The sequence below is a fragment of the Ornithorhynchus anatinus genome, chromosome 9 (assembly GCF_004115215.2).
Source record: "Ornithorhynchus anatinus isolate Pmale09 chromosome 9, mOrnAna1.pri.v4, whole genome shotgun sequence".
Lineage (NCBI taxonomy): Eukaryota > Metazoa > Chordata > Mammalia > Monotremata > Ornithorhynchidae > Ornithorhynchus > Ornithorhynchus anatinus.
This window is the reverse complement of record NC_041736.1, coordinates 35,876,205-36,014,042: the sequence shown is the minus strand read 5'-3', so window position 1 is coordinate 36,014,042 and position 137,838 is coordinate 35,876,205. Positions and strand designations below refer to the sequence as shown.

The 137,838-nt window shown below is 43.5% G+C and overlaps 2 protein-coding genes and 1 non-coding gene across 6 annotated transcripts; 2 read left to right on the top strand and 1 right to left on the bottom strand.

The window, feature by feature from the left end:
- The first annotated feature begins 6,324 nt into the window (after window positions 1-6,324).
- On the top strand, window positions 6,325-26,029 carry MEP1A (meprin A subunit alpha). Its single transcript, XM_029072254.2, has 14 exons — window positions 6,325-6,415; window positions 6,616-6,640; window positions 6,719-6,772; window positions 8,668-8,708; window positions 8,826-8,904; window positions 11,267-11,384; window positions 12,025-12,200; window positions 15,018-15,239; window positions 16,287-16,436; window positions 19,720-19,935; window positions 20,435-20,899; window positions 22,309-22,482; window positions 23,444-23,735; window positions 25,581-26,029. Exons 1-14 carry the CDS (start codon window positions 6,347-6,349, stop codon window positions 25,726-25,728), a joined length of 2,229 nt encoding a protein of 742 aa, XP_028928087.1. The 5' UTR covers window positions 6,325-6,346; the 3' UTR covers window positions 25,729-26,029.
- A 10,104-nt stretch (window positions 26,030-36,133) lies between these two features.
- On the bottom strand, window positions 36,134-125,067 carry ADGRF5 (adhesion G protein-coupled receptor F5). Of its 4 annotated transcripts, XM_029071939.2 has the most exons (22): window positions 104,493-104,986; window positions 90,616-90,744; window positions 83,537-83,603; window positions 74,166-74,336; window positions 72,720-72,902; window positions 67,753-67,859; window positions 67,147-67,205; window positions 66,661-66,803; window positions 64,508-64,729; window positions 62,982-63,185; window positions 61,858-62,022; window positions 60,919-61,128; window positions 59,048-59,260; window positions 57,742-57,897; window positions 56,832-57,034; window positions 52,786-52,965; window positions 49,690-51,084; window positions 45,487-45,528; window positions 45,333-45,392; window positions 43,668-43,752; window positions 40,596-40,647; window positions 36,134-39,888 (listed from the first exon to the last, which is right to left on the bottom strand). In XM_029071939.2, exons 1-21 carry the CDS (start codon window positions 104,517-104,519, stop codon window positions 40,604-40,606), a joined length of 4,065 nt encoding a protein of 1,354 aa, XP_028927772.1. In that variant the 5' UTR covers window positions 104,520-104,986; the 3' UTR covers window positions 36,134-39,888; window positions 40,596-40,603. The 4 variants fall into 4 exon arrangements, with proteins under 4 accessions (XP_028927772.1, XP_028927773.1, XP_007665175.2 ...); XM_029071940.2 differs by lacking the exons at window positions 40,596-40,647; window positions 104,493-104,986 and adding an exon at window positions 124,792-125,067; XM_007666985.4 differs by lacking the exon at window positions 40,596-40,647 and having other exon boundaries at window positions 104,493-104,985.
- Window positions 43,067-43,204, top strand: LOC114814373. Its single transcript, XR_003762171.1, has one exon. It is a non-coding gene; the product is annotated as a small nucleolar RNA SNORA7 (small nucleolar RNA).
- Window positions 125,068-137,838: the final 12,771 nt, after the last annotated feature.

Genomic DNA, 137,838 nt, shown 5'->3' with positions numbered 1-137,838 from the left:
ACCCACCTTTATTATTATTTACTATCTTTATCATTCTTCTTATTATTGTAGTATTTAATAAGCACTTATAATGTGCCCAGCACTGTGCTAGATTCCATTCAGGCCTCACATCTAAGGGGGAGGGAGAACAAGTATTTAATACCCATTTTACAGGTGAGGAAACAAGCACAGAGACTTCCCAAGGTCACACAGCAGAGATACTTCATTACAGTAATTTTAATCAAAATGTTCTCTTGTGCATTCATCTCATTTTTAATAGTTGCCTAACAGCCAGATGCTCTTGAAAGAAAATGGAATTGCTGCCTGAGACCAATATGATGATAAGTGATTCTGGCCCACGCCTTTTTCCTCTCCTAAATAATAAACACAACCAGGAGAGCAATAGTGCCTGGATGATCTCTCTCTCTCTCTTTCTCTCTCTCTCTCTATATATATATATATCTCAATCAAACTTTTTCATGATGATGCAACACGAAGTGAAATAAATGAACTAAGATACTGCATTTTTCATAACCTCCTGGACTTCGTCTTCATTGAAATTCCAAGAAAACTATATTTCATAGGTGCCAGCACATTAAGAAAAAAACCGTGCACTGCTAATTCAGCAAGGTGAGCCTGGAGCACAGAAAACTTAACAGAAGAAATGAAGTATGCTTTAGATTGTAAATGAAGAGGAAAGTGATAGTAGCTTTTGTTCTGACCACACTAGTTGGCTTCAGAATGTGGCAAAAAAAATATCTGGGTGCAAAATAAAGACAGGATTCTCACTTTTCTTAATGGAGCTTGTAATACCTAGAATTTATTTTAATGTCTGTTTCTCCCTGTAAACAATAAACTCCTTGTGGGCGGTATCACACCTATTGTACTGTACTTTCCAAAGTGCACACAGTAAGCACTCAGTAAACACCACTATAGATTGCCTGATAGAGATGTCAATGTGGACAGCTTTTTTTCTGAAGTCTAATGAACTGAATTTATGTATTTGGGTGCTCTTCGTGTTTGGATCTGTGGCCCAGGGCTGCTTCTTTTATTGCTATTTGAGAAGGATTTGCAATCTTTAGATACCCACAAGTTCCAGGATAAGTTAATAGAGGAAACAGAAGGGACTTCAGAGAGAGGAAGTTGGCTTATTAAACCAAAATTCTACCTATGATCCTGCTAACCACTAGAGATAACATGGCAGAAGCAAGAGCAGTCATTTCAGCTGCTGGTATAGATCTAGAAAACTGCTTTGATTTCCTGTCCGTCCTGTTCTCTTCCAATATGGAAGTGCAGGATCCAGGATCTTCACCATCCCTACTCCATTGACAAATTACTAGATTCTGGAGCCTGTCCTGAGACTATCTAGATGGGCAGTGGGGTAAGGGGAAAGGGCTAGGAGAAGGGTGGAAAACAGAAAATGTAGTCTGTCAAGTAGGAAAAGCTCTAGGGTCATTTATTTAGGTGGGATTTGGGGTTTCGTGAAAACTTTGTCATTCAGTGCTATTGTTAGGTGGGATTTGCCCTGGACAGATTTGTTTGTTCGTTCATTCATTTGATCATTCATGCATTCATTCATTAGGATTTATTGAATGCCAAAAATGTGCAGGGCATTGACTTGGTGTATGGGCGAATGCTTCAAAAATGAAAGACATGGTTATTGTCTTTAAAAAGCTTACAGTCTAAGGACACTAGAGATCTCTGGAACTGAATAATTATTTTCTGGTAGAAAATTATTTTAAAAAGATATCCCAGTCCTGTACTGACTTAGTCAGGGAGGAGAAATGTGTTTCTCAAACAAACTGTTACTGTGACTTCACCTAGCTCCTTCATTCTATCTTAACAGATAATCGAGAAATCATTCCTTAGACTCATCTGAAATCTTTCCTGATTATACTGAAACCTGTTTCTTCTTGTTCAATCCTCAGTGGCCAACTCCTAGAAAGTTTCCTTCCCATATGAACTCTTCAGATGTTTGGAGACAATATTGGCCTTGGTCTTCTCTTCTGGAGATTAAAGAATTCCATTTCCTTTATTTTACTCTTTACTATTTTTCACCCCTCTATCATTTTTGTCAATCGTTCCTGAAACTGGTTAGGGTTTGGAAGATACGGATACAATCTCTATCCCACATGGGGCTCACTAAGTTGGAAGGAAAATAGGAATTTAACTCCAATTTTACAGCTGATGAAGCTGAGGCACAGAGAAATAGTGTGGCTTAGCGGAAAGAGCGCGGGCCTGGGAGACTGAAGACTTGACTTCTAATCCTGGCTTTGCCACAATAGCTGCTGTGTGACTTTGGGAAAGTCAGTTCACTTCTCTGTGCCTTAGTTCCTGCATCTGCAAAATGGGGATTCAATGTCTGTACTCCCTCCTACTTAGATTAATGAGCCCCATATGGGACCTGAATATTTTGTGTCTACCCTAGTGCTTAGTATAGTGCTTGGCATTCAATAATAATAATAATAATAATCATGGTACTTGTTAAGCACTTAGTATATGCCAAACATTGTTCTAAGTACTGAGGTAGATACCATTTAATCAGGTTGGACAGACACTCTTAATCCTCATTTTATAAATGAAATAAGAGGCCCATAGAAGTTAAGTGACTTGCCCAGGGTCACACGGCAAACGTGGTGGAGCCGGGATTAGAATCTAGGTCCTTCTGACTCCCAGGCTGGTGCTCTATCAACTAAGTCACAAAGTGCTTAACAGATACCACAATTATTATTATTAATTAGCAACTTGACCTAAGGACACACATCAGGCAAAGTGGTGGAGTTGGCTCTGACTCTCAGGCCTGAGCTCTTTTCACTAGGGTCACATTTTTTCTATCGGCAGAAAGCCACTGGAACTCAACTCACATGCAACACGATTCTCTGCTTCTCCTTAGCAGCTAAACCCGAATTTGGATTCCCAGAAAAGTACTTAGTGTTCCTGAATGCTTCTCCAGTTGAGAAATCAAGAGAAGAATGTTGAGAAATAGTGCCCATGTGTGCAAGTAAGATGTGTGTTGTCATGTGTTTTAGTGAAGATTAAAACTGAGAAATCTTGTCGTCTCTCTTGTATATAGATGAGTGAATACTTCATTGTAATGCTTACTACTCTGCTTTGCCCATAGTTTTTATTTACTTGTTTGTGTCATATTTCATAAGCACTTACGATGTGCCAGGCATTGTATTAAGCACCAGGGTAGATACAAGCTAATCTGGTTGGACAGAGTCCATGTCCCAAATGGGCTCACAGTCTTAATCCCCTCTTTACAGATATGGTAACTGAGGCACAGAACAGTGAAGTGATTTGCCTAAGGCCACACAAAAGACAAGAGGCAGATATAGGATTAGAACCCAGGCCCATCCTCTTTCCACTACACCACCTTTAAGAAGCTGACAATCTAGCAAGAGCTCAGAGATCTATGAAAAAGCTCAAAGTAGGTTTATAAAAAGAATACTTTCCTATTGTCTGCAGTACATTTACCTGATCAAAATGGCACTGCTGACACACTACGTGTAAGTGTCACAAATTCTTACTCTCGTCATTATACACAAAATATTCATTACCCCCCAGTGGTTCTGAAGAAATTCTTTTCTAAAGTGAAAATGAATCATATTTTCAATATATATTTCTTTTTTCAAAAGGAAAAATAGGCTGCGAAGTATATCTGAGCTTTGTTTATGCTGCATTGACTTCTTAACGTGAACGTGAGAACGTTTTCACTTTTTTTTAGATTTCGCCTCATTTATCTTATTCTTTAAAATGAGATACATGGGCTCCCTCTCCTGGATAGAATTCTTTACTAAAAGGTGATTGAGTACAAGTACTCTCTGAGCTCAGATCCTATTTAAAAAAAAGTTCTGCAATTCAAATCAAACTAACTTCCCTATCTGCATCATATAATGAAAAGAAGCTGATGTCTACACCCTCTGCACCCATTTGAATGGAAACTTGACTTCTCTGATTTCTGTGTTCCCAGGAAACCCACACCCCTTCAGCCTGACCCACTGAAAGAATGAGAAGGGGGATATGGAATTATCTATTTAAACCTGCTGTGTCGCAGAGCAGGGTAAATGACAAGGGGGGTTAGCTATGAGCTGTTCCCTCCCTGAGATTTTGAGCCCTGTTTACTTCCCCCTAATCCCTTGGGTTCAGGTTGTTGGAGGGTGGATTGGGGCTCCCATATAAGATTTACTCATTTTTTACTGGTATTTGGGAATAATTTACTTTGTGTCAAGCACTGTACAAAGACAACCAGCTAATCAGGTTGGACTCAGTCTGTGACCCACATGGGGTTCACAGTCTTCATTCCTATTTTACAGATGAGAAAAATGAGGTACAGAGAAGTTGAGTGACTTGCCCAAAGTCACAAAGCAGACAAGTGGCAGAGCAGGAATTACAACCCGTATCCTTCTGACTCCGAGGCCCATGCTGGATCTACTAGGTCAAGATTCTTCTCCTGAATGAAAACTCATTGTGGATAGGGAACTTGTCTACCAAATCTGTTGTTTTGAACTCTCCCAAGTGCTTAATACAATGGTATTTGTTAAATGCTTACTGTGTGCTAGGCACTGTACTAAACACCGGGGCAGATACAGGCAAATCAGGTTGGACACAGTCCCTGTCCCTCATGGGGCTCACAGTTTTAATCCCCATTTTACAAATGAGGGAACTGAGGCCCAGAGAAGTGAAATGACGTGCTCAAGGTCACAGAGCAGACAAGTGGTAGAGCTAGGATTAGAATCCAGGTCCTCTGACTCCCAGGCTTGTGCCCTTTCCACTAGACCACACTTCTTTTCTAGATGAGTGGCTATAAGGCATAATTATTGAAGTCTCACCATTTCAGTCATTTAAAACCTATTCACACAAGAGCCCCATGTGCAAAAGGGACAGTACCTGATCTAATTGAATTGTACCTACCCCAAAGCTTAGCACAGAGTAAACACTTAAGAAATGCCACAGTTCCAATGATCATAAACACTTGGGTCCAGATAGGAGCTTCTGCAAACACTTAGTATCTACTTAAAACCTGACATCCAGAAATAAGGGAGTTTAAGTTTGCAAGCTCTGTATTCCCCTGCACACCTACAAGCACTTTCCCCATCCTCTTCCTGACTTTCCTGGACACCTTAATAGTGAGTTTCTACAAAGAACTAGCTGTACATGGAACAAATAACTTTTTACAAGTCACCGGCACAGCCTCTAAAGATCATGCTATGACCTTCAGGGCGGGGTGGTTAAAGGATTAAATTAAATGACTTGCCTGTCACAGTAGGCAAGTGACAGAGTCAGGATTAGAACTCAGGTCCTTTCCATTAGGCCTCGCTGTTTCTTGTGGCCTGACCCGGCATGGAGTATAGCCTGGAGGTCAGGTCAAGGGGAGAGGCTCCAGAGAGTATTGTAATCATGAGAGCTGGAAAAATGGAACCAGATGGTAGTCTTTCCGGTAGAGAGGTAGAAGAGGATCTGAGAAATGTTGTGGATGAAGAAATGTGAGTCCCACCCAAAACCCTTTCCCACCCCCAATCCGAGCACACTCAAAATTAAAGCAAGCTCCCAGGTACGGGTGATGTGCTGTATCGACCATGCATGGAAGGGGAAAACCAGAATAAGACCAAGAGGAGGTAAAGGAAGTGGAAAATTAGGAAGGTGGAAAAAGAGAAGAGAAATGGGGGGAGAATCAGGGCTGGCTTTAGAAATTTCCCTGGCCCATTCTGTATAACACCACCACATTACACTGTGTGTACACAAGTCATCCCATATTGCACATGTGGTGTATTGCAACGATACCCTATGGAATTCCACTACAAACACTGAATCTAGACCATTTCTTGGGGTGTTGGAAGACCACTGGCCTCCCCTCACTTTTCCAGAAAGTGTCATATTCCCCACCCAGGTGTCTGAAAATACAGATACTGCTTCTGAACTAAAGTGGACGTTTTCAAAGTCATCCCTCATGTCCCTTCCTCACATACCTTCTGAAGCCAGCTCTGCAAAGAATTTGGGTGGGAATGATCATTTTAGAAAGAGGGAGGCAGGTGCTAACTTCAAAGCCAATTCGAAATTCCAGCCCCATTTAGTTAATGATGAATAAGGAGAAAAGGTTTCAGGAAAGCAGGAGGCAGCAAGGTCAGTATATTTTTTTAAAAAAAAATCTTGATAAGGAGATAGTTATGTACCAGACTTTTCTAAGTGGTCACATATACTGATAAGGGAACTGCTGATTGCAATTTCAGGTGGCCATTTTCCTAGCCCTCTGGTAGATATAGAGAGTTCAAAGTTTCCAATTTAATAGCCAGTGCAAAGTACAAAAGATGTGTATTGGTTTGTGTTTCCACAAAAACTAACATTCTTTCCTTGAACACTCGGGACAATGGCTTCGAGAAGCTCCATTCTCTTCCTTCTTCTCTCCTTTCTGTTTGTTTCCACTGCAACATTATCGGTAAGTAGTATTCCACTACTTCCATTCACGGCTCACTGTGGGCAGGGATTGTTTCCGTTTCTTTCTTATATTGTACTCTCCCAAGTGCCTAGCACAGTGCTCTGCACTCGTAAGCGCTCTATAAATACAACTGAATTAGCAGATACTGAGGAATATTTGTTTTTGTGCTTATCATCCAATGTCTGGATCTTCTTTTTCAGATTAGACAACATCTAAAGGAAAATGGTAGGAATGAAATTGGAATGGGCCTTAGGGTGGGGATGATGCCTGTTTTTCAGGGATAATAACATGTGTTTTCCTCAGGGCATGATGCAGAAGCTGGCCAACTGAGGAAGGATATTCCAGAAATCAATTTAGGTAGGTCTGCTCATGTGGGGTTAATGCTTTGCATAAAGGTTGAATGAAATTCTTCTGCTGACAGAAATCTAGAAGCAGCATAGCCTAGTGGAAAGAGCACGGATCTGGGAGCTGCAGGACTTAGGTTCTAATTCTGGCTCCTACACTTATCTGCTATATGACCTTGGGCAAAATGCTTAACTTCTCTGGGCCTCAGTTACCTCATTCCTAAAGTCGGGATTAAGACTGTGAGCTCCATGTGGGACATGGACGGTGTCCAACCTGATGTCTTGTACCTATCCCAGGGCTTAGTTCAGTGACTTACACATAGTCAGCACTTAACAAATATCCTAAAAATTATCAGGCTGTGGCTGTGCCTAGTAATAATAATAATAAGGGTACATGTATACTATGTGCTTTTTTATAGGCGAGGCAGTTTAGAGTTTTTAGGATTCTGGTAAAGAAACAGTGGACTAGAGCCTACCAGCTTCATTTTACCTGTGAACCCTTTTTTCCTTGAGACTCTCCAAGGGGAGGCTGTGAATCACAGGCAAGCACAGGTTCAGAATGCTCAGAAGTTCTCTTTCCGAGCTTGTTATGGGCAGAAAATATGGATCTACCAATTCTGTTGTATTGTAATTTCCCAAGCACCTACTGTTTGGCCTTGGGCAAGTCATTAACTTCTCTATGCCTCAGTTACCTCATCTGTAAAATGGGGATTAAGACTAGGAGCCCCATGTGGGTCAGGTCCAGCCAGATTTCCTTGTCTCTACCCCAGTGCTTAGTACAGTGCCTGAGACATACTAGGCACATAACCGATACCGTGACGATGAGGATTATCAGTGCTGTACAGACAATACGCCGGCAATATATAGAATTGATTTGTGTGACACAACCAGAGGGAGGTTTTTCTGTCCTTAAATAAGGAGGCATTGGAAGCCAGGGAGAAGGTTCATTTGGGCCTATATCTTTATCTATGTTATGTGTTGCCATTCAGACAGGATGCATTCACCAGTTCTGAAAGCCTCTGGTGATTGCTGAAGACACTTGGTTCTGGGACCTCGGTTCCCCAGCTGGAAAAGCCCTTTAGTGTGGGAGAGCAGCCCTGAAGATCCCTCTTGCCGCCTGGCCTCAGTTTCCCCTCAGGCAGTGATAGCAGTAGCAAGAGCACCCATCCTCCATTATGCCGAGCAGCCTGGCTCCATGTTCTCCCAGGGGCTGCAGTCACACTGCTCCTCTTTCCTACACCAAAGTCTGGGAAGTCGGCGGCAGGAGAGGCATTAGCAGCCTCTTCGGTCACAGTAGGCGCCTCAGCTGTCAAAAACAGGAGTTGGGCCCTCCAGTTGGCTACATTCACTGTTCTCTGCTTTTTGGCTGCACCCAGCTGGCCTGCAGGGTTCAGAGAGCTCCATAAGAGCCCAGCTGTGAGCACCAGGATGTGGATTGGCCACTGAGTTAGAGAGAATCCAGATTTCTTTATTTCCAGGGTAATTCCCGCTCACCAAACCTACAGGAAATGAGTCAACCAACTCTATTGCACTGAACTCTTCCCAGCTCTTAGTTCAGAGGTCTGTACACAATAAGCACTCAAAAATGCCACTGATTGATTGATTAACCCAAATGGGTGACCCAGATCGTGAATTTTGATTTCAATCCTGGCTCCGCCATTTGTATGCTGTGTGACCTTGGGTCAGTCACTTAACTTCTCTGTGCCTGAGTGACCTCATCCGGAAAATGGGGATTAAGACTCTGAGTCCCTTGTGGGACATGGACTCTGACCCACCCAATTAGCGTGTACATTCCCAGCATTCAGTACAGTGCCTGGCACATAGTAAGTGCTTAACAAATACCATAAAAAGAGCTGGATTTTTTAAGAATATGAATCACCATGGGTTTTTTTTCTAATCCACTTCTAGATGCAGGCTTAGACCTCTTCCAAGGTGACATCCTCCTTCCAGTAAGTATTTTGCATCTGTAACAGAAACATCTCTACTGCTCATAGTAATGAAGTTTTGAGTCTGCCCTCCCAGCCGGAGGAACATAAAATACGTGTCTACGTCTCCTTTGTCTCCAGCAGGAAGTTCGGAATGGGCTGAGAGATCCAACTACCCGGTGGAAGTTCCCCATTCCTTACATTTTGGCTGACAACCTGGGTAAACCTGATTTTTTTCCTTCCTTGGGATTGTTTTGTATTCTGCCTTCTCTCCCCTGCAGAAATGGCAGCTACTCAAATCTCTAAGATGGCCTACAGATCCGATCTAGGGTAAAAATGAGAAGCAGTGAGGTCTAGTGGAAAGCATGAGCCTGAGAGTCAGAGGACCTGGGTTCTAATTCTGACTCTTCCAATTGCTTATTTGTGTGACCTTGGGCAAGTTACTTATTTTCTCTGTGCTTTAACCTCCTCAGCTATAAAATGGGAATTCAATACGTAAGACTATGAGAACGGTTCAGGACAGGGACTGTGCTGACCTAATTAACTTGTACCTACCCCAGCGCTTAGGATAGTGTTTAACACATAATAAACGCTAACAAGTACCATAAAACAAACAATGATCGAGATGGCACCATATGGCAATTTACCTCTTTTAGCACTTGGGAGGAGCTTAATCAATAGTATTTACTATTATTATTATTATTATTATGATAAAGCTCAATTTGGGTCCAAAATCCTCTCTTTTCCAGGTCTTTCCTCCTCCTCATCAAGATGGTGTTTGTTTACAACTTAGGGTGAATCCACTTCTCTACCCAGAGGTTCGATTAGATTTTAGATTGTGACCCCTCCAGGGCCAGGGACTGATTCTAATTTCCACCGGTTTATTCTTTCCCAGTGTCTTATACAATGCTCTGCATCTAAGTGCTTAATAAATACTGTTATAATTGTGGTATTTGTTAAGCACTTATTATGGGTCGAGCACGTTATGAGGAAGCTGAGGGCCAGAGAAGTTAAGTGATTTGCCCAAGGCCACACAACCGTAAGTGGCGGAGCATGGTTAGAACCCAGGCCCTCTAACTCCCAGGCCGTGCTGCTTCTCACTGCTTCCTTTTACTGTTACTATTCATTCATTCAATCGTAGTTAATGAGTGCTTACTATGTGCAGAGCACTGTACTAAGCACTTGGAAAGTACAATACAGCAATAGAGAGAGACAATCCCCGCCCTGAAGACAGCATGGTGTAGTGGATAGAGCATGGGCCTGGGAATCAGAAGTTCATGAGTTCCAATCCTAGCTCCTCCACTTGGCTGTGTGACCTTGGGCAGGTCACTTCACTTCTCCGGGCCTCAGTTTCCTCATCTGTAAAACGGGGATTGAGTCTGTGAGCCCTACATGGGATAGGGACTGTGTCCAACCCAATTTGCTTGTATCCACCCCAGTGCTTAATACAGTGCCTGATACATAGTAAGTGCTTAACAAATACCACAAAAATAATACTAATTATTATTATTAGGACATAGAAAGTGTTTAGTGTTGCTCTGAGAACATTCCCACTTCTATGTTCGGGGAAAGAGCAGCGAAGGAGCATTTCTTCTTAGAGAAGTAAGGTCTGGTCTTTTCTTCGATAGTCTAGCTTGGCCTCAGGATGGACCGACTAGCCAGGGGCTAAGGTACTGTTTTAGCCACAGTTGGGGATTGGGGGCCGCAGCGTGTCTTACCTTTCTGTGGCCTGGAGCCTAAAGGGGAAGAATTGAGCCAATGATGCCTTGCTTTTCTGTAAGCTAAACTAAAGCTTGTTTTGGTCAGCGAATGTGTCTATCAGTTCTTTTATATTGCACTCTTCCAAGTGTGTAGTACGGGGCTCTGCACACAGTAAGCACTCAATAAATATGATTGCACATGATGATAAATATGCTTGACTCCACTGTACTCAGGATGAAGAGTATAGTTTTATGTTGGGTTTCAGTCTCCTTTTCTGTAGAGGGTGGTAGCCAAGGGTCTTTGTGAGAGCAAAATGAAGAATGCAAACCCATTTCCTGGTGATGTCCCCTGGAGAGGAAACTTGCCTGGGACAGGATTATTCCCACTGCACTAAATGCAGAGATTCAGGTCCTTTAAGGTTGGAGGTAACCAAAACTTTTGGGTGGGAAATGTGCTTACCAACTCTGTTGTATTGTTCTCTCCCAAGCACTTAGTTCGGTGCTGTACACACAGTAAGCTCTCAGTAAATACCATTATTGGCTGCTTTTGAATGGAACTTGAACAAACTCTTTGCGGATAGGGATTGTGTCTATTTATTGCATTGTTCTTTCCCAAGTTTACTGAACACAGTAAACATTCAGTAAATACCACTGATTGATTGACTGAGCAACTATTAAAAGTCCAATCGGAATTGCCAGGATGGTTAACCCAAACTGTTTTCTGCTCAGAAATCATTTCTCTTTGAACTGCGAAAGCTATTCCTAGCGCACAGGGTTATAGATGTATTTAAATACCTTTTTAGATGCGATGTCAATTGTATGCACTCAGGAAGATGATTAATTGCATATTTAAATTAGGCATTTCTGCTATGTGTTTTCCAGACCTGAATGCCAAAGGAGTCATTCTTCATGCTTTTGAAATGTTCCGTCTTAAATCTTGTGTGGATTTCAAGCCTTATGAAGGAGAAAGCACTTATATCATATTTCAACAATTTAATGGGTTAGTATGAAAAATTCACAAATCAGTATTTTATGTAACCAAAAAAAATCTGTCTTAATGCCAAAAGGGAAGAAGGAAATTTCTGGGGGAAACAAAGAGAAAATAAAATCTCCCAGCTTGGCATTTTAAAACAGGTGGGGTGGAGCAGGGGAAAGGGGTCTTACTTGCAAAGTTTCTGTCTTTTTTTTCTTTTTTAATACAGTGTCTTCTTTGCTTGGCACCAACTGAACTTTAGTCCATGCTGAAGGAGGGTTTTCTTGGCAGAGAAGTGTAAAACACCATGGGTGGACAGGGAACATGTTTACTGACTCTTTATATTATACTCTCCCAAATGCTTAGTGCAGTGTTCGGCCCTCATAGCAAGCACTCAATAAACACTAGTGATTGACTGATGGGGGATAGGCTTAGAGAAAAGGAGAAGATCTAGATGACTAGGGAACATGTCTACTAACTCTGTTGTATTGTACTCTTCCAAGTGCTCTGCACACAGTAAGTGCTCAATAAATATCACTGATTGATTGAGGACCCTGATTCTAGGATCTTGCTGCATGAGCTTTGATAATTTTAACCACATACATTGATAATTAGAGTTTGTAGAGCCACTTGACAAGGGCCATATCTCATTTCTCTCTATATCAAGGTGTTGGTCTATGGTTGGAGATGAACAAACAGGGCAGAATCTCTCCATAGGCTTGGGATGTGACCATAAAGCCATCGTAGAACATGAACTTTTACACGCTTTGGGATTTTACCACGAACAGTCAAGAACAGACCGGGATGACTATGTGAACATCTGGTGGGATGAAATTCTTCCAGGTGGGTGTTCGACTACATGATGGAGCTAGACAGGTAAAATGTACACAGTTTTGTTCTTCTCTTACTGCATGAAATCACCATATTTTGACCTCTGCTGGAGTTGTCCCAGTGGAACAAAAAAGAGAAACAGAGATTAGGAATGGTGAAGTCATCTGAGTCTCCTGGAATCTTGAGCTTCCTCAATCTCATTTCAGTGCATTTGAGGAAAGATTCCTAAGGTACTCAATGAAATAATAAAATGTACTGAGTAATCAATAAAATCAGAATAGGCTAGGTTAGTTTCCCCAACTGCTAATAGAAGTCCCTTTCCTTCCTCGTTGATTGGAATAAGTAACACAGTTTTTGTTTTTTTCTGAATTTCTGTGATCTGTCTGGATTTTTCCAGATTTTCAGTTTGTCTTCTATGCTACACCCTCAGAGTAATTTTGTTACTGGTAGGGCCCATCACGGTATTCTCGACTGACACAGATGTGTGTATGTATTTAGTGTCCCCTAATTTAAAACTAATCGTGGGTCCTTTTTCCAGAGTGAGCAAAATGGCACCCTTATCAATAAAAGATAACATCCTCATAAGGTTGGCAATATTTACGGCCTCCTGATTATCAGACACTCCGGTTACAAAGTTCAATTAACTCAATTCACCTCGAATCCATAAAACATAGCTCAAAGCTTGTCTAGTCTTATGCTGTAGAGTTGTCTCCGACCCATAGCGGCAACATGGACACATCTCTCCCAGAATGCCCTGTCTCCATCTGCAATTGTTCTGGTAGTGTATCCATAGAGTTTTCTTAGTAAAAATACAAAGTGGTTTTCCACTGCCCCTTTCCACTCGGTAAACTTGAATCTCCACCCTTGACCCTCTCCCATGCCGCTGCTGCCCAGCACAGGTGAGTTTTGACTTGCAGCAAATTGCCTTCCACTCGATAGCCACTGGCCAAACTATAATGGAATAGGTATCTCTCTGCTCGAGTGTCCCTCTCGTAGTCGAGACTGTGACCCTGAGAAGGGGACTCAAGACTAGTTGCCAAAATTCAGCAATTTTAGCCCCTCCAGGTGCTGGAGGAAGGATGTGAGAAAGTTAAAAAGGTTCTGGATCCTGCTACTCCTCTGTCAAACCAGATTTTATTTCTCAGTCGGAAGTCTGAGTGATATGACATAAGAACCTAACTAAACTTTTAGTTAGAGGAGCAGATTGAACTGCTGAGCTTAGAAGAATGGCAACTCAGATTCAAGTAGCAGCAAAATTTGTCAAAGGTTGGTAAAATTTTCCTTAAGCCCCATATTGATTTTGCTCTTTTGTAGTAGTGCTTTGTTTTAATTTGCTTTTTCTTCTGGGTCTTTTCTAATTAAATTAGAGGAACATTAGTATTAATTAGTATTAGTTCTGTATTTTAAATTATAGTGGCTAGACCCCAGGCCTGGGAGTCAGAAGGACCTGGGTTCTAATTCTGCCTCTGCCACTTTGCTGTGTGGCTTTGGGCAAGTCACTTCAATTCTCTGTGCCTCATTTACCTCATCTGTAAAATGGGGATTAAGACTGTTAGCCCCTTTTATCGTGATTATGTTGTCTTGTTTTTGTCCGTCTCCCCCGATTAGACTGTAAGCTTATCATTGGGCAGGGATTGTCTCTGTTGTCGAATTGTACATTCCAAGTGCTTAGTACAGTACTCTGCACATAGTAAGTGCTCAATAAATACTAGTGAATGAATGAATGAATGAATGAATGTGACAAAGAGACTGTGTCCAACCTGATCATGTTGTAACTACCCCAGCATTTAGAACAGTGACTTCACATAGTAAGTGCTTAACAAATACTCCAATTATTATTACTGATATTGCAAAGACTAAGTTGTATAAATCCATCAGTTATCACTAGCACTTATGAACTTATTTACATCCAAACTCAGCACTTATAATATTAATAATGATGATGATGATCACATTTGTTAAGCACTTACTTTGTGTCAAGCACTTTCCTAAGCATTGGTATAGATACAGTCTAATCAGGTTGGACATAGTCCCTCTCCCATATTGAGCTCAGAGTCTTAATCCCCATTTTATAGATGAGGTAACTGCGGCACAGAGAAGTGAAGTGACTTGCCGGAGGTCATACAGAGGACAAGTGGCAGAGCGGGATTAAAACCCAGGCCCTTCTGGCTCTAAGGCCCCTGCTCTTTCCACTAGACAATACTGCTTATTCAATTTTACATTCAAATATTTATTTTAGATACTGTATTTGTAAATATTTCTGTGTTTGACACTCCCATTAGACCGCAAGCTCCTACTGGACAGAGAATGTGTCCCTTCTTCATTTTATATTTCCTAAGAACTTTACAAATTGTATAACCAATAAAGGTTAATGAGTATCCAATAAATGTTACTACCAGTCCTACTATGGTTAGCAAAAAATATGCTAGCCAGCTGTGGGAAGTGGCTACAGCAAATCTCTGATGAGCTATGCTGTCTAATCGTAACTGCCAGAGCCTTCCACGTTTGTTTCAGTTTCAAAATGAGATTATGATTCAAAATTCCCTGTAAAAATTCCCGTGAGGAATTAATTGACCATTTTGACCTTATTATACTCTTCTGGAGTCCACAGGATTCAATTTGTTTTACTTTCAACAACCTTTTCTTCTGGCTACTCTAGAAATATATAGTATTTCTTAAGCATTCAGGTGGCACAGTGTGCTGCACTAAGCACTTGGAAAATACAAAACAAAAAGACATATTCCCTGCCTCCAAGGGGCTTACCCTCTAATTCCAATAAACCCAGTAAATGATTTTCAGAATTGCTAATGAACTGATTCTTTTTGACAGATTCAAAACACAACTTTGAGACGTATGACGATGAGTACATCACCGACCTCAACACTCCCTACGATTATGAATCTGTGATGCATTATGCTCCGTTCTCCTTTAACAAGAATGAAAGTGTCCCCACTATCACCACCAAGATCCCCTACTTCAATAACATCATTGGACAGCGCTTAGACTTCAGTGCCATTGACTTGGAGAGACTCAATCGCATGTACAACTGCAGTGGGTATTCGCTAACACAATTTACTGTGCGAGGACTGGGATTGGAAAAATTGCAATTATATCTTACTGCAGAGCAGGGACTTGGATGGCTCAAAATCAGGGATCTTAAACTAGTTGTCTTGTTTCTCTGCCCTCTTTCCCTTGATGTAATAATAATAATAATGGTATTTGTTAAGCACTTACTATATGCCAAGTACTGTTTAAGTGCTGGGCACTGTTTTAAGCGCTCTGTGGATCTCATTCACTTAGAATGGGTTCCCATACGTTGAGGACCAGACAAACGTTAGAGAAGCAGTATGACTTAGTGGACAGAGCAGGGGACTGGGAGTAAGAAGGGCTTGGGGTTCTTATCCCGGCTCTGCCACATGTCTATGTGACCTTGAATAAGTCATTTAACTTCTCTGTACCCCAGTTATCTCATCTGTAAAATGGGGATTAAGAATGTGAGCCCAATGTGGGACAGGGACTGTGTCCAACCTGATTAAATTGTATCTACAGTGCTTAGAAGAGTGCTTGGGACATGGTAATTGCTTAACAAATACCATTATTACTCTTATTACATTGGGAGAATTGATTCAGTTGGTGTCAGGGTGAAGAGAAATTGCCACCTGATCATAAGGATCTTCAAAAGTCATTCCAGGCTCCTTCAGAAATCTTGATTTTAATTCACCAGGAATCAATCAATCCTGGTTTCCTGAACTAACTACTGTCAAGCAAAATTCTCCTGCAAATAAGTAGTCTACATTGAGAGTTCATTAATTTCCAGAAGAAATGAATCCTAGTGCAATTTACCCCAATTTTGGCATTTTACAAAAACAATTCTTTGAGTTATGAAAAATCCTACTTTGTGAGTTCAGTTGTGAGAGGAAATATAATCCCAGATGATTCTAAATTGTATTATACTCTCCCAAACACATAGACAATACTCTGCACACAGTGAGCACTCAATAAATACAACTGATGATGATGAAATGAATCTGATGATACGGTTACTTTCTAGAAATGCAAAGTCTGAAAGTGTGCTTACGTTCTTCATATTCTTTGCAGCAAGTACCCACACCCTTCTGGACCAGTGTGCTTTTGAAAAGTCAAATATATGTGGCATGATCCAAAGCACTAGAGATGATGCTGACTGGTTTCGCGGCAACAGTAATCTTCTCGGCCAAGATGATGATACCCTGACAGGACGTTGCAAAGGTCAGTGGCTTTGAGACTACCAGAAAACTCAGAGGATCTCATATGCGGTTTACTGAATGGTAGAGCACAGCATCAAATCAGAAATGTTGTTGTCCTTTAAACGCACTCTGGTAGTTGAAAAAAGATCAAAAGACACATCTGATGGTTTAATTAACAGCTCAATGGTCATAAACAGGGTCTGCCCTAGGTGTGCAAATCAGTGATATAAATGAGAGATAAGATGATTGGTGAGGAATAACTGTTTCAAGACAAAATATAAATCCTTAAATCCAAGTGCTTTAGGAAGTATAATCCAGTTAGTACCCAGTTCATTAAAGACATTTTTGCTGACTGTTTATTTTTAAATGGTGTTCTTGATCTGAAATATTTCAGACCTTGTAACTAGATCAGAGTAAGGTTGTTAAGTTTAGTTGGAGTAAGTTCTAGTACACCTCCTCTATCAGGGTGTAAGCTCCCTGTAAGCAAGGAATGCATACTTCGTTATCCTGTATCTCACCCCATAGATTGCACCGCATTAAGTGGGCTCTCAGTAAGTGCTGCTGCTATTACTATTGCTACTACTAAACCACCCACCGTCACACCCTGCAACCACCATACACATATCCCGGCCAAACTTACTGAAATCTACCCAGAGCACCCAGAAATGGGTAACGAAAAGACTGTCCAAATGGTCAAAGCAGCCTCCCAGGCAACAGATTTTGGAGTTAGCTACATGGTCATGCAAGAGACAAACAATTCATATCATAAAGAAGGCTAAATCTCCTTCCCAGGACCAGTCTCCTGGGAGAAGGCTAATTACCAGTTTCCTTGGGGAATAAAAGACCCTCAAGACACCCTGCGACCACATCAGCAGAATCAGAAACGATGACGTAGAGTGTGTGTCTGCCACAGTGGCTATCTGGAAACCGTTGACGATGTGGGCCTGGGTGAAGCGACATCATTATGACTGATGTGATGAAAACACTCTGAAGATGATAAATCTATTATAGCAAAGCCAGAGTGCATCAGCAACACCCAGATTATCAAATGGGGATTTATAAAAACCTGTATTAGGGCATGCAGCTCAAGCCAAGAAACCCATATGACCAGAGCGGTCATGTCCAAGGTAAAGCAATCCAGGGATACGTAGAGCACTACTAATTGAGAATTTTAGCCGTCACTAAAGAAAGTCTGTGACTTTATGCAAACTGCAACAGTATCCCTGAAGAGTACAGATGGACTCACTTTCAACATAGACAATAAGGAAAACTTAAACAGGTGACAAGAACAATACTGCAAGGTCTAGTGGGAAAAGTATGGGCCTAAGAGTCAGAAGACCAGGGATTGAATCTCAGCAGTGCTGTTGGTCTACTTGGTGTACTTGATCATTTCACTTAAATTTATGGGCAACATTTTCCTCATACTTAAATTGGGGATAAGGCAGATGATGAGCCCTGTGTGGCAGAGGGATTGTATCCAATTTCATAACCTTGTACCTATCCCAACACTTAGCACATGGTAAGCACTTACTAATCAATCAAACACATTTATTGAACGCATATTGTATGCAGCGTGCAGTATCCAAGTGCTTAGTACCGTGCCTGGCACACAGTAAGCACTTCACAAATACCATTATAATTATTGGAGTACAATATAACAGAGTAGTTAAACATGTTCCCTGCTCATGACAAATTTACTAAATTCCATGATTGTTATTACAATAATCTTCTGGACATGCCTCCCACTACTGAAGATAAGGTGTTTCAAAGCATAGGAAAACCAGCTAAAATGTAAAGGCCTGGCTTCAGCTCTGACTTTTAGGTAGTACTTCCATAGGCAGACATGTGAAGAATGAAAAACGAAGCACATCTGAAGGCCTTCTTATGGAAATCTACAAGAAAGGAGGGGGTTGAATTCTAAATATCTCCACAAACTCTTCTTCAAGACAGGGAACATAAATGAAATGTCACGAGATTGCAAAGGTTCTGGTGCAGTCTGGTTCTGTGTTGCGGTTAGGGTCAAAGTTGAGTTGAAAACTAGGTGGGGTTAGAGTGAGTTTATGATAATGATTAGGATTAGAAATTCACGTTGACAACTGCTTTACTGACCATAAATTGTCAGGGACTGTAGAGCAGATGATTGACTCTATTGTCCTGGAAGGTTGTATATCAATCAGTCAGTGATATTCAAAGATAATTGTGGTATTTGTTAAGCCCTTATGTGTACAGAGCCCTGTACTAAACACCTGGAGAAGTAAAATACAATAAAGTTGGCAGACTCAATCCAGTAGGTATTTTGATACCCTACATCTCACAGCTCTAACATACGTACCCTTACACTCTGTTTATCCTACATGTCATTTATTTTAATGCCTGTCCCCCCAACTAGATTGTAAACTCCTTGAGGGCAGTGATCTTGCCTACCTTAGTACAGCGATTTGTACATAGTAAGTGCTCAACAGTACTCTTCTAAGCACTTACTACCGCTCTCGACACACGGTAAGTGCTCCACAAATACCATCGACTGATTGATCCAAAACCAGATAAGTCCATTTGTATGAGATTCTCTTGACAATTCACTAGTGAAATGTTACTATGACAATAATAATAATTGTGGGATTTGTTAAGGACTGTTTGTGTGCCAAACACTGTATTAAGTGCTGGAGGAAATACAAGATAGTCAGATCGCAGTCTTTAATAAAAATAATAATAATGGTATTTAAGTGCTTACTATGTGCTAAGCACTGTTCTAGGTGCTGGGGGAGATAGAAAGTTATCAGGTTGTTGCAGGTGGGGCTCACAGTCTTAATCCCCATTTTCCAGATGAGGTAATTGAGGCCCAAAGTCACACAGCTGACAAATGGCAGATCCAGGATTAGAACCCATGGCCTCTGACTCCCAAGCCCATGCTCTTTCCACTAAGCCATGCTTCTTCTCACTTGGAGTGCACAGTCTAAGTAGGAGGCAGAACCATTACTGAATCCCCATTTTAAGATGAGGAAATTGGGATCTAGAGAAGTTAAGGGACTTACTCAAAGTCACACAGCAGATAAGTGGTAGAGCTGGGATTAGAACCAAGGTCCTCTGACTCCCAGACCCATGTTCTTTCCACTAGGCCAAGCTGAGGCAAAATGAAGTGAGAAAATTATCAGAGAAAGACAATTAACGTAGCTAATGGAGATAATTTAAGAAAAAAACCACTGTCTCAACAGCAAAGTTTTTTTTGGTGTGTAAATGCTTTGTACTGTTTCCACAATTTCTCCTTTCCTTATGTCAAAAAGTGCTCAGATCTGTTTTCTTGGCAGATGCGGGATATTTCATGTACTTCAACACCAGCTCTGGAAAGGAAACAGAAACAGCTCTTCTAGAGTCTCGGATCCTGTACCCCAAGAGGAGTCTGCAGTGCCTCCAGTTCTTCTACAGGATGACAGGAAGTGTTGAGGACAGCCTCGCCATCTGGGTCAGGAGAGATGACAGCACAGGGAATGTGCGGAAGCTCGTCAAAATGGAATCATTTAAAGGTATTTCGGAGTCTTTCATACCTGGCTTCTGGCATTTCCCACCTTCTCTATGATTTTCCTCCCATTCCTGTTGACCATCAAGGTATGGGAGAAGCATGATTGACTGGCAAGTGGGAATTAGCCTGATAATAATAATAATTTTGGTATTTGTTAAGAGCTTACTGTGTGCCAAGTACTATTCTAAGCACTGGGGTAGATGCAAGTGAATCAGGTTGGAAGCCTGGAAACCTAGGAGACCCAGGGGTTACTCTGCTAGAGGAGAAGCTCCTTGAGAGCAGCGAAAGAGACTCCTATCTCTTCTCTACTCTCCAAAGAGCTTTACCCAGTATTTGGCACCAGATAAACACCCAGTAAACATTGATTGATTGTTTTTTCTTGGAGAGACAACTGGAGAATCAAGTATAGGGAATTTGGAGTTGAACAACTGGATTTAAAATTTTGACCAAGTAAGACGGGTCATGTTCATTTGCTTCTTTACTGACTCTCTTTCTCCCCTCAGGAAATTCTGATCTAACTTGGAGGGTTGGTCATGTGGCCTTAAGAGAGGAGGGGAAATTCCGCTACCTTTTCCAAGGTACCAAAGGGAATCCCCAGAACTCCACCGGAGGGATTTTTATCGATGACATCACGCTGACAGAAACCCCCTGCCCCATGGGGGTGTTGACCATCAGTAACTTCAGCCAAGTCCTTGAGGAGAACAAAGAGCCACAGATCAGAAGCCCCTGCTACTACAGCCCAGAAGGGTATCGCTACGGAGTGTCCGTGTTCCCCCATGGCAGAAGCAACATCAGTTTGGGCTACGTCAGTTTGACCTTTCACCTGTGCAGTGGGGAGAATGATGGCATTCTTGAATGGCCAGCGGAGAATAGGCAGGTCATCATTACCGTGGTCGACCAGGACTCCGATGTCAAGAACAGGATGTCATTAAGCCTGACGTTCACCACCTCCAAGAAACATATTTTAGGTAGGTGACCCTTATATATAAAAGCTCAAGGGCCACCTGGAATAGTGATCAGGCAGGTGTGCTAGTTTTCCTGAAAGACACATTTCCCCCTGGCACTCTGTTGAACATCAAGAGGAGGTTCAGGTTTTTCTGTGAACATCATCCCATTCTCTTGAATCTGTTTATTCTTCTCCACAAGCCTAAGTGAGTTTTAGCAATGCTCCTTCATCCTGGCCTCATCCAGATCACCACTCCCATCTTTGCACCCATGTGGCACCTAGGCATCTGTGTGGCACCTAGCCACCAGTGCATGCAAGGGTGTGTCTGGACTTTCCTTGGGAGGAACAGAGCAGAAATATGGCAGAATGCTCATCATGGACATTAACTGAGGAGTCTGCCCTATTTTGTGGTTTGGGTGATCCATGGAGACCAAGTTACCCCACAGCATGGCATAAATTCACCCTGTCCAGGGTACCCTTACCATAATAATAATTGTGATATTTTTGAGAGCATAGTCTGTGACAAACACTGTACTCAGTGCTGGAGTAGATACAAGCTAATCAGGTGAGACACAGTCCCTTTCCCACAAGGTGCTCAATCTAAGGGGAGGAAAGACAGGTACTTATTTAATCCTCATTTTACAGATGAGGAAACTGAGAGCCAGAGAAGATAAGTAAACCGCCCCAGGTTACATAGCCGGCAGATTCAGGATTAGAACCCAGGTCCTCTGAGTCCCAGGCCCATGCTCTTTCCACTATGTCACATTGCTTCAGCATCAACAATCTATTTTCCCATCCTGGGGGATCATTTGGGCCATTATGTTCATGAAGCAAACCTACTTACCCCAAGAGTGGATTTGTGGCGATTCCTCGTGTCCAAAACTTCAATTAGGGCTGACCTCCAGAGAGATATCCAGAGAGCTCCTTGCTCCTGGAGGAAAATCACGTAGGTGAGTGAAACCTGACCACTTACAACTTCATCCACCTGACTCACCCTGAGAGGAACTTACATCTTCATTCACCTGACTCACCCTGAGAGGAACTTACAGTCTTTATGAACTGTTTTCTACTTCTGGGATATCCAGAGATAACCTAGACTCTCAAGCTGAATTTCTACCTTCCCCCAGGTTTAAGGAGAATGTGCTTATCTCTCAACAAACAGGAGGAGATGATGCAAGAGAGAGTACAGTGGAATAGGAGTCAGGTGCAGGCCCTGATTGGTATTTGGCTGATATCAATATTATTAATCAGTCATCTCAATTTTGCTGCCTCAATTTTCTTACCTGGAAAACAAGTTGCCCTGAAGCAATTGACTTGTCCCTAAATGTTTGGAATGCCTAGGAAGATGTTTTCAGGGAATTTCTGGTAGTACAAATTGAGGAAAATCAGCTGATTGCATAAACCATTTGTAATTTACATTTCATCTTGCAGCCATTAATAACGCCTCCATCTGGGATAGACCTTCTCTTCTGGGGGACTTTGACCCTGACTGCAAATGTTTTCGAAGTATTGATTTTGGCTGGACGAATTTCATTTCCCATCAGCAGCTGCGGCGAAGGAGTTTCCTTAAAAATGATAACCTCATCATTTTCGTAGAGTTTGAAGGTACCATACAATGTTTTGTTTCATGAATTCGAAGCTATTAATCAAGTCTATATTGGGTGAAGAGCACTGTCCTAGGCACTTGGGAGAAGAAAAATTCAAAGTCCTTACACTCAAGGAGCTTACAATCTAATGGGATAAATGGGCAATCATCCAATGAACTGGCTTATTTTCTAAAAAAATAGTGTGCCCCTCCAAGTGCTGGAATCACTTGGGTCTTCTCTTTGATTTCATTGGTCTTTTAGGGGGAAGAACTTTTCCTTTGGAATCAGTCAATCAGTCAATCATATTTGCTGAGTGCTTAGTGCGTGCAGAACACTGTACTAAATGATTGGGACAATACAATATAACAATGTTAACAGACACATTCTCTGCCCACGATGAGCTTACAGTCTAGAATAGACTGAATGAAAGGAAAGGCAGGATGCTGATTAAAAAATGAATGGGGCACTGAAAAAAACTGATCTTTATTCATGGAGAGTACCTGATCATACTGAGGAAAAGCTGTACCTCCTCCAAGAGGCCTTCCCTAAGCTCCCCTTTCCTCTTCTCCCACTCCCTTCTGCTTCATCCTGACTTGCTCTCTGTTCTTCCCCCTACCCAGCCACACTTAGGTACATTTCTGTAATATATTTATATTAATGTCTGTCTTCCCCAAAGCTAGACTGTAAACTCATTGTGGGCAGAGAATGTGTCTGTTTATTGTTCTATTCTACCTTCTCAAGTGCTTAGTACAGTACTTTGCACACAGTAAGGACTCAGTAAATGCATTTGAATGAATGATTAATGGACCCAATTCATTTGGGGTCCTTCCATCATAAACTTAATTATGGCATTTATTAAGCACTAACTATGTATTGAGCCCAATATAGATAAAAGGATAAGAGATTGGATGCAGTCCCTGTCCCACATGGGCTCACAGTCACCAAGTGTGCTGAATTGATGTGGTTGTGTTTCTTCTAAGATATAACCCACCTGAACAAGACTGAAGTTCCTGTGAAGAACCAGAATCCAAGCACACAAGGGCTCCTTCTCCAAGAACCAGAGGGTCCCGGGTCTAGCCACAAGGAAACTCCCAGAGAAAAGGTCTCACCTGGCAGGAGTGGGCAGGCTTCCAAGAAGCTGAAGAGATCGGTGGAAAACACAGGCCCCATGGAGGATCACAACTGGCCTCAGTACTTCAGAGATCCCTGTGACCCCAACCCTTGCCAAAATGAGGGTATCTGTGTGAACGTGAAAGGCATGGCAAGCTGCAGGTAAGGAAGCTCGCTTCTCTGTGGGGGTGCTGAGATAGAGGGGCTAGACTCTTTCAGAATCACCCCAGTTTACAGAAAGTGCTCAATAAATATCACTGATTGACTGATAGAACATGTTTCTCCAACCTAATTCCCAGCACATTCTTCTGCATGTCTGGGGCCTCTGTTGGAGTGGGCCAAAGCCTGAATGAAATTCCTAGGGTTCTTGGGGCCACAGTCTTCTCCCAAACACCTCCAAAAATGACTCTAAGAAAGATTTGATTGCTATCAAATCTGAAGCTGCAAGACTGACAGATATTTAGTTAAATCAACTTGGTTCATCTAAAGACCCCTATCTCCCTACCTGAAAATTATCAACCATCTCCCTTTTCCATGCTCCCAGTCAGGTTATTATAACCTGACAGAGTCCTTGCTGATTGAAGTCTTTCCTAGCTTTTACCAGGCTCATCCCGATCATAATTCTAATTGTGATGTTTAAGTTTTTACTCTGTGTTAAGTGCAGGAGAAGATACAGTCAGATGACATGCACTCACTGTCCCCCATGGGGTTCCCCATCAAAGAGGGAAGGAGAACAGATATTGAATTCCCCATTTTACAGATGAGGAAACTGAAGCCCATAGCAGTTAAGTAACTTGCCCCAAACCACATAGTAAACAAGAGGTGGAGCTGGGATTAAAACTCAGGCCTTCCCAGTCCAGGGTTTTTTCCAGTAGGCCATGCTGCCTCTCTCAACCAGATCCAAGAGGTACAGTTTTTGACAAGCATTGCTCCTCTGAAATGTGATTGAGGGACCCCAAGTGGGAGCCATATTCAAACCCTGAGAGAGGAGATGGTACTGTGGGCAAGTCACTTAACTTCTCTGTGCCTCAGTTCCCTCATCTGTAAAATGGAGATTAACAGTGATCCTCATGTGGGACAACCTGATGACCCTGTATCTACCCCAGTGCTTAGAACAGTGCTCTGCACCTAGTAAGTGCTTAACAAATACCAACATTACTATTATTACCATACCCAACTGCTCCTCTCCCAGGCTTTAAGGTCTGATCAGTCAAATCAGTGGTATTTATTGAGCCCTTACTGTGTGCAGAGCACTGTACTAAGCGCTTGGGAGAGAGAATACAAGATGGTAGAGTTGGTAGACACAGTCCCTGCCCAAAACAAACTTGATTGCCCCTCCTGTGGAAAAATGAGGAATTTAGTGTGTTTGTTTTTAAGCTCCCTAACTGGTTATTTAGCCTACTGCCCTGCCCAGCATTACAGTAATAATAAATCACTTATATTGAGCATTTATGTCATGCAGAGCACTGTACTAAGTACGTGAGAGTAAACATAGCAGAGTTGATAGACCCGTTCCCTGCCACCTACAAACGTGATGACTGGAGAAGCCCCTTCTGTGGAAAAAATGGGGGAAATGCATCTATTTTGTTTTTAAGCTCCTTTCCTGGATATATAGCCTATTGATTGCTTCAACACTGGAGACCCATAAAATGCCCACTAAAAGTCTATCTAGGGGCCATAATGATAATCCATGTGTAATCCACAGGAGAAGCAGCATGACATAGGGGATAGAGCACAGGCCTGGAAGTCAGAAGGTCATGGGTTCTAATCCCTGCTCCACCACTCATCTGCTGTGTGAACTAGGGAGGTCACAACTTCTCTGTGCCTCAGTTACCTCATCTGTAAAAAAATGGGGATTAAGAGTGTGAGCCCAATGTGGGACAGGGACTGTGTCCAATCTGATTAACTTGTACTTACCCCAACATTTAGAACAGTCCTTGACACATAGTAAGTGCTTAACAAGTATTATAATTACTAATTATTTTGTGTTTTTCAATATCTTTCCAGGTGCACTTCTGGCCATGCTTTCTTCTATACCGGGGAGAGATGTCAAGTTGTGCAGGTCCACGGAAGCGTACTTGGGTTGATGATTGGTGGAGTTGCTGGGACCATCGCCGTGACCTTTGCCATCATCTCTTTCAGGTCCAGAAGGTAGATATTCTGACCAACCCCAGCGGGTATGAGGCCAAATTTCCCATGAGGCTTCTCTGCTCTGTCTCTCCTTGGCTACAGTTGGCTGTACTTCCACCCTCATTCAGTGAATTCTTTGTTGTCACTGCACCTCTTAGTTGGCCGCTCGCCATTTGGCTTGGGAACCTCTTGGTTTTTGGTAAAGGAAAAATACAGGATAAAAGCCCTCCAGATACATCATTATCGGCCGTGTGTGATGTGAAAATCATTTTTGATAACAGACCAGGCCTGGAGGTCTGGTGTCTTCGGATGAGGTTTCAAGTAAAGGTTGTTTGTTTTTTAAAGAATGATTCTAGTCTTTTTTGTGGTAGGCGTTGAAGATGTTCTTTTAGTACTTTGCCTCTGATTCCTGGAAAATACGTCATCTTGTCCTGACGATTCTATTTGTCTATTGCTGTAGAAACAGATGAGGTAATTAATTGGATAAATTCAGGCCAAGAAATCCACTATCCAGGACTTCTCCTGATGTTCCATCCAGCCTGCACCCACTAGATAATGACTCAATTTTACACTTTAATAATCATCAAGGTATTTGGTAAGCACTTACTAGGGGCCGAGCGAGCACTGGAATAGATACAGTAGGTGCAGATTGAAATGGTCCCGGCCCACATGGGGCTCACAGTTTAAGGAAGAGGGAGAGCAGGTATTTAGTCTCCACTGGCAGTTGAAGAAATTTTGGCACAGAGTTATGTGACCTTCCCAACATCACACAGCAGGCAAGGGGCAGAACTGGGTTTAGATCCCAAGACTTCTCACTCTCAACCCTATGCTCTTTCCACTAGGCCATGCTTCTTCTGTTGTAAAAACACAAGTCTCTGAGAAACTATTCTGTGAAAGGAAGGAGGCACCTCTGACTGAGGGAAAACACAGAAACATCGTCATCAGCATGGCCTAGTGAATAGACCGTGGGCCTAGGACTCGAAGGCCCTGGGTTCTAATCCCAGTTTTGCCCCTTGTCTGCAGTGTGACTTTGGGCAAGCCACTTAACTTCTCTGTGCTTCAGTTACATCATCTTGAAAATGGCACACAGCAGTGTTGCCTAGTGGATAGAGCATGGGCCTGGGAGTCAGAAGGTCACGGGTTCTAATCCCAATTGCCACTTGTCTGCTGTGTGACTTGGGGCAAGTTACTCCACTTCTCTGTGCCTCAGTTACCTCATCTGTAAAATAGGGATGAAGACTGTGAGCCCCATGTGGCACAGGGGATGTGTCCAACCCAATTACCTTGTATCTACATCAGCGCTCAGTACAGCGTCTGGCACACAGTAATTGTTTAACGAATACCACAATTAAAATAATAATTATTATTAATACCATATGGCCTAGTGGCAACAGCACGGGCTTGGGAGTCAGAGGTTGTGGGTTCTAGTCCCGGCTCCACCGCTTGCATGCAAAGGGCAGGGACTGTCTCTATCTGTTACCGATTTGTACCTTCCAAGTACTTAGTACAGTGCTCTGCACGTAGTAAGCACCCAATAAATACTTTTGAATGAATGAATGCTGTGTGACCTTGGGCAAGTCACTGTACTTCTCTGTGCCTCAGTTACTTCATCTTTGAAATGGGGACTGAGACTGTGAGCCCCATGTGGGACAGGGACTGTGTCCAACCTGATTACTCTGTATCTACCCCAGCGCTTAAAAGAGTGCTTGGCACATAGTAAGCGCTCAACAAATGCCCTGATAATAGCATAATAATAATAATTAATAATAAATCGGTGGCTGAAGAAGTCTTGGTGTGAAAATCCACGAGGTGGCGCTCCCCAGCTTCAGAAGCAAATTGGCCAAATGATCGTCTCCAGATTGTCAGGTCAGTGGTGCATCCTCGTTAAACGCCTTCCTTCAGCCAGCTGTTGTCAGACAGCTGGCTCTCCCTGCCCGTCGGAGGTGGAGAAAGAAAAGCAGTACTTACAAGGTCCACACTTACACATTCCTCAGGTCATCGATCGGCTTCCGGACAATATCCGAGGAGCCGGGGGCCTGTCGGGAATTGCCATCAAGCAAACCGGCAACGTCAGTCTTTGACTCTGCAGTTGAATTTCTGAAACCACCTTCCCTAGCCATCTCCCCGTGGTGGGATTGGGTCCCTGGACTCTTATCATGGTGGAGCTGGAGATCTGAGAAGCAGCAGGGCCTAATGGAAAGAGTAGGGATGTGGGTTCTAAATTCCGCACTGCCGCTTCCTGTTGGGTATGACTTTGGGTAAGTCGCTTGACTTCTCTGGGACTCAGTTCCCGTCTCTGCAAATGGGGATTCAATTCCTGTTCTCCCTCCTACTTAGACCGTGAGCCCCATGTGAGTCCTGATGATCTTGTATCTACTCCACTGCTTAGTACGGTGCCAAGCAGAGACTACAACTATTCGGCCAATGTCCCTGAAAAGATTAATTTTGGGGGAAATATCCCACAAGAAGAATACTGGGGGTCAGTGATTATACTGGAACGGATAAAAGGGGCATGGGAATAATAATGAGGGACTAATAGAGAATCAGTGAGGCCTAGTTGGTAGACTACAGGCCTGGGAGTCAGAAGGACGTGGGTTCTAATCCCTGTTCCAGGACTTGTCTATGTGATCTTGGGTAAGTCAATTAACTTAGTGCTTTAGTTACCTCACTGTAAAATGGGAATTAAGACTGTGAGCCCCATGTGGGACAGGGATTGGGAACAACCTGATTAGCTTGTCTCTATCCCAGTACTTAGTAGAGTGCCTGGCACAGTGTACATTTAAAGGCTTAACAAATCCCAAATTAAATAAAAGAAGCATGACCAAGTTTTGGGGAGGGGAGGGACTCAGCATATTAGAGTCCTCACCCCCTAAGCACTTGGCTACTTCCCCACACAGCACATTCACCTGTAATAATAATAATAATTCTGGTATTTGTTGAGCACTTTCTGAGTATCAAGCACTGTACTAAACACTGGGGTGGATACAAGCAAATTGGATTGGACACAATTCCTGTCCCATGTGGGGCTGACAGTCTCAAATCCTATTTTACACATGAGGAAACTGAGCCACAGAGCTGTGAAGTGACTTGCCCAAGATCACACAGCAGACAAGTAGCAGAGATGGAATTAGAACCCACAGCCTTCTGGCTCCCGACTCTGTGTTGCATCCACTACACCATGATGCTTCCATGTAGAGAGAGTTAGCAGGCATAATCCTCTCCTTCAAGTATTTTATAATCTAGTGGAGGAGACTAAAATAAATTAAAGGTAGGGAGAAGCAACAGCATTAAATTTGTATATAAACTATATTAATTTGTAATTAAATGTATTGTATGTATACTTTAATTACAAATATATTGAATTCAATATATTTTTAACTCTTATGCATCCTCCTATAATTTATTTTAGTCTCTCCCATTAGATTGTAAGACACTTTAAAGACAGGGATTTGCCCCCTTAACTCTGTTGTATTCTCCCAAATTCTCAGCCCAGAGTAAGCACTCAATGAATACTAATGACTGATTGATTAGATTGAGATAGGAGCAGATAGGAAGAGGCTTCTTCATATAGTGAGGATTTCTGGGTTTCACAGTAAGAGGTCTCAGATTAGAGAGAGAAACATACCCCGGAAAGGCCAATCAATCAATCAATCAATCAATCAATCACATTTATTGAGTGCTTACTGTATGTAGAGCACTGTATTAAGTGCTTGGAAGAGTTCAACACAACAAGCCTCAATGAACAAGCAAGTCTTTTCTCCATGGAAAGAAGCTTAGCAGGTTAAAGCTCATATATCTTCCTAGATAGAGCAAGAGCCTGGGAGTCAGAAGGACCTGGGTTGTAATTCCCACCCCTCCACTTGTCTGCTTGGGCAAATCACTTATCTTCTCTGTGCCTCAGTGACCTTTTCCTCTCCCGTTCTCTCCTCCTCCTCGCCCTTTCGGAAACGTGGCTCTCTCCCGAAGACACGGTCTCCGCCGCCGCTCTCTCCGGCGGAGGCCTCTCCTTCTCCCACTCCCCCAGACTCACCGGTAAGGGAGGAGGCGTCGGCTTCCTCCTCTCGCCCCGATGCCGCTTCCGCACTATCCCTCCTCCCCCCTCCCTCTCCTTCCCCTCCTTCGAAGCCCATATCATTCGCCTCTACCACCCACTCCAGTTACTTGTCGCCGTCATCTACCGCCCTCCCGGTCCCACCTCCGACTTCTTCAACCACCTTGACCCCTTTCTCACCTTCCTCCTCTCCTTCTCTCTGCCCACTCTGATCCTTGGAGACTTCAACATCCATACGGATGTACCCGACGACTCCTCTGCCGCCCGCCTGCTATCCCTCCTCGACTCTGCCGACCTCCTCCTCCACCATACCACGCCCACTCACCGACTCGGTCACACCCTCGATCTCGTCATCTCCTACCGCTGCACTATCTCCTCACTCACCGACTCTGAAATCCCTCTCTCTGACCATAACCTTCTCACCTGCCTCATCTCTCACACTCCCTCCCCCTGCAAATCTTCGCTACTGCCCCACAGAGACCTCCGCTCTCTCGATCCCATCCGTCTTTCCAATAGCATCTCGCCTCACCTTGCCGCCCTGTCCTCTCTTCCCACTCTCGACGAGCGGGTCTCCGCTCTCAACTCCACCCTCTCTACTCATCTCGACTCTCTCGCCCCCCTTTCCCTCCGCCGCTCTCGCTCCACTAACCCACAGCCCTGGATCACCTCCTCCGTCCGCCTCCTACGCTCCTATGCTCGAGCTGCTGAGCGCTGCTGGCGAAAGTCCAAGCACCGAGCCGACCTCACACACTTCAAATTTATCCTTTCCTGCCTTAACTCTGCCCTCTCCTCCGCCAGGCAAAGCTTCTTCTCCTCCCTCATCGACACCCATGCCCGTCACCCCCGCCGATTGTTCCGGACCTTTAACTCTCTCCTTAGGCCCCCTGTTCCTCCCCCTCCCCCATCTCTCACCCCTAATGATCTGGCCACCTATTTCCTCACGAAAATCAACACGATCAGGTCTGAGCTCCCCAAAGTCACCCCTCCGCCTCTCCCCTCCCCCCCAACGACCCCCTCCCCTACTTTCCCATCCTTCCCTGCAGTATCCTCAGAGGAGATCTCCTCCCTCCTCGCAAGTGCCACCCCCTCCACCTGCGCCTCGGACCCCATTCCCTCTCACCTTCTTAAAACCATCGCCCCTGCCCTCCTCCCTTCCTTAACTTCTATTTTTAACCACTCAATCTCCAAGGGCTCCTTCCCCTCTGCCTTCAAACATGCCCACGTCTCCCCCATCCTAAAAAAACCCGCTCTTGACCCCACTTCCCCCTCCAGTTATCGTCCTATCTCCCTACTACCCTTCCTTTCCAAAATCTTAGAACGAGTCGTCTACAATCGATACCTAGAATTCCTTAACTCCCATTCTCTCCTAGACCCCCTCCAATCTGGCTTCCGTCCCCTCCACTCTACCGAGACTGCTCTCTCTAAGGTCACCCGTGACCTCCTTCTTGCCAAATCCAATGGCTCCTACTCCATTCTGATCCTCCTTGACCTCTCTGCTGCCTTTGACACTGTCGACCATCCCCTCCTCCTCCGTACCTTATCTCACCTTGGCTTCACGGACTCTGTCCTCTCCTGGTTCTCCTCTTACCTCTCTGGCCGATCATTCTCGGTCTCCTACGCTGGAGCCTCCTCCCCCTCCCATCCTTTAACTGTTGGAGTTCCTCAAGGGTCAGTTCTTGGCCCTCTTCTGTTCTCCATTTACACTCACTCCCTCGGTGAACTCATCCGCTCTCACGGCTTTGACTACCATCTCTACGCAGATGACACGCAGATCTACATCTCCGCCCCTGTCCTCTCCCCCTCCCTTCAGGCTCGCATCTCCTCCTGCCTCCGGGACGTCTCCACCTGGATGTCGGCCCGCCACCTAAAACTCAACATGAGCGAGACTGAGCTCCTCATCTTCCCTCCCAAGCCCGGTCCGCTCCCAGACTTCTCCATCACCGTGGATGGCACGACCATCCTTCCCGTCCCGCAGGCCCGCAATCTCGGTGTCATCCTTGACTCGTCCCTCTCGTTCACCCCACACATCCTATCCGTTACCAAGACCTGCCGGTTTCACCTCTACAATATCGCCAAGATCCACCCTTTCCTCTCCACCCAAACGGCTACCTTACTATTACGGGCTCTCGTTATATCCCGGCTAGACTACTGTGTCAGCCTTCTCTCTGACCTCCCTTCCTCCTCTCTCGCCCCGCTCCGGTCTATTCTTCACTCCGCTGCCCGGCTCATCTTCCCGCAGAAACGATCTGGGCATGTCACTCCCCTTCTTAAACAACTCCAGTGGTTGCCTATCGACCTCCGCTCCAAACAAAAACTCCTCACTCTAGGCTTCAAGGCTCTCCATCACCTTGCCCCTTCCTACCTCTCCTCCCTTCTCTCTTTCTACCGCCCACCCCGCACGCTCCGCTCCTCTGCCGCCCACCTCCTCGCCGTCCCTCGGTCTCGCCTATCCCGCCGTCGACCCCTGGGTCACGTCCTCCCGCGGTCCTGGAACGCCCTCCCTCCTCACCTCCGCCAAACTGATTCTCTTTCCCTCTTCAAAACCTTACTTAAAAATCACCTCCTCCAAGAGGCGTTCCCAGACTGAGCTCCTCTTCCCCCTCTACTCCCTCTGCCATCCCCCCTTTACCTCTCCGCAGCTAAAGCCTCATTTTCCCCTTTTCCCTCTGCTCCTCCACCTCTCCCTTCCCATCCCCACAGCACTGTACTCGTCCGCTCAACTGTATATATTTTCGTTACCCTATTTATTTTGTTAATGAATTGTACATCGCCTTGATTCTATTTAGTTGCCATCAGTTTTTACGAGATGTTCTTCCCCTTGACGCTGTTTAGTGCCATTGTTCTTGTCCGTCCGTCTTCCCCGATTAGACTGTAAGCCCGTCAAACGGCAGGGACTGTCTCTATCTGTTGCCGACTTGTTCATCCCAAGCGCTTAGTACAGTGCTCTGCACATAGTAAGCGCTCAATAAATACTATTGAATGAAGTGGGAATTGACACTGTGAGCCCCATGTGGGACAGGGACTGTGTCCAACCTGATCTTGTATCTACTCCAGGCCATTGTAAGTGCTGAACAAATTCCATTAAAAAAAAATTCCTCATTCACATAGGCCAAACCAAAGTTTGCTTGAAATCCAAAAAACACAACTCACAGTTTTCTTAATAGCATCAATAATCATAGCCTCATTTCCACCTTGTAAAAGGGGATTATTTTGGTCAAAGATAACAGGAATACATTCAAACCATCAAATCAGGTTTGTGGAGATGGACTTTTTGTGTGTTAGATTGTGCTTGAAGCATGGTTACTAATTGACTTGAGGGGCTGACTCATCTTCTCTAATGTCCAAAAGACATGCAGAGATTTAGAGTGTAGATTTGTTCTCTGGCTTCCAAATTCAAGTGGGATAAGAAACATGCTACATTTTGTTACTGTTGACCTCTGGGGAAACGGTTGTTTTTCTTTCCTTGGCTTGGCAACAACTTCTTCCTTTGTACTAGTACTGGAGAAGCAGCGTGGCTCAGTGGAAAGAGCCCGGGCTTTGGAGTCAGGGCTCATGAGTTCGAATCCCAGCTCTGCCACTTGTCAGCTGTGTGACTGTGGGCAAGTCACTTAACTTCTCTGTGCCTCAGTTCCCTCATCTGTAAAATGGGGATTAAGACTGTGAGCCCCACGTGGGACAACCTGATTCCCCTATGTCTACCCCAGCGCTTAGAACAGTGCTCGGCACATAGTAAGCGCTTAACAAATACCAACTAGTTATCTCCCTCCTGCTGCATCAGTCAGACAGCAGGAGGCAGACACTGTTTAAGGTAGTATTAAGACAACTCTTCTTGAATCCTGTTTTTCCCCTTTGTGGAACAATATTAACTTGATGGGACAATTATTTCCTCAGAGCTTCAAAAGCAAAGGAAAGGGCCAGAAGATAGATGAAAGATCTTACGGTACCATCTAGGCAAATGATTCCCAAGTCTTCATCCCGGCTTTTTCTCTCTCTCTTTCTCTTCAGTCTGGTGTTTCCTCCTGCCTTCAGGACATCTCTACTTGGATGTCCTGCTAATGTCTCGAGCTTAACGTGTCCAAAATAGAACTCCTTAGCTTCCCACCCAAGCCCTGTTCTCCTCATGATATTCCCGTCACTGTAGACACCACCACCATCCTTCCTGTCTCACAAGCCTGTAACCTTAGTGTTATCCTAGACTCACAAACACTTAGTACAGTGCTCTGCACACAGTCAGCACTCAATAAATACAACTGAATGAATGAATGCAACCCACATATTCAATCTGTCTCTAAATGCAGTTGGTTCAATCTTCACGACATTGCTAAAATCTGCCTTTTTCCTCCATCCAAACTGCTGCCACATTGATCCAAGTATTTATCCTATCCCGCCTCCTTTACTGTATCAGCCTCCTTGTTGCCCTCCCTGGCTCCTTTCTCTCCTCACTCCAGGCCTTACATCACTCCATTACCTTTACCCAGATTGTCTTTGTAAAATACTTTCAGACCATATTGCCCCAACCCTCGAGAACCTCCAGTCGTTAACCATCCATCTTTGCATCAGACAGAAACTTCTTCCTGTTGGCTTTAAAGCATCAATCAGCTCTCCCCTTCCTACCTTACTTCATTGATTTTCTACTACAACCCAATCTGAACACTTTGGTTCACTAACATCAATCTACTCACCGTACCTCGATTTCCTGCATCTGGCGAAATCCTCATTTATTTTTAAGGGTATTTAAGCACTTACTCTGTGCCAGTGTACTCTGTGCCCAGCATAAGCCCTCAATAAATATTATACCGATTCTCCCTTCCTATTAGGCTGTAAGCCTGATACAGACTGTACCCAATCTGATTATCTTGTATCTACCCCAGTGCTTGACACATAGTAAGCGCTTAAACACCGTCATTATTATCACTATTGATTGATTGACAGGCAAACTACCTCTGTCACCTACAACCAGTCAGTTAGAACTTTGATTTCAGTCCTCAGGCTCCCCTCTAGACAGGCAGAGGAGGATTGAGGTTCCTGCTAGTTTTGGGGGGTATTCGTGGCCCATTAGAGTATTTCTGTAGCCTGATAGCCACAAGACCAGGTGGTCTTCCCCACTACTGCAAAGTCTAGACCAGTGTGAGCTGTTCTCCTGGGAGTTTGAAAAATGGCTTGCAATCCCTTTCAACCAAAAAGAGCGAACTAGCCTTAATAGTGAGTCCAGATTGGACAAGATCAATAACTCCATTCTCACAAAAGGCAGGCTGCTTTTATTGGAGGAGAATTTGGTCATACACCTACATAAGAATCAAAACCAAATACTTTTCATTCAGTTTATACGTTTAGGAGAAAACTACATTAGGCAGAAAATAATCCTTCAAAAATACAAAAATAAATGTTTTCATTTTGAATGAAAGTATACAAAATCTTACAGAAAAGAAAAAGACTCTGAGAATGTGTTTTAAAAATCAAGGCCAGCAAACTAGCACACATGCGTAACAATGTGAAGAGGGGGGAACGAACAGGAAGTTAACGGATCAATTTTAATATGGATGTTCATTTGAAAAGAGCCATTTAGGCCCAATGCAGGAAGTAAGAATGGCATTTTTTCAAGGTAAATCATGGGCAAGATACATGGGCTAGTAGATACAGCAAGGCCTTGGGAGTCAGAAGGACCTGGATTAGAACCCATTTATCTGCTGGGTGACCTTGGGCAAATCACTTCACTACTCTGTGCCTCAGTTACCTAATCTGTAAAATGGGGATTAAGTCTGTGAGCCCCATGTTGGTCCACGGAATGTGTCAACCTGATTACCTTGTACCTACCCCAGTGCTTAGAACAGTGCCTGGTACATAGTAAGCGCTTAACAGATACCATAAAAAAATCTGAGGGGCAGGGACAATTGCCAGGCCTGCACCTGAAAATATTCTAGATAATTTAGTCAAAAAATACATATTTTAATTGCAATTATTCAGGTAATACAAAACTCATCCACATGAAGTATTGGGATAAGTGAGGTCACAGTATGTATACTGTCTTGATACTTTATATAATAATGATAATAATAGTATTTGTAAAGTGCTTATGATGTCCCAAGCACTGTACTAAGTGCTGGGGGAGATACAAGGTTATCAGGTTGTCCCAGGTGGGGCTCACGGTCTTATTCCCCATTTTACAGATGAGGTAACTGAGGCACAGAGAAGTTAAGTGACTTGCTCTAAGCCACACAGCTGACAAACGAATCCTGTTACAATAATCAGTTCAGAAGGAGGTGTCATGCAGAAAAGATCATTTTATGGTAGGCGTTCCTGGGACAGAGTTGATTTGCTGGGTTATGGGTACCCTCTGATTTTGATGCTCCTCTTTTATTTTCCCTGCAAATAAACTTTTCCCAAAGAGCAACAGTTTTCTTTCATCTTCAGAGAGATGACACCACAGGCTTTGGTTTATAAGAATTATTTGATCCAGAAATCATTCAGAAGCAGTTTCACAGTTTATAAAATGGACACGGTGTGTTTATAGCATGTAAGCTCCATTCACAATTTCTTTGCCGTCAGTTGGGGAGGCGATAACGTTGCAGGCATGAAAAGAAAAGCAGTCAGTTACAGTTCTGTTATAGACTCTAGAAAGAAATCTTTCCAACCAGATCTGAAACAAGCCATTTCTGAGGTGACATCACTTTGTTTTGGAGAGATGGGAATCAAAGAAGATTGAAGTAAGCCAGATTCTTCTTATTGAAACACGATGAGAATGAAAATGGAAATCCTTTAGTGAGCAGATTGACTCCAGCAGCTCCTCCAAGTTACCCCTGGATATTCAGCACTAAAAGGAATGTTGAATGCTATGTGTGAATCGAGAGGAATTATGAGCTACCCCAAGGGGCTTTTCCTTTAGGATGGTGAATGTCGAATGTTTTTTGAAAAAACTTATTTTTCCAAGTGACCTAATTTCACAGGCTATCTCAAAGGCATCATTCCCTTCCATTTCCCAAATTTCCCAGACCTCAACCCTCTCCATCTTCTCTCTCTCCAAATAACTACCAGCCCATCCCATTTTCCTTGAGCAATTTCTCTCCCTAAATACACGGTCAGATTTTTTACCTTCTCCTTATTCCCTGATCCTGTTAGCCAATCTAGATCTAAGGATCTCCATTTGATTCACACAAGATTGTGTGTCTCCAGGCTTCCATTTAGGAATTGCAACCTGAATATATTCTGAAAATGTTGGGGTTTTTTCCCATATTTTTCATGGATGCCAAAGAGAAATAGGAGACAAGATCTGAGGGTTGTTTACAAAGTGGTTGACAGGCATCTAAGAATGCAATTAATGCTTTTCTGTCGCTATGTCTACATACAATTTTCTTTGCTAACTACCATTTGGAGGCAACAATCCTTGGCCTTCCCATGATCTATAGCCCTGAGAGTGTTAGATAAAATGTCCTTTGGAAACACACTGACTCCTCTGAAGGGAAAAATAAATAAATCTTCTGTTTGTTGAATTATTTTCACTGGGAATTTCACAGGTAACCCCATGGGGAGGTAAGTGTCCTTTGGACTTAGGCAGATTCTAGCCCTGTAATCAATCAGTGGTATCTATTAATTTATTAATGTTCTTATTCCTAAAAATAAGGAAGACTAAACTGCCCACCAGATTTTCCCAAGACATTTTACATCAAAATTCAACCTTCCTTCCTTAAAACTCTAGAATTAGTTGCCTCCTGATGGGTTCTGAATTAAAATTCTGCTCTTTGGGCAAGGAATGCATTGAGGTTAACAAAAAAGTCCTATTATTTTCTCATTGGTTTGGGCTATTAGTCCTTTGGAGATGTTTTGCAATTTCTGGTCATAAAAATCTTGACAATCCAGGGTTCAATCCGGGTTTCAGGATTTTTTTTTTCCTTAACTCTCACCCATTAATGCAACTACAACCATGATTTCCTGCTGTTCTGGGCCAGTGAGCCTCCTGGGTAGCGAGTGGGCGTAGTGCACTGCGGGAATGTGGCTGTTAGCGCGATAATCTAATTCAACTCAGAAACCCGGGCAAAGGGCCAGCCTCCCACCCCGTGGAACTGTAGCACTTAAAGAGACATAAATCCAACTCCATGGGCCACCCTCAGAGGTTCCCTTGGACCGCCTTTTCTTTTTTTGAAGGCAATGGAAGTTCAGTGGAGATCCTCGGGGGCAGAATTCGGCCCTTACTTTTCTTCTTTTCTTTTTCGGCAGTTCTGGCAACGAGGTGGAACATATGGGTCTCTGTTTGCCTTCCCTTGATTTAAGTGTGAGGAGAAAAGATGTGTCAAATTCAGTATTAGACCAGTTAGCTTTCTGCTAGCCTTCCGTCCATTTCTCTCACTCCAAAATTCATCTCTCTTCTCAGGCACATCCCTCCCTCCGCTTGGCTTAACCTCTCATCCTACATTTATCGAGGTGACTCCCTCTACTCTTTCCAAATCCACTTCCAAAACTTTCCCAACCCATCCCATTCCCAAAGCCTTCCCCATACTCATGTTAACATGGAGTGGCAGACTGATAACTTGGACATCCAAGCTGCGGTAGGTAGTCTAACTAGGTCAATTATCTGGGGGAATTTTTCAGCCCATGCTGCTGCCACCATGTCACTTTCTGAAGAAGGAAATGGGTTTTTCAATCTCCCCTGAACTCACCACAGGCTCCCCTGAACCTCCCTCTCATCACCCGAGAGAAGGTAATGTTGTGGAGCGAGTGAGCCCTAGAATTAAATAAATAAAAAGGGAAAGAGAAGAAGGGACAGCCCAAAAATAGATGAGATTCTCAACAGGATTTGCCTTCATCTACCTCGTTTTAAGATGCAGAGGTGGGGTTCTTGCCTCCTATATATCCTGTGCAGGCATTAGCTTGGTACATAGCACAGGGCACACGCACAATAAATATTTATAATGATGATAATTATTTAAATATGATACACACATGGAAAAAAAGAACCTCGTGAAAAGTTCCGTCATCTGTACATTAAGTTAAAGTATTGCAGGGCAACAAGTCACTTCTAGAGGTGAAAGGGCCCCTGTAGACACCGTGTAAAAAAGACATGATGCATATCCATCCGTGACAGCATAAGACTCTGGAGAGATAATATTCAGCTGTGCAAAACATGAGCAAACAAGAATAATAACAAGACAGAGTAATAAGCATTATGCAAATCTACCATATGCTGCGTGGAGAAGTACCTGTTTAAAGCTATTAGATACTTGCTGAATAAATGACTGTTGGGATTGCATTTTCAGCCCCAAAATGTTTCCTGGAAATTGACGAATTTTTCATAATTCAGCTATTTTGAATAGAAGATTTCCAAGAGGTGCATCCCCCAGTGGGACAAATACTAATCCTCAAATATGCAAAGTTGTATATTTGAACCCGATTGATCTGATTATCACCTACCTACCTCAGTGCTTAGCACAGTGCTTGGCAAAGTAAGAGCTTAATAAATATCATCATTCTTGAAAATAATATGCCATCATTTCCTTTTCACCTCTACCACTTCCTATTTCCTGTTTAACCCTTCAGTCAAGCTGGACCAGGTTTTCTCTCATTTCTTTTCAGTTTTTCCTCTCCGGGCTTTCTCTCATCAACTTTGTTTTTGCAGCAACGTGCTGTCTCTTCAGAGAACTCCCATCCACATGGAAAACTGTCTTTGCCAACTTCTCTTTTTCAAAGGTCACCCGAATACTTTTCTTTGAAATGCGATTTTAGGTGATTCATTTTTCAATGCAAGCTCACCTTTGGACCCATCTCTGGTCAGAGATCAATTCTCTTGGCAGATCTTGTTCCAGGATCAAGCCAGAGAAGAGAGACCAAAGGGTCCTAAAAGACCGTCCACATCTGAGGTGACTTCACATTAATCTTTACCGGATTTTATGTAACCAATTCCCTATTGCCAAAATCTTTGTAAGCTTGGCTAGTGGAGGCCGAGAGAGAGAGAGAAAACATTTTATCAATAGTACTGCCCATCTCTCTCTTTTGGAGCGTTTCGGTATGTAAAAATTCCCTGTTTCCACGAGTTGCATAGTTCGACTGTTCTATCTTCAATAGGTCAGTTAAGCAAAGAATAAGCGCTGGATGAGTTTTCCACGGAGGAGCTGGTTGTTTCTGGAGTAGACACGTTATATGTGCCTGTAAAACAAAGTGGAGGCAACATTTGAATGAGATGGATCTGGATTAGATAAGCGTCTTTGGGGACATAGAGGATTCTACCCAGAGGGATGGTTCTGACCCCTTTGGGGGAAGGTGGGCAGCAAAATGCTTAGAAATAAATCCGTGCCCCTGCACATCCATAGGCTCCCAAGCACGAGAGATGCCAGGTGAGTGCCTGAGACAAAGCCCGTGGGCTATGCATGCAGGAGAGTCGGGAGGTAGCAGATGGCTTGCAAAAAGCTGTGGCAGCCATGTTCAGAGCTGCTCATTCCCTTTTTGGCTCCCAGGCTTTGGGAGAGGGTGGAAGCAGAGGGTGCTGGGAGAGGGAGCTTGAGAGAGAGAGAGAGAGAAAGCACATGAGAAAGAGAGGGAGGGAGAGTGAGAGAGGGAGATAGGTAAAGAGAAAGATATATAGAGAGAAAGAGAGAATAAAAAGGAAGTAGGCATGTAGGGGCCGAGTTGGGAAAGTGTAGGAGAAGTGAAAGGTGGTGGGAGGGATGCTAAGGGAGGAGTACTGGGAGTTAGGTGGAGGATGCACAAACTTGTGGGATAGAAGGGTGGCAGGGTGCCAAGAGTAAAGCTGAGGAAGAGTCCTGCAGAAATGCCAATGTCAGTGTGGGTGCGGGACGTGGGGGTGGGTTATGGAGGTAGGAGAGGAGGAAGAGAAGGGGCAGAGCCCACCCTACCATCAAACTCATGAGCTGCTAACAAGGCTTCCATCTGTGCTTGGACATGTCGCTGACAATATAAATCAGAGGAACGGTAATTACTAAACACCAAGAATTTTCCAGTCCCAAACTCTTTGTGTTTTGTATATTCGGCCCAGCAATGGAGGGTTGTTAATTATCTGATCCATTTCAGGATTGTTGAGAATTGAAGAAAAATAACATTTGCTTTTATTTAGGAAATTATGGTAAGAACAGGTCTGAGTTACCTGGATATCGTTGGGCATAACCTTGTCTTAAATATGCTCTGCACTGTACTAAGTGCTCAGGAGAATACAACAGAGTTAGTTGAAACGTTCCCCACATAAGGAGCCAATAATCTAGAGGGAATATCAAATAGAAAGACAGCATTCCCTCCTCTGGATCTTGTCCCCAGTTGTTGTGTACCCAAGTTTACACTTAGAAAACTGAACAGGCTATTTGAAAATTACCTGGTTAAGGGCTCCATGTGGACAGTCAAACTCAATAATCTCGGTGACCACATTCATTGTGGAGCCTGAATCATGTTGTTCAGCTCTGTTCACCTAAATTTTAATCCTGCCTCTGCCCCTTGCCTAACGTGTCACCTTGGGCAAGTCACTTAACTTCTTTGTGCCTCATTTTCCTCACCCTAAAGTTCGATTTCATAAATTGAAATTAGGAGATGCTTTTTGTTAGTTTTCTTTAGATAATCCTGGAATTAAAAGGTATCAATACTACCCCTCATAACCCCATGACACAGGGGAACCCACAAAAGGAGGGAGACCGATTTTCACCTCTTCAACTAGGCACACTTGTTTCTCACTCCACAAATCCCCATCTTGGAATTTTGTCCTGGGACTGAGAGTGGGGAACTAATAAATGTAGTAGCTACCGCTCCCCTTCCCCCTACCATTCTAATAGTCAATCAATCAATCAATCGTATTTATTGAATGCTTACTGTGTACAGAGCACTGTACTAAGCACTGGAGAGTACTATATAACAGAGCTGGTAAACACATTTCCTGCCTAGAAAGAGCCTACAAGTCTACAGTACAGTCATTCAATAGTATTTATTGAGCGCTTACTATGTGCAGAGCACTGTACTAAGCGCTTGGAATATACAATTCGGCAACAGATAGAGACAATAATAATGTTGGTATTTGTTAAGCGCTTACTATGTGCAGAGCACTGTTCTAAGCGCTGGGGTAGATACAGGGTAATCAGGTTGTCCCACATGAGGCTCACAGTTAATCCCCATTTTACAGATGAGGTAACTGAGGCACAGAGAAGTTAAGTGACTTCCCTGCCCAATGATGGGCTCGTGGCCTATATCTAATAATAATAATAATTATGGAATTTGTTAAGCACTTACTATGTGTCAGACACTGTTCTAAGCGCTGGGATAGATACAAGGTAATCAGGTTGGACACAGTCCCTGACCCACAAGGGCTCAGAATCTTAATCCCCATATTACAGATGAGGTAACTGAGGTACAGAGAAGTGAAATGACTTGCCCAAGGAAACACAGCTGACTAGTGGCAGAGCCGGGATTAGAATCCAGGTCCTCTGACTCCCAGGCCTGTGTTTTATGCACAAGGTCACACTGCTTCTAAACCTCTTCTGGCCATTCTAATGGGGTCCCCCTGCTTTGAGCTTACTTTGAGGCCTTGATTTTATCCTTTGGTTAAAAGGTCCTGAAATTATCCTTCGGTTTCTTCATTTATTTACCCTCCTTTCTTCCAACTCCACTCAACTGAGAGGGAGAAGTCAGGGATTTTGGGTTAGAACTCTGCAAGGGGGGTGCAAGGCAATGAGGGTACCTGAGTGGATTGCTTCCCTAAAAGCAGTGCCCTAGCTGGAGAAAAATCAATTGGATAATTTTCAAATTTCAGTTTTGTACTGGGTATATCCAATCTCTCCGCTGGTTACATGAAGTGTGTTGTAAGTACAAAACTTTCTAAGCATTTCCTGCTGTCTCCAGAAAATACTTGCCAAATTGGAAGGAATATTTTCTTTCAAATCTTCTGGAAATTTTGCAAATGCTAGACTTCGCTTTGCCAGAACAACCTAAGTTTCCTGTTGCTCTCACTCATTAATTTTGGCACACAATTCACATTTGGAGAAGATGAAAGATATAAATTTGCATTTTTAAATCAAAGCAGCTAACCCAGGGAATCATTCAGAGCAGTATTGCAGGGCTCCATAAATTTCAGTTTAAGAAGATTACCTCAAGGGACTACATATATTACTCTAGAAACATAAGAGATGGCACAGGGGGAGCATGGGTATGATTTACAGAAATGTTTTTAACAGTAGAAGAAAAATGCCTGTAGGTGAATTAGAAAAGTCATATGGGAAAGGACAGAAGTTAAATTTACTCTATGGTGGTAACACTGTATGTGTGAAATACAATTTAAAACCAAGAGTTCAAACCCCTTAAATCACATTTTTCATCAGGTAGGATCACCATACCCCTCTCAGGGTCGCACCTGGAGAGTTTCCAGTACTGTACCAGTCTCGGCTATGGGCAGGAGAGTCAAGCAGAGGCCTACCCATTCCATTCCTAGCTTGGGCAGTGGCTAGCGAGTGGAAGGCAATCTGCTATAAATCAAAACTCACTCATGCTGGGCAGCAGTGACCCAGGAGACAGTCAAAGACGGAGACTTGAGTTTATTGCAAGGAAGGCAGCAAAGGTAAACCACTTCCCTATTTTCACCAAGAAAACTCTACAGATACACTACCGGAATGACTGCAGATGGAGAGTGGGACGTTCTGGGAGAGATGTGTCAGGGTGTCGCTGTGGGTCGAAAACGACTCGACGGCATAAGGCAAGGCAAGGATCACCATATTCCAAGAATTCCAAGGAAATCCTCTATTACCTCATGCTCTCAACGTTCAGGTGATTTTGAAATACAAGTGTAAACTTAAAACAAAGGTCCCAAACAAAAACTAAACCATTTTAGGGGATGGTATTCACTGACTGCACATAGGGGGGTATGAAACTGGGGCAGCTTCTAGAACACAAGTAATATCTTTACATACTCTGAGGGTTTGGGGATGGTTATTGCATACCTGTTTTTCCAAACAAATTGTTGAACCTTCTTGAGATTGGTGAACTCATGGAAAATACCGGAGTGGAGGAGCCCAGAGATGTCGACTATAGAAGCAGAAAAAAGGTATTCATTGTCATAATACTTTGTAAATGTATCAGTTGAAATAACCAATTCAAATCAATTGCAATAGTAATTAGGGAACTTGTTAAGTTCTTAATATGTGTCAACCACTGTACTAGGAGCTGGGGTAGATACAAATGAACTAGATTGGACACAGTCCCTGTCCCACATGGGGCTCATAGTCTAAATAGGGGGGAGAACAGATATCTAATCCCTATTTTTCAGAGGAGGAATCTGAGGCACAGATAAATTAAGCGACTTGCCCAAGGTCACACAACAGGCAAGTGGTGGAGCTGGGATTAGAACCCAGGTTCTCTGATTCCCAGGCCTGAGCTCTTTCCACTAGGTCATGCTTGCCTCTCAAGCATGTTGCCATCTTCCAAATATGCCTTTAGGATGATGCAGGTAATTTGGATCAGGAGAGTTGTTAAATGTACCTCTCAGGATTTACCTCTCCAAACTAAAAGCCAGCTGGGGGAAGACGGAGAAAATGACCTTTTTGTAATAATCTGGCTCATCAACCCTTCCCAGGCCTGAGAAGCAGTGTGGTCTAATGGAAAGAGCATTGTTCCTGGGAATCAGAGGACCAGGTTCTAATGCCACCTCCAAATCTTGTCTGCTGTGTGACCTTGGGGAAATCCCTTCATTTCTCTGTGACTCAGTTATGTCATCTGTAAAATAGGGATTACGATTGTGAGCCCTATATGGGACAGGGACTGTGTTCAATCTAATCTGTGTGGTTTAGTGGATAGAGCACGGGCCTGGGAGTCAACAGGTCATGGGTTCTAATCCTGTCTCCGCCACATGTCTGCTGTGTGTCCTTGGGCAAGTCCATTCACTCCTCAAGGCCTCAGTTGCCTCATCTGTTAATTGCGGATTTAGAGTGTAAGCCCCATGTGGGACAGGGGCTGAATCTGCCTCAGCATTTCAAATAGTGCATGGCACAGAGCAAGCGTTTAACAAATACTATAAATAATGTTTTGTATCTACTCCAGCACTTAGTACCATTCTTTGCACATAGTAAGTGCTTAACAAAAAGCATTTAAAAATTAAAAAAGGTCCATAACTTCTATAAGGACCAGAGCTGACTGGTGTGTAGACCAGATCTGATGATAATGAATCTAATCCAATAAAGAAATATAAACTGCCTCAATTCCAGGAAAGCCTCCCATTCCTTCCACTTTTTGTGCATGTGGTTTTGTGTATGGGAGCCTGATTGCAAGTTAACCACAGACACAGCCCATTAGCTATTATGGACCCAGAATACAACTTCTGCATTCCCCGGAGTTTCCCCAAAATTTGCTTTTAGGTTATGGTTCACTAGAAGGTTCATTTAATTTAGGTACTTTATTGTGATGTTTTCATTGTAACTCAGTGATTCTAACTCCGTAAGGCTGAAGGAAACCATCCACAAAATTAAAAAATCCTGATATGCAGGAAAGAAAAAGGTCTTGGATTATTAGAATTGACTGGAGATGTTAATCAGATTACCAGGATATTTGTGCAAGGTTTTGCCTGTTTTGGCCCCTTCGGTTAATATTAAAGCTTTCCCTAAATGATTTACCTTTGTATGCTGTGAAGACCACCTGGACAGTGAGAACTTGTTCAGCAAGGATTCTTGCACCTGCATTGTTTGAAAGAAACCATAAATAAATCCACTGAGCAAGTTTAGCTAACTGACCTAGATTTTTCAAGTATAGGAAACTTTCATTTCTTACCTTCTTGTCCCAGAGGCATCCAAACAGCAAAATGAATAAACCCTGAAAAATAACAATTGGCAAAGCATTTGTTTCCATTCAGTGTTAAACCTCCTTAATTCTCCAAACTATCTTGTACTTTATAGGTGATATATCTTCAGAGAGCTCAATCCTCTATCCTCAAGGGTGAAAGGAATGTTTTTGGAAAATCAGATGAAGATCCCAAATTCATTCCAAAATGCGAAATTCCAAAAACACATAGGAAAACCACAAATTATAAGCATGGATCCCCAGAAGGATCTTTTATCTCCCTTGGAAGCATGGATTAGCAGAAAGAACTTGGGCCCTGGAGTCAGGATTCCAATCCCAGCTCCACAGCTGTCCTAATGTTTGACCTTGTGTAAATCCCTTAACCTCACTGAGCCTCAGTTTCCTCATCTGTCTAATGGGGATAAAATACCTACTCTCCCTACCCATTAGAAGGTGAGTCCTGTGTGAAGCAGGCATTATGTCTGAATATAATGAATATTTATGGCATTTATTAACTGCTTACAGTATGTCCAGCATTGTGCTAAGAGCTGGGGTAGATAATGAAATAATCAGATTTGATCCAGTCCCTGTCCCAAATGGGGCTCCTCAAAGGACTTCATTAATGGGGGCTGAAAAACATTATGTAAACCTTGGTGCAATTAATGATGAAAATAAATGAGAAGTAGCATGGTCTAGTGGGTCTGGGAGTCAGAAGGCCCTGAGTTCTAATCCGACCTCCATGTCTGCTGTGTGACCTTGGGCAAATCACTTAACGTCTCTGTGCCTCAGTTACCTCATCTGAAAAACAGGGATTTAAGACTGTGGGCCTTATATTGGACAGGGTCTAGGTCCACCCTGATAGCTCATACCTATCCCAGCACTCAGTACAGTGCCTGGAACATAGTAAGGACTTAGCGAATACTAGAAAAAAAAATAAGGCATGGAGTTAGTTATTTTAGATTTCTAGGTCACCATATTGCAGTGTTATTTTCAAAATTTTGGGGCTATTGTACCTCCATTCTTTGTCACTAAGATCCTTGTAGTGAAAGGTAGAAGGAAAAATCAATCAATACATTCACAATATAAAACTAAAACAGAGTAAGGACTGAGCAAACAAATAGTAAACAACTCATTTACATTATTAAGAAACCCAGTAGTTATCTAAAGTAAATGTTAGCAGACATCATCCTAATCCTCCCTTAGAAAAGCAAAGACTATGAGGTTTACCACTTGGGACCTGGTAGCCCTGGTTTAAAGGTTATGTGCTTAAAATTTGTAACCATAAAACCATAAAAAATGTATTGTTCCAGTCCTTTTACTTAATATTTGCCAGCTGCCTCAATATATCAAAATGCCAGCCTCACTGAATACCCTTAGCTAATGTAACCATTTCACTGTCACTATGTATTCACATGGCACTGTTTCTTTTTCTGTCTTTGACATAGAATCAGGCTAATGTAAATAAGGTGATTAGGCATTCACTGTGGAACTTACTGGAAAAGGCAAGCCTGGACTGAGATACTTTTGCTGCTAGGAAATGTAAATGTAGATTTTAAGGACCTATAGCATATGGATGTTAGGTTGATTAGAGATATATAAACAGACAATCAGTCAAGTGCTGGGGCTTCTCCTGACAGTTTGCTCAGAAACACACTTATTTAATCTGGTTCTTCTTTCGGTTCTTATTTCTCGGTTTCCATCGGCTGTCTCCAACATTTCCCCCTTCCTTACATTCTCCTTATGTGAGATGGATATTTTGATACTTCTAGTTGCCCTCTGTCCCTCTTCCCCTTCTATAGTTGTTCTATAAGTGAAAGATGAGTCTGCTGACAATAAAATTTAATTAACTGTTTAAACTTTTTTTTAATGGTCTTCGTTAAGGGCTTACTATGTGCCAGGCACCGTACTAAGTGCTGGGGTAGATGCAAGTAAGGTTGAATACAGTCCCTGTTCCACATGGGGCTCACAGTATTAATCTTCATTTTACAGATGAGGTAACTAAGGCACAAATAAGTGACTTGATCAAGGTGACAAACAGCAGATAACTGTTAGAACTGGGATTAGAACCCAGAACTGTTGAACAAATCTGTTACTGCAAGAGTATCTAGAAGATGTGATTCTTGTGGACTAGGGGAATAGAATACTTAGGAAATTTCTTGGATTTTAGGGATATTCCATATCATTCCATACTCCAGACTACCACCAATATGACTTTACATTGAGTCTCAAAAGTAGAGTTTGTGTAGAGCATAGAGGGTACAGAGAAGCAGCATGGCCTAGTGGATAAAGCACGGGTCTGGGAGTCAGAAGGCCCTAGGTTCTAATCCTGCCTCTGCCACTGGTCTGCTGTGTGATCTTGGGAAACTTACTTAACTTCTCCGTGCCTCAGTTACCTCTTGTAAAATGGGGATTAAGATTGTGAACTTCAAGTGGGCCTCTCTAGACCGCAAGCCCATTGTGGGCAGGGATTGTCTCTTTTTATTGCTCTATTGTACTTTTCAAGTGCTTAGTACAGTGCTCTGCACACAGTAAGCGCTCAGATACTATTTAAGGAATGAATGAATGAACAAATGTCCAGTCTGATTATCATGAATCTCCTCCAGTGCTTAGAACAGTACCTGGCACATAGTAAGCACTTAACAAATACTATTAAAAAAATAGTGGTCTGGAGTGAGTTTTTCTAGCATGGATTCTCTGATCCCTCAGCTGGGTTACCCCAACCCTGAATAACTTAGATTTTAAGATTTTAAAACCCAATTCTGTGCCAGTGCTTGCAACAAGGCAGCCCTGGGACTTCGGAATTTGACAACTCCAATGCTGTAAAGTTTGACTTTGCCCTCTCATCTATGGAAATCAAGCTAAAACCTATGTTCTAGATTTCTCAACACCATCAGTAATGATAACAGTCATACTGCTACATCAACGTCATTTCAGATTTAAAATTTAAAGTAATTTTTTGAGCTCTTGCACCTCTTTCATTTACCCATTAAGCACTGACAACATCCTTCATTTGTTTTTCTACAGGCAGCCTGAGGGGAGCCTAGTTTCTATTTAGGTAGCAAAAGAGGTGATCGTAGTTACTCTAAGTACGCAGTGCAATCTAGTGGAAAGAATATAGGCCTGAAGTCAGGGAATTGGGGTTCTAAGTCTGGCTCTGCCACTTACTTGCTGTATAAACTTGGGAAAGTCACTTTAACTTCTCTGTGGCTCAGTTTCCTTATCAGTAAAATGGGGCTTTTATACCGGCTCTTCTTCCCTATTGGACTCTGAATCCCATGTGGGACAGGGACTGGGTCTAACCTGATTATCTAGCATCTTGTTGCATTGCATTGTACATTGCATTGTACTGGAGAAGCAGCGTGGCTCAGTGGAAAGAGCCCGGGCTTTGGAGTCAGGGCTCATGAGTTCGAATCCCAGCTCTGCCACTTGGCTGTGTGACTGTGGGCAAGTCACTTAACTTCTCCGTGCCTCAGTTCTCTCATCTGTAAAATGGGGATTAAGACTGTGAGCCCCACGTGGGACAACCTGATTCCCCTATGTCTACCCCAGCGCTTAGAACAGTGCTCGGCACATAGTAAGCGCTTAACAAATACCAACATTATTATTATTATTGTACTCTCCCAGGCATTTAGTACAATGTTCTGCACACAGTAAGCGCTCAATAAATACCACTGATGGTGATAATCTACCACAGTCCTTGGTACTGTGTTTGGGTGACAGTAAGCACTTAAAAATACCACAGTTATTATTTAAGATGGCAAGCATATCAAGACCGAAAGTGAGATAGGAAAATATTTTTGCTCCTTCACTCTATTAACTGTAGCCCTAAGCCTGGAGCATGGGACAGACTCTGTTAAGGACGTCTTGTGGTATTTGTTAAGCCTTTACTATATTCCAGGAACTGCACTAAGCTCTGGGGCAGATACAACGTAATCAGCTCAGACACAGTCCCTGTCCCTCTTGGGGCTCACAGTCTATGGAGGAGGGAAAGTAGTTATTGAATCCCCATTTTACAGATGAGCCACCCGAGGCACAGAGAAGTTAAGTGGCTGGCCCAAAGTTACAGAGCAAGCAAGCGGCAGGGTTGGATTAGAAGCCAGGTCTTCTCAATCCCAGGCCCGTGCTCTTTCCACTAAGCCACATTGGCGGGCTGGAAGGGGAGATTCCCAAGGTGCTTTTTCACTCGCAACTTACTTGGAAGGCGTTCAGGAGGGTAAATATGATGTGGAAAGCTGGAGAGCTCCCCTCAAACACCGTGGCGAGCCCGAACCCCCAGGTAAGACCCAATAGGGGCGTAAGGACCCCGATGCTCTTGCTGATTTGAAACAGACTGTTCTTCTCTTGCTTGGTGGGCTTGTCCCCAATGGAAGGCCTGAGGATTTTAGAGATGACGACCATGGTGATAGTCAAGTTGATCACCACGATGATCAGTGCGGGGATGACGAAAGCCAACAGGGCCTTGGTGTCGTCCCAGTTAAGCCAACAGGCGTTCTTCCGGGTGTAGACATCCCGGGGCTGAGTGATCCCCACCGTTATGGCTGAGATAACGAGCGGGCAGCCGTAGCCCAAGGAGAAAGCGATCACTTTCTGGATGGACTTGCTGGTGTCGTGGAGGATAAAAACCAGGCGGTAGAAGAGCATCAGGCCCAGGGTCAGCATCCAGAAGAAGACGCTGAGGTAAAAGAAGTGGATAAAGAACGTGGCAGCCACACAGGCCGTCTCGTTGAGCGGGCAGCGCTGGTCGTGAATGGCGGCGGCCACGATGAACCAAGAGTCGGCCACCAGGAGGGAGGCCGCGATGTTCACGATGCAGATGTGACGCATGTAGGAAGTCCGGTTTTTGGTCACTGATTTCCAGACCAGGGCTTCGATGATGAGGCAGGCTGCCAGACTCAAGATAGAGAAGCCCAGTCCGATGTAAGAGATCACGTCCAGCAGTATTTTCAGAAGGGAACTGGGGTCGGGTGACTCTGGGGACATGAGGATGGAGAAGGAGGTCAGGTGGTTGCAGGTACAGAAGACGTGATCTCGGTCCACGTGGTCCACGGCACATCCGCTCTGTTCCCAACCCCCAGTGTGGTTGGAGAGATTAAAGTTCCAGAAGACACACTGTGGCACCCACCACGAAGGTTTGTTCTTCTTGAATTTCATTGAGATCTTGAATGACTTGGTGACGCTCTGGCTCACCGTCGTGGTCATCACCAAGCCGTTGACCAAATCGACGGGCCAGCCGTCCTGGGGGAGGATGGATCTGAGGGTGGAATAAGCCACCGTCACGACGGATGAATTTGGTTTCAGGCTTTCGATCTGCTGCTTCTTGATGAACACGTCACCCCAGAGGTCAGAGTCCTGGAACACAAAGCTCTCCTTGTAGTCGGTCGCTTGATCGGCCGAGGTCACGATACCTTTCAGCTGCACGTTGGCATGTTTGATGGGCGGGATGGTGGTACCGGCTGAATGCAAAACTCGAGAGAATCTCTCCACCGAATCCAGTAACCGGGAACTTTCGTTGACCTGTTGTTGATTCAGGACTTTCCAGGTACTCAGAGTGGGCTTGCTAATGAGCACGTTAACCGTAGAGAGAAAGAGCTGTAAACAAGACGGCACATGGTCAAACTAACAAATCAATGTGTTGTACTCTCCCGAGCACTTGTGCACAAGGGCACAAGTGCAGTTCCCTTCCCTGCCTAAGCCCTCTTTTCCTTTTCTTCAGCTCTCTTCTGCCTCACCCTGACTTGCTCCCTTTATTCATCCCCCCTGCAGGCCCCACAGCACTTATGGACGTATTTCTAATTTATCTATTTAGATTAATGCCTGTTAGATTAAGTCACAACTACATTTCCCTCATCTGCAAACTGGGGATTCAATTCCCGTTCTCCCTCCTACATAGGCTGTGAACCCCATGATGATCTACCCCAGGGCTAGTACAGTGTTTGGCAAATAGTAAGTGCTTAACAAATACCACAATTATTATATTACTGATTGATTGCAAAAGACCACTGGAGACTTGAGAAAAAGCAGGATCAATTAGTGCTGGCAGCAGTCCAGGTGAAATCAACACTACAATACCTGGCTTTACAATAAGCAGTCCGAACTAATGCTGGCTCCGCCACATGTCTGCTGGGTGACTTTGAGCAAGTCACTTCACTTCTCTGGGCCTCAGTTACCTCATCTGTAAAATGGGGATTAAGTGCGTGTGCCCCATGTGGGACAGGGACTGTGTCCAATCTGATTAACATGTAGCTACCTCAGTGCTCAGAACAGTGCTTGGCACATAGCATGTGCTTAATAATAATTACTAACCACCGACTTGAAATCTGAGTGCCCATGAGTTTAGGGTGGAAAAGGCTCGATCAATCAATAGTATTTATTGAGCGCTTCCTGGGTGCGGAGCACTCTACTAACTGCCTGGGAGAGTAAAATATAACAAATTGGGAGACACGTTCCCCACCCGCAGTGAGCTTACAGTCTAGAAGGGGAAACAGATATCAATATAAATAAATAATATAAATAATAAAGTTTGGTTCCATGCCCAACACTGACTGTTTAACCCTGCACTCATGGATGATAGCTTTACTTCTATGAACAGACAGGCACGCTACATGGATAGCAAACTAGCTTTGGGCAACTCAGGAGCAAGCTAGAATAGAAACGGGGAAACTGTGTGTCGTAGTGGACAGAGCACGGGTCTAGGACTAGGAAGGACCTAAATTCGAATTTCAGCTCTGCCATTCGTTTGCTAGAGAAGTCGTGCGGCCCAGTGGAAAGAGCACGGGCTTGGGAGTCAGAGGTCTTGGATTCAAATCCCGAATCTGCCACTTGTCAGCTGTATGACTGTGGGCAAGTCACTTAACTTCTCTGTGCCTCAGTTACCACATCTATAAAATGGGGATTAAGTCTGTGAGCCTCATGTGGGATAACCTGATTATCCTGTATCTACCCCAGCGCTTAGAACAGTGCTCTGCACATAGTAAGCGCTTAACAAATCCCAACATTATTATTATTATATGATCTTGAGAAAGTCACCTAACCTCTCTAGGCCTCAGTTACCTCATTTGTAAAATGGGGATTAAAGAATGTGAGCTCCACGTGGGACATGGGCTGTGTCCAATCTGATTATCGTGTATCTACCCCAATGCTTAGTACAGTGCCTAGCACATAGTAAGCGTTTAACAAATACCATAAAAACAAACAAAAAAAACCCCAAGGGGATTCTGAATGACACCGACTGGAGAAATCCTGCCAGGAGGTGTGAAAACAAAAGCTTTCAAAGGCTGAAGGGCAACTCACCGCCATAGTGTTTTGATTCACTTGAGTGGGAACAGTTGAGACCAAGTCCAAGATGTTTACTACGGCCGCCAGGTTGGAAGGGGAAGAGCTAATTTCATTTTGCCCAGAAACCGTATTATGCGATAAATTCTGAAGGAACGTCGGCAGCTTCTCTTCTTGCTCGGGGCTTTTAAGCAAGGACTGTAATGGGAAAGATCAACATGTCGACAACAAGACTTTCCCAAGTGTAACGTTGGGCAGAGCACATCATGTCTACCAGCGACAACCAGAGACTTTATTACAATTTAATAAGGAGCTTAAACACCACTTATGACTACCCATTTCTGCATGAAGTCTTTTGGCTTTAGCGAAAAAGAATCGGACTGGGATTCAGGGGATGTGGAGTCTAATTCTGGATCCACCACCACCTGCTGTGTGACCTCAATTTTCTCATCTGTAAAATGAGGGTTAAATACATCCTCCCTCCCTTTTAAACCGTAAACTCCATGGGGGAAAGTGACTGTTTCAGAAACAACTGTATTGTATGTATTCCAGTGCTTAGGATGGTGCTTGGGACATATTACGTGCTTAATAAATACCACAGATATTACACTTCAAAACTGTCCACCAATTCTTTCCTACACCCCATTCCTCCAAAGTCCAACTTCTTACTGTACCTTGACCCTCCTAAATCTCGACTTTTCACGTTGCTCAAGTGAAGATTTCCCTCTCGCTTCGAGCCCACAAGCCACAAAGCAGGGAGCTTATGTGGGTTGGGAGGCAGAATCTCTCAAATTGGGTTAGTTCCATTTTTACTCCCCTTGGGTGAAGAGAGTGCGTACCAGTTTGGTGGGAGAAGGGATGAAAAAAAAAGGACAGATCCATGAAATACCCAAGCACCCACCCTGGGAGGAGCCGGGTTATTGTCTCCTTGGTACCCTACCAGGCCCGGACCTTCCTGCCCGGACAAGGGTCTCCTCCTTCCACCCCCCTCCTTCGCCCGAGGAGCCCACCTTGCTGGCCCTCTCGTTTGGGGATCCTGCTGCCAGCTTGGCTGCAGCCCCCCGCAGCCATCTGGTACTCGCCTAAGCGTTTAGCACAGTGCTGTAAGCGCCCGATAGGTACCGTGGATTCGTTGTGGGCAGGGAGCGTGTCTACCAATTCTGTTTATAGTGCACTCTCCCAAGCACTCAGCACAGTGTTGTGCGTGCAGTAAGCACTCAATAAGTAGCATTCCCTACCAGTTCTTTCTAGTGCACTCTCCCAAACGCTTGGCGCAGTGTTCTGCACGCACTAAGCACAGTAAGTAGCATTGATTCGTTGTGGGCAGAGAACGTGTTTACCAATTCTTTATGGTGCACTCTCCTAAGCGCTTGGTACAGTGCTTTGCGCAGCAGTAAGCGCTCAGTAAATAGCATTGATTGAGCAGGGAACACGCCTACCAACTCTTGTTACAGTGCACTCTCCCAAGCGCTTAGCACAGTGTTGTGCGTGCAGTAAGCACTCAGTAAGTAGCATTGCCTACCAGTTCTTTCTAATGCACTCTCCCAAGCGCTTGGCGCAGTGCTCTGTACGCAGTGGATAGGGAACATGTCTACAAACTTTATATATTGCGCTTTCCCCAGCGCTTAGCACAGAGTCTTGCACGCAGTGAGAGCTCAGGAAATACCACTGATTCGTTGGGGGCAGTGAACGCGTCTACCAACTCTTATATCGCACCCTCCTAAGCGTTTAGTACAGTGCTCACAGCACAGTAAGCGCTCAATAAATAGGATCTGGGCCTGCGGTACTTACTGTGGCCCGTTAACTCCAGAAACGGGGGCTCGGTGGAACACCCACCTCAGGCAGAGGCGAATTGCCTCCCTTAGCAATTATAAGAACTTTTCCATGTAAGCACTTCAAATTGTGCAGGTTATCGTTATTCGCCCCATTTTTAGGTCAGTAAAGAAAAGAAAATAAAGTCAAGTTTGAATCGCCTGAGGTTGAACACCATAGATAAGCGGCCGAGACAGAAATAGAATCAACTCCCTTCCTCCTTTGATGTCTATGCAGCTTCTCCTGTGGTTTTTCCTCCTTGATCGTTCATAGATTGTGTACAGTATTGTTTACATAACATAATGGATTATTTCCTCCTTGTTTGGTTTTTATCAACACCTACTTGAGGCTGTATTGTGATTCAATCAATCGATGGTATGGAGTGCCTATTACTGCAAAGTACTGTAGTAAGCCCTTGGGAGAATAGGATACCATAGAACTAGCAACAGGTGATAAGTACCACAAATTGATGTGCCACAAATTCTAGGGCACTTAATGTTTTATTGAGGTTATAAGGTCATGATCTAAGGTTATATTCAGAAAGATGAGTCACTGAAATTATTTCAAGATTTAAAGTATTCAAAAGGTTTGAAGTTTTTGCAAATTTGCTGAAACCCTGAGGCCTGGAAGTTGTTTTTAAAAAATTCAGCTGTATTTTTTCTCTGGAAGAAAATTTGCTTATAGTTATCTTACTGTTTACTAAACATACCTTGAGTGTTTGTTTTGCAAGAGCTCTAGGAGTTAGGATTTACTGTCTGCTGCATTTGTAGTAGAACTGACCATACATATTGATGGTAGAAAATGGAAGTGCCTGAAATGTGATTAGTCAGTGAGACTAAGACGACTATAATTTAGTAAAATATCTGTTATTAATTACACTTTCATAATCATTTTAGATAATGTAGTTTTTTTTGGATGATGCTATATTATGTTGGAATACACCTACACTATTCTTCAACAATAAGACTTGCCGAAGTCAATATTGGTGAGGATTATCACATTTCATAAAGGGGGTAAGGCTAAAGCAAATGTGATATGGCCTTGCAAAATATCTGGGGGTTATTTTATTTCTTAAGGTAAAATAGTATTCATCAAGTAAACCACTCAGAATTGGTGATTCTTACTGATTATGCATTAGGTTGGTCACATTTAAATAAACTCAACTGCATTTATACTAAGGCAAGATTGGACTGAAAATTAGAATCAAGATGTCTTGACTTTATAGTATAATAGGTCTGGAAGATGTAGTTCTCCCCAGGAACCAAGTTTCTGTTTTTATAATCTGGCATCGAGGGTTTTGCCCCCCTCCCCCTTCCATCCCTCCACTCTTCCCCCCATGCTATTTTTGGGACACTACACTGGAAATTCCTCCTAGATTAAACTTCTTGAGGAAAGGGATTAGACCTATAAATGCTTAGTACTGTGCTTTGCACAAAAATGTTCCAGAAATACCATTGATTCATTCTATTGATATCTCAATCATTTAATACAGTGCTTTGCCCACAGACATTCAACATATGTTGTCAGTTGGCATCAAACACATACTATTAGTTGTGTTTTTAGTGGTATTTAAGTGCTTACTATGTGCCAGGCACTGTTCTAAGCACTGGGGTAAGTACAAGGTAATCAGGTTAAACACAGTCCATGTCCCACATGGGCTTCACAGTTGTAATCCCCATTTTTCAGATGAGGGAACTGAGTCACAGAGAAGTGAAGTGACTTGCCCGAGGTCACACAGCAAAGTGGTGGAGCTGCTCAATAAATACGATTGAATGAATGAAAGAATGAGGGGGAAGAGCAAAAAGAGCAAGTCAGGATGATGCAGAAGGGAGAGGGAGAAGAGAAAAGAGGGGAGAGTCTGGAAAGGCCTTTTGGAGGAAATGTGCCTTAAATAAGGCTTTGAAGCAGGGGAATGGTAATTGTCTATGGGATTTGAAGAGGAAGGGCATTCCAGGCCAGAGGGAGGAGGTGGGCTAGGGGTTGGTGGTGAGATAGGTGAGATAGAGGCACAGTGAGAAGGTTAGCACTAGAGGAGCAAAAGTGTGAGGGCTGGGTTGTAGAAGGGGAGTAGCAAAGTGATTTTGGAGGGAGCAAGATGGTGGAGTGCTTTAAAGTGCCTTGGAGGTGGGTGTCAGGTGAGTATCAAAGTCCTTAGAAGATACAGATTCAAGTGCATAGGCAAGTTCTCCTTTTTAAATCCTTCTATCAGAGGATCCCGGATAAAGCCTCTTGGGAGAAAGGCTTGAAATTACCTTTGCCTTGAAGAGCAAGCTATTGATTGGTGCAGAAATACAGTTGTTTCTCTCGACCTTCCACTCCTTGCCTTCACATTTATAGGTGATGGTTCCTCCCACCTCCAGGCTACTTGAACTATTTGAAAACGAGCACATCTTCTGAATAACTTTGCCTGGCCCTCCAGCACCTATGTTGGGATCTTGACATGAAACCGTCTCTCCTGAATTGGAATAAAAAGAGAGGTACAGATGAGGGAGAAAGGGGAGCTACTCTATCTTGCTGAACTATTTATTTTGCTAATGAAATGTACATCACCTTGATTCTATTTATTTGCTTTTGTTTTAATGAGATGCTCATCCCCTTGATTCTATTTATTGCTACTGTTCTTGTCTGTCCGCGTCCCCCGATTAGACTGTAAGCCCATCAAAGGGCAGGGACTGTCTCTATCTGTTACCGATTTGTACATTCCAAGCGCTTAGTACAGTGCTCTGCACATAGTAAGCGCTCAATAAATACTATTGAATGAATGAATGAACTTTCCTCCTTAGGGTCACCAATACCAGTATTGGTAAGTACTCTGGCTGTGGGCACAAAGATTGTGTTAGGTGGGAGATTGAGTTGTGATGTAGAAATGTTTTAATAATAAAGGTGTAGCCAGTGACTTCCCAAGGAAGTGTTTAAAAGCTATTACAAAGGGCATTCCTTAACTAAGGTCACCACAGGGAAAGATCATGGAGGAAGTAAATGATTATCACCCCTACCCCTACAGCCCTGCTCCCACAATGTAATCCAAGGAAAGTCCACGATTCACATAAGACCTTCCACCAAATGCCCAATTCAGCCCAGAAGAGATTTTGAGAGCAACAATCTATTGGTCCAAGTTGATATGGCTTCCGGAAGCCAACAGAAGAAATGATGTTTTCTTACCGGGAATTAAGTTCAGCGTCATAGGTGCACTTTGGATGGAAGCATTTACTCTGTTGATAATGGTACACGACACTTGAGTAGTTATGGGACATTCAGTAGTGATGCGGGCGAAGTAATTGTAGACATAGCATTCTCGGAATCCTTTAGCTGCTCTTACTGTAGCGAAAGAATAAGACTTTCAAAGACACGGCACTAAGATCAGAGATCTGTATTTCAATACTATGTCCTACCACCATCAGAGCCCACCAATCCACCAATTAAACAACTGTATTTATTGCGCACTCTACGTGCAGAGCGCTACATGAAGCACTTGGGAAAGTACAATAAGTTCGCTATAGGCCCGGAACGTGTCTGCTCATTCTGTTGTATTCTTCCAAGTGCTTATTACAGTGCTCTGCACATAGTAAGCACTCAGTAAATACCATCGATTGATATAGTACATATTAGTCCGTGTAAGGACACAGTGCCTGTTTTGACTTTGGGGCTATTGTCTTGGTCTTTCTCTTGACCCAGGGTTTGCAGGTGAGAAATGATTGAGGTGGAGGGGTAGGGTCAAGCAATCAGGCAATCAATCACTCCTATTTATTGAGTGCTTACTATGTGCAATGTATGTCGTGCTTGGAAGAATACAATAGGGTAAGAGACACATCTCTGCCTTCAAGGATCATACACTGGAGAAACAATGTGCCCTCACAGGCCTGAGAATTAGAAGGTCCGGGGTTCTAGTCCCTGCTCTGCCACTTGTCTTCTGTGTGACCTTGGGGAAATCATTTCAATTCTCTCAGCTTCAGTTACCTCATCTTGTAAAATGGGGATTAAGACCATTAGCCTCATAGGGGACATGGCCCGTGTCCAAACTGATTAGCTTGCATCTATCCCAGTTCTTGGGGCACATAGCCTGCCACATAGTAAGAGCTTAACAAATACAATAATAATTATAATAATAATAATACAGACTAATGGGGAAGAAAAGCAATAAAATAAATTATGGATAGGGAAAGCAGCAGAAGTGCTGTAGAGGTAGGGTGAATACCGGAGTGCTTAAGTGCAAGTGTATTTTGTTCCAAGCATTTGGGATAATAGAGAACTCAGAATTTTATTTTAAAAGAATGTCATAATAGTAGGATATTGTAGTTAAACAATTGGTTTAATCTAAAAACAAGGCACCCCTGCAGTTGGCCACAAAGGCGTAGAGTTAGCCAACTTGCTACTTTGACTTTGTGTCAGGAAGGAAAGGCAGCAAAAATTTCTACTGTTGGCTTTCTGGTCAACGGGACCATTTGGGAACATGGATTTCCTCTCTTACCAGCCGGAAATGACAAGGAACCAATCTGGAAAGTCACTCTGTAGTCTCCTCCTTCAACTAGGCAGCACTTGAAGATATGTGAGCTATTACACGGAACCACAGCTTCCAGGGGATCAAGCATGATGTCTTGTTTCAGAGGCAGAGGGTGAACAGTGACTTCATTGGCTGCCACACTCTGAGTACTTTTATATTTAAATATACACTGATAGGTACCTGAGTGGAAGGAAATAAAACCATGTTATGATTTAAAAATCAGCGGGTCTAGCCATTAATTCCCATCTCAGGATGGCACTTAGAGAGTTTCCAGAACTCTACCATTCTCAGCTATGGGAGGAAGAGTCAAGCAGAGGCCTGTCCATTTCATTTCTAGCTGGGGCAGTAGCAAGTGAGTGGAAGACAACCTGCTACAAGTCAAAACTCACCTGGAATGGGCAGCAGTGGCATGGGAGAGAGTCGAAGGTGGAGGCTCAAGTTTGCTGAGCGGAAGAAAGTAATGGTAAACCACTTCCATATGAAAACTCTATGGATACACTACCAGAAGGATTGTAGAGGGACATGGGGCATTCTGGAAGAGATGCGTCCATGGAGTCGCTATGGGTCGGAGACGACTCAACAGCATAAGACAGGACAAGGCTTTAATAGGTGCCTTTTCAATCCCTGGATATTTTATAGGGACTATCACCTCTAAAGAGCTGTGCACAGGAGGAGTATGGACTAGTGGATAATAATAATAATAATAATAATAATGATGATGGTATTTCTTAAGTGCTTACTATGTGCCAAACACTGTTCCAAGCGCTGGGGTTGATACAAGGTAATCAGGTTGTGCCACATGGGGCTCACAGTCTTAATAGTCATTTTTCAAGTGAGGTAACTGAGGCACAGAGAAGTTAAGTGACTTGCCCAAAGTCATCCAGCTGAAAGTGTAGGAGCCGGGATCAGAACCCACGACCTCTGACTCCCAAACCTGTGCTCTTTCCCCTAAGCCACGCTGCTTCTCTAAGGTCTGAGTCCAAAAGACCTGGGTTCTAATCCTGGCTCCACCAAACTTTTCTGCTGTGTCACCTTGGGCAAATCACTTTATTTCTCTGCGCCTCACTCACCTCATTTGTAAAGTGGGGATTAAGACTGTGAACCCCTTGTGGGACATGAACTGACTCTGAACTGATTAGCTTGTATCTGCCCCAGCACTTAGAACTGTGCCCAGCATATAATAAGCACTTAACAAATACCATCAAAAAGAAAGATTAGAAGATAATGTTATTACCTATAATGAATAGTTCAGATACAGTAACTTTCACTGAGAAGTGTAAACCCGTCAATGGGCAGGGATTGTCTCTATCTGTTGCCAAATTGTACATTCCAAGCGCTTAGTACAGTGCTCTGCACATAGTAAGCGCTCAGTAAATACTATCGAATGAGTATACATCTTTCAGCAAATATAATTGGAAAAACCTTTTTCCAGGGAAGGTAATAGGAGTAGCTAATTTGAGCTTGATTTTTGCTCCTGAATTGTTTCATTGTACTTTCCCAAGGGCTTAATATAGTGATTTGCACACAGTAAACGCTCAATAAATACAACTGAATGAATGAATGGATGAATTGGTGAGAGGGAGGCCTCTACAAATACCTACTAGCCCTGACCAGCTTGGTTAGTTGAAGAGAAGGTTTTTATTGTGTCTAACCCAACCGTCCATCCGTTTAATGCAAGATAGGCAATACAGATGTTTCATTAGTTCCTTCTCCTAATTGCCGATGTAAGTCTACCCAGTTATAGAGCAGAACTCCAATGTCTTTATTTTGTTTGTTATGTGGACCTGAATCTCCAATAGCGCTCATTCAATAAAAAATTACAGTTGCATTTCACCCACCGTTCCACTCCATGGATGCAGTGCCTACTGTAAGCACAGACTCAACTCTATCGTGGTATCTGGTTGTAGTGTAAAACTTGCGGTCTATTTTCACTCCAGCAGAAGTGTTCCAGAACACCATATCGTAGTGATTCACGTCGCTGATGCACTTGATAGAAAAACTTTGTCCCTCAGAAATAGAAATCGGGCCTGGGGTTATTATTAAATTGGCTGAAAGAACAAAATAATTGATGGCTATGCTTAGTACTCTGATCCCATCCAGCTGGGAGAAACAATAAGGATAACAGACACACAATAGAGCATCCTGAGAAGCAGTGTGGCCTATTGGATAGAGCATGGGCCTGGGAGTCATGGGACCCGGGTTCTAATCTCAAGTCAGTCACTTGTCTTTTGTGTGGCCTTGGGCAAGTCACATCACTTCTCTGGGCTTCAATTACCTTATCTGTAAAATGGGGATTAAGACCGTGAGTCTTATGTGGGACAGGAAATGAATCCAATCCTATTATCTTGTATCTTGTATCTACCTATTATCTTGTTATGTTGTATTATCTTATTATCTTGTATCTACCCCAACATATAGTATAATGCCTGGCACATAGTAAGCGCTTAACAAATATCACTTAAAAAAAAAGTGGATTGGTTTCCTAAAGTTTCTTAGCATTACTTTTTCCCAGTTTGGTGCTTTAAAACAACAAATTTGCATTGCATCAGTGGGGAATGTGCTGACTTCCCCCTAGCTGCAATTGGAGCCCCAAAGTCTTTACTACAGTGCCTGGCCCATAGTAAACACTTATCAAATACCATTAAAAAAAAGGCAATCCCATCAACAGTGATCATTTTCTGTACAGTACAACAGTGTATACAAAGATAAACACATACACCCACACACTCTATAAGCATTACAGATGAATGATCATGACTGTTTAAACAAGTTCTTACCCACAGATGAAAAAGTTACCGCAATGTTCCTACTGCTTCGGGCTCCATGGTCTGTGCTGAATTCACACGTGTACGTGCCTAGAGCTCCGGATGAACCCCTCGGACACTGACTACTATTGGCCTTGATGGTATAATTACTGCAGCCTGAACCTGAGCTGGTGATTCCTGAAATGAAAGGACAATCCCAATGCCATTACTGATCGCTGACCTATCCAACTTGGTGGAACGATTAAAAAAAAAAAAGCAGTAAGGCAAGTAACTTAGAGGCTAGATGAGGCAAAATATGGGCGAGGGAGGTTTGATTTGTACAGACCTGCATTTCCATTTGGAGCAAGAGTGGAATCTGTGGGATTTGAAGCATTTTGGGGGAGAGGGTACGTGTGTTTGTGTGTGTGTTATTTGTTAAGTGCCAAGTACTAAGTGCTGGGGTAAGTACAAGAAGTAGCATGGCCTCGGGGATAGAGAATGGGTCCGGGAATCAGAAGGACCCTGCGTTCTAATCCTGGCTACGACACTTGTCTGCTGTGCAGTAGAGGATGAGTCACTTAACTTCTCTGAGCTTCAGTTACCTCTTCTGTTAAATGGGGATAAAGACTGTGAGAGGTGGACTGTGTCCAACCGGATTAGTTTGTAGCTACCCCAGTGTTCAGTAAGAAAGAAAAAGAAAAAAATCAGATCAGACACAGTCCCTCATAGGGCTCAGGGCTTAAGTGGGAGAGAGAACAGGTATTCAACCTCCATTTTACAGATGAGGAGACAGGCATAGAGAAGTTAAGTGATATGTCCAAAGTCACACAGCAGGCAAGTGACAGAACCAGAACTAGAACCCAGGACTCCCTGACCCCCAGTCTTGTGCTGCATCCTGGAGGCCACACTGCTTCCCAATATTATATCTGCCTCTCTCTGCTTCCCCATCTTATGCTTCATGTCAATTTTAGGTTTCCAACTGGCACAATCAAGATATGTTAACACAGTCGGCTTCAAAGGTCTCTGACTCCAAGGAATTCTAGGACATTTTATGCTCCTACTGAAGAGGGAATGAAAGAGATTTCTCCTCTTTGCACCAGAGGAGATATTCCCTGTCAGGTGGGACTGGCAAAAGCAGGGACAACCTTCCTTTTTACCTGGAATATTTATATTTCCGTTCTGCTTCCATACAAAACGACTCAAATTAAAATTGCTTCCACAGCAGCAACTCAAGGACACAGGATTATTGTCACACATCACCTCCATATCTTCTGACTCCACAATTTCCATGGCGGTGACATTTATCTTTCTCCTGGATTCATATTCAAATATGTCATAGGTCAGAGTACAGATATATTCACCTGCAGGAAGACAGAGTAGGGTATTACAATGCATGCATTTGTTCTCCGAAGTAACTAAACCCAATCACAGTTATTCATATTAATGTTTGAATCACACTCTAGACAGAAAATTCATTGTGTTAGGGGAACATGTCTATTAACTCTACTGTATTGTACTCTCCCAAACACTTAATACTGTGTTCTGTACACAGTAAGTGCTCAATAAGTACCACTGATTAACAGAACAGTTTCCTTAGGGTAGGATTGCAGAATAAAAGCAAAACCATAGGTTAATTACCAATTGAATTTATACTGCCAGTTAATCTAGGTAAGTAAGGTCCCTGGAGATGTGCAATTGAAAATAGAATTGGGGAGGTATGGAAGCGTTTGGGGAATTGAGGGGTATTATAATTTTTAAGAGGACCTGCGTGGTGAAGAAGTTCTGACAGCCCATTTAGTTCTTGAATAAAATGTTTAATCTTGGAACCAAGCTTCTGCTTTTTTAGATTGAGTAAGGTTATAACTGTCTTCTTTTGGAGTACTTCCCCATAATCAGATTGAATTTTAATGCTGGTTTTATTTACAACCCTCTGTTACTTCGAGATAAAGCTGAAAAGTTTACCTTGGTTTAAAAAAAGTTCCCTTCTCCTTGAAATATTCTTATAATTTCACATGACTTTGGAGGACTTGATGAAATGATTAGAGCCCATTTCAACAGAGCAAAAATAATGGAAGCTCTATGTAGTATAGATAAGAACAGCCCTCTAGGATGGGAGCATAAGGTGCGTTGTGAGGACTAGAATGTGAAAGATAAATACTTTGAAAATTAAGTTCTGTGGTTACTTATGATCACAAAAAAAAGGCTTGATGGAAAAGCTTGTCCCTTTGGGCATGTAGTAGCTTTGCTATTTGATCATTAACCAGTTTCATTGGGTTTTAATACTGCTTTTTAATATATTTTTGTTTTGACCAATGTTTTTGGAACTTGGGGAAAAAATCAATACACTTTGCATTACGAGAAATTACACTTCATTTGGTGCACTTTCATTTAGCACTCTGTTCATGGAACCAATTAACATTAACTGGTGTAGAGCAGTTTTGGGGGGATTTGGTTGTTAAATAATACACATATCTCCTCCGTAGCAATTTTAGTTCCCCGACATTATCCAGATAATTTCCTTGACCCTCTGCTTCACTTTAACCTGTATTCAAAATCAGTGCTGGAACTCAGTTAATTTTTTTCAATGGCAAAGATGTCTTGCCCTGATATTTTTGTTTGTTTTTGCCAGGGTTCATGGCATTCTCTTGTTCAGTGAAACGTAGGCAAGAGTAAATAAACGTACTGGCATCACTCAGAGAAATGTTGGTAATAGTAAAGACTGATATTGAAGTCTGGTTGCTCAAATAAGTAAAAACTGAATGTTTGCTGTCATTTTGAAAACCAACGTAGAGTCTATCCAAGCGGTGCCAGGTTACATTTGTAGACTGAACTTCTGTTTCACACACCATGGTCACTGTGTCTCCTTCAAAAATGATATCTGGAGTGATGGAAAACTCTGTTTCATCTGTAAACACAAAAAGAGAGGGTTGTAATCTAGGAGGAAATGAAACGTGGGGTCTCAAAATGCCCTTCTACCATCACCACTGCAAAGTAGAAGATTCAAGTAAACCATTAATAGACCACAGACCTCTGATGACTAGACATGGTCTTCACAAGACCAAGATGCCTAAGCGTTTATTAAGTTTATTGACAAAATAATGGCATTGTTCCTATGAGTCTTTAATCCAATTTATCCCCACAAGAAGGGAGGGTGTGAACTGGAGTAAACCAGGTGAGAGACGCTTCTATACAGTGACATGGGGGAAGGAGAAGAGCTTCCTCACACTTCTAGTACCTGATATCAGGTCTCCAGGCCCTCCTGATTTTCACGGGGGAATACCTGAGGTAATGGCAAGGCCTAATGGCATTTTTATCCTCAGGGAAGCAGCCCCGATTGTACCCTCAAACCATGCAACTCCAACACACCCATAGAGAGGGAGAGGGCTGAGAGGAGAAGCAGTATGACTTAGTGGTTAGAGCACGGGCCTGGAAGTCAGAAGGAACTGGGTTCTAATCTGGGCTCTGCCACTCATCTTCTGGGTGAGCAAGTCACTTAACTTCTCTGGGCCTCAGTTACCCATCTGTAAAATGAGTATTAAGATGGTGAGCCCTACAGAAGACATGGACTGTGTCTGACCTGATTACTTTGTATCTACTCCAGCATTTAGAATGGTGCCTGCCACATAGTAAGTGCTGAACAAAATACCTTTATTTTTTAAATGGAGGCCTACAGAGTCCCCGCTGGTGATTTGCCTCTGCAAAGAGACATCCGAGAAGAAAGCGGGAGACAGTGTTGCCTAATGGAAAGGGCTTGGGACTAGGAATCACTTTGCATGGGTTCTAGTCCTGGCTCCACCAATCACCTACTGTGAGAACTTAGGCAAGCAGCATTGGCCTAGTGGAAAGAACATTGACCTGGGAGCCAGAGGACCTGAGTTCTAAACCCAGCTCCACCACTTGTCTGCTGTATTGCCTCAGCCAAGGCACAACTCCTCTGTGCCCCAGTTATCTCATCTGTAAAATGCGGATTAAAAGTGTAAGCCCCTTGGGGAACACGGACTGGGTCCAATGTGATTAGCTTGTATCTACCTCCACACTCCGTACGGTGCCTGGTACATAGTAAGTGCTTAATAAATATTGTCCAAAAAAGTCACTTAACCTCTCTGGGCCTTAGTTTCCATATCTGAAAATGGGGATTCAACAACAATTCTCCCTTCCACTTAGACTGTTTGGGGCAGGGACTGTGTACAATCTGTTTATCTTTCCAACTAGCCGTGTGGAAAGAATGCACAGAAAGTACTGAATAAACACAACTATAATCAATGATAATAATGATAATAATGGTGCTATTTGTTAAGTGCTTACTATGTGGCAAGCACTATACTAAGTACTGGGGTAGATACAATATAATCAGGTTGGACACAGTCCCTGTCCCACATGGGCTCACAGTAAGTGAGTAAGTAAGTAAGTAAAAGGGAAAACAGGTAATGAATCTCCATTTTGCAGATGAGGAAACTGAAGCTCTAAGAAGTCAAGTGACTTGCTTGAGATCACACCTCAGACAAGCAGCAGAGCTGAGATTAGAACTCAGGTCCTCTGCCTTGCAAGACAATGTGCTTTCTGCTTGGCCACACTGCTTTCCTATAGTATTATTAATTAAACAGAAGAGCGCGTACTAGCTTCGGTGCACCCATTGCTGGGTTCTTAGAAAGAACGGTTTCTTTGTGATTAGTATACGCAGAAACTATTTTACGAGTGATAATCCTATGAACGCTCAGCTTTATAGTGAAGATTCTCCATCAGAATTACACTTGACCAAAATCACTTTCCAAAGAGGCAACATCACACCGTACACAGATTCATAAAGGCATAGAGGAAAACGGAGCAGACTCTTACTGTCGACAGCTGTTTGAAAGGATAAGGGTTCCATTCTGTATGTTGCGTTGATTATTCTTGATACATGGTCATTTGCTTTTTTGAGCTGCTCAGGAGTTGGTGTCGTTGTCTGGACTTCATAAACAACCACAACGCTTCCAGGCCTAAACAGATACCAAAGTTTTAAGAGTTGAGTGAGGAACACGAATTGTCGGATGAAAGCAGGGATGTTGTGGATTAGAAATAAAGAAATAAAAGTAGTCAAATGTAATCTACATTGGGTACAGATAGATACAGAGAGAAAGGATTGTTTTCAAAGTGAGAAAATTTTGTTAATCCAATCCAACTGGCTTTTCTTTGGTAGGCACATTCATAAGTGCTTACTACAGTGCTCTGCACATAGTAAGCTCTCAATAAATACCATTGATTGATTGATAGGATTTAGGAGTAACTTTTTTCTGTTTAGTTCCTATCGTCTATCTGAAAAGAGAATAAAGATATTCTTACCTGAAACCCGTAACTATGGCTGATTTGAAGCCAGGTAAATATCTGTAACCTTTTGTGAACTGAAAAGCAAAATACATTTTAAGATGTTTCGGGGGTCAAAAGCAACTAGAAAACTCAAACTATTTTCAGGATAGAACTTCAAGTGTGATATTGAGTTATCATGAGTCTTACAGCAATTTTAGTCAGAAAAATCCCACAGGGTTTTAAAAATGGGGGAAAATTCTTTTTTTTTTTTTTTTGCTTTATTCTATTCCTAAAATAAACCCATCCTTGGCACTTTTAAAGGCCCCACTCCGTAAACTGAAATTGAAAGTCTTACAAGCTGACAAATTTTCAAAAGCCTCATTTTCTCGAAACAAAGCAAGAAGCTAGATTCTAAGCCCCTTGTATGCAGGGATTATGTTTACAAACTCTGTTATACTATACTCTCCCAAGGTTTTAGTCCAGGGCTCTACATGCAATAAATGCTCATTAAATTTCATTGATTGATTGATTGATTTCAGTGCTGGTCACAGTTGAATATTAGTTGAAAACTGCTCGCTTCTCTGAAAAATGAGAGCGTCAAGTGAATTTTTTTTCATTGAGGTCCCCGGGACTAGTACGCACCGCTCCTTCCAAATCTGTTTTATATGACCGATACAATGCCGATGAGGAATTCCACAGATCTTCCTGAAACCCCAGGTTGAGTTTGATGGACATCTTCAGTATAACATCTACCAAAACATAAGGAGACACAAAAGAAGAAATCCATCACTAAAAAAACCATTCTTAGGTAGGAAATAGTCAGTGGATTTTATTTTGTTGCATCCTTCTGTATTGTTTCTTGAAACTGTAAATATCTTGAGAAACAGAATGACCTAGTGGAAGAGGCAAGGGCCTGGGACTCAGAGGACTTGGTTCTAATCCTGGCTCCACCACCTGTCTGCTTTGTGACCAACTCCTCACTCTAGGCTTCAAGGCTCTCCATCACCTTGCCCCCTCCTACCTCTCCTCCCTTCTCTCTTTCCACCGCCCACCCCGCACGCTCCGCTCCTCTGCCGCCCACCTCCTCACCGTCCCCCGGTCTCGCCTATCCCGCCGTCGACCCCTGGGCCACGTCCTCCCGCGGTCCTGGAACGCCCTCCCTCCTCACCTCCGCCAAACTGATTCCCCTCCCCTCTTCAAAACCCTACTTAAAGCTCACCTCCTCCAAGAGGCCTTCCCAGACTGAGCTCCCCTTTACCCTCTGCTCCCTCTACCCCTGCCCTTCTCCTCTCTGCAGCTAAGCCCTCTTTTCCCCCCTTTCCCTCTGCTCCTCCCCCTCTCCCTTCCCCTCCCCTCAGCACTGTACTCGTCTGCTCAACTGTATATATCTTCATTACCCTATTTATTTTGTTAATGAGATGTACATCGCCTTGATTCTATTTATTTGCTATTGTTTTAATGAGATGTTCATCCCCTTGATTCTATTTATTGCTACTGTTCTCGTCCGTCCGTGTCCCCCGATTAGACTGTAAGCCCGTCAGAGGGCAGGGACTGTCTCTATCTGTTACCGATTTGTACATTCCAAGCGCTCAGTACAGTGCTCTGCACATAGTAAGCGCTCAGTAAATACTATTGAACTTCACTTTCACCTCTGCAGCATCCTGAATCCACATGCCATCAGATCAATATTCCTTAATAGCACTCTAACAAAGCAGATCATGAAGTCATGTATAATGGCCAAAATGAGCATAAGCTAATGCCTACGTACAAATATCTTTCTCAGATGTAGCATAGCCAGGTGGATAGAACATGGGTTTGGGAGTCAAGGGTCCTGAGTTCTAATCCCAGCTCCACCACTTACCTGTTGAATGACAATGGGCAAGTCCTTTAAATTACCTGCTCCTCAGCTTCCTCATCTGTACAGTAGAGATGAAATAACTTCTCCCTTCCTCGTTGACTCTGAGCCCCACGTGGCACAGAGACTGTGCCCAACTTGATTTGTATCTAGCCCAGTCCTTGGTATGTAGTAAATGCTTAATAAATATCTCCATTATGATTATTTTACAATAATAATAATGAGTATTTATGATATATAATATCATTATGCTACAATTATCATAATTATGATATTTGTTAAGCACTCACTATGTACCAAGCACTGCTTTAAGAGCTGGGGTAGGTACGAGGTAATCAGGTTGGATACAGTCCCTGTCCCTGTAAAATCCCCATTTTATAGTTGAGGTAACTGAGGCACAGAGAAGTTAAGCAACTTTCCCAAGGTCACACAGCAGACAAGTAGTGGAGCCGAGATTATTATTATTTGTTCATTCATTCATTCGATCGTATTTATTGAGCTCTTACTGTGTGCAGAGCACTGGACTAATCACTTGGAAATTACAATACAGCAATAAAAGACAATAAAAATAACAAATAAATAAATAAATAAATAATAAATAAATAAATAAATAAATAAATAAATAAATAAATAAAAGCAATACAAAGAGATGGTATTAAAGTCCGCGGGGGGAGACAGATATTAATACAAGTAAACAGGCATTAATATAAATAAATAGAATTATATAGAGAGAGAAGCAGCATGGCTCAGTGGAAAGAGCACGGGCTTGGGAGTCAGAGGTCATGGGTTCGAATCTCTGCTCCGCCCCTTGTCAGCTGCGTGACTGTGGGCAAGTCAATTAACTTCTCTGTGACTCAGTTACCTCATCTGTAAAATGGGGATGAAGACTGTGAGCCTCATGTGGGACAACCTGATTACCCTGTATCCACCCCAGCGCTTAGAACAGTGCTCTGCACATAGTAAGCACTTAACAAATACCAACATTATCATTATTATTATTATATATAAGTGCTGTGGGGAAGGGAGAGGGAGGAAACACAAAGGGATTGAGTCGAGGTGATGCGGAAGGGAGAGGAAGAGAGGCCTCTTGGGGGAGGTGTGCCTTCAGTAGGGCTTTGAAGGGGGGGAAGAGTAAATGTTTGGTGGATTTGAGGAGGGAGGATGTTCCAGGCCAGAGGTGGGACGTGGGCCGGGGGCGGCGGCGAGACAGGAGAGATGGAGACACAGTGAGAAGGTTAGCACCAGAGGAGTGGAGTCTGCGGGCTGGGATGTAGAATGAGAGAAGGGAAGTGAGGTAAGAAGGGGCAAGGTGATGGAGAGCTTTAAAGCCATTAGTGAGGAGTTTCTGTTTGATATGTAGGTTGATAAGCAGCCACTGGAGATTTTTGAGGAGGGAGGTGAAGTGCCCTGAACATTTCTGTAGAAAGATAATCCGTGCAGCGGAGTGAAATAAGGACTGAAGTGGGAAGAGGTAGGAAGTTGGGAGGTCAGAAAGGAGGCTGATGCAGTAATTCAGTCGGGATAGGATGAGTGATTGTACTAACGTGGTCGACACACTCCCTGAAATGGGGCAAGATTAAGGAATTGTATGGGGACTCTGAGCCCTTGAATCTGTTGCTGACCTTGAAGATTTTCTACTTTGGCTTGTCCCTGTACCCTTGCATGAGGAGAACAGGCTCTTTGATTTCCCCACCGCCCAGCAGCTCAAACCAGTGACACCCCCCGGGAAAGGAGAGGATATCCAAAGGTCTGATCCCTTTGGGGCCCAATACAGGGCAAAGAGACTCGACATAACTCAGAGGGCTGAAAAAACAAGGGAAAAGAGTCATAGGCCAAAGACAATAGGCATTCCCTGAACCTAGAAGTGGGGCATGCACCTCATCTTGGTCACACAGATGTGATATATGGCAGAAGAACCAAGAAGGTCATAAAACAGGAAAGTGTGAGACATTTTCGTTTGCCAAGGGAACAAACTTGGAGTCCCTGGAATGGAGGGGGGAAAAGTAGAGATAGCGTATGTAAACAAAGTGTTATTGTGAAGGACCAAGGGTTTCTCTTCAGGAATGTAGCGATAAATGCAGGAGCGATCTCAGATTGCAGAGTTTGCTTGGACGAACTACTGAAGAACACTGTTAAGCACGTATTTTCAGAATCGCGTTTTGGCCTCAGACCGCAGCCAGGGGGACGTGATCTTTGCTAGCTGTCAGATTCAGGGAAAATGTAGGCATTCCAAAGCCGTCTAGATTGAAAACTCCTTGAGGGTAGAAAGCGTATCCTCCTACTCCGTCGTATTGTACTCTGAGGGAAAAGATGCCTGCCTACTTGTTTTGTTTTGCTGTCTGTCTCCCTCTTTTAGACTGTGAGCCTGTTGTTGGTCAGGGATTGTCTCTATCTGTTGCCGAATTTGTACGTTCCTAGCTCTTAGCACAGTGCTCTGCACACAGTAAGCGTTCATCAAATATGATTGAATGAATAATGATAATGGCATTTGTTAAGCGCTTACTATGTGCAAAGCACTGTTCTAAGCACTGGGAAGGATACTTGGGGCTCATAGCCTTAATCCCCATTTTACACATGGGGTAACTGAGGCACAGAGAAGTTAAGTGACTTGCCCAAAGTCACACAGCTGATAAGTGGCTGAGCCGGGATTTGAACTCATGACCTCTGACTCCCAAGCCCGGGCTCTTTCCACTGAGCCACGCTGCTTCTCTAATGAACTAGACCATCTTACCCCAGGCCCTACAAACCTCTGATCACCATGACAGAGAGAGAAGAACAGGAAGCCAGCATGGAGATAGCAGGTCCTCTCCATAATTTTTTTTCAGGCCACGGAGAAAGCCCCCATAATGACTGTCAGCATCTTTGCAAAGCCAACGGACAATGAGGTCAAGGTGGGCAAGTGGCTGGAGCATAACTCCAACACCCAAATCTCCAGGTTCTTCCTCCCTCTTCATTCAACCGTATTTACTGAGCGCTTACTGTGTGCAGAGCACTGTTCTGAGTGCTTGGGTGAGTACGATATAACAATAAATGGACACATTCCCCGCCCACAACTGGCAAATGACTCCAAGTCTCAACTACAGCAAGTCAGTGACTAATTAAATGTGGTATCTGTTAAGAGTTTACTACGTACCACGCACTGTACTAAGTGCTGGGGTGGAGACAAGCAAATCGGGTTGGATATAGTCTCCGTCCCACGTGGCGTTGAGTCTTAATTCCAATTTTCCAGATGGGGTAACTGAGGCACAAAGAAGCAAAGTGACTTGCCCAAGGTCACACAGCAGAGAAGTGGCAGAGCTGGGAACTCAGGTCCATTCATTCATTCAACTGTATTTATTGAGCGCTTACTATGCACAAAGCACTGTACTAAGTGCTTGAGAGTAGAATATAACAATAAACAGACATTTTCTTTATACAACAAACCTGTGGCCTGACTCATTCATTCAGTAGTATTTATTGAGCACTTACTATGTGCAGAGCACTGTACTAAGCACTTGGAATGTACAAATCGGTAACAGATAGAGACAGTCCCCGCTTCCAGTCTAATCGGGGGAGAGACTCCCGGGCCTGTGCTCTGTCCACTAGGCCTTGCTGCCAACTGAAAACTAGTGTGCTCTCCCAAGTGCATAATAAAGTGTTCCACACACGGTAAATGCTTAATAAATACGATTGATTGATTGATTGAATGATTGAAGCCAGCTCACCAAGATGGCAACCGTACTGGAATTGAATGGGTTTAGAGTCGATTCTTTACCTTTCAGAGAGACTCGTTGGCAGGAGGGAGCTTCAGGAGGCGGTCTGGTGAGACAGCTGCAGGCCCGTCCCAGGGCTGCCCTGTGGTATCCTGGGCAGGCGAGATTCGTGCGGCACGTCTCAGGGGGCCATCCATAGCCGCTCTCACAGGAGCAGTGGCTTTCATTCCCACTGGTGCTGCACACTAGGATAAACCCCAACCCAGAGAGAACAGGACCGTGATTATGCCGGGCTCGGTGGCGGACACTTCATTTCCTCTGGCAGTAAGGCAGTCTAATCTTTCAAACATCCCAACAGGACTCTAGACGGTTGTTGTTTACGGCATCTGTTAAAAACTTACTATGTGCCAGGCACCGCACTGAGCGCTACGGTAGATACAAGTTAACCAGGTTGGACACAGGCCCTGTCCCACATGGAACTCACAGTCTTAATCCCCATTTTACAAGATGAGGTAACTGAGGCACAGAGAAGTTAAGTGACTTGCCTCAAGGTCACATAGAGGATGAGGCAGAGCCAGGATTAGAATCCAGGTCCTTCTGAACCCCAGGCCCATATATTCATTTCTTTTCTTGTTGTTTTTTAAATGGTATTTGTTAAGCGCTCTGCCACTCATCGGCTGTGTGACCTTGGGCAAGTCTTATCACTTCTTTGTGCCTCAGTTACCTCATCTGTAAAATGAGGGTTAAGACTGTGATCCTGACATGGGACATGAATTCTGTCCAACCAGATTAACTTGTATTTACCCCAGCACTTAGTACAGTGTCTGCCACATAGTAAGTGCTTAGGAAGTACCAATAAAAAAAGTAAAATGTTTCTCCATCCTCAGGATTTTTCCTGGTCAGTTTTGGGATAATGATAATAATGATGGGGTTTCCTATCAGGGATGATGGATAAGCCTCAGTCTGGAGATTTCAGAACCAAGGAACAGCACAGTGGAATTGACTATAGTAAGCGCTTAACAAACACCATCATCATTATTATTATTATTATTATAGCACTCGTGGTTTGCACAACATCTAGCACACTCTTACATCTGTGTTAGTCATTTTCTGCCAGGGCCAGAATGGCGATGAGTGAGTAGGTGGGCTGGAGTGCTGCACAGTGTGAAGTGCATGTCTAGTATGGGCCTACATTAGCCTGCTACATGCAGTGTGGCCTAGTGGAAAGAGCACGGGCCTGCCACTTGCCCGAAGGGTGACCCTGGGCAAGTCACTTAACTGTGCCTCAACTGCCTCATCTGTAAAATGGAGATTCAATACCCGTTCCCCTTCCCCGATAGTCTGTGAACCCCGTGGGGGACAAAGACTGTGTCTGACCTGATTATCTTGTGTCTCCCCCAGGGTTTAGCATAGTGCTCGGCTCATAGGACACGCTGTTGCCAAAGAAGAAGTGGTCTTGACGGTCGGCCGGATATAGAGCTTCCAACTTCCCGAGCCGTGGTACTCACCTGTGGTTACCTCGATGCTTAAAATGTCTGTTGCTCTGCCTGTGGTTTGCCCAAGGATCGGAAAGCCGAGGTTCTTCAGATACTCTTTGACGGGCTCCAGGAAGGAAGCATTTTCAAAACTCAGCTCAACATCAATCACGTATTCTCCAGGCGTGAAGGTATTCGAAGCGACTGAAATGAAATGAGGACACTGTTAGCCCCCAGACAAACACGGGGAGATGTGCTATTAAACTTACTATTATTTATATCTGGCGGAATTGAGTGAGAGGAATCTAATCCTCTGCCCCGGGTCAGCTGTGTGACTGTGGGCAAGTCACTTAGCTTCTCTATGCCTCAGTTACCTCATCTGCAAAATGGGGATGAAGACTGTGAGCCTCACGTGGGCCAACCTGATGACCCTGTATCTCCCCCAGCGCTTAGAACAGTGCTCTGCACATAGTAAGCGCTTAACAAATACCAACATTATTATTAATCCGGCACATTCCAACTCTTTTCATTCCAAATATCTGTTTTTCTGGGCTTTTGCCTGTTTGCTTTCCTTTACTTCTTTCAAACCCAAAGGGATGAAAGGGGTCAAGACTGGTGACGAAGTTATGCGCTTTGAGTTCTGACTTCAGCTCTGACAAAATGGAGACATGGATTCATGGCAGTTAAAACAAGTTTTTATAAGAAACAGATTGGCGCATATGATTGGGAACCACTGGGTCAACACTTAAGTCTTCAACTCAAAGCTTAGTTTCAACTATTCAAAAATACTCAACAGGTTTTACTGGCAAAAGTCTCCTGGACGGATCTGGTTTAAACCTGCTTTATCTTCAATGCCAGGCAGGCAGTTTACTTGGCTACAGTGCATTAGTTCCTCCCAACAGTTATGTGGCTTGGAGAAGGAGAGAAATATTTTCAGTCAACCACAAAATAATTGAGAAATGCTGCCCTTTTGCTTGCCCAGTCAAAGTATTCATTATAGACTTCTTGCTTTCTTAATGCTCAGATGGTAATAATAAATTTTTGTTAAGCACTTACTCTGTACCAAGCATTGAACTCATGTGGGGATTAAGACTGTTAGTCTCATGTGAGACATGGATTGTGTCCATCCTGATTACCTTGCATCTACCTGTGCCTGGCACATAGAAAGCGCTTAACAAATGCCATTATTATTTGTTACAGTACTAAGCGTGGGCATAGATGCAAGATAATCAAGTCCAGAATTGGTACTGAATTCCCATTTTTCAGATGACTGAACTGAGGCCCACAGAAATGAAGCGACTTGCCCAAGGTCACAAGGCAGAGAAGTGGAGGAGCTGGGTTTAGAACCCAGGTCCTCTGGCTCTTAGGGCCATGCTAATTCCTCGCTGCTAGTGATAGTGATACTGGTCTTTCATTTTTCTCTCATCAGCCCAACTGACTCACGATTCATTTATTACTTTACCAGTTAAGTCAGTGAACAGGAAAGAAGTTGAAAGGACAAATGCATGAATTTTAAAAAAGGCTCATGCTACAGAATGTATTTTTAGAGCAAAAACATTTTCCCCAGAGTCTAACAGGAATCACCAGATGCTGGTCACAATGAACTTGAAGCTGTCTCCTCCTTTTGGGTGTTCCTTGACCCCAGAGTACATCAACTGGAATTCCTTGAGTGCAGTTGCTTTCCAGAGAGAGTTAAGTGGCTCCCAGACCCTCAATAACTCTTTCTTCATCTGTTTCTCTTCAACTAAAGACTCATTTCTGCTTCAAACTTCCTCTTTGCTTTGGCTATATAGAGACCTGACCTCACTGGCCTATTGAGAGGAAAAACTAATAATTGTTTACTGAATTCTAACCATGATTAATTCAACATTCTGCAATTCACAAATGCCACATGATTCTGTCCACAAAAATGCTGTGAACATCCTTAGCAGTGCTTTTCAAGGACCCAAAAGTCCCTTATGAAGCTTCCTGGGATATCTAAGCTTGTGCGGGCAGGGAATGTGTCTGGTTATTATTGTAGTGGACTCTCCCAAGAGTTTAGTACAGTGTTCTGCACAAAGTAACTATTTAATAAACAAGATTGATTAATGAATATAACGTTATTTGTTAAGCGCTTACTATGTGCAGAGCACTGTTCTAAGTGCTAGGGGAGATACAGGGTCATCAGGTTGTCCCTCATGAGGCTCACAGTCTTAATCACGATTTTACAGATGAGGGAACTGAGGCACAGAGAAGTTAAGTGACTTGCCCACAGTCACACAGTTGACAAGTGACAGAGGCGGGATGTGATAGAAGTAGGTAGGGAAGTAGCACGGTCTAGTGGATAGAGCACTGGCCTGGGAGTCAGAAGGACCTGGGTTCTAATCTCCACTCTGCCACTTGTCTGCTGTGTGACCTTGGGTAAGTCACTTCAAGTCTCTGGACCACAGTTACCTCATCTATATAATGGGAATTGAGACTGTCAGCCCCATGTGGCCAACCTGATTAGCTCACATCTACCCCAGCGTTGAGTACAGTGTCTGGCACAGTGTAAGCGATTAAAAATTACCATTAAAAAAGTCAAAGTTCAATAGAGTAGGTAGACATGATCCCTGCTCTCAAGAAGCTTACAGTCTAGTGGGGAAGAAAAATCTACTTCCTTCCATTCCTAAACCTAGAGAAGCAGCTTGGCTTAGTGGAAAGAGCATGGGCTTGGGAGTCAGAGGTCGTGGGTTCTAATTCCAGCTCCGCTATTTGTCAGCTGTATGACACTGGGCAAGTCATTTAGCTTCTCAGTCACCTCATCTGTAAAATGGGGATTAAGGCTGTGATCCCCAGGTGGAACAACCTAAATATCTTGTATCTACCCCAGTGCTTAGAACAGTGCTTGGCACATAGTAAGCGCTTAACACTACCATTATTATTATTAATAATCCATCTTCAGTGGTGCCCTCCCCAAATCCTCTCTCATGCTTCCCTTTTCCAGAGACCCCTGGGCTTTGACTAGGATGCCATGATTCCGAGGTTTCTACAGCAACACTGATTGGTAACTCTTCCTCAGTAAACTGTGGCCAGAAGTAGAGCTTGAAAGCAGGGGCTTGTAAGGTCCTTATAGGAAGGGATTAGGTTTACCAATTCTATGGTATTGTGCTCTCCCACGCCCTTAATATGGTGTTCTGCACAAGGTAAGTGCTCAATAAATACCACTGAATGATCGACTGCCGGGAAAGCACTCTTGAGCCTATACTATTCTGCTACTCTGAACCTACACTTGATTCTCCTCTTCACAATTTAGAGAGCCAAACAGGGAAGCAGTGTGACCTAGGTTCAGAGGATCTGGGTTCTAATCCCATCTCCGCCACTTGTCTGTGGGGTGACCTTAGGCAAGTCACTTAACTTCTCTGTGCCTTGGTTTCTTCATTTGTAAAATGGGGATAAGAAGCGTAGTCTCCCTCTCCCTTAGATAGTGGGACAGGCACTGAGTCTGATCTGGTTGGATTGTATTTGCCCCAGTGTTTAGCGCTGTGCTTGGCACATGGTAAGAATTGAACAAATGCCACAATCTTGTAATTACACATTTCCAAACTTTCATGCTCTTCTACCTGTGGTGTTGGAGAGCGGGCAGGTTCTATAATGGAATCAGCCACCCAGAAAGAATAAACATCAGTGCTAGCATTTTTAAATGGTATTTGTTAGGCATGTACTATGTGCCAGGCACTATAACTGAGTGCTAGGATAGATATAAGCTAATTAGGTAGACACAGTCCATGTCCCACATGGGACTCACAGTCTTAATCCCCATTTACAGATGAGGTAACTGAGGCACAGAGAAGTTACGTGATCTGCCCCAGGTCACACAGAAAACACGGGGCAGAGGCAGGTTTAGGACCCAGATGGTTCTGACTCCAGGCCCATGCTCTATCCTCTAGGCCACACTGCATTATGGACAAAGAACGTGTCTCAATTCTGTTGTATTCTCCTCTCCCGAGTGCTTATGCTCTGCGTATAGTACCACATTAAATACCACCGATTGGTCGACTGATATGGAAGCCATGAGGAGAAGGGGCGTTTAAGGCTGTCTCTCTTCCTCCTTCCCATAGTTGTGGGATGGGGGAAGTGAGGTGACGCTTTTGCCCAGACAGCTCTTCGTGTCTTGAATTTGCCTTGGAATAAAAATAGTTGAGAAATACTCTCGAAGGGGAAGGGACTCTTACTTGGTTCACGAAGTATAAGCAAACAATTTCCCTTTTTTCCATGAATCATGGATTCAGAGTACTTATCTTCAAGGGACACTTCTGGAAAGTTGGCCCTCGATTAGTAGCGACTCAGCAAACAGTGGTCTTAATCATAATCTTTTGAGCAAACAAAACTTTTTTGCCAGGCAACCCTAATGGAAACCAGTATTCACAAGTAGTGAGATCCAGCCGGGACTAGCTTTTCTCTCCCATGCTACAAACCCTGCCTAAAATTGAATGTAGCATGTTGAGGTTGTCTTCCAGAAACTAGGAGGTGGGTGATCTGACGTTCTCTAGTCCAAGGTGCGCCATTCAATCGATCAGTGGTATTTATTGAATGCTTAATATGTGCAGAGCACTGGACTAACCATTTCCTTGGGAGAGCAGAAGACAATACGGTTGGTAGATACCACCCCTGCTCGCAAGGAGTTTCTAGTTTATACTGTAAGCGCGTTATGGGCAGGGAATGTGTCTGTTTATTGTTATATGTACTCTCCCAAGCGCTTAGTACAGCACTCACACACAGTAAGTGCTCAATAAATAGGATTCAATTAATTGAATGAAAGGAGGAGAATTCTATTCAAGGAGACTCTATTTCTACTTTATTGATTTCCTTTCCTCCTTTTCCTTATGCCCTAGAAGAGTTGAAGTCCACATTGGCTTTTGGAAGGGGGCAGTAAGGGAAGTTTTGACTTTAGGCCAAGTCTGATGATCTTCCAACATGGCAGAGCATTCTGGTGCAACCATTTTGAGACTTGACAGGAAGAAGGGTTGGCCTAGTGGATAGATCATGAGCCTAGTGGATGAGGCAGAATGGTGTGGTGTATAGAGCACGGAACTGGGAGTCAGAAGGCCATGAGTTCTAATTCTGGCTCTGCCGCTTGTCTGCTGTGTGCCCTTGGGCAAGTCACTTCACTTCTCAGGGCCACAGTTACCTCATCTGCAAAATGGGGTTTGAAACTGTGAGCCCCATGTGTATCCACCCCAGCACTTAGTTCAGAGCCTGGCACATAGCCCTTAACAAATGCTATTATTATTATTAAGCATGGGCCTGGGAGTCAAAAGGACCTGGGTTCTAGTCCCAGCTCCGCCACTTGTCTGCTGTGTGAACTTGGGCAAGTCACTTAACTTCTCTGTGTCTCAGTTCCCTCATCTGTAAAAAATGGGGATTAAGATTGTGGACCCTATGTGGGACATGGACTGTGTCCAACCTGATTACCTTGTTTTACTCCAGAGCTTACAACAGTACCTGGCACGTAGTAAGCGCTTGACAGATACCATTAAAAAAAAACTGTCAGAAGTCAAGGTTGTCAGGGATGACATGGGCAGATGTCTGCCACTAGGGAAGCAAAGTCATAATCCATCTATCAGTCTTGAGTCTTACTTTGGGAAAGTAAAGGAGCCACTTGTCTACAGAAGAGCACCCTAAACACAGATATAGGCCTAGAGTGGGTAATAAAAATAGCAGCTATTTGAATACCACCCATCTAACTACAAAAATAAGAGTCCACATTATTATTAATATCAGTATTACCACTTTTCATATTTTTTACAGTGTTTGTTACTATGTCACGCACGGTTCTAAGCGCTGGGGTAGATACGAGTTTTTCCTACATGGAGTTCATGGTCTACTTTACCTTCTACTAAATATATTAAACACTTAAAAAAGAACAAATGCCCTGAACTAAATGCTGGAGTAAATATGAGAATATCAATTGACATATAGGGCGTAGACCAAAAGAGGTTCACAATCTAAGTGGGGAAGTACAGCCCCCACAAACAATAGTAATAGACTATAAATAACCATGAAAACAAATTAAAATATATGTTTCAAAAAAATAGTAACATACAAAAGTTAAACAGTACTTGGAGAGGGAAAAATCGCCACTCCCCATTCCACAGAGACGATCCTGAGTTACAAACTAGAGCAATTTCCCTAATATTTTAAAAATAGGGAAGATAGGCAGGAAAGGTGGGAATCAACCAGCACCCCATGAGCCACAGTGATAGGGAGATTCCAGGCCGTGGTTTTCTTCTGCTTCCTGACTTTCATCATAAACAAAGATTTTTAACCTCAAAAATAATATGATCCCATTTATTGCCCCACAAATATAGGAAAAAAATACTCCAATAACTCACTGATTCCAGATTTCTAAAAAGAAGCTGGTTTTGAATTGGCCAAAGAGTCTTCTGACTGGAAATGAACTTGGCATGGTTTGAATTTGGGGAATATTCTATCCTGGCATGGAGGGATTCAGACCAGGTTAGAAGATTCCAGTCTTTTTTTCCCTCTGAGCAGAGCTTATTTGTGGGTGGTTCTTTCTTTGAAGTGGAGAAAAGCGGATTATTCAACAGCACAGAACTCAAAGTTACAGTGGACTAAGAACGGTGGAAATGATGCTACAGTGCCCTGTAGGCATTTGTATTAAAAGCAGTGGCCTCAATTCTCCCACATTCTGAAGGGCAGGTAAAGTTCAGGTACTTGGGGTTGCATGGAGCTCAAATGTTAAACAAGAACAATGTTGCTTAATGGGTTCTGTTGTGTTTGGTTTTTGTGAATAAATTTTATAATGCTTTTTTACCCCTGAAATTTATATACCATTCAGAAAATATCATTTATATTTTTATGCACCTTTTGTTTAATTCATGCAATTTATATTAACTTAGACACCATTCACTGTCCTCTCCTGGTTCTCCTCCTATCTCTCTGGCGGCTCCTTCTCTGTCTCTTTCGTGGGCTCCTCCTCTGCCTCCCGCCTCCTTATTGTGGGAGTCTCTCAAGGTTCAGTTCTGGGTCCCCTTCTATTCTGCATCTACACCCCATCCCTTGGAGAACTCACATATTTCCATGCTTTCAATTACCAACTCTATGAGGATGGTTTCCAATCATACATCTACATCTTTCTCCTCCTCTGCAGTCTCGCATTTCCTCCTGCCTTCGGGACATCTCTACCTAGGTGCCCTACTGACACCTCCAACTTAACATGTCCAAAACAGATCTCCTTCTCTTCTCACCCAAACCCCGACTGTCCCATCACTGTAGACAACATCACCATCCTTGCTGTTTCACAACCCCATAACTTTGGTATTATCCTTGACTCATCTCTGGCATTCAATCCACATATTCAATTGGTCACCAAGTTGTTGGTTCAATCTTCACAACATCACTAACATCTGCCCTTTCCTCTTCATCCAAACTACCACATTTATCCAAGCACTTATTCTATCCTGCCTTGATCATCAACCTCCTTGCCCTCCTCCCTGCCTCAATCCATCAAATTTATTAAACATTTACTGTGTTCAGAGCACTGTACTAAAGCACCTGGGAGAGTACAGTATAACTGAGTTGGTTGACATGTTCCCTGCCCACAACAAGCTTAGTCTAGAGGGAAAACAGCTGCTTCTGAAACAACTATCACACCTGTCTGATCTGCTCACCTTTCCTATTTCTCTCCCAAAGATTTCTGCATGCCCCCAAAGACTGTATATTAACCACCCACCCATTAATCATTTGGCAGTATTTATTGAGCACTTACTTTGCACAGAGCACTGTACAGGCCATTTGGGAGAGTACAATTTAGTCCTCCTTCCAGACCTTAAACTCGTTATGGGCAGGGAACGTGTCTAATTCTGTTGTACTCTCCCAAGTGCTTAGAACAGTGCTCTGCAAGCAGTAAGCATTCAATAAATACCATTGATTGATTAATTGAATACAGTTGATATACACGATCCTTACCCTCAAGGAGCTTACAGTCCAACGGAGCCTATCTTTGTGATCTTACCATTCCCAAAAGGTGTGTGGTCTGGGTGAGAGGAGACTGAATAGCGGTTACCCTTTCCCAAGCCTCTTCTCTTGCCCGGGACAATATCCTGGGGTCATTTGCCCACTAGCTGCCTCAACTTCTCTCTATGGGAAGAGCTCTAAGGCTCTCTGCCTCTTGGAACGTTGTAAAACCCCTTAAAAAATGCCAAACACTTCCTCAGGCAGGAGATGGAAAGGTTAGAAGTTATACTTTACATTATCAGCTTCCCTCTCCTAGATCCATACATGGCCTGAAAAATTCTGGAATCTTCCATCTGGAGCCAAAGAAACTGATTCCTCTCTTAGGGCTAACACCTCAAATTGTCATCGATCATCCAACCCCAGAGGCGGGAAGTTGAGGCCAACATTACTTCCCCAACTGGAAGGTCATCTAGTGATGCACAGGAAGCAAGGATGCTGAACTCAAGGAAAACTTGGCAGAAACTGAAAGCAGGAACTCATTTTCAAATATTTTCATTCCAAAGGCAAAGATGTTTTCAACTACCAAAGCCGGTACATCTCCTATCCTGTTCCTGTCATGGGATGGCAAATGTCCAGAAAAAAAAAATAATCCAGGGGAGAAAGCATGAGATTAGAACCTCAGCTCTGCCACTTCACTCCTGTGTGACTTTGGGCAAGTCACTTAATTTCTCTTGACCTCAGTTACCTCACCCGGTAAATGAGGATTAAGATTGGGAGTGGGTCCAACCTGATTAGCTTGTATCAACCCCAGGGTTTAGTACAGTGCCTGGCGCTTAGTAAGTGCTTAATAAATGCCACAACTATTATTATTATTATTAGTCTCAGGTCACTGAGCAACATGGAGTAAGAACACTGGAGTCAGAACTTGACTTGTCACTGCAGGACATGACAACTGTGTGTGACTTTGTCTCTCTGTCAAAGCTACTTCTCCCAGACTGTACACTAAACATAGTCCAGAACTGAAACTCAGCTAGCTAGGATCCCAGTGGCCTGATAACACTAAGGAGGATCCCTAAAGAGTCAAATTTACAAGCAGAGAGGAGTGAACACAATGAGAAGCAGTATGGTCTAGTGGACAGAGCATGGGGCTGGGAGTCAGAAGGACCTGGATTCCAATCCCAGCTCCTCTACTTATCTGCCGTGTGACCTTGGGTAAGTCACTTTTCTCTGGTCCTCAGTTACCTCATCTGTAAAATGGGGATTATGACTGTAAACCCCACCTAGGACATGGATACAACCTGATTAGCTTGTATCTACCCCAGTGCTTATTACAGTTCCAGGCACGTAGTATGCACTTAACAAACACCATTAAAAACAAAACAAAGTAAAAATACCCTGGGCTCAGGGCAAAACCAGCTCTTGGGTCTTAGGGATGGAAATTTTCCTCTGTGGGTGAGTTAACATACCGTCTCGTTTTTGCCTTGATGCTTCTTTCCAGTAGGTCTCCTCTGCTTGTCCGTGTTCCTGGGGAAGCTGGAAGAGGAAGGATAAGCTAAGAAACCACTAAGGGGACCGGCTTAGTGAAGGTTCTTCATACTATGCCTTTCTTACTTTCTCACTCATATGATGAAGATGATAAGGATGAAAGAGATGATGATCTCCCCCAGTCGGGACTGTAAGCTTCTTAAGGGTGGGGATTATGTCCACTGTATTCTAACTCCCCCACCCCCGCCCCTGGTTTAGAACAGTGCTCTGCACACGGTAAACACTCAAATTCTGTTGACTGATTGACGAGGTATTCTTTAAAAGAGCAGGATCAGATGAGACACAGTCCCTTTCCCACACAGGACTCACAATCTATCTTATTCCCATTTCACAGATGAGGAAACTGAGGCTCAGGGCATCACGCATAAGCTCCCCCAAGCAGACCAGTGGCAGAACTGGGACAAAGTGACCTAATGGAAAGAGCCCTCAGCATCAGAAGGCCCAGTTTCTAATTTCATTTCTGCCATTTGCCCTCTGTCTGATCTTGGGCAAGTCACTGAATCCCTCTGTACCTCAGTTTCCTCATCTACAAAATGGGGATTCAACATGTGTTCTCCCTCCCCTTTAAACTGTGAGGCCATGGTGGGACAGAGACTTTGTCTGCTGTGATTATTTTGTATCTATCCCAGGACTCAATTCAGTACTTGGCACTTAGTAAGCATCTAACAAATATCACAATGACTATTTCTATTAGGTCTCCTGAAGTCAGTCCCATGCACTTTCCACTAGGCCACACTGCCTCCCTTTGCTTTGAGTATTATGATGTTCATCTTCATCATCATCAGTGGCATTTATTCAGCCCTTAGTGTGTGCAGAGTACTGTACTAAGCATTTGGAAGAGTACAATATAACAGAGTTGATCGACATGTTCCCTGCCCACAATCAGCTTACAGTCTAGATTCTCCCTCCAAACTTGGGAAGGGACCACGAGTATATCTCCCGCGGGATCAATCATCCAATCAGTGGTATTTATTGAGTGCTCTGCACATGTGCAGGGCACTGGACTAATCACTTGGGAAAGTACAATACAAGAATTGGTAGACACGTTCCCTTCCCACAATGAGTTGACAGCCTAGAGGATGGAGGGGAAAAGGGAGGAAGGTTCCGTTACGGGATTCTCTTAGTTGTCCAGAAGTTTATCTGGCATCACTTAGCCAAAACTGCAAGCATGCTCTCTCTCAGATCTGTGGTTGATCCATTGAATTCAACTAATTTATCTAGCTCACTGAACAAGTGTGTGTGTGTGTGTGTGTGTGTGTGTGTGTGTATGTTATGGTATTTGTTAAGCACTTACTATGTGCCTGGCACTGGGGTAGACACAAGTTAATCAGATTGGACACAGTCCATTTCCCACACAGTGCTCAGAGTCTTAATCCTCATTTTACAGATGAGGTAACCAAAGCACAGAGAAGTGAAGTGACTTGTCCGAGTACACACAGCAGATAAGTGGTGGATCCAGGATTAGTAGCCAGGTCTTTCTACTCCCGGACCCGTGCTCTAACCACAAGGCCATACTGCTTCTCAAATCTACTTGAGGAGGAGTCCCCAAGGGATGGTATTGTAGGCAGCACCTCAGCAGAATCATCGAGGTCCTTCTCTCCCTGACTCTGTCTGCTCCCCTGAACCTTCTCCACCTCAGGTCTTACATCCAGAGAGGACCTCTCAATCAGGGCTGCCCTGTCCGGGCACAAGCAGTTGGACCGTGGAGGGATGAGGGGAGGAAGAGAAGAGATGAAAGAAAGGAGAGGGAAATTCATTTCACCTGTGACACAAGAGGGTCCTCCTAGCCTAAGCTTGGTCCCTAGATCACAGCTCTTGAGCTCCACCTCATCTTTGCCTCTGTTCCTTCCTGGTTAGACAGATGACCATCAACCTGGGCTATGATGGACAGCATCAATCCATCAGTGGTTTTATCAAGCACTTACTATGGGCAGAGCACTGTACTAAGCACCTGGGAGAGTACAACCTTATAAGCAGACACACTCCCTGTCAAGCTTACTATATAAAAGACTTTGTTGCCTTGGCATGACCTGGGAAAGATGGGGATGCTTCAAAAGGGATGAATAATAATGATAATAGTATTTGTTAAGCTCTTACTATGCATCAAGCACTATTCTAAGTGCTGGGGTAGATAGAGGATAATCAAGTTGGGCACAGTCCCTGTCCTACATGGGGCTCACAGTCAATCCCCATTTTACAGATGAGGCAACTGAGGCACAGCGAAGTCCAGTGATTTGCCCAAGGGGAAATAGCAGATAAGTGGCAGAGCCGGGATTAGATACACGTCCTTCTGAGTCCTAGGCCCCTGCTCTATCCACTCACACGGGCAGTTTCACCCTGCTGAAAGCCTCACAAGTGCCTGCATTGTTTTCATAGAGAGAGACCCAAACTATGACTTTTGCCTCTTATGCCCAAAAGAGATTTAATAATAATAATAATAATGTTGGTATTTGTTAAACGCTTACTATGTGCAGAGCACTGTTCTAAGCGCTGGGGTAGACACAGGGGAATCGGGTTGTCCCACGTGGGGCTCACAGTCTTCATCCCCATTTTACAGATGAGGTAACTGAGGCCCAGAGAAGTGAAGTGACTTGCCCACAGTCACACAGCTGACAAGTGGCAGAGCCGGGATTCAAACCCATGACCTCTGACTCCAAAGCCCGTGCTCTTTCCACTGAGCCACACTGCTTCTCCATTCCAGTAGTATGATTTCCAGTAGTATGATAGGGGCCAAGCAGAATGTAAAAGGAGACACAATCCCAGCCAGCAAGCTTACAATGTTTTGTGTTTTTATTTCAGATGACAAAGTACAGCCTCAACCTTGGGTTTCCCATCACATGTTGCATCTATATTTAAGGAGATGGTTATCTGCACCACAATGGTCAGTGCGGGAAGGGGATTTCCTGATAATGGCTAATGAGTTGGGTCTTCAATTCTAGGAAGTGTCCCACCTAGGGGACATTAGGACTGCCACAAATTGTTTCAGGGGGGAAAAAGGGGAAAATATCTGAGGAAAATGCCTCATGTCTTAGGTGATTTGACTTTGGTACAGAGCAGATGAGAGTGCAGAGATATTTCTCTGAAGATACAGCCTGGCTTCCGGGGGAATCAGCTCCCATATGATCTAATGGTGCTCATAATAATAATATTCGTTAAGTGCTCACTATGTGCCAGGCACTGTACTAAGGGCTGGGGCAGATACAAGATAATCAAGTTGGACACAGTCTTGCTGCAGACCGTAAGCCCGGTGTGGGCAGGGATTGTCTCTATTGCTGAATTGTACTTTCCAAGTGCTTAGTACAATGCTCTGCACATAGTAAACGCTCAATAAATACGATTGAATGAATGAATGATGAATGACAGGCAGTAACTGGACAGGTGTGAGTTTGCTCACTCAATCTGCATCCTTGAGTCCTTGGATTCTCTCGAGAAAATTGGGATTTTGCCACTTCCTTTCTCAAAACTAAGAAGGGTACTTATTCAGGAGGTCCTTTAGACTGTAAGTTCATTATGGGCAGGGTATATGTCTGCTAATTCTTTTGTATTCTACTCTCCCAGTGCTTAGTACAGTGCTCTGCACGTAATAAGTGCTCAGTAAATACCATTGATGGTTGATTGACTTGTCATGGGCCAAGCTCTGCATCAACATCAACTCCAAGACTAATAGACTTACTTGATTGTTCTCTTCCAAATGCTTAGTACAATGCTCTGCACAGAATAAGCATTCAATAAAAAAACACTGATTGGTTGATTGATTAGATGCAAGAGAGCAGGATTGGACACAGTCTCACATGAAAGAGGAAGGGAGAGGAAATATCTTCTCCTGGAGGAGGGGAGTTAGCAGTTCTCAGATCTACTCAAGCTCATCACTATTCATTCATTCAATAGTATTTATTGAGCGCTTACTATGTGCAGAGCACTGTACTAAGCGCTTGGAATGAACAAGTCGGCAACAGATAGAGACGGTCCCTGCCGTTTGACGGGCTTACAGTCTAGTTGGGGGAGACAGACAGACTAGAACAATGGCAATAAACTATGGCATCACTACAGAGAAGCAGTGTGGCTCTGTGGAAAGAGCCCGGGCTTGGTAGTCAGAGTTCATGGGTTCGAATCCCGGCTCTGCCACTTGTCAGCTGTGTGACTGTGGGCAAGTCACTTAACTTCTCTGTGCCTCAGTTCCCTCATCTGTAAAATGGGGATTAACTGTGAGCCTCGCGAGGGACAACCTGATTACCCTGTATCTTCCCCAGTGCTTAGAACAGTGCTCTGCACATAGTAAGCGCTTAACAAATACCAACATTATTACTACCCAAATCCACTACTCAAATCTACTTGAAGTCAAACTCACCACTTGCCCTTGGGAAGGAGGTAAACATTTTTTTTTTAAGTAGTATTTATTAAGCACCCACTATGTGTCAGGCACTGTACTAAGCTCTGGAGTAGATATAAGATAATTGGGTTGAACACAGTCCCTGTCCCACATAGAGTTCACAATCTTAATTTCCACTGTACAGATTAGATGAAGCACAGAGAAATAAAGTGGCATGCCCAATGTTACCCAGTAGGTAAATGGCAGAGCTGGGATTAGAACTCAGTTCCTCTGATTCCCTAGGTTCATGTTCTTTCCAATAGGCAATGATGTTTCCCAATCACCTGGTACAGCGTTCTGCACTCAGTAAGCACTCAGTAAATGAATTACTGACTGATTCTCAGAAAATGCTCTTCAAAAAAAAAGCATTGGATCAAAAGTCAAAAAATCTATCCTCTATTTCTATTTCTGCCCCAGTCCCTGACAGATCTTATGGGAGATATTTAGCCACTCTGAACTTCAGTGTTTATAGTTCGAATGGGAATAACAATGGCTTTCTTTCTAGCGTCTCTTAGGAATTCAGAACATTTGGGACTTAGTGGGGGAAAAATAGTTCACAAATCTGAGCAATTATTACAATAAACAGATTGAGTGGTTTTTTAATTTACAGTCAAAAGCCAATATTATTTTTGAGAAGCAAGTTGGCCTAGTGGAAAGAACATGCTGAGTCAGGAGACCTGGGTTCTAATCCTGACTCTGCCAAATACCTGCACTTGTGTGACCTTGGACAAGTTACTTAACTTCTCTGTGCCTCAGTTCCCTCATCTGCAGAATGGGGATTCAATGCCTGTTCTCTCTCCTACTTAGACTATGAGTCCCACTTGGGACCATGATTATGTTGTATCTTCCCCTGTGTTTAGTACATGCTTGGCACATAGCAAGCGCTTAACAAATACCACACTTATCATTATTACTACTACTGCTGTTGCTAATGCCAGAAAAAGTAAGGAATCTTGAAAAATCATGTATCTGTCTCTAATCCAATCTCACTGGGGAGGTCTTCGCACTCACCTGAAAAGAAAAGCTTGATTGTATATAAACTATCCTCAGAAATGATCAAGCGTTTCACCGAAACACAGGGTGAGGAACTTTGTAGGACCCACAGCATGAGAGAGCTATTTCAATTCTGCCCAGTTCATGGGCTTATCACATTTATTTCTTAATAATAATAATAATAGGGATATTTGTTAAGCCCTTACTATGGGCCACTGGCTCCGCCACTTCTCCACTGTGTGACCTTGGCCAAATCCCTTAACTTTTCTGTGCCTCAGTTCCCTCATCTGTAAAATGGGAATTAAGACTGTGAGCCCTATGTGGGTCAGGGACTGTGTCCAACCTGACTGTAAGCACTCTGTAGACCGTAAGCTCATCTTTACCATGTTTTGCTTTCCATTGGCATTTATTAATTCTGGTGTGTGTCCAACACTATGTGTCAAGAACTTTGCTAAGGACAGGGATAAATTCAGGATAATCAGGACACAGTCCACGTCTCACATGGGTCTCGCGGTCTATGGGGGGGAGAGAATAGATATTTAATCCCCATTTTACATTTGAGGAAACTGAGGCACAGAGAAGTTAAGTGACTTGCCTTTTGTTATGTAGCAGGTAAGTGTCAGAATCAGGATTAGAACTCAGGTCTCCTGACTCCTCCCCCCACAGGGTCGCACCTGGAGAGTTTCCAGTATTCTACCAGTCACAACTACAGGAGGGAGAGTCAAGTAGAGGCATACCCATTCCATTCCTAGCTTGGGCAGTAGCTAGTGAGGGGAAGGCAAAACTCATCAGTGCTGGGCAGCAGTGGCATGGGAGAGAGTCAAGGGTAGACTCATTTACTGCGTGGAAGGAGGCAGTGGTAAACCACTTCTGTATTTTCACCAAGAAAACTCTATGGATGCACTTCCAGAATGATTGAAGATGGAAGTGGGGCGTTTTGGAAGAGATGCGTCCATGGTGTCACTATGGGTCGGACATGACTCGACAGCATAAGACAACAACAACTCCTGACTCCCAGCCCTGTGATCTTTCCACTAAGTCATGCTGCTTCTCTGATTCATGTTTAGTCTATTATGGACTTCCAGTACCTATTGAATTCAGTTCACTTAGTGCCTGAATCCCCTCCTGGCTTAAGCAGCCCGGAAGGCCCGAGAAACTCATTCATTCCACTGTTAGAGTGTACTCTTCCAAGCATTTAGTACAATGCTTTGCACACAGTAAGTGCTCAAGGAATAACACTGATGATATGATGATGAAGAAATGAATGGTCTCAGTGGAATAAAAGAGGAGCACGTTAAGCACTCCCAGAGAGTTTTAGGCACAAGGGAGCTCACATTTTCTCAGGAGCAGCATTGCCTACTGGACAGAGGTCAGGCCTGGATATCAAAAGGACTTGGGTTTCCATGCCTGTTTTGACACTTGCCTGCTGCGTGACCTTGGGCAAGTCACTTTACTTCTCTGTGTCTCAGTTCCCTCATCTACATAGTAAGTGCTTAGCAAATACCATTAACAAACAACAACGGAATTATGTTAGTGATTTTGAAAGCACTATTCAAGATGTTTTAAATACGTTATGTCCCTGGAAACCCAAGGAAATAAGCTACAACAGAAGAAAATAATGGAAGAAGTCTTACTCACCAGAGAATGGACAATGGGCTTTAAATTCAAGTTCAGGGCAGTTTGGGAAGATTTAGTCACCATGAGGAACAGAAAGAATAAAATTGTTCTCTCCAGAGACTTCATTTCTTCTGGCTGGTGGTGTGGGATCTGAAATAGAAATTCAGTGATTTAGAGATATGACAATATTTGGGGTAAACTTTAACGGTGGTGGACAAACCTCAACGGTGAAAAAGAACCTTATCAAATGAGGCGGAAAAAAAGAGATTTATCCAAAAGCCAACTCACTCCCACACTTTGTGTCGCCCTCAGGAAGAGTGATGGTAAACTGTTTCTCAAGCATCTAGGCTGAACAGCAGGGCAGAGATTTTCAACTTGAGGCACAGGCCACTAAGAGTGTTTCAAAAGTTCCATGACAGGGTGGTGAATTTTTCCCTATGGCATATTATTAAACTGACCCCTTCAGTTGAGTGAAGGAAGGTCAAATAGAGATGTTCAAGACGGCTATAATTGTTAAGGTACTTGTTAAGCACTGACTATGTGTCAAGCACAGTTCTAAGCCTTGGGGTAGATTCAAGTTAATCAGATTGGGCATGTCAGCTGTGTGACTTTGGGCAAGTCACTTAACTTCTCGGTGCCTCAGTTACCTCATCTGTAAAATGGGGATTAAGATTGTGAGCCCCACGTGGGACAACCTCATTCCCCTGTGTCTACCCCAGCGCTTAGAACAGTGCTCGGCACATAGTAAGCGCTTAACAAATAGCAACAAAAAAAAATAGTCCGTGTTCCACATGGGGCTCACAGTCTAAGTAGGAGAGAGTAAGATTTAATCCCCTTTATCCAATTGAGGAAATTGAGGCACACAGAAATTAAATGATTTCCCCAAGGTCACACAGCAAGCAATTCACAGAGCCAGGATTAGAATCCAGGTCCTCTGATTCCCAGGCCCAGGCTTTTTTCACTTGGCTGTGCTACTTCCATGCTGCTTAAATTTCCTGGGAAGACAATAAATATCCAGGAAAATGACTAACCCAAGACATATGATTATGTCTCATGGTGGACTGTCAATTATTCCAAAGAGATTCCCATCTATCATCAGAGAGGACTTTATACACACCCCATCCCTTTAGAACAGAGGCTCGTTCATTTGATTGCTCCATGTTTTACCTGGTGTTTCCTCACAAATGACTTTCAAATGGATCATCTTCTTTGGGTTGCTGTGCTTCCTCCAATCTAGTCCAGACTTCCTTGAGTTCGATATTTTCACTTTCTTCAAATCAGAAAATTGTGCTATATCTTTCCAGGAATCAGAGCTCCTTCTAAAGCTCACCTAAACCCTACTTCTGACGCAAAGTAATGACCTTAGGACTTAGTAACCACAGATAATTAGGACAGAGAAAGGAAACTATCATTTAGAGATCCACTAGTCCTCTACTATAGGAGGCATAGTGTGTGCAGAACACTGTATTAAGCCTGAAATCAAGTGTCCAGTGACAAAATTTCCATACACCATACAGAGCAAACTGTAATGTGATGGTCTCAAAGGTGTCATTTTCCAGAAATGTGAAAATTTTGCACAATCCTAGAATGTTCCTTCAGGAAGATCCCTGATTCACTCACTCCAGGGTCTTTGTGTTCTCTTCCAAGGTCAGTGTGAAGTTTTGGCACCTTGTCTGAGAGTCCTGCTGAGAGTTAAAAAGACAGACACGGAAGCGTCTGCTTCAATATCGCAACTGGAGGTGGGACCAGCCTGGGATGTTCACTATCAATCCCTCAACAGCAATCACTGGCCACCTAACACAGGGAATAAGGTGTCCAGTAAGGTGATCTTGGAGACTGGATGCCCAGGTGCATATGACATCACATGCCTTATGCCAGGTCCACGGAGTAACACCACGACATTGTACACATACACACCATTTTGCAAAAGTCTATCAGGACTCTGACCATTTCTTCCGAGGCCCTGACTCACTCCAGAGCCTATGTATCTTCTCACTGGCTTCCCTGGAAACATGGACACCAATTCTGGCCCACAGAATTCCTTAGCAGGAGTCAAGGCAGAGAAAGAGGAAGGACATAAAGATATCTGGGACTGTATCCAAAGATAGGATATGGATTATGAATCAATCAGCAGTATTCATTCATTTTATTTTTGTTTTGCATTCTTCCAAGCACTTAGTACAGTGTTCTGCACACAGTTTTAAGCTCTCAATAAATAATATTGAATAAATTAATATTTATTGAGAACTTACTGTGTGCCGAACACTGTACTAAGCACTTGGGAGACTACAAAATAACAATAAATGGACACATTCCCTTCTCTCAGTGGGCTTGGTATTTATCAAGTGTTTACCTTGTGCAGGGCACTGTACAATAATAATTCATAATTATGGCAATTGTTAAATATCTACCATGTGTCAAGCACTGAATGAGGATCAGGATGGATTACAGATCAACTGAAAGTGAGACAGTGTGCTCCAAAATCAGATAAATGGCTACCCTTTCCTGAGAAAAGGCCCTGAGGTCTACCCCAAAAGGAGTTCAGACTTTTGTCCAAGGTCTCAAAACTGACACACAAATTAAGCCCTGAAAGCAGGTGGACCTGAGTTTCTCCTACTGGTGGGGAGCATTCTTCTATTTCCCATTATAATAACTGTGGTATTTACTAAAGTGCTTACTATGTGCCAAGCACTGGGCTAAGCTCCAGGGGAGATACAAGCAGATTAGACACATGATAATAATAATAATAATAATGTTGGTATTTGTTAAGCGCTTACTATGTGCAGAGCACTGTTCTAAGCGCTGGGGGAGATACAGGGTAATCAGGTCATCCCACTTGAGGCTCACAGTTAATCCCCATTTTACAGATAAGGTAACTGAGGCATAAAGAAGTTAAGTGACTTGCCCAGAAGTTAAGTGACTTGCCCACAGTCACACAGCTGACAAGTGGCAGAGCCGGGAGTCGAACTCGTGACCTCTGACTCCGAAGCCCAGGCTCTATCCACTGAGCCACGCTGCTTCACATACACACCACATACACACCTGACCCACGTGGGGCCCTCAATCTGACCTATAGAAGTGAACGTTAACTTTAGCATCACTAGAAATCTTCTGCCGCCCTCAAGCAAGTTACTTCCTTCTGCCTTAGTTTCTCCTCTGGGAAGTTAGGAGAGAATGGAAAAAATCAATCAATAAATCAATCGTACTTATTTAGCACTTACTGTGTGCAGAGCCCCGAACTGACAGTTTACAGGCCTCTAGACTCTAAGCTCAGTATGGGCAGGGAATGTGTCTGCTATATTGTTACACTGTATTCTCCCAAGTGCTTAGTACAGTGCTCCACACAGTAAGCGCTCAATAAGTAGGATTGACTGCCTAAGCATTTGGGAGAGGACAGAGTAACAGTATAACAGGCACATTTCCTGCCCACAGTGATAAATGACATATTGCTGTCAGAGGCTGCATTAGCAAGAATCAGTATTTTATGCACTTGCCTCATTTTGAAAGTGAAGAGCAGGACCAGTGCTTGAAACAATGAAAGGCATATTTACCCTGCAAACCCAGCAGCTCTCTGATGTTTGTTTGCTGAAAGACTGCCACCATGAAACCATTGTGGAAAACCTCCTCCACTTTAGAAACAACCACCCAAACCCAGGCCAAGCTGGGAGAAAACTCTCACCCTGTGACATTTGCGTTATGATGCCTTAGACCCATCTAGAAAACAGTCAGATTCCTCATTTGCAAACTGTTGGCATGGTTTTAAAGATCAAAAAAAATGCATAATCTTATCCCGTGTAAGAGGCCTGATTGACATGAATTGTCAGCGAGGTTCAGATAAAATTTCCTATGGCCAGGGAAAATCCCAAGGCTCTGTCGGACGTTTTCATAGTGTGGTTGTGGGTGGCATAGTGTACTATGTCTTCAAATTTCCAGAAGTATCCTTTGTCCTCAAATCCTGCATTCCCTTAACTCTTCCCTTCCTTCCACCCTCTACTTCCAACCTGTATCCCCAGCCGTGTTTCCCTGGGAACAGATGAAGGCATGTGGAGATCAGGGTGGAAGGAGGAGAGGGAAATTAAGAGGAATCTTCATCACTGCCATCGACAGTGATTATTGAGCCCTGCGCTGAGCAGGGTACTGAGCAGTGCCTAGCATTTGCAAAACACTCTACTGAATGCTCTCTTTTAGCGGCAAATCTGAGGAGAGCACTGCTTTGCCTGTAAACTGCTAGTCTGATTAGTTGGGTATGGGCAAGAGAGATGACCCACCAATATAACCATCGCCCTACAGACCTACATTATTCTCAGATCAATCGATTAATGGTATTTATTTGACTTATCACATGCAAAATACTGTATTAAGTGCTTGAGAGTGTATAATACAATGAAGTTGGTAGACATAATCCCACAACCTCGAGCAATACCTGCGATCAAAGTGCAAGTGGAGAAGCAGCGTGGCTCAGTGGAAAGAGCCCGGGCTTTGGAGTCAGGGCTCATGAGTTCGAATCCCAGCTCTGCCACTTGTCAGCTGTGTGACTGTGGGCAAGTCACTTCACTTCTCTGGGCCTCAGTTCCCTCGTCTGTAAAATGGGGATGAAGACTGTGAGCCCCACGTGGGACAACCTGATTCCCCTGTGTCTCCCCCACCGCTTAGAACAGTGCTCGGCACATAGTAAGCGCTTAACAAATACCAACATTATTAACTTTACTAATGCTAAAATGGGATGTTGGGTAAGAGGCAGTTAACTGCTGAACTGATCTTCCATGCACCAGTAGACTTCTTTAACTTTTAATTTTGCTTATTCAACCTGTGGCACTCAACAAGCATTTATTAAGCTCAAGGTAATGAGTTTGTTGTAGGCAGGGAACATATCTACCAACTCTGTTACATTGTACTCTCTCAAGCCCTTAGTTCAGAGCTCCGCACACAGTAAGTGCTCAATAAATAGGATTTATTGACTGATTGATCGATAATAATAATAATTATTACTGTTTTATGTTAAGCACTTACTGTGTGCCAGGCACCGTACCTTAGTACAGCTGGGGTGAGTACCAGCAAAATGAGTAGGACACAGTCCCTGTCCCATGTGAGAATCACAGTCTCCATCCCCATTTTACAGATGAGGTAACTGAGACACAGAGAAGTGAAGTGACCTGCCTAAGGTCACAAAGCAGACAAGTGGCAGAGCTGGGATTAGAACCCCTGACCTTCTGTCTCCCAGGCCCATGCTCTATCCACTATGCCATCTGCTTCCCCTAGCTAGCTGTTGCCCATCTATAAAGTTGGGAAGTCCATCAAGCAGAATAAGAGGTCAAGTGGACTGAAATTGATGATTTACTCTAATTCAAGATGTGCCTTTTTCCTTTGAGACCATACACTGATTGACTGATTGATTAGTGAGGGCCAGGGAAATGGCAGCACTATCATTTCCACGAATTTTCTTTCTAGTCCTTCCAGGTCAAAGCCAGAGAGCAGTCACCTGAGACCACAGAACTCCTTCTGAATCTTGTGCAATTCCTGGCAAGAATACGATAGTGCAGACACGGAATTCACGATAGACGGAACAGGACATCTGAAACTCACTTTACCAGCTGGAGTAATACATATACCCACCACCGGTTCTCCATTCTAAACAAGAGGATTGATGAAGGCCATTGTTCTCTGGGGTCCCCGGGGATCACCCACCTGGAAGGAAAAGTTCCTTCACATCCTGGAATCTTTCTTGATTGACACCAAAGAAGTCCGGGTTAAAAAAGAGTCACTAGCTCGCACGCACGTTCCACTCCTTGGCTTAGAAAAAGGAAACGAGATGAAACTAGATCTCAGTCAGGTCTTGTATCCTCATTCTGTGACATTGTTTTGAAAGAAAAAAAAGCACCCTGGGTAAATCTCGGGAGTTGGATCGGACATGGAGTGCTGTATAGAGCAGCCAGAGAATATACTGAAGGATTAAATGGTCACAGAAGGGAATTACATAAAGCCAAAAGAAAATGTTTTTGGACTATGTATTTTCAAATATTTGTTATGCCCTTGCTATGTGCCAAGCACTGTACTAAGCTCTGGGGTGGATACAAGGTAATCAGTCCCAAAGGGATCTCACAGTCTTAACCCTTGTTTTACAGGTGAGGTAACTGAGGCACACAGAAGTGAAGTGACTTACCCATGGTCACACAGCTGGGATTAAAGCCCAGGTCCTCTGACTCAGAGGCCCATTCTCTTTCTACAAGGCCACACTGCTTCTTATTTAGAAAGAAAACCTGGATAGCTTATGTATGGAGGTGGAGGAATTGCTTTCTTGGAAGATAATCAAGAAGAGGGATGAGGACCATTTTTATGAGCTATTTTAGCTCTTGGGGATGGGATTTCTTCATATCTTGACCACATATTGATAAGATTACTTCCGCAGATTCCCCCCATTCCTGTAATTCTACAATGAAAATTAGGGTAGTTTAGTTCCTAGTAAGTCAATGTTCATTCAGAGAGTGGGTGACTGTTATATTTTCATGGAAAAAGTGTTCAAGTGCCCAAGGGACAGTCTTTTTAAAGACTTCCTCAACCATGGATGTGCCTAGCCATTAGTAGGGCCATCTTCAAATCTAAGGACAAGTCTAATATTGCTGCAACATTGCTGCCATGGTCTCTGCATCTTGGAGAATATTTGATAATCTACAGGGTGGGCAGAAGAAGTGTGGTAAGGACATATCTAAAGATTCCCTCTAGGCTAGTTGTAGGCATGCCTACCAATTCTGCTGTCTTATACTCTCCCATATGTTTCATACAGGCTTTGCCCCTTATCAGATGTGTGACCTTGGACAAGTCACTTAACTTCTCTGTGCCTCAGTTACCTCATCTATAAAAGGGGGATTAAGTGTTTGAGCCCCACGTGGGACAACCTGATTACCTTGTAACTATCCCAGTGCTGCGAACAGTGTTTGGCACACAGTAAGCGTTTAACAAATACCATCATTATTAATATAGAGTCCTCTGCACACAGTAAGTGTCAGTAAATCCCACTGATTGATTGATTCCTTCAAGTGATGCCTCATAATGGGAATGCTTTGAAAGAATAGCTAACAGACCCATTTGGTACAAAGTCATCCTAGAAGGAAAGGGTATTTTTCCAGGAACAAACTGGGAGAAGAATCAGAAGGCCACTGGGTTGAGCACTCATCAAGCACTTTGATACTCGCCCCAGCCCCGTAGCCCTCATGTTCATACCCTTATACTCTACAATTTTCCCCTAGCTCTCGTTTATTTTACTGTCTCCCCCTGTATATTCTAAACTTCCTTTGAATAGGGACCACATCCACCAGCAATATGTACTCTATCTTCCTTAGCTCTTAGTACAGTGCTCTGTACACAGTAAGTGCTCAATAAATACCAATAATAGATAGTAGTAATGGGATTGATTAGGGATCCATACACTGTATTAAGCACTTGGTGAACTGAAAGTAACACCTAGAATCAGAGAAAGAGAACTCCGTCAGGCTTTTTGGTCACACCTCCAAACACTAAACCCACCGACTAAAATGCTATCTTTGAAACTGAAAGATGCCCCCATTATAGTTATAGGTTTACAGATTCAAATCACTGACTGATGAGCTTTCTCACCAGAGTTCCATAGAAATCTAGGAATTACTCATAATGTGGACTTGAATACTTAACCCTAGAAAAGTGAGCTAAGAGAAGCAGCTTGGCTTAGTGAAAAAGAACACAGGGACGGGAATCAGAGGACCTGTGTTCTAATCCCGGCTCTGGCACTTATCTGTTCTGTGATGACAGGCAAGACATTTATCTTCTCTGTGACTCGGTTTCTTCGACTGTAAAATGGGACAGGGACTGTGCCTGGACTGATTAAGTTGAATCTACTCCAGTGCTTGACACATCATAAACAGTTAACAAATACCACAATTAAATGAAATTGATTATCCTGTTGCTTTTTCTCCTTGGCCCTAATCCCAGTAGAATGCTGTGGTTTTTAGCATAAGAGTGGCCTTTGTCACAATCCCCTTTGACTCTTTCATGGTACTAAATATTTTGCAGATCTCCAGAAGGTTTAATTTGACTCCACAGCATCACAGCTTCTGCTCATTGGTATGGAGGATGGGTTCAATTAGAGATGAAAAGAGTGACATTTTGTCAGTCTTTGCACATTTTAATGTGTGGTTAGTAAGTAGCAGAATGCTGCTGTTGCGGTTGTGGCTGCAGATCTCACTTTGGCTCTTTTGGTCACACACACAACCCCAGGCTTCTCCATCAGTGGTGGCTTTAAAGAAGTACAACAATTTGTTCTAGTTGAAAATATTTACCCTCGTTAATTGCATTTAATGAAATAACTCTCATATTTCAACCACAGGGAACACAGAAGCCAACGTCCATCCATGACCGAAGCAAACATCAGACCCAGCGCTAATTTAAAATTGCCTTTGGTTCCACTTTATTTTCCCTTTAAACTCAGTTCATTCCGACACTGTGTCGCCAGACATCAGATTACGGGGAATACTTGTTTGTACACAATGGGATCAACTTTTCCAAAACAGATTGAACATGTGTTTGGTTTGATAACCTTTTTTTCCCCCTTCTCGTCTTGCCACAATTCACTGGGGAACTTTAACCTTTGAGGGAGAGATTCCCATCGGTACAAAAAGCCTTCATGTTTCTCACACTGCTCTTATCTCTCCAATCTCCAGATATTAATATAGTCTTTGGTGCAACTCCCTTATAGAGGGTGGGTTTCTCCACACTCCTCCCAAAACAATGACTGCAATATATCTTTCTCATTGTAGTGTCACCTAGATTTAGTGGTGTTTCAACCTTTAGGGCTTTCCCCCCGCACTCTAAATCTCTATTTTTGATTCCTGATGATGTCCCTGGAGAACAGAAAAGGAGGAGGACGATAAGGGTCTGCTGTGTGACCTTGGGCAAGTCACTTCATTTCTCTGTGCCTCAGTTACCTCATCTGTAAAATGGAGATTAAGGGTGTGAGCCCCACGTGGGACAAGGATTGTGTCCAACTTAATTACCTTGTGTCTACCTCAGCACTTAGAAGAATGCCTGGCACATTATAAACACTTAACAAGCACCACAGTTATTATTATTATACGATGAGGATGAAGCAGGCGAAGATGAGGAGGAGGAAGAAGAGGAGGAGGAAGAGGAGGAGGAAGAGGAGGTCTGCCCCACTGCATTTATGTGCATATCAATCTATAATTTATTTTGCATCTCTTCTTTTAGCCTGTTAGATTCTTGGGCGGGCATCATTTGTTCCTTCTCTGTCATAGTGGACTCTCCCAAGACCTTAGTACAGTGCTCAGCACACCAGAAGTTGACTCAAGGAGGTGAAAGGGGTGGGGGCAGGAGGAAGAGGGGAAGGAGGGAGGGAAGAAAGAGGAGGAGAAGAAACAGCAGGTTTGCCTAATGGAGAGAGCACAGGCCAGGAAGTCAGACGACCTTGAATTATTTTGCATCAGGGGTTGGGGAACAAAAATGTCAAAGGCAAGCCTTACAGCTTAAATTTATGTCCCAGAAATCATGTGGCATCCCCTTATCATATCCTGTTTACCTAGAACATTTTATCTACAACTTTGTTAAAATCCGTATATTATATCGAGCCAAAGGGTTTCCCTGAAATGCACTTGGAAAATACCACTGCTCTTCTTACTGAGTGAGCTATGCAGTGCGGATGAAAAACTGTCTTCATACGTTTTATGTGTCCATGTCTCACTCCACCTTAATCTCCTATGCCTATTCATTTTCATTTTCAATTTGGATATAATACAACAGAAGCTATGGGGAACTTCTATCTCACAACACAAATCTGTTCTGGAAGAACACAGTCCACAAATTGACAAAAGTAGATTGAACATGGGAAGAGAGAGTTGTGAGTCTGTGAATGGCATTGATCAGGGTATGATATTGCAAGCTCCATGATGGACACAGACTGTGTTTAATTCCCACCTGGGTATTTTCTCTCAGCCCTTAGTACAGTGCTCTGCATACAGTAATGACATAATACTATTACTATAATATGATTATCATATTATTGTACGGTCATGCATATACATGTGTGTGTGACACCTGAACATGTATTACACTGTACGTTCCTTAACAAGAACATGGCATGACCTAGGGAAAAAGCATGGGCCTGGGAGTCAGAGGATCTGGTTTGAATCCCTGCTTCACCACTTCTCTTCTGTGTGACTTTGGGCAAGTCACTTAAGATTCTCTGTGCCTCAGTTTCCTCATCTGTAAAATGGGGATTAAATACCTGTCCTCCTTCCCCCCCTTAGACTGTGAGTTCCTTGAGGGATAAGGACTTGCTTATCTCTTATGACCATAGCTCTTAACACAGTGTTTTGCCTGTAATAAGAAATGAATAAATACTACAGTTAATAATATTATTAATGCAACTCTTGCATCATAGGATGAGTGGAGGCATACTGAAAGATATTCTCTGTTATGTTACTGTGGTTGCTGTTTACCACTGTGATCAGAGACAATTTTCTACCTCTTTATATTACTGGTTATATGATGTTGTTGTTTAATAGTAATAATTATTGTATTTTTTTCAAAATGGTATTTGTTAAGTGCTTACTATGTGCCAGGCACTGTACTAAGCGATGGGGGTAGATACGAGCAAATCGGGTTGGACACAGTCCCTGTCCCACATGGAGCTCAAAGTCTCTATCCCCATTTTACAGATGAGGTAACTGCTACCCAGAGATGTTAAGTGACTTGCCCAAGGTCACACAGCAGATAAGTGGCCGAGCCAGAATTAGAACCCATTTCCTCCTGACTCCCAGGCCTGTGCTCTATCCACTACACCAAGCTGCTAAACTCTGTTTAAAGAGAGTTACGTAGCTGACTCCGATCGCTGCATAATAGCATTGTCTGTCTCTTTCCCAGCAGTGAGGCCCTTTGTCACGAGATGACGAATGTGTTTTAAGCACTGAACTCTGCATGAGACACCAGGAAAGAGAAGTGAAGCAGTAACACCCATCTTAGCCCTCCAAAGCCTCGAGGTGACCTATTAGCACAGAAACACACACAGGCTTAACTCATTCAATTAATTGTTGTATTTACTGAGCACTTACTGTGCACAGAACACCTTACTAAGCACTTAGCACTGTACTAGAACTGTGCCTTGCAATTCCCAAACTCAGGTAGTCACAGCTGGATACAGTTAACACTGGGGTCAGGGCGGGGTTCAACCTCACTAGAAGAGTTTGCACTGCGCTGTGTCAACCTTTTTCCCCAAGCTGTCTCCCATCTCTCCCTTATCTGAAAAGGCCCAAATGATTAGAGACAGACAACCTATATTCAGGAATTAACAAAGGTAGGTTTCTTCTCCTCTTGTGGTATAGACCTGAGGATACCTTTGCAAGACAGTCCAAATGCTCTACTTTCACAGAACATTTCTGAAATATGATGAAAAATGAAAGTCTGTTTATACGGAATATCACATATATGGATTATCACCAAACTGGCTTTCAGCAGTATCCAACCGTGCAGATGAAAATGTGCTTGCCATATTCACCTGTCACATTTGTCAGAAAATTACTGCCCCTATTTTCAAAACCTTATTGAAAGGCATATCTCCTACAAGAGGCCTTCCCTGATTAAGCCCTCCTTTCCTCTCCTCCCACTCTGTTCTTTATCACCTTCGTTTGCTCCCTTTATTCACTCCCCCCCACCCCCGCAGCCTCAGCCCCATAGCACGTATGTACACATCCATAATTGATTTATTTATATTAACATCTGTTTCCCCCTCTAGACTGTAAGGTCATGGATGACAGGGAATGTGTCTGTTATACTGTACTCTCCCATGCGCTTAGTACAGTACACTGCACACAATATCTGCTCAATGAATAAGAAATTGATCAATCTCACTGCATCATTTACATAGGGTTGTCAGCAACCGGATTGATCGAAAAGGAGTGTGGGTTAAAGAGGTTTTGAGAAGGAATGCCAATTCAAGGTCGCAGATGGTCAGATATGTAAAATAAATGGCTCCATGTGTATAGGGCAAGTTCTAGCATATTGTTGGCTTAATAATAATGTTTTTGCAAAAGTGCAAGGATAGAAGATTTTTGCATAAACAGTGGAATTCCTGATTGGGAGGACATTAGTATAAATGCATCAACCTAATGCTTCAGCATCAGTGGTCTAGAGAAGCCAAGGAGAGAGGGACAGTTTCCTCAACCTTCTATCTTTAGCTGAAGCTCCACCACCATTTTGCGCCTGAAAAAGGAGAGTAAGCCCCTGAAGGCTGTTCCGAACCTGCCTAGCTTCTGTCCCATCCCTGCCATACCGTCAGGGCTATCAGAAGGACATGTTCAACAGTTTGGCGAAACTAGATCCCACATTTGGGAGGCACCCTTGAGGTTGGCAAGCGTGATCATGATAATTAATAACAACAATTATGTACTTGTTAAGCACTTACTATGTGTCAAGCACTCACTGTTCTAAGCATTGGGAGAGATGCAAGCAAATTGGGTTAGATACAGTCCCTGTCCCACATAATAAAAATTATGGTATATGTTAAGTGCTTTCCATGTGCCAGGCACTGGACTAAGTGCTGGGGTGGGTACAGGCAAATCAGTTTGGACAAGGTCCCTGTCCCACACAGGGCTCACACTCTTAATACCTGTTTTACAAATGAGGTAACTGAGGCCCAGAGATGTTAACTGACTTGCCCAAAGTCACACAGCAGATCGTAGAGGAGCCGGGATTAAAACCCAGGTCCTTCTGACTCCTACATTCATGCTGTATCCACTAAACCATGCTACTTCTCTGTGATATGTGACTAAAGTTTCTTTAAACCTTAGAAATACTCTTTTCTCAACATAAAGGCCGATAGAGTGAAAAATGCTAAGGAAGCACTTCTTTTCTATCTAAGTAAAAACGTTCGGAACCAACATCCAACAGGAAAAGGAAGTGGGGAATGAAAAAGAGACAACTGGGAGGTAACCTTGAGAAACCAAGAGAAACTACACTCTGCACAACAATAAGACAACCTGGGACCCCCTCAGTTTTGGATTATGACTCTTGGACCCCCGGGTGAATAAGAAAAGAGCCATGGTTGCAGTGATTTTTTTCCTCCACCCTCCTCACTAGTACGATGGCTTCAAAGACTTGTGCGTGTGTAATTCCAACACTTTAAGAGTTTTTCCAACCACTGTGCAGTGAAAAGCAGGAGCTAAAATGAATGAAGAAAATTCTACTATTTCCACTACAAAAAAATAACTACACTAAAAGGGAAGGAAGAGTCAAGTCAGCTAGTAAAGCGATTCAGCAAAGACTTCTTAATCCACAGCCACTTCACTACTCTTTCTCTCTCCTACTCCTAGCCGCTGCCACCTCTTTAAGGGTCTTTCTTCAGGCAAATTACCCTTCCATGAAGGAACCGATGCTCTTTTCATGCCAAACCTCATGCTTTGAACTATATGATCACAACCTGGACCGCAAAATATTCATCGTGGTCTTTCAACTTCTGCAAACATACCCACAGCCTTCTACCACTTCCTATCCCCTAGAACATAGGGTGAAGGACAAATTCATCTAGAAATCTGAGCTGTTGACTGTCCACTTATCCAAAATGGTTTTCATCACCATTTGAAAGCCTAAAGGGACACAAGAAATTGTCATTTTTCATTCACGAGCTCTGGAAAAGAAAACTTCTTAGAGGAATAATCCCATCCCCCAACCCACACGCTATTTACTTTTGCACTTCTTCTCTCAACCTAAGAAGTACAACTAGCAAAATGGAATCCAGTCTAATGAAGATGAAAGACTTTTCTAGATCTCTCAGACATGTTAAGCTCCTTCAGGAATGCTAGTCTTGGTAGGAAAGAAGTCAAAGAGACAATAATTGAGAAAAAAAGGAAAAGAAAACTCACTTTACCCATCTGGAGCTGGCCCAGCATCAGTCGATGTTAAACGTCCTGTTTTCCACTCGGTGCCATTGCAAAGGAAATCCCTCCTGGGGGAGTCAGCCCAGAGCAGGGCAGTTGTCACCGCTTTGGCTAAATTGTGCTATCTGGATCGCCAGGTCGGTCAGAGCCCGAGGAAACCGAGGAGATCTGGGGCCAACCGCCAACCGAGGCCAGTGAGATCTATTTGAGACTGAAGAGCAGTTTCCAGATATCTCCTTCACCAAATGGGCTGGGCTATTCTTCTCCTGCCTATAGGAAATCCTTCAGCTTCCCCTTGTCAGCAAACCACCCCGTAGAGAGACGAGACTCATTCTGCTGACTGCCCTCACTATGTATCTTTCCTCTCGACAAATAAATGCCTGTGGAAAACCTCCCCAGCGGGGGCCTGGCAAGAACTCCGATGCTGCTGCAGGTGGGCTGGTTGGAACCAACTGAATGAAGCTCAGACTTTGGGGAAAACAACTGAACATCAATCCGAGCGCAAGCTGGCAAGCTGCCCAGGCTCTCAGATCAGCATGTTGATTCTAGCAGCCCTGGAGGTCCACTAAATGAAAGAGTCAAAAAATCTCAGTGCAGGGAGAGCCCTTCACAAGTCACTGTGTCCAATCCCCTGCAGTCAGGCAGTCTCCACCTAAACAGATCGTGGAGGGCAGGGCTATTGTTATATCTCTGGTATACTGTTCTACTGTACTCTCCCAAGCGCTTAGGATAGCGCTCTGCACACAGTAAGCGCTCGATAAATACCATTAATTGATTGTTCATTGAATTCTCCAGGGAAGAGATTTTCAGAGTGTCGCCTGACTTGTCAAACTGATATCTATGGGAAAGAAAATGTCCTCCAGTCTGTTGTTTCTAGGGTCCCTCAAGGAGGAGGGTCTGAAATAGGACATGGTGGGTGATCAGAAGGAACTGAGTACTAATCCCGGCTCTGCCTCTTGTTTGTTGTGTGACCTTGGGGAAGTCACTTCACTTTTCTGGGCCTCAGTTACCTCATTTACAAAATGGGGATTGAGATTGTGAGCCCCATGTGGGACAGGGACTGTATCCAACCTGATTACCTTGTATCTACCCCAACACTTAGTACAGTGCCTGGCACATAGTAAGTGCTTAACAAGTACCACAGTTATTATTATTATTGACACAGAGCCAATTCCTGCTGCATCAGAGCAGCTGCTTGTCCCCAGATCTGTCTCCAAACTCAGGTTGCGGACGGGATTTTGTCTAGGTCACTGACCCATGAACAGCTGTGTACCCTGAGTTGCATTGTGAACAAATTCAGAAAGTGAATGGGTTAAAAAGTAAAAGTTTGCTCTAATCCCACCTCTGCCACCTGCATGCTGTGTATTCATGGGCAAGTCACTTAACTTTTCTGTGCCTCAGTTTCCTTATCTGTAAACCGGGGATGGAGACTTTGAGCCCTATGCAGGACAGGGACTGTTCCAACCCAATTTCCTAGTATCCTCACCAGCACTTAATACAGTACCTGGAACGTAGTGAGTGCTAAACAAATACCATAATTCTTGTTATTCTTTGACTGTCAGTTTCCTCAACTGTAAAATGGGGATTCAATCCCTGTTCTGTCTCCCTTCCTTAGACTATAAGCCCCTTGTAAGACAGGAACTGTGTCCAACCTATTAGCTTTACTCTGAGCTTAAAACTGTGCTTTGACACGTAATAAGTGTCTAACACATACCTTAATTATATCATATAATAATAATCATTATTGCACTTGAATCTGTACCCTTTAGAATATGGTTTTCACCCCTCCCTCAGCCCCATGGCTCTTACGAATTTTATTCGTAATTCATTTATATCAATGTCTGCCTCCCCCTCTAGACTGTAAGCTTGTTGTGGGCATGGAACGTGTCTACCAACTCTGTTGCACTGTATTCTCCCAGTGTACCCTCCATTGTACCTGCCCAAGTGCTTAAGACTGTGTGTTGCACACGATAAATAACCGATAAATACATAGATTGAATCTGACTCAATATCCTTGCTGCTTTAATCCAGCATATTAATGAGGTCATTCAATAGTATTTATTGAGCGCTTACTATGTGCAGAGCACTGTACTAAGCGCTTAGGATGAACAAGTCGGCAACAGATAGAGACAGTCCCTGCCGTTTGACGGGCTTACGGTCTAATCGGGGGAGACGGACAGACGAGAACAATGGCAATAAATAGAGTCGAGGGGAAGAACATCTCGTAAAAACAATGGCAACTAAATAGAATCAAGAATAGGTCATGAACCAAATGATAGTTCATTGCCTGAAAATGTTCGTGAAGGGACCGGTTTGCTTTCAGAGAGGGATGTGAGCCCAAGAAAAGTGAATATAATGTCATGTACTCTCTCTTCACCAAGTTGAGGACAGAAATCTGCAAAAAATAAAATAAGCAAATAGTGTGACTTCTCCTTTTAGGTTTTAGGCCTTCCCAAATCTCTCCGTTCATTCAGTCATATATATTGGGCACTTACTGTGTGCAGAGGACTGTATGAAGCACTTGGGAGAGTACAATATAACAATAAACAGACATATTCCCTGCCACAAAAAGAAGTTGTTTTCCCTTGACCCAGCCACCAGATGCGAGCTTTAGACGCGATAACCCTTCTGACCCAGTGACACGTTTTGGAGCTATTTTAGGGCCGGCCAGCACTTCCTGTTCCGGCACAGATGTGGCTATGTAGAAAGAACAAGCAGATAGTATGTCCGGCATGCGGACAAGGGCTTACATTCCGAATCTTTCAAGGTGGCTTACAATGTAAACCTTGGAGGAGTTGGCGGAGGGTCTGAAATTCATCATCATTTACCTAGCGCCTATACTGTGGAAGCAGAGTGGCCTAGTGGGACGAGCACAGGCCTGGGAGTCAGAAAAAGCTGTGTTCTAATGCTGCCTCTGTCACTCAACTGCTGTGTGAGACCTTGGGCAGGTCACTTAATTTATCTGTCCTTCAATTACCTCATCTGTAAAATGGGGATTAAGAGCGTGAGCCCCATGTGGGACAGGGACTGTGTCCAACCTGATTACATAGAATCTACTCCAGAGTTTAGAACAATGCCTGGCACATGGTAAGCACATGGTAACTCAGGGTACAAATACCATTTTCTAAAAAATGGTGGCCTACAAGCCCAAGGGGTTATTATTAATTCAAGTAAAATACAGAGATTCTATATCTTATAGAATCTCTATATAGAGATTATCCTTTCTAGATTCATAATTTTTTTCCAGGGAAAGGGCATGCTGAAAGGGGATGCATTATGCTCATTGTAGGCAGGGAATGTGTCTGTTATTATATTGTACTCTCTCAAGCGCTTAGTACAGTGCTTTGAACATAGTGAATGCCCAAATATAGTTGACTTATTGACAGTTCCAGGAGGAGATCAAGAAAACAAAAGAAAATCTGATGCAGTGTTTGTCTGTCTCTGGACCGCCAGTATCAATCACTCAGTCAAACAGGGGAATTTACTTAGCACTTACTTGTGCAGAGCACTCTACTAAGATCTTGGGAGAGTACCACACAACAGAATTAGCAGACACGCTCCCTGCGCAAGATGAAGCAGCGTGGCTTAGTGGAAAGAGCCTGGGTTTGAGAGTCAGAAGTCGTGGGTTCTAATCCCGTCTCCACCACTGATCAGCTGTGATACTTTGGGCAAATCACTTGACTTCTCTTTGCCTCAGTTACCTCATCTGTAAAATGGTGATTAAGACTGTGAGCCCCCGTGACAGCCTGATTACCTTGTGTCTACCCCAGTGCTTAGAATAGTGCTCAGCACATAGTAAGTCCTTAACAAATGCCATCATTATTATTAGGGGATCCGGGGGGAGGGGGGAGGCTCCGCTACTTAGCCAGATGGTAGTTTGGAGTCAGTAGAGAGGGTCATGATTAGCCAGCTCCAGACCTTGAAAATCCTGGCAGGGTCTCCAACTACCAGATTGCCAGGATGGGGACAGACATTTCATTTGTTCAGAAAATGGGTTTGCCTATCAAGCGCTTACTATGATCTAAGCATCGCCTTGATTCCATTTATTTGCTATTGTTTTAATGAGATGTTCATCCCCTTGATTCTATTTATTGCTATTGTTCTTGTCCGTCCGTCTCCCCGGATTAGACTGTAAGCCCATCGAAGGGCAGGGACTGTCTCTGTTACCGATTTGTACATTCCAAGCGCTTAATACAGTGCTCTGCACATAGTAAGCGCTCAATAAATACTATTGAATGAATGAATGAATAAGCATTGGGGTGACAATAATAATGATAATAATTGTGATATTTGCTAAGCGCTTACTATGTGCCAGGCATTGTACTAAGCACTGGGGTAGGTATAAGATCATCAGGTTGGACACAGTCTCTATCCCACATGGGGCTCACAGTCTCAATCCCCATTTTACAGGTGAAGTAACTGAGGCATAGTTCCCTCAAGCTTAACTTAAGTGCTTACTATGTATCAAGCACTGTTCTAAGCACTGGGGTAGGTACAAGTTAATTAGGTTGGACACAGTTCCTGTCCCACATGGGGGCTCATAATCTTAAGTAGGAGGAGAACAGGTCAGGTAAATCTCCATTTTACAGTTGAGAACGCTGAGGCACTGAAAAGTTAAGTGATTTGCCTAAGGTCACACTGCAACAGTGGGTAGAGCAATCGGCTCAGCCAGGAACAGAACCCAGGTCCTCTGACTACCAGGTCCATGCTCTTTCCACTAGGCCATACTGTTTCTCAAGGCTTGGCCTTAAGCCCAGCAATGAGGAAAAGCTAGTGTGGGCCTGATAACCCGGAGAAATCTGTCCTTCATTGAGGAAAGTGTGGTCCTCCTTCAGTATTCATTGGTATTGACAATAATTGTTGTATCTGTTAAGTGCTTACTTTGTGTCAAGCACTATTCTAAGCCCTGGGGTAGATACAAGTTAATCGGATCAGATATGGACTTGGTCCTTGTTCTACATGGGGCTCACAGTCTAAGTAGGAGGGAGAACAGGAATTGAAACCTCCATTTACGGATGAGGGAACTGAGGCACAGAAAAAGTGAAATGACTTGTCCAAGGTCACGTAGCAGGCAAAGGGAAAAGCCAGAATTAGAACCCAGGTCCTCTGACTCCCAGGCCTGGGCTGTTTCCACAAGGGCCACACTGCTCCTCTTGCGAGTGACCTTATTGAAAACTGCCTCAACTCTGACTTAATTCCCAGCCTTGGAGGTGGATGCCTCATAATTTGCAGACGAGATTGCCAGTGCATTTTCCCACTGCCTAGCATCTGGGTCAAAGTCCAGTAAACCAGCCTGAAAACAGGCAGCAGACGTTTTCTATATAGGAAGAAAACAAAGAGGCCAGAGTGACTTTGCTTCCTGGAAGTCTTCTCTCATCACCTTGGAGAGTCCCCTGAGTTCTTGGGTCCCTATCTTAACACTCTGCTACTTCCCTGGATGTAATTTAATTTTAAGGTCTGAATTTCCCACTAGACTGTAAAGTCCTTGAGGGCGAGGCCCCACTCTACTGTACTGTCAAGCACTTAGAACAGTGCTCTACCCACAATATGCACTCAAATACCAATCAATCATATTTACTGAGCACTTACTATGCACAGATCACTATACTAAGCTCTTAGGAGAGCACAGTACAACAGAATTAGCATTCCCATTGATGGATAGACTGGATTTCCATTTGGAATATTGGAAGGGAACCCATAAAATTCATCCTAAAACTCTTCATTTCCAACAGAAACCAGGGCGTCTTGTCTTTTTCTTTTTTAAAAAAATGGTATTCATTAGGTGCTTACCACGTGCCAGGCACCGTACTAAGCGCTGGAGTAGATACAAACTAATCAGGTTGGACCAAGTCCATGTCCCATGGGGCACTCACTATTAATCCCCATATTACAGACGAGGGAACTGAGACCCAGAGAAGTTAAATAACTTGCCCAGTGTCACAACAGATACATGGCAGAGCTGGGATTAGGACCCAGGTCTTCTGACTCCCAGCCCCATGCTTTTTCCACTAGGCCCTGCTGCTTCTCATCTCCAATTCTTCCACCTCCATCCCAACTCCATTTCCAATAAAGTCAGGGCTTCATCATGGGTGGTGGACACTTCCACTTTCATTTCATAGCATTCACCAATCAACTGGAATTAAGAATAATTAATGATAGCCTAAATGCCTGGGAAAGATTCCATACACCTTTTAAAGCACTTGATCCATGTCCAAAGAGTAATACAGGCACTGGTCAAATAAACTTGATCTCTTAAAACATCCCTTGTCTGCAAATATGATATCACAATATCATTTTTTTCTCTCCCCCCCCCACCTTTTTAGGTGCTTACTATGTGCCAGGCACAGTACTAAGCACTGGGGTAGACACAAGCTAATCAAGTTGGAAACAGTCCAGATCCCACTTGGGGTAGTGGACATTTAATCCGCATTTTATAAATGAGGAACTGAAGCATGGAGAAGTGAAGTGACTTGCTCAAAGTCACACAGCAGACAAGTGGCAGAGCCGGAATTAGAACCCAGGTCCTTCTGACTTCCAGACCCATCCTCTATCCACTAAGCCATGCTGCTTGTCTCTTGGTGCCTCTTGGATAAACCCTAGGAAGGCAGGTTGAGAAGTAAGTGTGTGGTAAGCTATGCGGGGCAGGGAATTTGCTGATTTCAAAACTGTGTTCACAATTTAAGTTCTGGGGCTAATACACCAGATGAAGGTATGCAGTTCCACCCACCTCAAACGTCCATAAGACAATGCCGCTGTTGAATTATGCACTCTAGAAAAACATGGCCTTTTGAGGTTGCACAATGTACCCTGCACAAAGGCAATATTTGCTTCGGACTCAAATTAAAAAATGACTTAGGCTCAACCACATCTCCAAAGAACAACAGCGACTCTGGAATTTGGTTGGGAGAAGAGAAACTTGTCAAGGAATATGAGATAACTTTTACAAAAGGAGAAGATGACACGGGAGGAAAATAAGAGTACAGTGGAAATTCTCCCATGGGTAAAGGAGGAAAGTGCCTGAAATAGTCAACAAGGAAGCGTTTGTGCACTGTGAAAATCTTAGAAACACATTAAGACTTCTTAAGAATTGACTGTGGTATTCCTGACTTTATGCTTTCACCTAAAAAATTTCCCCTGAATTCTGTTTCATGAACAAAGATTTTGTTTTTGATGCTAGAAGGAGATTCCTCCAAAAACTCTTTTTATCTTGAAGCAACTGTCGATTCAAGTCTTAATTATATAAACGGGTACCAATTCATGATCATTAAAAGCACTTTATCCTAATTGTCATTTTTATAAACTACTAGATCTGCAGCATTTTCATACCCTCATGGGTGTGTTTGCTTCAAGAGCACAGTCATATGCATTTATTTATATTAATTGTGGAAGCAGTGTAGCCTTCTTGAAAGAGTTTGGGCCTAGGAGTCAGAGGACCTTGGTTCTAATCCTGGCTTCTCCACTTGCCTGCTGGGTGACTCTGGGCAAGTTGCTTAGCTTCTCTGTGTCTCAGTTACCTCATCTGTAAAATGAAGATTAAAACTGAGAGTCCCATGTGAGACATGGCCTCTGCCTAACCCAGTACTTAGAACAGTGCCCGGCACAAAGTAAAAGCATTTAACAAATGCCATTTAAAAAATAAATGAAATAAATCTGACTGATTGCTTGCTTGGCTTCTGGCTCTAAAGCTCATGTGGCTTGGGCACCACTGGTATTGTATATCCTATCTTAAGACGTTCTGAAATGTTTCAGGATGGCTTTAAAAAAAATGCATGAATTCCATATATATACACACTAAAGTGTGTGTAAAGGGACCATATGGACAATAGGAAGTCTGGTGGAAGGAGTGGGAACACATCCCCTTTCCTCCCAATAAAACAATGGTTCACAGATACATTTTGGCTAATAAAGAGCCCTCCAAAGACATGTAAAGGAAATAGAGGGGGCTATTTTATAAATACAGGCACCTCCAGACTTCACCCACACAGTCTAGATTTTCACTTTCACACCAACACCCTCCACCTCACTGACCCTGTTGGAGCTTGTTCTCTATACTGTAAGCTCATTATGTGCTGGGAACGTGTCTTCTAATTCTGTTGTATTGTACTCTCCCAAGAGCTAAATACAGTGTTCTACATATAGTAAGCTCTCAATAAATACCAATGATTGATTGACTGACCCTCCACCTCACCTGTAGTTCAGAAGACCTAGGCTATCTGCAAGAAGAATAAAACATGCACAGCCTCTCTGACCATATTGCTTCCTATTTCTTAGAATTCAGTATATTCTCCGAATCAGTCAATTGATCAATTATATTTTTTGAGCATTTACTGTATGCAGAGCACTATACAAAGTGCTCAGGGGAATATACTACAGTATACACAATACCTGTCCTCAAAAAGCTTACAATCTAGGGGAAATGGCACCTAACATTACTCCTAGAGAAATGGGTTCTGTTGATCTGGCCTCAGGAATCGAGGTTTACAAACTAGCTTTTAAACCAGGCAACTGGAGAAAAATGCAGTTTTAACTTGAATTCTCCAGGTGCTCACCCACTTTAACAGGCAAATTCCTTCCTATCCATCAGGTCCAAACAAAAAGGGGGGGAGAATAAAATTCAAAGGGGATGTGGCAAATTATACTCTTCAGAGTGCCCTGTGAACACAGTTCAGCGGATGGCACATTCATTCATTCAAATCTATTGAGTGCTTACTGTGTGCACACCACTGTACTAAGCGCTTGGGAGAGTACAATATAACAAACACATTCCTGCCCACAACAAGCTCACAGTCTAGAGGGGGAGACAGATATTAATAGAAATAGATTAAATAATAGGTATATATACATACACACAGATATATACACATGTGATGTGGGAATGGGAGGAGGGATGAATGAAGAAGCAAGTAAAACCAGTGCTTTATGGAGTGAGAGAAGTGGTGAGGAGGGCTTAGTCAGGGAAGGCTTCTTGGATGAGATGTGCCTTAAATAAGGTTTTGAAGTGGGGACATAGTAAGCATTTAAATGAGTTAAAAGAGAAAAGCTATATCCGAATGATTTCCCTTCCATCTGCTCCTGTCCTAGGGTTTGTTGTGTTTTTTTTTAAAAAAATGTATTTGTTAAACCATTACTGTGTGCCAGGTAATATACTAAGTGTTGGATAAAATAATCAGGTTGGACACAGTCCCTGTCCCACATGGGGCTCACAGTCTTAATCTCTATTTTACAAATGAGAAAACTGAGTCATAGAGAAATGAAGTGACTCGCCCAAGGTCACACAGCAGACAAATGGCGGAACTGGTATTAGAACCCAGGTCCTCTAACTCCCAGGCCTGTACTATTTCCAGTAGGTTAAATTAAGGTTCCCTTCCCCACATCCTGCTCATTCCCTAACCTTGGCTCTTCCTTTGGCAACATCTGGGGACTACCCCATAGAGGAAAGTCTTGGAGAGACCAAAGACCTTTCCTTCTTCAGTGTATTTAAGAACTTCATGGTCTTCACCCTGTGGTGAAACATTCTGACCCTGGAACAGGAAGAAACACGGTTTGGCTGGGGCTTGGCCTCAGAGGAAGGAAGCAGGAATTCCTCTCTGGTGAAGCTCCCCAGTTAAGCCTGAGCTCTGGCTGTGGGGAAGGGCCACAGGCCTTTCAGAGGACTCCACTGCCCTTGAAGGTCTAGACTGAAAACTTGTTATAGACAGGGAACGAGTCTTAATTCTGTTGTGTTGTACTCTCCCAAGCACTGAGTAGAGTGCTCTGCGTGTAAGGGCTTAATAAATGCCATTTATTGATTGGAAATCTAGAAATAATTTTCCCATTAAAATTTTTGTTGGGGCTAGGGAGAGGGGAGACTTTCCTGCTTTCACTCTGTAGAAGACATTCTACTTTTTCTCCTCCTTTACATCACCCTGCTGAAGGCAGTTTTCAGCAGAGGAATCTGTGGAACCGTAAAGAAACTTCAGCAAGTTTTACAGGTGTTTCCACTATTGAAGTGGTTTTCCTGATAAAATAAGAATTCAATACTATCTAACAACCATATTTCACAGGTACAAAATTCCAATTCATTCTCATCACACGCTAAGATCACATTTTGTCGGCTGTTCTCTTGGCCGGAAATCTTAGAGCCGCGATACTTCTGGAATCCTCTTTGACGTTTCTTTTAACTTCCTTATGGCTTAATGGAAAAAACATGATAAATAATTCTCCCAGTGAAATATCTTACCAACATTAATAGTTTTCAGTTTGGGGGAAGGGCTGAATCCTTTAATCTACATTTTAACACCTGAGTTACCGTCTTTTTTTTGTTAACCAAACAGATGTCACACAAAAAATTAAAAACAACAACACAAAGCCCTTTTCTGGAGTACAGCGATTCAATCTCTATTTTTCTTCATTCAGGGAGAATGATTCAATATCCCAATAGAGTTTTACGTAGAGAGTTGTGCTTCATACACAGTAAGTTTTGACCTTGCTTGTGCACACACAAATATGGTCGTGTTGTCAGACTTGTTGGTTTGCAGTGGCTGGTGCTCTTTTTATTTTTGTTTCTGTCTCACCTCTGGTGAGACCAATTTTCAATCTCTGGTGGACCCAAATTAACCATTCACCACCAGAGAGGAGGCAAGGCCAGAAAACTGCTCAGGTTCCACCTTCCTACTTTACAAAATTGAGACCGGAGATTAAATCAAGGTCATCCCCTTGACTTTGAAACATCAAGCAGAATATGTGATTTTTCAACATCTAAACTCCTTGCTTAACCACTAAATCAACCCACATATTCAGTCTATCACCAAATCCTGTCAGTTCAACCTTCACAACATCGCTAATATCCAAACTTCCTCTTCATCCAAAAGGCTACCACGTTAATCCAAGCATTTATCTTACTCCGCCTTGATTACTGCATCAGCCTCCTTGCAGACCATGCTGATGCCTATCTCTCCCCATTTGAATTCATATTTCATTTTGCTGCCTGGATCATTTTCTAACAGAAATGTTCAGTCCATGTTTCCCTTCTCCTCAGGAGCCTCCAGAGGTTGCCCATCCATCTCCATATCACATAGAGACTCTTTACGGTCGATTTTAAAGCACTCGAACATTTGGCCCCGGGCTTATTTTACCTCCCTGATTTCCTCCTGCAAGGCAGCCCACACACTTCACTCCTATATTGACAACCTACTCAATGTACCTCGATCTCATCCATCTCACCACTGACCTCTTGCCCGCCTCTGGCCTGGAATGCCTTCCCTCTTCATTGCTGACAATCATTCTTCCCACTTTAAAAGCCTAATTGAAGGCACAGCTCCTCCAAAGACGTTCCCTGATTAAGCCCTCATATCATCTTCTCCCACTCCCTTCTTCATGGCCCAAGCACTTGAATTTTTTCCCATTATTCACCCCTTCCTCAGCCCACAGCACTTATATACAAATCTGTAATCTATTTCTTTTAGTGTCTGTCTCTCCCTCTAGACTCTAATCGCATTGTGTGCAGGAATGTGCTCTTCCAAGCACTTAGTACAGTGCCCTGTATGCAATAAGCACTCAGCAAATACAATTGATTGATAAATCACAGGCCTAGCCAGAGGAAATCTTTAGAAAAACTGGGACAGGTGAGAAGCTGGTGCTGAACTTGACTGCAGACTTTTGAATGAGGAAAGCAAATATTCCCTCTTATCTGAACAGAATAGTCACTTTTTTTGCAGTAGAAGAAGGTCAGGCTACCTTTAAAATGAATTACCAGTCTCCCATATTCCCAGTCCTTGAATCACTTCTGTTCCCTAGTTTGCTGAGGACTGTACACTCAGTTTTCTAATCTGTGTGGTAACAGGGGCTAGGAGATAGGAGAAAGAGTTAAGTTTATCTAGTAATCCTCCTGCTTTTGAAAGCTAACAAAGAGAGGAAATTCTGTCTGTACTAGAGGAAATTCCAAGGGCCTCAGTTTGGGCATTTGAAAATATTTCTGGGATTCCTGAGAGGTATGGGATAATAAAACATTTCAAAATAGAGCAATTAATTTAAAAAATTCATTTTTACCAGAGATAAAATACAGGTTTCTTTTCATCCCTGTGGTTGTTGATGTGTTGGTGAATCGGGTTTTTCTAGACCTTTTGGGGCTGAGTGTGGGAAATGACGTCCTTTCTCTGCTTTTTTATTGGGCTCCTCCCTGTTCTGTGAACCACACTCAGGTCAGAGAACAAATGTTTTACTGACAAAATAAGCAAAAAACAAAAAAAAGCAGGACCTCTGATTGCAGGTCTTGCCAAGCCCTGGGTGGGACAAGGACTGTGTCTGATCAGATTGTCTCGCATCTTCCCCAGTGCTTAGCACAATGCTTGACACCTAATAATAATGGTAATATTAGTTAAGCACTCGTTTTATGCCAAGCCCTGTCTAAGCACTGAGACTGATATAAGAGAATTGGGTCCGACACAGTCCCTGCCCCACATGGGGCTCACAGTCTAGGAGAGAGATGAAGTGTTGAATCCCCATTTTACAGGTGAGGAAGCTGAGGCACAGGGAAGTAACTTGCCCAAGGTCTCAAGCAGGCAAGTGCTTGTAAGTGCTCAAAAAATACTAGAATTATACCACCAGTACACCACAAGTGCTTTACAAATATCAGAATTAGAATGGCCTAGAGGAAAAGCAAGAGCCTGGGAGTCAGGGGATCTGGGTTCTAATCTCCGATTTGCCACTTGCCTGCTGTGTCACCTGGGGCATATCACTTCACTTCTCTGTGCTTCAGGTTCCCCTTGTGTAAAGTGGAGATTAAATACACATTCTCCCTCCTGCTTAAACTGTGAGGCCCAGATGGGATAGGACCCACCTCTGACCTGATTATCTTGTACCTACCCCCAGTACTTAGTGCAATGCTTAGTACATAGGACAAATACTACAAATATACAGTACAAATATGCCACTTGTATATACTAGCTGTGTGACTTTGGGCAGGTCACTTAACTTCTCTGTGCCTCAGTTACCTCATCTGTAAAACGGGGATTAAGACTGTGAGCCCCACATGGGACAACCTGATCACCTTGTATCCCCCCCGGCGCTTAGAACAGTGCTTTGCACATAGTAAGCACCTAACAAATACCACTATTATTATTACTATACTTCTAGAATTACTATTACTGTAGTAGCTAAGTGAGAAGTTCAATATAGAAGGTAGGGTATACACTTTATACTGAATCAGTCTCCCCCTCTCTACTTTAAGCTTGCTGGGAACAGCGGATGTGCCTACCTACTCTGTAGTATCATACTCTCCAAAGTGCTTAGTACAGTGCTCTGCACATAATAAGTACTCAATAAATACCAGTGATTGATTGATTTCCAATACCTTGTCTCATTTATAGCACTTTCCTCCCCAAAACAGACAATTCAAGAACACTTCCTCTCTCAGTCCAGCACAATTTCACCAATGCCTCAACCTCCCAATAATGCAGGAAATGCATTCTTGCAGAACCCCATGTTAAGGCAAATTCATGCTGTAGTGCTTATGCTGCGTCCAGGGCTTCAAAGCATGCACACAAACCTTCCTTCCATCACTGCATCAGGCTGCAAACTGGTAGATGAATATGTCATTGAAAGAATGTTCTCTAATTCTAGGCAAAATGCATTGTGCAAAGACATAGTCTGGCTGAAATCAGTGTATCGTATCTTGTTTATCCTTACTGAATTCCCTTCAGATGTGAAGGGACATTCACTATTCCCATTTTGTAAAACTGTAAAGTGAGCCACAACTTGTCCTAGATCACACAATAAGTCATTGGGAAAACAAGTTATATAATCCAGGTGTCATGTTTCCTGTCCAGTAAATTCATTGGCCACCTCCCTAGGGCATTGTGGGCCGAAGCTCCTTGTGGGCAGGGACCGTGTTTATCAACCTCTATTTTCCAGAGCATTAAGTACAGTGCTCTGCACACAATAAATGCTCAGTAAATACCACTGATTGATTGATTTGATATTTGAGGATAGAGGAAAAGATAGGAGGCAGCATGGCCCAATGGAAAGAGCATGAGCCTGGGAGTAGGAGAACCTGGGTTCTAATCTCAGCTCCACCACTTGCCTGCTGTGAGACATTGGGCACATCACTCAACTTATCTGTGCTTCAGTTTCCTCATTTGTAAAACTGGGGTTCAATACCTTTTGCCCCTCCTCCTTAGACTGTGAGCCCCATATGGGACACGAACTGTGTCCCACCTGATTAACTTGCACCTACCTCAGCACTTAGAACAGTGCTTGATGCGTAGTAAGTGCTTAACAAATACCATTTAAAAAATAATTGCCTGAATTTGTAAGGAGACTTCTCAGGAAGCTGATATACTAAAGATGAGGGCTGCCTGCTGGAATCCGAAGAGAAAGCGACACTTTAAAAGATGAATGATGAATTTCAGAAAAATAAGATGAACTATTTTTAGATGACAGCCCGCCTACCCAAGTATTTGTATTTATCACAAGCTGTCAAGAGGCCGACCTTAACCCCTGATGTGGAAGCAGGTACCAAATTTCACTATAGAGGAAGGGGTTAACACCACAGGGTGAAGAGAAGTAGTGCAAAGGAGTTTAACCTGGAATTTACCCCCTGGCTTTTGCAAATCCTTTGTATTTTAACAATGAGCGGAAGTTCTGTTTGTTGGAGGAAGTTCCCAGGGCCAAAGTTTGGACATTAGACAGCTGTACCCAGTAGGCTGATATTGGCGGCTATCTAAAAATAAATGCACACTCGAAACAGTTCTTTACATTGGCTACATCATCTTTTTCTTTCCCTTTAAATGCACTTAGAGGGGAAATCTGGAAAATAGTTTTGTTTTTGTTTTTTCTGGGGCCACTAGCGACGAACCTGGTGTAGTCCACATTTTTCGATTCAGCCTTTCATTTTTGTCTATTCTGAGACATTCCGGTGGATTACTCTTCCTGCCGTGTGGGAATTGTACCTAGCAATTACACCCTCATTTTGAGGATGTGAAAACTGGGGCAGGGAGAAGTTTATAACCTCATCTAAGCTGCCCTGGGGAGTCTGATGAAAGGTAGGTAGAGCAAGCCACAGAGTTCCCGGACAAACCTCTCACCCAGAGATGGTCAAACTGCCGTTTGCAAGACACATCAATCAATCAATCACAGTTAATTGTAATTAATTGTGGCTTACACATGTGTGCTTTATTATTGGGTACTCTATATCTTAAGTAAAACCCTCTCTCCACTGACCCCTCTGATTATCATCCCATTTCCCTCTTACCATTCCTTTCCAGATTCCTCAGATGAGTTGAGGAAGCCTCCACTTCCTCTCCTCAATTCCCTGTGGTCTGGATTCCACCCCCTTCACTTCACCGAGACAGCTCTCTCCAAGGTCACCAATGACCTCTTCCTGGCCAAATCCTCCAGTCTCTCTTCCATCCACATCCTCTTAAACTGCTCAGCTGTCCTCAACTCTGTAGATCACCCCTTTCTTTCTGGAAACAACATCTAAACCTGGTTTTCACTGAATGTCCTCTCCTGGTTCTCCTCTGAACTCTATGGCCATTTCACCTAAAGCTTTCTCATATACTCTCTACCTCCCACCCTTGAGTTGTTGGGATCACTCAAGGCTCAATTATGTGTCTTTCCCCATTTACACCCACTCCTTTGGAGAACTTATTCACTTCCACAGCTTCAAACAACTATTTCTTATAGATGACAGACTCCTGGGGATTAAGACCGTAAACCCCATGAGGGACATGGACTGTGTTCAACCCAACAGGCTAATCAAGTTGGACACAGTCCATGGCCCACCTGGGCTCACAGTTTTAATCCCCATTTTACAGATGATGGAACTGAGGCACAGAGAAGTGAGTTGTCCAAGATCACACGGCAGACAAGTGGCGGATCCAGGATTAGAACGCAGCTCCTTATGACTCCCAGGCCTTTTCTCTTTCCACTAGGTCATGTTGCTCCTCTCCCTTTCCCTCCTCCTCTTGACTAGCAATGCAGAAACCAAGTCATTGTACTTCTGAGAAAGTGAATAGTCACCTTTGAAATGATCATCTTTTGGGGAGCCCACCTAACTTGAGGATTACTGACAATAAAGTCAGATTGGCCTCATGATACTATAGACAGAAGCAAGGCTGGGGGTGAAGGGTCCTGAGTTCTATCAGTCAATCAATGGTATTTCTTCAGTGTTTATTGTTTGGAAGAACTATACCAGCCACTTGCTAAAGTACAAAAGAGTAGGAAGACACAATCCTGCCCTAAAAGTGCCTAGAATCCAGCATAGAAGCAGCGTGGCTCAGTGGAAAGAGCCCGGGCTTGGGAGCCAGAGGTCATGGGTTCGAAATCCGGCTCTGCCACTTGTCAGCTGTGTGACTGTGGGCAAGTCACTTCACTTCTCTGGGCCTCATTTACCTCATCTGTAAAATGGGGATTAACTGTGAGCCTCACGTGGGACAACCTGATTACCCTGTATCTACCCCAGCGCTTAGAACAGTCCTCTGCACATAGTAAGCGCTGAACAAATACCAACATTATTATTATAAGTGTGGTATTTAAGTGCCAAGCATTATGGTTGATATAATCAATCATATCAGAAACACTCCCTGTCCCACATGGGTCTCACAGTCTAAGGTGTGTGTGTGTGTGTGTGCATAACAGAAATTTAACCTCGTTTTATAGATGAGGAAACTGAGATACAGAGACACTAAGGTCACAGCAGGCAAGTGGTGAAGCAGAATTAGAACCCGAGTCACCTGCCTCCCAGTCCTGTGCTCTTTCCACCGGGCCTCACTGATCCTGTCCCTGTCCTGGACAAGCCTTGTGTAAGATCTTGGACAAGTCATTCAACCTCTGCGTGCCTTAGTTTCCCTATCTGTAAAATGGGAGTGAATTTCTGGGGCTCAAAGTAATCTGAGAAATGGGGCTTCAACCAGTGGTCTCAAATCAGGAGAAAAAAGGTAGGAAGGGGAGACTGGCAAAGAAATAGAGAGAAGGAGATGCAAGCAGAGGTAATGAATGCAAAACCCTCAGAGAGGCAAGGCAGTCATGCTAACAACTCTACCCCTTGGACTCTGGTCACACGGGGATGGAAGGAGAAGGAGGAGAAGCAGCATGGCCTATTGCATAGAGCACAGGCCTGGGAGTCAGAGGGTCACAGGTTCTAATCCCAGCTCCTCCAAGTCACTGGGCAAGGTCACTTCACTTCTTTGTGCCTCCGTTACATCATCTGTAAAATGGGGTTTGAGACTGTGAGCCCTACATGGGACAGGGACTGTGTCCAACGCGGTTAGCTGTATCCACCCCAGCACTTAGTACAGTGTCTAGCACATAGTAAGCATTTCACAAATACTATAATAGTAATAATAATAATAGTTATTATTATTAGGGATAAGGTGAGCAGTAACATTGCCCTTCCCCTGCCTCCTTGCGGGCATCAGGCCGCTGCTTCTCCCTGCTGCTGGCTGCTTTGCCCGGATCTGCGGGGAAGTGAAGCCAGCCTGCACATGATTCCCTTATGCTGGAAACCTCCAAGGGGTAGTTAGGGACCTAGCTTCCTGGTTCAGGGCAAACATGGGTACAGACTGGGGACAAGACAGTCTAGGCTACTACTCTTCCTCAGGCTTGGCATCGCTGTTCTGCCTGTCACAAGCCAAGCTTGCTTCCTGGTACTGCCCCCCCAACTGCCGCTCCCAGGACACTGGTTAAAAAAGGGACTTCAGAGGAGTCCACTGCCCCAAACTCACGTCTGCCAATCAATTGCATTTACTGAATGCTTACTATTTGCAGAGTACAGTACTAAGCACTTGGAATAGTACAACGGAATTAGCAGATACGTTCCCTGGCCATAACGAGTTTACAGGCGAGAAGGAGCTTACAGTCTAGAAGGACACAAGGTGGGCCTCCTGGTCATCTTACTCACTGTCCCTCCCCTATCTCCCACAGTAATAAACTGGGAGGGTGCCTTGAGCTCTTAAGAGAGACCCTATATAAATCCAAGACCTGGTATTACTCCAGTTCACCGAGGTGCATATGTTCCCACCTGCACCAGCCCCTGGTGCTGAGCACACTGGCAAGTGACTGAAAACATAGAATGTTGGGGATGAAAAGGAAAACTTTCGGTAACTAAATTCACAAGAGTGGAGTCAAGCTGAACAGATGTCTGAGGCCCAAACTCTCCATTCTCAACCCTCCAGGGGATTACAAAGATCCAAGGGAAGAAGCTGACAGAAATACAGATTTTCAGAGCTGGGAGTCAGGAGATCTGGGTTGTATTCCCAACTCGATACTTGCCTGCTGAGTGACTTTAGGGAAGTCACTTAACTTCCCTGTGCCTCAGTTTTCTCATCTGTAAAGAGGGGATTACCTACCTTTTCCCCTTCAGCTGAAAGCCCCATATGGGATAAGAGCTTTGATCAGATTATCCTGTATCGAACCCAGTGCTTAGCACATAGTAAACACTTAAATCATGACAATTATTATTAGTAGTAATAATAATAACAATTACTGACTCTGTCACTTTAATTTGGGGAAGCAGCATTGCCTAGGAGGAAGAACACAGGCCTAGAAGGCAGAAGACCTGGGTTCTAATTTGCCTTGTGCCTGCTGTGTGACTTTGGAGAAGTCACTTAACTTCTCTGGGCCTCAGTTTCCTCATCTGTAAAATGGAGATTTAATCCTATTCCCTCCTAGTTAGACTGGGAGTCCCATGTGGAACAGGGGCTATCTCTCGTATCTACCCCAGAACAGCGCTTGACACGGAGTAAGGAATTCATACAATAGTATTTACTGAGTGCTTTCTGTGTGCAGAGCACTGTCCTAAGCACTTGGGAGAGTACAATATAAACAGACACATTCCCTACCCACAAAGAGTTTACAGTCTAGAGATGAGCTTACATTGCAGAGCCTTCAGGATAGAGAGAGAGTGATCTCTTTTCTCTTAGCGCCCTCCCCTCCAATTTCCTGCTTTCCCGCAGCTCCCAAACACTTGTCCAAAATCCGATCATGAGATCTCAGTTGTTACGAAGCAGTTCCTTTGCTCATAGCTGGCCCCTGTCATTTCTGGAGGAGCACACTCTTTGCACACTTAACATCGTCATCATCTTTAAGTCTGGTGCACATCTCTGGGCCACGGGCAGAGTTGCACTGCAAATTGCCTGAGACAAGCCACAGGGCCCAGGACTCCAGTAAAACTTTTTTAAGCCTACAGACTTTATTGTATATTCCTCTCACAAGTGCTTAGAGCAGTGCTCTTAGTAAGTGCTTAATCCCTCTGACAGATGAGGTTTAGGTAAACTAAGTCCCTGAAGTGCATAAACACGAAGTGCTTTACAACCGGGAAACACAAACCAGAGCCTCAACTTCCCACGCCTGTTCTCAGTCTAGTAACACCCCCTTCCTCCAGAGTCTCTTCCGCGATTTAGTGGCCACTCTCACAGGGAAAAAACACTCTTGCTTCAATAGTCTTTTAGGCAAGTAAAGACTATCCAACCTGCCCACTTTTCAAGAGGAACGCAGGAAGTAGAACAAATAAAGTCTACATTCTTAACCTTTCTCCCAGAACAGGTTGCTATTTGCCCAGATGAGTGGCTACTTATCCAGTTTGCTGCCATGCTCTTTGGCAGCTAATGAGGCTTTAGGATAGCACCTGATCCTTGGGAACAAAGACGGGACAGGATTGAAAATCTGAACTGACCCCATGCCCACCCTTGCGCCAATAAGTAGAAGGAGAGCAGTGGTGTAGTGGATAGATCACAGGCCTGGGAATCAGAGGGTCATGGGTTCTAATCCCAGCTCCACCACTTGTCTGCTGCATGACTTTGGGCAAGTCACTTAATGTCTCTGTGCCTCAGTTCCCTCCTATGTAAAATGGAGATTAAGACTGTGAGCCTTATGTGGAACAGGGACTGTGTCCAACCCAGTTAGCTTGTGTCTACCCCATCTCTTAGAACAGTGCCTGGCACATAGTAAGTGCTTAACAAATACCATTATTGTTATTACAAGTAGGTCGCTGATGAATACCACTGCAAACCAGCCTACAGATTAGGACCTGATTAGACCTAATTAGAGAAGAGTGGAATTTGGTTAGTTGAAGTAAAGTGATTGGAGTAGATTCAAAGCAAACCAAAGCAGACATTGAAAATACAAAGGACATCAAGAAACACCCAACTAAGAAAGAAATACCCTCCAATACCAACTGACCAGTCAAACCTCTCCTTCCACAGTGACCAGATAAACTTCCCCTCCATTATCCTACCCAGATCAGGTTTTCCTCCCACACCAACCAATCAGGAAAGCTTCCCCCGCAACACTCATCAGATAAGCTTACCTCCAGGAAAGGAGCAGCTGAAGTCGATTTTTAAGAGCATTCAGGACATCCCTTCTCAGATAGTAAACCAGGAGTCCACCTCTCCAAGTAATTGCTTGTCATTCTTTATCTGGTGATATTCAAAATGTAATATATTCACATGAGAGCCCCTCTTCCCTTTGCTTTCCCCAAGATGGTATGTTGGCTAAGTGACATCAGTGAGACACAGATGTTGAAAACTACTCTCCCAGGGAGATATTCTCTATCCTGGAAGCAACTTTCCAAAATGCTGATGAATCTCTTTTTTTGGTCTCAAGCGCAAAGTTATTGAAGCTCGCTCTCTCGCTCTCTCTCCTCCTCCTCTTCCATCTCTCTTTCCCTCCCTCTCTTCCTTTCCCACTCCTCACCCCCACAGTAAGGGAAAGGATCCCCTGAAAAAGACTTTCTAAAGAGACTAAGGCATGACCTTGGGTGTGGGGGCAGCTCACCAGAAAGCCATTCAGTTGCCCAAACCCTGAGGAATGAATCTCTGTAGCAGTTGTTTTGAGCTCTCAGAGTGCAGAGGTGAGCTGCCTCTGCTAACTGTGGCGGGAGAAGTTAAGCATGTGTGGTTACTGGGGGAGGGGAGAAGGAAGGAGGGGGAGTAATATGAAAACTATAATAAATACAAAAACCTCTCCACATGACTTCCTGTATTTGGAGACTGAATCCTTCAGGAAGGCTCTCAAAGGAAAGGAAAGGCTGGAAATTTTTCTCTGGCTTTTTTTTTTAATGTTACTTGTTAAACACTTACTATGTGCCAGGCACTGTTATAAGCACTAAGGTAGTTTCAGCTTAATCAGTTTGGATGCAGCCATGTCCCACATGGGACCCATAGTCTTAATTCCCATGTTAAAAATGGGGTAACTGAGGCACAGATAAGTACTTTGCCAAGGTACCATAAGTGGCAGAGTTGGGATCAGAACCCAGCTCCTTCTGACTCCCAGGCCCGTGGTCTATCCGCTAGGCCACCTTGCTTCTCTCGGAAGACTCTTGGAAGGAAGAGGAAAAGAAAATCCCAGAAAAGATCTCCAGGAACTTAAAAAAAGTAAAGAGATTTGCCATCATGATACACAAGCTGGCTTTATTTACCTCCTCCCACCTGCTTTCCTTCCTGAGGGCTCCCCAAGGATCTGACGGAACCTGCTTTGAGAACTCTTTCAGCCTCCTCCACCACAATGAGGTTGATTCTGAAGTAAACCCAGAAGCTATGTTGCAAAAAGAACAAACAAAGAAGAGGAAGCAAGGAATAGGCCATTGAGAGTGGGAAAAAAAAATGGCATACCCTTCTTTTTTTAATCAGGGTTTCTGATGGCCCAGGTCAGGCTTTCTAAACATGGCTACCTCATGGTCTCTGCCTTTAATGAGAGTGGTTGAGAATAGATCAATCTTCCCCTTCAGGGTGTTAGAGGGGCTCTAAGGAGAGGGAAAGGACCTGAGGAAAACTGTATGTTTGATTTAAAAAATTCTATGTTAGGTGGACTCTCGTTTGATTTAGCTGTACCGGACTACGTCCCTCTCACTCTTTCAAAGCCCTCTTACTCTTTCCCAATTATTGGGCCCTCCCATCAGACTGCAAACTCCCTAAGGGTAGATATCAGGTCTTCTACTTCCACGGGTTCTCAAGCACTTGAGAAGAATGGGTTGAGTGGAAAGAGTACAGACCTGGCAGTCAGATTCTAATCCCAGCTCTACAACTTGCCTGCTGTGTGACCCTGGAAAAGTCACTTCTCTGTGCCTGTTTCCTCATCTGTAAAAATGGGATTCAACATCTGTTCCCCTCCTGTTTAGACTGTGAGCTCCCCGTGAGACAGGGACCATGTCCAATCTATTTCTATTGTATCTACTCCAGTGATCCGAACAGGGCTCAGCACCTAAGTGCTTGACAAGCAACCAGTCAGTCAATCATATTAACAAAAATCATTGTTATTAGTGTAAAGCTCTGAGCACTGTTGGTGCCCAAGGCATTCACAAGTAGGCATAGCCCTTCCTCTTACAATATTATATCCATGATGAGTTAACTTCATTAAAGTTCTAGTATAAAGTACAGATTAAGGTTGAGATATGGATCACAGATTACTCATTGGAAAAAACCAATGACACTGTTATTAATTGTGGTATTTGCTAAATGCTTACTATGTATCAGGCACTGTACTAAGTGCTGAGGTGGGTACAAGCAAATCGATTTAGATAGAGTCCCCATCCTACATGGGGCTCACAGTATTAATCCTCATTTTATAGATGAGGTGACTGAGGCCCAGAGAAGTGAAATAGCCTGCCCAAGGTCACAGAGCAGACAAGTGGCAGAGCTGGGATTAGAACCTAGGTCGTTCATTCGTTCGTTCGTTCGTTCGTTCCTTCTTTCCTTCCTTCCTTCCTTCCACAGTATTTATTGAGCGCTTACTATGTGCAAGGCACTGTACTAAGCGCTTGGAATTTACAAATCGGCAACAGATAGAGACAGTCTCTACCCATTGACGGGCTTACAGTCTAATCGGGTGAGACAGACAGTCCTAGGTCTGTGCCCTATCCACTAGGCAACACTGCTTCTTGTCTTAGTATTATTAGTAATAGGGGCATTAGTTAATTTTGAAGATGTATGTATAAAGCAGAGAAAGGCTCAAGGATAGCTTAGTGGGCATATGTTCTAAATAAGGAACTCACAAAGGCCAGCTGAGGTGGTCAACACATCTCACAGAATATTATAGTGTGATCATCATTTAACAGTGCTCCAGGTACTAAAGAAAATACAGAAAATCCATCCCTCCTGGATTCCACAATGAGAGTGCTTTTTATGGTATTTGTTAAGCACTTACTACAATGCCAGGCACCGTACTAAGCACTGGGGTAGATGCAAGCTAATCAGGTTGGACACAGTCCATGTCCCCCATGGGGCTCACAGTCTTAATGTCCATTTTACAGATGAGGCAGCAGAGGTGCAGAGAAGTTAAGGAAATTGCCAATGTCACACAGCAGATAAGTGACAGACAGGATTAGAAGCCACACCCTCTGACTCCAAAACCTATATTCTTCCACTAAGCCACACTGCTTCCAATCCATTCAGGATATAACTGCAGCGTGGCTCAGTGGAAAGAGCCTGGGCTTTGGAGTCAGAGGTCATGAGTTTGACTCCCGGCTCCGCCACTTGTCAGCTGTGTGACTGTGGGCAAGTCACTTCACTTCTCTGTGCCTCAGTTCCCTCATCTGTAAAATGGGGATTAAAAGTGTGTGAGCCCCAGATGGGACAACCTGATTACCCTGTATCTCCTCCAGCGCTTAGAACAGTGCTCTGCACCTAGTAAGCGCTTAACAAATACCAACATTATTATTATAACTGCAGGCGGACATCTCCACTGTGAACTGCACCTCAAAATCCTTGGGCCGGGCTGGAGGAGAGAAAGGGGAGCGATGGAATTTAGGGGAAAGAGGCAGAAGTGAGCAGAAGGGGGAGAAGGTGAGGGAAGACTGAGTCAGTAAAGGAGAGGGACAGAAAAGAAAAAAGAAAAGACAGGGGTGGGGTACTTGTGGAGCAAAAACTGTAAAAAGTTGTGGGGGGCGGCGCCACAGGGGCAGAGAGAAGGGAAGGCAACTGTGAGGCTGCTGTAGTCAATTTTCTAACCATTTCCATGTTCCCAGCAAATAAACGGTCCCCAGCCTGCCCTTCTGGCAGTGTAAAAGCTACTTCTCTATAGTCCCTGGAGGATGTTGGATTTTTTTAGAATTATAGGGATAAAGGAAGGAGGCAGGAAATCTGACCTTTCCCACTAAAGACATGTTTGGTTCCACTGTCACTGTCAGCTCCCTTCTCCCAGCCGGGGTCTGGATTTGAAGTTGAAGTGGTAGCAGCTGACAATATTGAGAAGCAGCATGACCCAGTGGATAGAACCGGGGCCTGGGAGTCAGAAGGACCTGGGTTCTAATCCCAGCTCTGCCACTTGTCTGCCGTGTGACCTTGGGCAAGTCACTCCATTCTCTGTGCCTTAATTCCCTCATCTTAAAAATGGGGATTAAGACCGTGAGCCCTCCGTGGGACAGGGACTGTGTCCAACCCGATTATCTTGAACATATCCCAGTGCTTAGAACGGTGTCTGGCACATCGTAAGCACTCAACAAATACCATTTTATTATTATTATAGCATGTGTGTGTAGGGGAAGGGAAATCGCAGATGACTTAATAATAATAATAATAATGTTGGTATTTGTTAAGCGCTTACTATGTGCAGAGCACTGTTCTAAGCGCTGGGGTAGATACAGAGTCATCAGGTGGTCCGACGTGAGGCTCACAGTTTATCCCCATTTTACAAGTAAGTGAGGCCCAGAGAAGTTAAGTGACTTGCCCACAGTCACACAGCTGACAAGTGGCAGAGCCGGGATTCGAACCCATGACCTCTGACTCCAAACCCAGGCTCTTTCCACTGAGCCATGCTGCTTCTCTAAAAGAGGACCGCAAAAGAGGACTTTTGTCCTCTCTCTTCTCGTCTTCCTTCCAGATGGACTCAGATGAATATACGTCCCAGCTGATAAGTACACAGCCCTGCTGCATATGAAAAAGGCTAAAAAGGGACCCTAAAATGGATGTTTCTGAGTCTCCAAGGTGACAGCTATTGCCTCCTTTCTCTCGGGATAAAGCTCCTTGATTGATGCTTCCTGAAAACCTGAGCATGACTAGCCTTGAATCAATCAGTCAGTGGGATTGACTGATCTCTTACTATGTGCAGAGCACTGTACTGAGCCCTTGGAACAGTACAATATAACATTATAGCAGACTTGATAGACACGTTCCCTGACCACAATGGTCAACCTTGAATCGATCAGTCCAACGGGATTTATTGAACATTTACTGTGTTGAGCTCAGCAAATATCATTTAGACCAGAGGTTTTGCCAAAGCCGTGGTGGCAAAAGGCACTGGTAATACAACAAGTAACGGGCTTAACACAAAAAATTATTATATATTCTCCCCCTCTAGACTGTAAGCTCACTGTGGACATGGAACGTGTCTGTTATATTGTTATATTCTACTCTCCCAAGCATTTAGTACAATGCTGCACACACAGTAAGCACTCCATTCATTCAATTGTATTTATTGAGCGCTTACTATGTGCAGAGCACTGTACTAAGCGCTTGGAATGTACACTCAATAAGTAGGATTGTTGGATTGATCTGGGCACAGTGTAGAAAGGACTCACAGGTTGGGTGGGCTTTTTAGTCACTCACTGACCATGGGGGCACTCTCTTTTTGCACGCCGAGAGCCATACAGGTCTATGTAGGAAAGTGCCTTGGAATCCCACCCTCCTGACAGGCATGGTTCATTGTTCAAGTGGTGAACGGTCAGTCAGTCGATCGTATTTATTGAGCACCTACGATGTGCAAAGCACTGTACTAAGCCCCTTGGGCATGGTGTAGTGGATAGGGCATGGGCCTGGGAGTCATGAGAACAAGGGCTCTAATCCTGGCTCCACCACTTCTCTGTTGTGTGACCCTGAGCAAGTCACTTCACTTCTCTGGGCCTTTGTTATGTCATCTGTAAAATGGGAATTGAGACTGTGAGTCCCGCCTAGGACTGGGACCGTGTCCAACCCGATTTGCTTATATGCACCTCAGCACTTAGTACAGTGCCTGGCACTAGCATATACTACATAAATACCGTAACTATTATTATTACGATAAACAGACACATTTCCTGCCCACCAAGATTGGTTTGAGGACTATCCTCCAGTCAAGATGGACAGACACAGGCCTAGCAGTCAGGAGATCTGGATTTTGGTGTCAGCAGGCTCCACCGCTTGTCCTCTGCATGACCTCGGATAAGTCACTTAACTTCTCTGAGTCTCAGTTTCCTCATCTGTAAAATGGGGATTCAATATCTCCCTTCCCCCTTAGACCATGAACCCTGTTATGGGACAAGGACTTTGTCCAATCTGATTGTGGGGAATCTATCCCTGCACTTAGTACAGGGCTTGGCACATGGTAAGTGCTTAACAAATGACACATTATTATTATGTTGGGAAGATGGGGGAGGGAGAAAAGAGTAAACAGAGAGAATAAAGGATAGGAAAGATGGGGAGGAATAGGCTAGAGCTGAAAACAGAAAGTGGGATGAAGAGACGAGGTTCAGACAGGAAGAAGTATTGCTTGTATCCAGCCCTGTGCTTAGTACGGTGCCTGGCACATAGTAAGTGCTTAATAAATACATAATTATTATGATTATTATTATGAATAAAAGGAGAGTGGAGGAGCTGTGGCGAGGGCAGAGAAGGGGTAGGATAAAAATAGAAGAGAGACTTCAGGGAGTTGAAGGAAAGGGAAGATGAGGAAACCAAGAGAAAATAAAAGCATCTCAGAGATAGGAAAGGAGAATGGTGAGAATGATCACTGTCCAGTGCCTGGATGGCCAAGAGCTGATGTGGGATAAAATGACAGTCAAAGGGAGGAGACTAAGGTCAGACACTAGCTTAGAAGTGAAAATAAACACGTAGTGGTAGAGGAAAAAATATACACATAGAAAACTGTGAGAAGCAATATGGTCTAGTGGAAAGAGCATGGCCCTCAGAATCAGAGGTCCTTGAGTTCTAATCCCGGCTCTGCCATATTGTCTGCTGTGTGACTTTGGACATGTCACTTAACTTCTCTGTGTCTCAGTTTCCTCATCTGCAAAATGGGGATTCAATGCCTGTTCTCCCTTCTATTTAGGCTGTGAGCCCCACGGGGACCCGATTATCTTCTATCTACCAGAATTAAGTACAGTGCTTGGCATATAAGTAAGTGCTTAACAAATACCACCATTATTATTAATTATCATTATAAAATAAAGAAGCAAAGAGAGGCATAGTGGGAGTGGAGAACAGGGACTGGAAGGTAAGTATCACTTCAAGAAAGATGCTTCCACTGTGAGCCCCATTTGGGACAGGGACTGTATCCAATCTGATTATTTTATATCTTATCTAGTGCTTAGTACAATGCCTGGCAGAGTTAGCACTTAACAAGGATCATAAGAAGATAGGGAAGAGGAAAGGGAGAGAGACAGAGGAATGAGGGGAGAGAAGGAGAACATCATATCTCAGCCAGGCTATTTTTGCTACTATTTAACAGCAACAAAGAATATGCTAAGTCCCGACCTCTGTCTCTGGCTGTGCTCTCAGAGGGATTTTTGTTTCCATTTCCAAGAGATGAAAAATTTTCTTGTAAAATGGAAAATATGAACAATGTGACCTAAACTATGAAGATAGAAAAGACTTGTGGTATCTTAGCTCCTACTGGACTCGATCTTATGATGGCAGATCAAAACCACTTCCTTGTGAATACGGGATGGAGAAATTAATCCTAATGCAAGTTCCGTCAACAGCCCCTGCGGATTGCTTCCCTTCTTGATAAGCCTCCGTGTCTCATTTCCATGGTTGGAGTCTCTTTTCTAGTTATTAGATTTCTTCGACGCAAATAAAATCTGCAACTTCCAATGTAGTAATACCCACTTTATGCTATGAGACTTTTTCCCAGTCACTCCATATCTGTTATCCAAAGAGAAAATTGGCAATCAGTACCAAGCTTCAATTTTTTTTTTAATTTGTTAAGCATTTACTAAGTTCTGGACACTGAACTACGCACAGTGGTCAATACAAGATAATCTATTTGGACACTGCCCCTGTCCCACATAGAGCTCGCAATCCTAATCCCCGTGTTACATATAAGGTAACTGAGGCACAGAGATGTTAACTGATTTATTCCAGGTCACACCACAGTCAGGTGGCAGAGTCAGGATCAGAACTCAGGTCCTCTCACTCCCAAGCCTCTGGTCTATCCACTAGGCCACACTGGTTCTCTTCAATGTTCAGAGCTCCACCAGTGATTACTGCTGGAGGGAAGCTTTTTCATCTGTTGCCCAATTTCCTGGTCCACCCTATCAGACTTTCATGTTTCAAAAACAAATCTGGGTGAGTAGCTTTAATAGTCATCCTTGAGTAAAAATCACAGAAGATTTGTGTTTAGCGATCATGGGGAAATGAGGCAACTGAATGCTTTCAGAACTGAAAGCCCTCCTACCTCCTTGCCCTCTCCTACCTTACCTCACTTCTCTCCTTCTACAACCCAGCCCACACATTTCGCTCCTTGGGTGCTTACCTTCTTGCTGTGCCTTCATCTCACCTATCTCACAGCCAACCCCTAGCCCATGTCCTGCCTCTGGCCTGGAATGCCCTCCCTCCTCAAATCCGACAGACAATTACTCTCCCTCACTTCAAAACCTTACTGAAGGCACATTCTCATCCACGAGGCTTTCACAGGCCACCTCCCACTCCCACTCATCTCCATTCCCTTCCGCGTTGCCCTGACTTATGAGAGATTTATGTTATTCTGCTCTCCCTTCTGAAAAAATACCTGTGAGAAAAAGGAGTCCAAACTCTTCCTTAAACATTTGCTTGGAGATATGTTTGGGAGCTGCTGGGAGCAGACCTTTAGCTGTAAAGTCAAGGAGCTCCAAACATGCGATATGGTCACTCTTTGCTCCACCCCCAGAAGGTCCAAAATGGTTAGTTACTCCAGCCAATCTGTGTCCAATCAGTTTTTTAGGGGTTGAGGGAAAGAACAAAGTTGGAGTTCAAGGCCTGGGAAAAGAGAAAGTTCCCTTTCCCTAGAGCTAATTTGCCTTTGAGAATTATAAATAAATATGACGCTGAGAGCCTGGGTGAGAATTAATGCCCTGTTCACTTCCATAAATATTATCACCAGGTTTGTAGAGCACCATTTTATACACTTTTCCGATGTGTCCTCCCAAAATTTGGATAAACGCCACTGAAGCTATGGTCCTGCAGTTTAAGCTGAGATGGTTTCACTCTAGTAGGGGCAAACATAGACATCTAGCTTTGAAGCAAAGAGAGATTTCATGTCGTCTTAGATTCTGCAGCTTCTGTGTGAACCTTGCAATTAGTCATGGTCAAATATTGACTCAGCCATTCAGGAAATATGGCTATGACCCACAAAGGAATTGATTTTTTCATCCACCTATCATGTCAGAAGGGGTGTGTTGGAAAGTGAATAGTTTATTCTGCCACTGAAAGAACTTTATACATGAATACAGGAAGCTCAGTTTTTTTTTTCCCCTTCTGGGTCTTTGAGAACCCCTTCAAACAAATAATGAGATTCCAAGAGCTGACAGAGTTCACTATTTTCCCAAGAGTCTTCTATGATCTTTGGCTCCAGTCTTGTGAGCTTTTGAGGAATGCCTTCTGGTGGAAATTCACCCTTCTTTTTCCCTCCGTAGTGTCACAGATTTGAATCATTAACGTTTTATCCAACCCTTTGAGTCATTTATTTCCTTCTGAATTGGAAAGATGAATTAAAGAAAACAAAAACACTTCATCATTTTTTTAGGGGAAGGAAGTGGTGTCAGTAAGTGAGATCACTTTTCATCAGTTGACATTTTTTCTGAAATATTGTCTGGAGAATTTTAATGGAAAGAGGAAACAATGGACTTTGTGTGATGGGTAATATTTGGACTGCCAACTTAAATATAGGACCTCAGTCATTAAAGGGAGGTGAGGCAGCACTCATATATTTTGTGTAACTGGGAGATACTTTTGGAAGAGAGCTCTATTTTACAAGTTATCCACAAGATTCCGTGGCAATAAAGCTTTTTCATAGACTGTTGATCATTAGCATCTCAACTAAAGGATGATTTCCATAAGACTGTCAAGAACAGCCCTGCCTAGAGTCAAGGATGAAGAGCAGGATAAGTTATCTGGGATTTGTCTATAAGTCAATCAATACAGAATTCATTGAACACTTACTTTTTCTTTCAAATGGTATTTTAAGCACTTACTATATTCTAAGCACTGTACTAAGTGCTGGGAAAGATACAAGATAATAAGGTCACACATAGGGTTTGCAGTCTAAGTAACAGGGAGAACAGGAATCCCCATTTTGCAGATGAAGGAACTGAGGCATAGGGAAATTAAGTGACTTCCCCAAGGTCACACAGAAAGACAAGTGGCAGAGCTAGAATTAGAACCCAGAACCTTCAACTCCTGCTCTTTCCACTGGGCCTGTGTACAGAGCTCTGCACTAAGCACTTGGCAGTGTACTAAGCACATATGGTCTAAGTAGACTTTTGCAGCAAACTGAAGAAGACAAAATATCTCCATTCAGGTAGCATTAGTACATTACGTGATTTGCAGCTGATTCTATCTTCACAGAGTGATAGCGTCACACCAAATATTTGTAGCAACAACAAGATAACACACCTGAACCAGATGTTAGGACAAAATGAGGAGGATTAACACAGGGGAGGGCAAACAAAGGGCATTTTAAGTCCTTGATCTATGGCAAATTCAATCTTTGATTAGCCAGGGACACAGTGTCACGTCCCCTGCCTTTCTTCCCTATGTTGGCACTAACACTGCTCTTTAGGTTTCTCAAATAATCAATCAATTGTTTGTATTTATTGGGCATTTACTGTGCACAGAGCACTTAATTTGCACTTGGAGTCAGTTCAGTATGTAGAAATGATCCCTGCCCTCAAAGAACTCAAAATCTAGTAAGTGAGACAGACATTAAAATAAATTACAGTTGGGGAAAGCAGCAGAGTATGAGGATTTGTACATAGATGCTGTGAGGTCAGGGGCGGAGTGAGTATCAAAGTGCTGAGAGGGTATGGATTCATGAGTAGAGGTGATACAGAAGGAGGACGACTTTGTGAGCACAGGCCTGGGAATCAGAAGGTTATGGGTTCTAATCCCAGCTTCACCACTTATCTGTTGTGTGACCTTGGGCAACTCACCTTACTTCTCTGAAGAGGCTTCGGTTACCTCATCTGTAAAATGGAGATTGAGACTGTGAGCCCCGCATGAGACAGGGACTGTGTCCAACCCATTTTGCTTGTATCCACCCCAGCACTTAGTACAGTACCTGGCACATAGTAAGCGCTTAACAAATACCATAATTATAATAATAATATAAGAAAGAGCAGGAGGAAATACAATCAGAAAGAGGCTCCACTTCTCTCACTTGATTCCCCTATAATTTTGCCCCCCGCAAATCCCCCAGTACCCCTTCTGCCATGGTTGGCTCACCCTCCATTCTATCCTGACTCTGCTTTAACTCTTCTGTATGTATCTTGCTTACCCGTTACTCTGACACCTGGCTATACTCAGGTTTGCAGTGTCATTATTTTTTCTACTTGTTTTGGCTAGAACACTGTTAGGGTTAGGAAGCATCCTTGCTGGGGCTTGGCATGAGGCATGGTTGGAAGAAACGGCTTGTGCCTGAAGCCTCCACATTGGCATGGGAGAGGACCACAGTGTGGCTTTGCTTTAGCATAAGGTTTTGCAAGGATGCAACCCTATTGTTACAGGATAACAGAGAGGTCAGAGAAAGAGATGCTAATAATAATAATAATTATGGTATTTTTAAGGGCTTACTCTGTGTCAGGCAGTGTACTAAGCACTGGGGTGGCCACAAGCAAATCGGTCTGGACATAGTCCCTATCCTTATTTTACAGGTGAGGGCACTGAGGCCCAAAGAATTGAATTGACTTGCCCAAGGTCACACAGCAGACAAGTGGTGGAGCTGGCATCAGAACCCACAACCTTTTGACTCCCAGGCCTGTGCTCTATCCACTACTCCATGCTGCTTCTCTACTATGCCATCCTTCTTCTCTATTAGATATAAAGCCCCGTCCAAGTTGAATTCTATCCCCTAGCTGGAAGAAAGGAAATGTGGCAAAAAGTTTGTTTTTAAAATTGATTTCAGTTCAATTCAATTCAAAGATTAGGTCTCTGGAGGTCACTCGTTGTCCTTAACACACAATCCCGAAGCACCTGGCTGATTGTGTATTGTGCCTTGAATGAAAGGCTTCAATAGAACCATGCACCAATTTCAGGATAAAATTGGATCATTAAATTGCCTCCAAAGCACACACAGGAGGTCTCCCAGGAACAAAGTGTTCAGGGGAAAAGACAGCATTTTCAACAAGACTCACGACATTACAAAAGCTCACAGGAGCGAATTGCCCAGAGCTCTGATAAACAAAATGACATAAAGAGTGATGAAACTCCCCAAAATTGGTTTCTTTTAAGTGACTTGTGAAAGATGGGATGATAAACGATTAGAGTAAACTAGGCCTCTATTTCTGGAGCAAATGTAGGCAAAAACAGTGTACATCGTCTATTTAGTGGATGGATTTGGGGGTGTTTAATTGAAACAAATGTCAGCTACAGGGCAGCAGCTGAAGGATGATGTGGGTGGTTGATGTTCTGCATACAGAATTCACTGATCCAAAAGGAATGGACAACAGCAGCGACGGGGATACTGGTTAGACACCCGGCACAAATGAACATGGAACCATAGTGGCAGAAGATGCAGGAGGATGTAAGAAAAGAACACAGAGAGGCAAGTTTGTAGATCTCATTGCTTAACACCATTAATCATTTGCTTTCTGTTTGAAGTGTTGAAGTGGCAAATTAGTATCATCTTCATCAATACCAGAACCATTAATGCTATCATCATCATAGTTGAGGCATTCAGTCGTGTTTGTTGAGCGCTTACTGTGTGAAGAGCACTCTCCTAAGCGCTTGGGAAAGTACAATATAACAGAGTTGGTAGATACATTCTCTGCCCACAGTGAGTTTATAGCCCTGTAGCCTAGTCTAGAAGCAATGACGCCTTTGTTCTATCTTGTCTGCGGTGGTAAAGCTTTAACTTCTAAAATTCTTCTCATCTCTCACTTTCTCCATGGGCTCCCTATTTATCTCTGCATCAAATAGAAATATCTGACCATTAGGATCGAAGGACTCCACCAGCTGTTCAGGCAGGAGAGTGAAATATGAAGGGTCAGGAGCAATGGGAAGGAAGAAGAGTGGTGAGGAGGCTGATGCAGTAGTCTAGTTGGGCTATGACAAGGATTTGGCAACCAAATGAATATGGAGGTTGAAAGAGATGGAGAAATAAAGCATAATTCCGTGGTTACAGGCTTGAAACACTGGGAGGTAGAGCGGTCAACTGATGGGAAATTGGGACGGAAGATGAGGAATTCAGTTTC

Bases quoted from the DNA above. Each gene is read 5' to 3' on its own strand.
- MEP1A (XM_029072254.2), top strand. From the start codon at position 6,347: ATGGCTTCGAGAAGCTCCATTCTCTTCCTTCTTCTCTCCTTTCTGTTT. The intron at 6,773-8,667 runs GTAGGTCTGCTC...ATCCACTTCTAG, and splicing joins TATTCCAGAAATCAATTTAG to ATGCAGGCTTAGACCTCTTC. The intron at 19,936-20,434 runs GTATTTCGGAGT...TTCTCCCCTCAG, and splicing joins CAAAATGGAATCATTTAAAG to GAAATTCTGATCTAACTTGG.
- ADGRF5 (XM_007666985.4), bottom strand. From the start codon at position 104,519: ATGCTGGGCCAGCTCCAGATGGGTAAA. The intron at 63,186-64,507 runs GTACGTTTATTT...GTCTTCCTGCAG, and splicing joins CATTTCTCTGAGTGATGCCA to GTGAATATATCTGTACTCTG. The intron at 52,966-56,831 runs GTAATTTCAAGC...TTCCCATTACAG, and splicing joins GCTTGCTCTTCAAGGCAAAG to TCCTTGCTTAAAAGCCCCGA.